Genomic DNA, 144,179 nt, shown 5'->3' on the forward strand with positions numbered 1-144,179 from the left:
CGTTAGGTACACGCCATTATTTTAGTTGAGAAGGGCATGCCCGAAAACAATATTGCCCAAATTTTCAAAATTAAAATGAAAATAGTCTGAAATATGTCTAATGTCACGTCACCGTGGATCACGCTGTATATAAAAATGAGAATGACAATGCCACTCAAATCTGCACCCCTTCAATTGAGTTTGTACCAAATTTCGTGAGAAAATATTGATAATTTACTCTTGTCGGTGTTCCATTATAAATTAAACAATAATTTTAAATTTTAATGAATAAACGATTTCATTATAATTAAGAATAACAAAATTACAATATACACAAAAAGTGCAGCTACTATCTCAATTTTTGTTTATTTCTATGAAACCCCATTTTATACTATGTACGTATTTGTACATCATAGGGAGAAGTCTAATATTAAAAAAAAACAAATTAGGGAACATTTCCTTATTTTAACTAATTCATTTGTGTTTCCATAGACTGCTAATTCCAGAAATAAAACACTAATATTAATTTTACAATTATTAGCAATATTTTTTCATTAAATTTGGTAAAAACCCGATTGAGGTTTGCAAAATCCTTTGGCATAGTCAGATTTTAAATAAAAATTCCTAACCAACTAACAAAAATTATAAGTAGGGTTTAACGACTGAAAATAAATTCGAATGTCATCTGACGTAATAGAATTTTTAACTCCATCTTTCAAAAAATCCCGACTTAATCGAATAACAAATACATTTTTTACAATCCATCTCAATGGGACTGCATATAAATGATACATACATATCTTATTGCAACAAAATACTTGAAATATTTTCCACACTTTTCTTATTTGTCGTAGCAAATATATATTTCAGATATACACTTTCAAAAATGAATAGAGAAGTTTCATAAACAGTGTTGGTGTTATATAATTAAAAAATATATATGCAACAGGAATATGTATTTGAAAATTAATGCTCTTGAGATACAGGGTGTTAAAATTGCACCAAAAAATATGCACGACTGAAATTTAACACAATTAAAATTTGACATAGACTAAATCATAAAAAAATTTTTCTTAACTTAAATTTTAAATTTTACGAAACATTTTTGGACAGCTTTTTTTTAGTTTCTTAAGCACTATGCCGTAGAAATTTGTAATACCGTTTTTCTAACGCCTTGTATTTATCTAAGTTATACGTATAGATTATTTCTTTTTCCTCTTCCCTCCAGTTTGACAATTAAAATGTGTGCTATTATTTTATTATATTTATCTTTAAACGGATATATTTTTAATGTGCAAAAGAATTTTGTGATAGTATAATTGTTTATTGGAACGAATTGTTTGTTTGAATCACCTTCTCGAAGCATCGGAAAAATTTTTATGGCACATGCTGCATATGCAGTTACTAGGCGCTATAATTTATCAGCTGGTAACTGCGAACAATTACAGGAATCATTTTTGTTTATTTAAGATTACGTAACAACAAAACAAATTCCAAACCAGTGAACGATTCTAGAATTAAAAAATAAATAATTTTAATAATATAGTTTCAAAAATTCGTGTCTGTATTATTTTATGGTTAATTATAATTTAACGTTGTTCTTTTTTGGAAATTTTAAATTCATTTTATTGACTCGGCAGCTTTTGTTCAACTAAAAGCTTAATTATTTACTTAGTTCTAGCAAATCGTACATTCATGGGACTTACAAATTTCAGTAAAGTGTTTAGCGGAATATTGAATTATGGTTTTTACCTATCTTTTTAGTTAATATTCAGTTTTAACGTTATATAACTTTTTTAAATCCAGATACATATTGTAATACAAGAAAATATATAGGGTGATTCACAAATGGTGACCAAAAATGAAACTTCGTATTCTTTGGTAAATTTTTTCGTATAAAGTTTTTATCTAGGACGTTTCGTTAAAAAGATGTGTTAAACTTCAAAAAACGTTTTTAATTTTTTTTTAAATAATTTAAAAACTAGTAAGTGAAATAATTTGAAAAAATTTTGTCCAAAATCTGAGACCTTTTCCTAAAATTTACATGCCCAAGTACAGGATATCGGTGGCATACTTTTCTAAATAAAATAGTACGCCACTGCTTTACGGTAACAACCATGATATTTTCGGATTTGGCTTTCAATTTTTTACAAATTACTACTCTTGTATTTTTCGAAACAAGCTTGATTTTCGAGTAAAACTTAAAAAACGAACTGAAAACACCCGACCTCAACCCACTGGATTTCTTTTTGTGGGTTGCTGTTAAACGGCTTGTATACAGGGAACAAATTAATACACCTAAGCAGTTAGAACAAAGAATAAATAATGATTTTCATCAGATTCAAGCAACAATAAATTTCGAAAAAATTACATTTTCGTTACTAAAAAGATGTCGCACCTGTGTTCGTGGAAATGGAGGTATTTTTGAGCATTTACTCAAATAAAATCATTAAAATGATAACTAATGTTGTTAATTTCTTTTTTAGACTAAATAACCGATTGATTAGTGTTTGTCATGTCGTTAAGTAAAAGTGTTTTCAGTTCGTTTTTTAAGTTTTACCCGAAAATCGGGCTTTTTTCGAAAAACATAAAGGTGTAGTAATTTGTAGAAAATTGAAAGACGAATCCGAAAATATCATGCATGATTGTTACCGTAAAATAGTGAGTTTATTTAGAAAAATGTGCCACCGAGCAATTGAATTTTAGAAAAATGACTCAGATTTTGGACAATGTTTACATAAATACATGTGTGCAATTTCAAATTATTTCTCTTACTAGTTTTTAAATTATTAAAAAAAATTAAAAATATTTTAACCCCCTGTATCTTTTTAATGTAGCGTCCTATATAAAAACTTTATAGGAAAGTCTCCCCTTAAAATTGACCAAAGAATGCGAGGTTTCATTTTTGGTTAACATTTGTGAATCACCCTGTATCTGAAAGATTAAAGGAATTTTTATTTTTAACCAGGAACTATATTAGCTTTTACAACTTTTTTCTATTTTCATTTACTACAGGTGCTTCAGAAGAATTTATAGGACCTACATTTTTCATTTAAACGCACCTTTCTGAAAATTGTACACAGTGTCAATCTTGAAACTAAAAAAAAATATTGACTGCGTTTTTTTTACAATACTCCCTGAAATTTTCAAAAAACTTTTACCTCATGCTGCTGACACACTTTTTGTGTAAGTTTGCTACAAAAAATTGAAATACAAATGAAGGATAGTTTTTTCCACTGCAAATTCAATGTTTTTTTTTACTTCTGTAGTAAGATTTTGATTTAAAGAGATATTGCAACTTTATTTAATTTGTGATAAGAATATTTTCGAAAGGTTTTAAGTTAAATATAATCCAATATTCTCACGCCAAATCCAAATCCCCTAGAAAACTACATTTCGTGCTAATAACGCTTGTCTTTAGCGAATTTCATTATTAAGACTTTACTGAGGAACATATCGCAATCGATACCACTCAAGTATTTTTTTAAAGTTTAGTTAATCGTTTAGGAGAAATTATGAATTAAATATTAATCTTCGACATCCCATATCTTTAAAAAGAAGCGCCTAAATGAAAAATGGTAACACCCTGTACATAACTTTGTGCAGTAGATTTTAAATTGATTTTCAAACACAGGAGTATAGATTTTTAAACCCTGCTATACAGGGTGTCCCAGAATATGTGTGTCTCTCGGATTTATACAGGGGACGTTAAAATAATAATAATATCTCTACTCCTCATTCTAACCACGAGAATTAGCCCAGAAGTCGAAGACTTGTGCGGGAGAGGAGGCGGCATATTATTATTACCCAGGCCGCATTTGCGCCCAGGAACGACTTATGTTGGTAGGCCCTAACTACCATTCAGTGCAGGAATGAGGGAAACCTGGAAAACCTCATATGCCAACCGGTGTCAATCTCTCACATTGACCCAAGCCAACATTCTTCCACCCTACCATACCTGCACAGAGGGTGCCAATCCTCCGTACAAGCATAGCTAATCTACGGTCTACCGGCCGCGGGATTCGAAACCCGGGCAGATCGACACATCGATTTAAGTACTGACGCCTTAAACCGTGCGGCTATCGACCGGCTATGATGATTATAAATAACATGACAAGTTCCTATAAAATTTTTCCCTAGGGGCCCCCTATGGTGATAAAGCCCCCTATAGGACACCCCTGAAAATCGATTTTTTTAATAACTTTTAAAATACTTTGTGTAATTTAATTACTTTTAGGAAAAAACAAATGTTTATAGTGGCGTAGTTTAAATAGGTACAGAAATAATGCAAAATTTCGCCTTTTCGGATGGATTTGTCCCGAAAACAGTTTATTTTGTCGATATCAGACGAGAATGCCTTTTTTCAGTTTACAGTTCAAGATCCAAAAATATTATATTTGTACCTTTATCGTAAAGGGTGAAAAAAATTAACATTATTGCGCTACAGCTAGTCCGTCCCTGGCAAACCAAATGAGCCAAATTGTTTTCATGGGTCAATTTTTAAACAGTTTTATTTGTTGTCCACCGTATTGAAAAATAATTAAATTACACAAAGTATTTTAAAAGTTATTAAAAAATCGATTGTCAGGGGCGTCTTTTAGGGGCCTGTATCTCCGTAGGGGGTAAATTCTATAAAAATGTACAACTGTTGCTTTTAGTAAGGTAGACTTCCTTTACAAAAATTTTGCATTCTTATGGGAAAAATTAAATTTCATTTCTGTGATCACAGAATTTCCATTAACGAATTCTTGCAAATAACTGTTACAAGAATATATATTCGGCCTTTTTCCCTGTCCTTATGTCCAAATTTCAACTTACTATTCATTACAACCCTTGTGTGCCATAAAACTATATTTTCTGTTTCTCAATATTGATCAAAAAAATTATTCAAATTTATAATTAAAATTCGCGCCTACTTTTGACGTGGCATTTCCTGCTTAAGGCGGTTTGGTGGGGGTTTACAGCTTTTTATACGCGGCAGTACGAGCTCCTGCTTAGTACTGCGTCGTTTTCTGAAACAGTTGAATTGAAAAGGGTGGTACTACAGAACCGGCCTGAAATCAGTTTGTTGGTAGAATTCTAGACAGCGGGTGAGGGTGAGTTGAAAAACCTTTTAAAATGATTATTTTATTGTATTTTCCTAGCTTACATTTCTCGGGCGCTTCAGAAGGGTGGGGATTTTTCTTAAATATGTTTTATACTTTTGTAACTTTCATAACTGAAATTTGAAACTAGTTTGAATATTAAGTACAACTTTTATATTTTGTATCCTTTATTAATATTATTTATTTATTTTAAAAACAAGCGTATATTAATTCACTAATTTTTAATCTTGTATCAACTTGTAATGGCGGAATATAAGATGGCGGAGAAAATTACATAACATGATAATAAAATATATTTGTTGCTTTACCTGATCCTTAACTTTTTATTATAATCACGTGTCAAAGTAGGTACTTTATTTTTCATTAATTAATAAACATATGTTTTGAAAATTTTTATTTTTAATGTTAGTTATATTTTCACCACTTGCAACAAATATAATTTTTTAAAATAAACTTGAAGAACATTGCAGTGCATTGAATTCTACGGATTTTTACTTAAATATTGTCGGGATAGCTTTACATGGGGTTCCTTTTTTAACCGTACATTATTGTTACGGGTACTTTAAAAATGGCCTACAAATAATCAAGGGGATTAATGTCGGGTGATCGGTGAAGTCATGATGGCTCTTCCGTTTTACTCACAATGTGATAGTTATTTATTTGTGAGTTACTAGCAACTAATGGCCACCAAACGAATCCCTCGCTTACTAGATCTGTCTGAATCAACTAAAATTGTGTGTATTTTTATTTGTACTTCAAAGGGATTCACGGTATTTACACAGAATTTTGCTTTTCATTTACAATTGATCAGCGACGACAAAAATGTCATGAAATTTAAAAAAGTCATAGGCGTAGACATTCTGTTTTAAAAAGAGCATTGATTACCCGTCTACCACGCCACTGGCAGTTGTAGTGAATCGAATTGTAGGGCATTTTTATAGGACATTATGTCACCACAAGACATACCCAGGTCGGTTTCGCTAGTACTTGCTGTTTTTTAAGCATCACGAAAAAAGTTTTAAAAAAAAGATGCTCTTGTGTCTCGGTTAGGAAACGATATACAATTTTGAAGTTAGTACGTTCGAAAAGGGAACATTAAAAAAATAATAATATAGAAATTAGAATTTTTTTTCTTTTTGGGTATTTTGCCACGATATAAGTTAAAGAATTGAAAGAAAAATTGTTTTTAAGCTTACTTTTGATACGTTTTATTTAATATGATTACATTTTAAAAACTTTTTCGATTTCGTTAAAAAAATACATTGTTTAAAAAAGCTTCCTAAATATAAACATTGATTGTGTTTTATAGAAATGTATTTACTTGCCTTACATTTTGAGATTCTAAAGTAGGCAAAAACAAATCTGTTCTGATTCTTGAATCATTAATTTTTTATTTGCATCGTGGCAAAAATACCCCAAAATAGAGGAAAACTATATAAAAACTGCCGCGTGTAAATATACATACAAATATTAACAAATTTACTTTATTTAGTGAATATAATCGTAATAGATCTATCAAAGAAGAAACTCTCGAAAGTATTTTCCTTTTGTAGCAATGAATGACGTTTAGAAAAATGGAACGAACTTTGTTAGTTGTAGTACTATACAAAAATGTCTATATACATGGCAAGAAAAATTTTGAGCTAATTAAAATGTTATGTTTAACTTAACCTTTGCATAGATATGTTTACTTTTTTAAAAAAATTTTGTATAGTACGCATCAATTTTCAGAGTTTGTTACATTATGTTCTAAGCACCTTGTATATATAATAATGACGTAACTAATATTTCAGGCTATAAAGGACTACTTGTGGCTTTTGTATCACACCAGAAATGGAGACCAATTTTTGGAGGACTTAGAAGAGGTAAGGAAACATTTTGATGAAAATATAATTATTATTACAGTACTTCGTGATTATTTCAGATTTTGTTCAGGATAACATTTGAAAACCACTAAGCAAAAAGTACTTGAAAAATAATTGCTGGTTCAATGTTTATTTTGATCTATCTAGTATTCATAATATTTTATTAGGAAAATAGAAAAAACATTTAATTTTATTCGTAGAGGTTTGTCTTGTGTTGTCTTTTTATAAATAAAATAAAGGTTAATCTTTAACTAAACCAGACACTTTGTTTTTATAAGTAATGTGACATTTCAGCATTCAAAAACCAGAAGAAATGTTGGAAGTCATTCGATTGTATCATTTTTCGTTGCAATATAGGCATTTCATAATTTATTATACTTCTAATAATCTAATCTAATTCATTTGATTTTAGGTGTGATATTTTATAAAAAATTGCAGGGATATGAAAGATTTACAAGCAGTTTTTAGGAAATTCTGTTGCATATTGAAAAAGATATAAAATCAAAAGCTGTATCCTTTCAAAAAACATAGGTTTTAGATTTTGTGCGAAGTTACTTATATAAACTAAGCTAATAATAAAACCGTTTTTTTTTTTTTGAAAAATACTAATTATCTTTTTTTCCAGATTCAGATTCCGATCACTCGGAATTGAGCGTGCGTCTGCATTATTGGCATGTGAGTATATTTATTTTTTATAAATTATTAAAAATATTTTCGAGAGCTTAACTTCATTAACAATTTTTCGTTACATATTTTATTTTATAAGACAGGGTGTTTGCAAATTTCACCGACAATATTTGATGATACGATCTACGAAAAAAAAGTTAAATTACAAATTTTTGGTTTTTGAGTTGTCAGAAATAAAACTGATTTATTTAATAATTTCATAACCTTTTTACCGATCGCGTTAAAATTTGGCACATTTATTTGGACTATTACGGCGTATTATTTCTTGAAGCTTTAGTCAAACCGATATACTGGGTGACAGTTTTCTCCGGTTACATTCCCCTTTCAGCGGTCAAAATTTTTACAGTGGCCATTCTTGAGAAAAATGGCATTATTTGCAGGACTGTATGTTTCGGTTTTCGTAGCAGTGTCACGGATTTAAAAGTGAGTTTAGTAGGCGACGAAAACAAGATGTTGATTGGTATGGCTATTAGGTAATGTCGTTATTGTCGTGTGTCTTTAGGATTTTCATCCTCCACACATGCAAATTATAAAAAATTTCAACTCCATTCCTTGTACAACAAAATTCGTCGGTATAAAATAATTTTTTAAGCAAATTATTATCTTCTGCGAAGCCATTCACCAACCAGCCAGCGGCAAAATTGTAAACGTGCGTTGGGATCTAAATCTTCAAGTTCAAGAAGTTGCTGTTTTAAAGTTCTTCTTTTAACGTGATCGATGAAAGGGTTATGAAGTTATTAATTGGATTAATTTTATTTTTGACAAGTTTGAAGGCCTGTAACTCAGAAACCAAAAATTGTTTATTTAACTGATATGCAGTCAAAAGTTGTCGGTGAAATTTTTCGGACACCCTGTATATTTGTAAAACGTTAAATTGTCACATAGACCTGAAGCGGACAAAATTTCAGTTTTTCGCGAAAACAGTGAAAGTAAATGACAACAATTGTTTTATGCTGAAATAAAGTATGTTCAATTTTGAGCAGCGCAACTTCTCCATTTTAGAATACTTCGGAATTTCTTCTCTTTCTATTGTAAAGAGTTTCCCAAAATTCACGCAAAAAGTAATTTTTATAGAAAACACAGTCGTTTTGCTCAAATAGTTGTAAATGAAATACTTTGTATAAAGAAAATAATTTACTATATTGAACCGTTCTAAGTTAGAGTTTGTAGCAAAAAGTGTTTTTTGTAGAGGACAATATTCAGTGTTTTAGATACCGTAAGGCTTTGTTTGTAAAAAGTATAGTCAGTCTTTAACAAAACATAGCGCCAAATAAACCACAGTATTTTCTGCGAAGTAGTTCGTTTAATGTTTATAGCTTCCGTACTACTTTATTTATTTGTAAACACGTTTTATCATTACGCTTAATATCAACGTGTAATTGTAGTGATTATCTGTATTTGTCATTACATTCTAAAATACCTGGGTGTTAAATTGAAGACGAAGAAGGAATATTTTTCCTACACACTTTTGAAAGGTAAGAACAAATCAAAATATCTCTCAAAATTTTATATATTTTTTTTTACATGAATATACAGGGTGTTAATAAACTTATATAAAATATTTTTGTCACATGACCGTTATGTCAAAATAAGGTAAACACACGGATTTGTGTTGAGGAAAATGTAATTTTAAAATCTGACTTACCTCACCACCCTTTGAGAACTGCTGATTGTCATAGAAGATGTTCGATGTCCCCACCATTTGCTTGCACACATGCTTCAGCGCGACGTATCCAATTCGCTCGCACGCGTATTACAAGCTTGGGCAATAAGATGTCGTAGTTGGTCGATGTCACGAACTTCCGTCGAATACACAACACTTTTCACATATCCCTACAAAAAGAAGTCTAAAGGGGTGAGGCCATCTAACTATCTCGACGCGGTTGTACTACACCGGTGTACAAAACTCTTTGTGCTACAGCAACAAATGTTCGCGGTGCGGGAGTACATCCTTCAGGATATCTTGCACGATAGACTTGACAAGCTCTGTGGGCATTTTCGATTGCTTCGATGATGAATAAATGCGCCATTTTCGAAGGAAAATTTGGAAAGACGGCTATTAAAAGTACTTTCGAAAAACAGCACAGCAATCACTACAACAATTTTTCGAATACAGTCTGGCGTCATAAGAAACTGACAAACTCGTAAAAAGTGTTACAGAATTTTTTGTAAGTACTCGCCGTGATAAAATACATGTACTTCAGCAGCTTCAAAACAGTTTTAAACACATTTTTAATTAGCTTTTTTCTTTATGACCTTAAGGTGGTATATCGGGGTCCGAGGGAAGTGAGGAGCGCAGGTGGGGGTCCTATGCTTTTCTTATGGGATTAAAGCCCGCTGCCAATTTGAAAATATTAAATTCTATCGAGATTATTTGCGATAAACATCTATATAGCAAAGAAATCTACTCATATGCACATAGCATACATATTGACTAATTAATAACATAAAAATATCATATCTAAGTAGTTTTAAATTATATTTAATGAACGCATAAAGACTATGTAGATGTGGCAACAGCGCTAATAATTGACTAGCAGTTGTACACACTGCGAACCTACAGACCTCGGGCATTGGAGATATTGCGCGTCAAATTCGGGTAAAGATGCGTACGCGTTCAAAAATGTATTGTGTGTAAACTATAACAATATAATTACCATATATAGTAAATATATCGTATTATCCTCGCGAAGATTTGTATCCTTTATTTAAAATCCGTAAATCATGTGAAATGGTAAAACAACGAGAATTTTGTTAATTTAGTTCTAAAGAGATGAAATGACACTCGCGCCCATCTCTCGTCCAAGTCAAAGAAAATGTTAGATGCAATTTTGAAGGTTCTGTGAGAGAAATAACATTACTCACTGTTTGTGTTTTTAATCTCTATTTTAGTAATGTTACAAAAGTTTTGCAACTATAACTAATTTTTTAGATATAAGGTATGTTGGGAAATATTTCTAGAGCTTGGTAGAAAAAGGGCCAATGTCCATTGCAGTGGACATTGGTTTTTTGTCAAACGTTTTAAAAGTATTTCAAGGAACAAAGTCCATACATTGGCCCTTTTTCTATTAAACTAAGATGGACTTAGGCCATTTTAAAATTTAAATAATTAAGGCTTATAATACTTGTTGACATTGGCCCTTTTTGTGATGCATGAGACTCATTGGCTGTTAAATGTAATTTTTGGACATTGACTGTTTTTCTACCAAGCTCCAGATTTATGTTCCTTTGTTATTCCGTACAAATGCTTTTATCTCAAGTATTACTAATTATATTAATCAAGTAAAGAAAACTTTGTGTAACCCTAAATATTGCTGGGTAATGATTACGATGTTTTTATAAACCATTAAATATATTAAAAGGATTTATCAACTGTATTTTTTATTCCAATAAATATATCACAGCTTCTTAGTCTTTTTTAATTCATCAATTTTTTTTAAAACATTACAAAAAATCATCTGTTGTGGATAATTTATTGTTGATAACAATGTACATGGGATTTAGGAAAAATGTATATGTTTGAAATCAATTTCGTTTTTATCAAGTCTTTCAAATGTATTCCCTCTTTGCTGTCAGCTGATTGCGACGTTGCCACATTAATCCTCAAGTCAGACATAAATGCAATTATCGGTTTCTATTTCTAATTAATACAGCTGTACTATGTTCAAAACTTACATTAGTTTTACATCAAAAATAAGATAATATTATCTATGGAAAAGTTTTGTTTAACAATTTCTACATTTTTTTCTCAGTTATGGGTAAAAAAAGAGCCGCATCGTCCATCTTCGCCATATAAACCTATGTTAAAATGAACAACTTTCAACAATATCTCAAAATCTAGATTAAAAAAAAAAAATCAAAAAATATGACGCACAGAGGGAGCACTGGGTAATACGCTATATAAATTTCAAGTACATCTGGGCATTTGAGTAAACCCGATATACCTTCTTAAACTTCCGATACAAGTTTGTGACATCAGTTAACTCAGTTTTTGCTCCTCTTTCAGCCCTTTAAATTTTTGACGTATGTTCATTAACACCCTGTACTTTTCTTTTACAGGCAGATGACATACGTTTTTGAATATAAATCTGTTGAAGACGACGACAAATTTTACCCGTTTTTAATATACAGTGTAGGAAAGTACCGATGGTCTATCAGAAGTTACGTGAGAGCGATAAAGTAAGCTATAGAAATCCATGTAATCGACAAGGATGGCTATAATGAAAGCGTCTAATAGAAATCCTTGTCTATCACATGGATTTCTATGGCTTACTTTATCGCTCTCACGTAACTTATGATAGACCATCGGTACTTTCCTACACTGTATTTTAATTTAACAAAACCTGTAATTTTTGCGAAATTTAAAAACTTTAAATGCTAGTGGGAAAATAGACGACACGTTGACGAAATCTGTTGGAAGTACTCAACGTACTCATTAAATTAAAATTTCATCACACTTTCGTTTTCAGATGCAATACCTAGATATGGATCGAAAGAGAAGACATGGTAGTATCGCCTTAGAATAGTTAGTTTTTATATTAAAAGTTCCTATATAGTATTAGTAGTCGGATTAAGTCTGTATATAGTGTATATATGTACATATTGTAAATTTCGATTCTCTGCTCACGTGGGACCGGCAGATTCTGTAAAGTGTATAGTTAATTAATTTATAGTATGATGTGCGTGAATGTGTTTGAAACAATTTGGAATGGACATCGCTATATCGCCGTATTTATTATTAGACATTGTGTGTGTAGTGTAGCGGATAGTATAAGCTTACCAAGAACGTTCCCTTTTAATACATAGGAAATGGATCAACTTTGCTAGCCTTCAAACGATCTGTGATAACTGGATGTGATACAGAGGAAAATAATACGCTTAGGAAATCGTTACCAGTGACTAGAAATAGAAAACTACGGTAGTCTATCGATATCATTAAATAGTAGGTAATAATTTTTCATCTGTCGCATGTAAAATCGCTTTGTAAAACACTTTTTTTTTGTTCCAGTAATTTTAATCGACAAGATCACTTCGACGGCTCTTTTTCCATGATAATTCTCGGATATAAAATATGAAAATGTAAGTCGCCAGCGTGAACAATTTCAGCAGATTTCGTGTACCGTTTTCCCACTGCTTAAACTGTAATACTGTAACATTTTTCTATTACAGCAAATTAATCTATTTTTGATAAGGACAGGACATCATAACAAAAAGAACGGGAAGTTGTTATATTCTAAATATACGGTGTGTTTCAGGATTAATTCGCCAAACTTAAAATCGGAATGCAGTCGCTCAAAATCGGAAGAAAATCCTATAAACGAGTATCCAAAAACACTTCGTTTGAGGAAAAGAATTCTACATTTCTTGTCGGTGCGGGGCCCCTTAAAGCCCAAAATTGCTACGCCAATGGTTTTTTCAGACTTCAAATTTCATAACCAGAAGTCAAATTTTTAAGTTTAACCAGTTAATTCTGAAATACTCAGTATATAATAATGTCATTTGTTTTAGGTACCTCGTACTTTATTCGGAAAAGTTAATTATGAACAGATACAAACCCATATATTTTTGTTCGTTTAAATAGAAGTAATAATACGAAAAACTATCTAGGTAAGACCAAAGCGTATATTTTCAAATTTTACACCGTTTATGGGTAATTTAAATGCAGATATTATTAACTAATGTAATATTTGCACCCATCTTACCCTATATTAAATAAATAATTATTACTACGTAGTTTACTTATGTTGTAAATGGATGTAGTGTAATTAGTTACAGTTTTCCGATACCTAATTGATTGTAGTAATGTTTTGCGAATTTGTTTAATTAAAAGTGTAGTAAAATATCTAAAATAGACGGAAAATACTAAGTCCTTTAGGAAATTCAATTCAGAACATAATTAGGAATAGAAATACTACACTGGCTTATTCAAAATTAAAGATATTTTGGGCTTTTATAGCCTAAATAAAGAATATTAATAAATTTCTCATTATCACTAGCGCATTCGCCATAATTTCGAATTTGTGAGAAAAATGGTTAATGTGGATAAAACTCAACAAAATCATTTCTGATTATATCGATATTAAAATTATAATTAAATTAAAACATTAAACATGTAGTTGATGTTATTACCATCGCTATTAAAAATAGTTTTGATAATTGCCGATATCATTATTAATTAAGAATTACAAACATATCTCATTAGTTATCAATCTTGGCTGAATATTTAATTTTATTGCCACAGATATTAAAAGTAATTATGATAGTGGTAGTTTGCAGGAAACAAATGAATCGATTAGCAATCAGAAATATTTAATTGATCGAAATTCTAAATTTTAATACAAAATCTGTCGAAACTAACTTTATGGTTTACAGATTATTTTTCATAAGCAAAAAATTTTTCAGATGGAACTTACCAGAGGACGATCTGGTTCAGGAAACTCGACAAACCATTCTAGTTCTATCTCTTCTTAAAAACTATCACACATGGTAGAAGACCTTAGTTATTCTTCGGATTAGTTGTTATTTTTAATGTGTTTTTTACATAAACTTCAATCTTTTAGTGTTCAGCAAGTTTACAAGCTTTTAGTACTTAATTTTTAATAGTTAATTTATTTATATCACACCAAAAGTTCCTATAATCATTAATATTTGTTTAGTTGTAAGTTCGTTGTATTCTGTTTTATATCTTTTTAAAATGCAACCGGTGGTTTTTAAAAACTCTTAGAAAGTATTGTATAGCTTATAGATCTTTTATAACTAGATATACGTAGATTTTTACGCAGTCAAGCAAGGGACACTCGGCCAGTTCTTTTACATTTTTCTTAAAGCTTTTGCCATTCAGCGATTATTTAGCTGTAATGGAGGAAACTATATATTTATTTATTGGACTTTAGTAATAGGATCAACCATAATTTCTATACCCCTGGACCTTTACGACCCTCACAGCACAATTGTCAACCTCAAGAATTATTAGTAGTTTTTAGTAAGAAATTCTTCTATCACAGGATTGTACGGGTATTGCGTATGATTTTCACATCACATTAATATTGTTTACAAAAATAATGATGTGGTATTTTTTTAGGTCCTTGGTATAACATTTGTTAATGGCTGAACTTGAAGTTCTTAGTCATCCGACTCCCCCCACTTCAAAGTGTAAGTAAATATTTTAGTTATGCAAAAGCTTCCGACAGATTTTCTTGAAACTAATTGTACGTATACAGGGTGGCCCAGTTTCCGATACGGAAACTTCAGGAACCGATAGAGATTCAAAAAATAATACGAGTTTAATATATGAACTATATTCGAGAATTGCTTCGTTAAGGAAATACAGGGTGTTCAAGATTGTTTAAAAAAATCAAATTTATTAATTATTGTCAAACGGCTAAAGATATTTCAATGAAATTTTGTAGACGTTACTACCATCGAGAGAACACGCAATGAAAAACATTTTTAGTTTTGCCAGTGGCGTCCGTACTAGCACGTTACTGGATATTTCTAAAGAAAAAATTGGTACGCCACTGCTATTACATAAAATAAAAATCAGTATTGGATTCTTCATTCGATTTGGAAATAAAAGCTCTCTTTCTATTTTTCTGTACTACTCAGCGTTTTTGAGTAAAAAAAAACCTTTTTAACACATACAATGTAAATGTATTTTCATTTTTTATATTAATGAAACTGTAACAGGAAAAACAACAGATTTAATTAGTGGTGTACAACAACAACAACAACAACAACAACAACAACAACAAAATAAAATAAAAATGTAAGTTAAAAAAATTGCTCGAAATGTGGTCCACCCACCTTAATACATTTTCGACATCGTGTAACTAATGAATTTATTGCAGCAGCTACTTCATTTGGATTTTGCCGGATATCATTGCAGGCTTGCTGAATCCTTAAAATCAAATCATCTCTTGTTAACACTGGGATAGCGTAAATTTTGTCTTTTACATTTCCCCAAACGTAAAAGTCAAGTGGATTAAGATCCGGTGACCTGGGTGGCCAGGCCACTGGTCCAATATCATTAACCACGTCATGATTCGTGTCATTCCTCCCTACCCAGCCAATCCAACGTTGCCAATAATTAATATTTAGCCATTCTCTTACAGCTATTCCAAAATGGGGGGGGGGCCTCCATCCAGTTGTATCCAACTTTCCTATCTTGAGTTAACGGGTATATTCTCGATGTAATCCTGCAGGTTATTAGTAAGATATTCAAGAAATAGTTCTGAGTTTAACCTTGGTAGTAGAAAATGTGGACCACAAACATTATTATTAAAAAATCCCAACCAATCATTTACGGAAAATTCATTTTGAAATTATTGTGGCCGAATTTCTCGAGGATTTTCGTGTGCCCAAACATGGATATTGTGATAATTCGTTATTCCACGTCTACTGAATGACGATTCATTCGTCCACAGAATTTTGTGCAAAAAGTCTGGATTTTGTTTTGTCGAGTTTAAAAGCCACCTCATTCGCTTTTCAGCATTCCTAGGGTGTAAATCCTGAACGGGTGTAGGTGATAAAGCATGCCTGTGGTCATCTCGTAATGTTCGTTATATTTTAGACTTATATATTTGTAGTTGCCGAGCTGCCCTGCGAGAGCTGAGTCTCGGATTGTCATCAGAAGTACGAAGAATACGATTCCGATTGTTATTGCGACGGTTTCTGTTATGTTCATTATTAGCACGCAGACCAAAGTTACGAAACTTTTGATATGTTCCAATGAAGAAACGAGCATCTGGGATAATTCTTCTATTTGGATAACGTCTTTGATATTCACGAACTGCCGCTTCCGCATTTCCATCACAAAATCCGTAACAAAAATGAATATCTGCGTATTCTTTGTTAGTAAAAAGCATTTTTCAGGGTAACACTAATAATAACTATAACAATAACAATTATTACAAATCAAATTACTAGAGAGCCATCTAAATGTGACACAGTTACAAATTAATTTGACAGATAAATTTGTTATTTTGTTGTACTTGCTCAATTATTTTTCAAAGATAACTTTGAAAATGCTGAGTGGTACAGAAAAATTGAGAGCTTTTTTCTTCCAAATTGGATGAAGAATCGCAAATTGACTTTTATTCTACAAATATCTTCGCCGTTTCACAACAATTAATAAATTTGATCTTAAACACCTTCGAATATAGTTTACATATCAAACTCGTATTATTTTTTTAATTTATCGGTCCCTGTAGTTTCCATATCGGAAACTGGACCGCCCTGTATATTGGCACCCTTTTACTTTATATTAATGAAAGTCACATCTTACAAATTGTTTCTAGTAATGATTTGTTTAGTTTTTTAACGCGTCTTTTCAGTGAATTGATAAAAAATGTTAAATTATAAACTTGTTCAAAAGTTAGGTGCAAAATACTACCATTTGATTCAAAGACAAGGCTTTTATGGTTTACATAGTGTATGAATGTAATGCACTTATGTAAATTGTTTCCAAGTTACATTATCGTTAAAATTATAATCATATTTAACTATTAGTTTGTTATCACCACCGTTGTTAAAAATAGTTTTGATAATGGCCAAGAATACAAACGGTTGAATCAGTTAATAATAATTATAGAAATATTTCGTTATTTTCCATTCTTGTACGAATATTTATTGTTATTTATGTAAGACTAAATTTAACTCGAAATCTGTCGAAACTGACTTTATAATCCAAAAATTATTTTCCGCTGTTACAAAATTTTTCAGACCCAATGGAACTTGCCATAGGATGATCCAAGAAAACAGGATTTTGGTTATATCTCCCTTACAAACAATATACCACTCGTGTTAGATGATTTTGTGTGCCTTTCTCATTTTTACGTTAGTTTTGAATGTTGATTTGTGTCCGCGCCATGTTTACAAGACTTCAGTACTTAGTTTTAAATAGTTAATTTTTCGTTATTTATTTTTTAGTTAAGCGATTTTTTCTATCATACCAAGTTCTTTCAATTAAAACATCCTGCTTAAACGCGATTTTTCAGATATAAGTTTTATTTAATTATAAGTTCTTAGTGTTTAAATACTCTTCAAGGAGATATTTTAGACTGATTTTGATCAATGACACTATTAGTGTAGTGCAGTGTAGTTATAGACTTTTCTTAAGGTATCATGTATTTTTTGCTCACAAGCAAGAGACAGTCAGTTACTTGAAACCTTTTATCATTCTGCAATCATTTAACTGCAATCAAGGAAACAACACGATTATAGGACATCTATTAGTGGACGTAATGATAATTTCACTAATTTTGGATTCTGGACTTTTACAAGCCTTGCAGCAGAATTGTCTGCCAAGAAGTAATTACTAGTAGTAATTTTACTAACGCACTAAAATAATAAAGTGGTATTTTTTTTTAGTGCCCTGACACAACGATTATTCTATGGATGGATATTTTCCCGAAATATGGCTTTCTTAATCATCGAATTTCTTCTTAAGCAGTGGAAGCTACTGAGATCAGCTTTGGAAGTGTAAGTAGATATTTTAATTATACAAAAGCTTTTTTAGCTCTAAATGATGTATATATTTGCACAATGAAATAAAAGTGTAGTAAAATTTTAAACTTTCATGAAAAACAAGTCCAAATTGCTAAATATTAATAAAACTTGATTAGTAATGTAAATGCTGCACTGACTTATCCGAAATTAGAGGTAGTGTTGACTTTTCTGGTCCAAATATGGATACAGTCACACCTTGTGTGAAATTTCTATTACCACTGGCGCATTCGCCATTATTTAGAATTTTGAGAAAAATGTCCCCTGCAATATTTACTTAAATCGTTTCTGTTACATTATCATTACATTTACGTATGTTTTTTACATCACATTAATATCGTTTACTAAAGTAATATTTACACTTTTTTTAGTCTGGTGGGTTTGTTCGTTAAATTGCATTTTTCTGGAACCTGGACTTAACAATTAATTAGTCAGTCATCCAATCCGTCCTTAGCAGTGAAACTACTAGGTCGCTTCTGGAAGTGTAAGTAGATATTTTGGATATTTTAATTATATAAAAACTTTCGACAGATTTTGTTGCCACTTGCTACGTAAACCCTTATATTTTTACGACCATAAGTGAAATATTTTTGGCAGAAATTCGTACAAACGAACATCATAAGACAAAACTCTAGTTACTGTTTTACAAAATTATTATTTTTTAGTTGAACTATAAGTTGTCAGTAGTTTCAGTAATATATTGGTGTGTCGCTGATTCAAGTTATTTCGTTATTTGTTACCTATAGATAATTGTTTATTGATTTTAATTCACATTTATATTATTAGTGAAACGAAGCTACATTTTTTTAAACTACACAATCAGAATTACCTGCAAAAATCCGGCTTTAGTTTCAGCTGTATGTATTTGCGTTTAAGGACAAACTGCAATTTTGATTTTTTTTTGTTACGGGTAGCTTAAATGCAAATATTACGAATATTAATATTTGTTGTCACCTACCCTAAATTAAAAGGACAATTGGGCACATATTTTACGTACCTCGTAAATAAATGTATTCTTAGTTGTCCTACATTTTAATATATCCACATATGTCTATAAATAAATATGATAATATCTACATGTTAGTGCATATTTGCAGGTTCAAGTTATGAGACCGTCATCATTGAAAGGTATTTTCAGTTTCCTTTGGCTTTATTATTGGCAAACCTTTGGCAAAGAATCGAAGCAGGAAACACTGTCTAAAAAATTTACCCAGTTGTAACATAGATACAGGAGAAATTGCATCAAACTATTGTAAAATGCTTGAAAATTTTAAAAAATTATCAATTTGTAAAAATAATCATATTGCAAAAGTTGAATTTTCACAATCTGTGACATTTTATAGACAATGTTTTTTCTGAGTGTGCTTAAAATTTGCTACAATTTTAAAGTACATGTACTTTTTATGTTGATGTGTTTTGATTTGTTTATTACAGAAAAGTTGGAGGTAACATTCTAGTTAAAAACTTTTGTTGATTTAAAAATGTCCTTCCCTCGAGGTGAGCTTTTTAGTTGGGTACAGGGTGTCACAGAAATAAGATACATTCAACTAATGTTTATAAGAATATAATTTATTGTAAACTTGTATTTTTGTTACACGTATATCTTAGGTGGGTAATTCTTTAATCCATAGAAAACCTGAGTTTGAAAAAAATTAAGAGAAAAACACTTGATTAACTTTTTGATACCTGTTTTTGAGACACCCTGTATATCAACGAAATAAAATATAAAATGAAGAGTTTTAATTATAAGAAAATTCGTTAAGTGGTATAGCATTTCAGAAAGTTGCGTAAATTTGTTGATGAAATGAAGAGACAAACAAATACTGTTTTTGTTGCCTCTTTATTTTGCCGTACGATCCTGAAATGTAACAAATATTTTCAGTTTCTACTGTTCCTACATGCTTTCAGTCCTTTGGAGTGTGCTGATGAAATGGAGAACTGGAGAGAGTAATTCGTGAGTTAAATGTAATTTCTTCATAGTTATTCTACTTAATTTTTACAATTCATTTTTAACATAACTTCAAACAACTAGGGTGAGCTAGATTTCAATAATAGATGTGTTTATTGATTTTTGTTCTTATACAGGGTGTCCCCGTACGAAACGTACAAAGGGCCCAGGAAAACAATTCTTTAATTCACAGGATATCTTCAAAACGTTTTTATTTGGGTCTAAATTTGCTGTAAACTCTTTGGGCTGATTTTCTCTCTGATCTCATTAGACGCAAAATTTAACTGTCCAGAAGACTAAAATGAGAATTTGTTAATTTGTTGGCACATTTAGGAAAATTGACCGAAAAACGTGGTTTTTATAAGTGTCATTGGTTTTTTGTTTAAAATCAAATTTCAAATAGTTTGTACGTTTCGTAGGGGCACACCCTGTATACTCCTGTAACGCCTGTAGACCTAAACAAATTCACTTTTAGTTGTTGCATTATGTGGATAACTGAATACATTTTATAACATTACACAATTTCCTCAACTTTATTTCTAATTTTTCTATTTCCACCAAGTGCAAAAAAATTAAAGCCAGGTTATACAAACCATATTTTAATTTTTTTACAAATTTGTCACCGTCTACTGATGCGTTGAATGCAGAAAATTTGAGATGTGACAATTTTCTGTGTCCTTTTAGTCAGTCTTGCTTTAGCAAGGAGTGATTTATAAGTCTCTAGTTCCAAGTCTCGTTTTAGTATTCGCAATAGGGTAGAATCGTGGCTACACGTGAAGAATATCGTCTATGGGACCGTCTACAGCGATGCAGTGTTGGCAGGTGTGGACTCCAGGGGACAAAGGACGTAGGACTAAAGGATCGGAAGGACCAATTGCTGCCACCGAGGGCCAGAATCCCCGTCTTCAACAGTCTCTTCACGCGTACAAACGATTCTACTTAATTGTGGATATTGAACGCTTATTTGGTTGAAGACATGTTAGTCGCTTAAGCTGAAGCAAAGCTAGCTGTAAGAGTATAGAAAATTGTCAAAAACTGGTGAGACTACATGACAAAAATCACATGCTAATATTTCATCGTTATATCATTATTTCGTATTAGCCACTGGTATATTTATAAAAAATCTGCTACAACTATACTTTTTTGCAGTTGGTATATTTTTCACCGCATTCTCTATACTGATTGTTCTTTATTGTCATTTTAACTCACTCACTATTTTCATATTCATTTTCCTCCACTAATACTAACTTCAATTTTAACCATGCGTTAAGTATATAGTTTGATTTCGCTCTGGGTGTTTTGTTAAATTTAACACTTTAAATTTCATACCTTCGTTATCATGATCATCGTAATTTTTATCGTCTGTTTGTTTTTGTTAACTTTGATCATTATCATTATCGTCCTCGTCATCATTATCATCATCATTTTTCTTAAAAAATCGACACAAGTGGATGATATTTTTTTCTGGGCCTACATTTGTTGTCGATATCACTGTATGTCATCTATATTTAAAAAAATAATTTTAGGTACCTAACACTAATATGAACAAACTAATTTTTAAAGTGTATTTCAATAGGTTCCATTCAATTTGAGGACAAATTGGTCGAATTGTGTTCTAAGTTTCAGATACAAGTATTTCAAGCAAATTAATAATTGTTCTTTGAACATTATTTAGAAGAAAGGCTGGTTCATATTGCTGCAAGTTTGTTGGTGTAGGAATTGTTGACGTACGTATAAAAATTGATTTAATGTCCAACTTTTTGATGTTATACCACTGACGATCATTTTCTATTTCTTACAAACTTACCCTACTTTATCGGCAGTTCAATTGTAGACTTGTGCTGTTTGAGGAAATTTTAATTATTTATTTATTCTGCAAATAAATCTTTGTGTGTGTGTATATACTTTTTTGTAGAAAAAGACGAATCGAAAGACGACCAGAATAAGTTTTATTTCTGAATAGTCGAGAGTGGACTCCAAAAAGTAAATAGGACATACTATTTATTCTATGCGAACTTCTTGTGATGGAATCCGGAGTTTTTTTCCATTTGGAAGGGAAGTATATACATGTATTCTTATAATATTCAGAATATTTGAAAAATCATAGAAAATATGTTTCATTTTTCTTCTAATGAACTTTTCACTTTGTTGGAGAATTCAATACAAGGTCAGAATTGCAACTTTCATGATGAACTAATATTTTTCTATTATTATGGGCGATATTTTTTATGCAAGTTAAAATAACTACTTTTTTTGGAAATTTTAATATTTATTTTGTTGTTGTAGATGTTTGAGATTTATCTTATGTGATGAAAAATATATTTTATGATTTCGTACAATCTATGATATAGTATCCTCATTCTGAGATTTGTTTATTAACATTATTATTAAAAATATATTGATATTTAATACTAACACAAATACATCTATTTTTTACAGGTATGCACTATCAACATGACAATGTTCTGCCAGTTCTATTCAACGAAGTAAGTTCTTTTTAATAATTTGAGTATATTTATATATATTTATGTATTGTTAAAAAAATCCATTGATTTTCGTTGTAAATTTTTATAAACAAAATATGCAACGACAATTATTATGTTTAACAAATAATAATTACTTATCTGTTATTTTATGCATTTTACATACCAAGCGTTACATGATGATAAAATATTTTCGAGCAAATTATTAGCGATGATTAAGGTTTATGGTGCTGATATTTTATTGTAGTTACGCATATTTTTATCGCTACTGGGAAATGCTAATAACAACAAATTGTTTCAGGCAATTTTGGATTTATAAAGCGATATGAAGATTACGGTGAGTCGCAATTCAAAACATTGAGGTATTTCATTTTTAAACATTGATATCTGAATGCCAACATAGTTTATTTGATAAAGTAACATAGTTTTTTTTCAAACAAATATGATGACATTTTTTTCTGTGTGGTTTATGATTGTTGTCATGCACATTCTGATACATGTTTCTGCCTGTTGTAAAATAACTTATACGGGGTACCCAATGTCCAGTGTACATGGAGCTACCACATTTCCTTGAGATTAAAATAATGTCTTGCCATAACTACACTAGGCATAGAAATTAAGGGATATTAAAAAAATCTCAAAATTAAAATAGAATAAAAAAAAAGGAAATTGAAGCTTCCGGTGTCTAGTTTCCAGATCTTTAGTTTAAAATTTTTTAGCGTCAGCAGTTTTGAGTAATCATAAGAAAATCAACGGAAAAAATTTTGTAAACTTTTCCTTTCTTTAAAACGACCTACGGACCTCAAAAAAATTTTTTTTGGTAATTTCATCCTAAAGCTCTTTTAGATAATTTAATTCTCTTCAATTTGAGCGATTCCGGAGCCTTGTACGGTTATTTGTCGCTAAGTTATCGTCGATCAAAGAAAAAAATCATTTTTGACTTTGGCAATCAATTACTCGGGAAATAATGGTCGTACATAAAATCCAAGCAGGGTTTTGGAAACTACAAAGTATTCTCTACAAGTCGCAATGATGGGTTTTTGATAAAAAAAAAATTTTCAAAGTGAAAATGGTAAAATATTGCATAATTAGGGATATTTGAATAACTTTGCATAACCTTGCAAATAATGAATAAACTAAGGATATAGACTGTAACTTTTCAACCTGAAAGTGTCCTAAAGAAACCATGATAGTTTCAAAACGCTGCGATTTTTTTCATTTGTCGTTTTGATGAAAATCAATGTAATAAGTAATTTTTCACTTTTTATTCATTTTTTTAACTTAAAAATGTTTTTTAGCAATAATCCATATTTTCTTCATCAAAAAACGTTCATGATTCTAAAAAAAATGAAAATCAAAAATTATTTTTTTAAACCCTTTTTTTCTAACAAATCCACAAGCTTCACAAACCGCAAAAAAAGTTCGGTTGTGGTGCTTCTCTGGAAACTGACGTAGCTACTTGTATACGGAATATTGGAACACCCTGTGTACTATATTGCACTCATTTATTGTTTTTTTTTTAGTTAGTGCCGCTAAAAATGCTAATTGAATAGCGTCTGAAAAATTGAAAATCCAAATTGACCCCACCAATGACGGCAGAGTATTCAGAAATAGTTAAGTATAATTATTATATACCGTGTGTTCCATTTTGAGCAGCACCAGTTTAGTGTATCAGAATGCGCGTACAAAGAAAATTTTTTGTTGCAAACTGTGGAACATAACGAATTATTGGTTTTATACAGGGTCTTCAAAATATAAGTATTGCGCTAGGTATATTAACGAAATTTTAGTATTCACAATTAAGAATATTAATTTGTTCTTAAAAATTCGTCTAATAAAAGGAGAAATTAGATATGGCAATCAGTCCTTATCACGTTGAAAACAAAAAGTAAAAGAAAATTAAATCGGGGTGATGTTGCTCGAAGTGGACCCACTGTGTACATTATGATTGGCGATTTTTTTCGAAATGACGAGAACGCATCTCTGAAAGGTTCATGATACTTTATTTCCTCATTCTGATTTTTGTTCTATGAAATATTGTTAGCGTTAAATGATTTTTTTAACACTAATAAGTATTACATTGCAGATACAGCATGTGCAGATCCTTTTTGGAAAATTAATGATGTTTTGCTTAGTCTTGGGTAGGTATACCTATTCATAATTGAATTTTAATAAAATTCGGGCTTGCTATAATTTAAAAAATATGGGAATATTAGCTCACGCATTCTCTTACTCTACTTTAAAGGCATTGAATTAATTTAAACGAATTTAAAAAAGTTACGTCCAAATTAATTTTTTTTATGAAGTTCATGAGCATAACGAGGAGCTTTTCTATCTTTACGTCATTAAAAATTACTTAATTCAAAATAGAAATTATTAACAACCTTCTTCAAATAAAATTACTAAAAGCATATTTAAGTATTTTTAGGACTATCCATGCTCAATCAAAATATTGTAAATTCTAGAGGAGATAAAATTTTTCTTATGAAAGAACTTCAAACTTCAGAACCTCGACAGTAACGATATCGAAGATATTAGACTTATCCACTATTTTTGGAAAATGCTGCTAGTATTTACGTTGGAACATCAATAAACGCAAGTAGGTAAGTTAAAACAACGAATAACTTTTATTTAATGATTTATTTATTAGTGCAAAACCGTATTTGATATTCGAGACTTCAAATAAAACAAGTTCAAATATTTGTTAACTTTGGATTATGACCATTTCGCGAGTTTTTGTTTTGGCAAGCTAAATTTATAACTATAGATGCTAAATATTATGTACAATAACATATTAGTTTCCAGTCATAAAAATGGGTTAATTGTATAATTCTTACGTAAATTCACGTGTTTCGCTTATAACTTTTTTCCGTTCATTTCCACGAGAAAACAGTAAAGTACTTTTTTTTCGTCTTCAAAAGACATACAAAATTAGCCCTTGAGCGTCAAAAATATTGATTAGATCAAAAGTTATAAACAAAAGACGTTTATTTATGTCTTTTGAATTAAACATTTATAAACTGCGTTATTATTACCAGAACGTTTTGGCATCGCATACTCTCATTCCTTATCACTGTCTATTAACTCACACGAAATCTGGAATCGGTAAGTTGAATAGTTTACAAGTTATGGCCTTATAAACAAATTAACTAATTATCAGCCTGGACGATCCCGAGCAATCCACAATCGCACTGATTCTTTTCATGGTATATTTCATGATAATACATTGAAATCTATCATTGCTTTTTTTAATTTCAAATTTGCAACCTGGAATTTTATTTTTTAGCCTTAGTTGCAAATTGAAATAACGACGCACGCGCGTGGTATAGTTATATATTGTAAAACATATTCGGAAAGCTTAGGAAAAGAGTTTTAAGTTAAAAAAAATTGTCAAGATACGTTGAAAAACAACGGACGGAACATTGTTAAACAAGTTAGGTTGGTAGCGGCAAAAAAATACTGTCATAACCGGCAACCCGAGTACTTTCCCAGATAAAAATATTGTATTTGTGGAAGTATGTTAAGTGCATAAGAAATATTGTCAAAAGTCAGTGGGTCGCTTGATTTTTCGGCCAGCCGTGGCGCGGCGGAAGGGTGGGGGAAGCGACCGACAGCGAGTCCGAAGAAAATGACGATAATATTCATAGTACTGCCGTTAAAAAAGCGAAATTCGCTTGAAAATAATATATTGGACAGTCTGTAACTCCGTTGTTTTTTAACGAATCTTGACGATTTTTTTTTTACTTAAAGCTCTTCATAAGCTTTCCGAATAAGTAATAATATATAACTATATCACGCGCGTTCGTCGTATATTTTATTTTGCAACTAAGGCTAAAAAATAAAAAAACTTTCCAGGTTGCAAATTTGAAATTAAAAAAAAATTATAGATTTCAATGTATTATTATGAAATTTATCATGAAAAAAATCAGTGCGATTGTGGAAAATGCTCAGGATCGTCCAGACTAATAATAATTAGTTAATTTGTTTATAAGGTCATAACTTGTAAAACTATTCAACTTACCGATTCCAGATTTCGTGTGAGTTATTAGACAGTGATAAGGAATGAGAGGATACGATGCCAAAACGTTCTGGTAATAATAACGCAGTTTATAAATGTTTAATTCAAAAGTCATAAATAAACTTCTTCTGTTTATAACTTTTGATCTAATCAATATTTTTTGACGCTCGAGGGCTAGTTTTGTAGGTCTTTTGAAGTCGAAAAGAAAGTACATTACTGTTTTCTCGTGGAAATGAACTAAAATCAGTTATAAGCGAAAAACGTGAATTTACGTAAAAATTATACAATTAACCAGCCTGTAAACAGTCTTGCCTCCATGTGGAAGACTAATATGTTATTGGACATAATATTTAGCATCTATAGTGATAAATTCAGTTTAATTAAATAAATTTAATCAGTGTCCTAAATCGTTTTAAACCAAAAATAATGGTGATTGTTTAGTATCGTTACGCTGATTTTTCTCTCAGTTTATCACCATCATAATCTTATAAGATATATTTTTAATACTCGCAGATTTTTGCAGTTACTTCCTACGCTACTAGATACAAGATGTTAACGAAATAAGTACTCAAAATCATGGCACAATTTAATACATTTATTTTGCAGTAGGCACTTTTGAACAAGTAATGAATTATTGAAATGGATTTTACTAGAAAAGGGCTCATGCTATTAAAATCTAACAAGAGTACCTTTTTTATGCAAAATATGATAAATTTTCATATTTTCGGTTCAGGAAGTAGAAAAAATTGCGTACAAAAAAAATTTGTAAAATTTGCCCCATTGTCCCGCATTTTCATACGCCCTTGTAGCAAATTTTGATTTGTATATTATGTCGATTATTAAGTATATAAATAGTAATACAACCCCAAAATTTCGCGATTTAATAATAGACAGTTTTGAAGTTATGCAATAAAAACTGTTTCCTGAGTTACCCTTCCAAGGGGCTGTATCTCCCTTAGGGGCCGCCACTGACAAAAACTCTACTAAGGTTTTCATCATATTTCGACGTGTTTTTTTTCATACTCTCCAATTTTGAGTACTTAACACCTTGTATATTTTGGAAATGCTGAAGCTGAAATGATTGAGGGTCATTGGATATTTTTGAAACAAGCAGAAAAAGAAGGGCTTCTGTCAACAGAATGTTTGAGGTAAATTACAATTTCATTTCAAAATGAAAAAAAAAGTTTATCACATTTTAAAACTTTAAAAAATGTCCTAAGTGCTTTATAATAGTTGTTCTGTGCTGACTTTTATTATCTAATAATTATTTAATTTTTCGATGCAGTGTAGAATGGAAAAAGAAATAAATATCTGTAAATTGCGCTGAATCCGGTTCTGGGTTACAATTTAAGGATCTTATTTTATCATTATAATAGACAGAATATTATTAAATTGTTAAATATACATATTTCTTATGAGAATATAATTTAATTGCAGCTAATCAACAAACAGGGACAGGGACTTGGGGGCTTGGGGGGCCTTTGGACTTTATTCATGTATTTTACTAAAAAGAAAAATATTCATGGAGCTCATCGAAAGCAGCATTTACAGTATTTTAACAATTCTTTACTAAAATTAATATTACATTTGATGTTTGAGACCACAAACTTCAATTAAAACAGGTTCAAATGACTGTTAAGGGCCCCATATTATTTAAATAGTGTTTTCCGCAAAGACAAATAATTTCAAACATTTAATAACTGAATAATCTAAAGCTTATCAAATAATAGGAATGTTATGTCATGCCACCTGAGTATTTTCAAAGACGCCGCAGTAAAACGAATAAACCAGGTGCAAAAAACGATCAAACCATCAAGGTTTTAGGTACTGAAATCTACGAAAATACTAACTTTTTTATATATAACTCCACATGTAAATATTCTTATAACATTTACTTGCTTAGTCCTACATATAAAATTGTTTACTTTTATTTATAAGTACGTGAAAATAATTCTTAAAATGTGGGGTTAGGATAACAGAAAACGCATGTTTTACAAACGCTTTTTTTAGTTATTATTTTATTTGGGTAAATTTAAATGGTAACAATGAATAAACAAAACATCAAGGATTTTATTTTTGTTCTTACTTTTGTTCTACACGTTTTACTCTTCAAGATTTCAGTACCTAAAAATGCCAGAATTTTCACCATTTCTCGGCCGAACTTCTTAAGTTATTTGTTTTTAATAGTAACAACGAATTTAATCGATGTTCTAAATCGTTTTTGACGACAAATAATCGTATGATCATTTTAAGAATAAAATAAAAAATCCGTGATTTCATAGCATCGTTACGCTGATTTTTTTCTCAGTTTATTGCCATCATAATCTTATAAGATATATTTTTAATACTTGTATATTTTTGCAGTTACTCTTACATTACTGTATATATTTTGGGAATGCTGAAGCTGAAGTCGTTAAGGTTTATTGGATATTTTTGAAATAAAAAGGAAAATTAGTGAAGGGCTTCTGAACAGAATGAATGAGGTAAATTTAATTTCATTTCAAAATGAAAAAAAATATTTTGAAATACATTTTAAAACTTTAGTAGTTTTTGATTCGTTTTAAACCAAAAATAACCTAATGGTAATTTTCACATGATGAGAAACAGAGCCTTGAAAACTCCGTGATTGTATAGTATCGTTACTCTGACTTCTCTCTCAGTTTATTACCATCATAATCTTGTAAGATAGATTATTATTAATAATCATATATTTTTGCAGCTACTTCGTATAATTACTGTATATATTTTTGGAGATGCTGAAGCTGAAGCCATTAAGGATCATTGAATGTTTTTGTAACACGCAGAAAAATTAGTGAAGGGGCTTCTGTAATGACTGAGGTAAATTGTTCATTTTGAACTACATTTTAAAACTTTAAAAAATATCCGAAGTACTTTATAACAGTTGTGGTCGGTTAATATTGACAATAATAAATTGTTCCAGGTAGCACCTTACAGTATTGGATGTGACCGTTTTTGAGAGAATGAGGAAAATAACCGCGAAACTTATTTGAAGAGATTCAGGAAGTTGTGTACGTCTTATTTTTTGTTTCTTTTATTTGAATTTTCTTTCTCTTAAATGTTCAGTTGCTAAATTTATTCCTTAAATTGTCGAATTTGTTTCTTCATAATCGAAAAAATACATTTTTATGTAGAAAATTTCAAAATCCAGACCAGATTCTTACTTAAAATAAATATGAAATTAAAAACTATTTTACAGTATGATTAGAATTAATTCTTGAGCGACCATTCGCAATGATTAAGGTTCGTTTAGCTGACTTTTTTGTGTTGTTATAGATATTTTATTCAGTATTCGTTCAGCATTGACACTAATAAATTGTTTTAGATAGCACAACACTAGACTGGATGTGACCATTCTTAGCCGACGAAGAATATATTGAAGATATCCAGTAAGTAATTTTTGTCATATTTTTTGTGTGTGTGTTTACAGGATGTTAAAATTTACAAAAATATATATTTTCTGTTGTTCATTTTACGAGAAAAAGGTATTCTTGATTAAAATTTTTGTTTGTCTTTAAAATATCTTTAAATTGTCTTCAAAGATAATCAAACATTTTAATCAAGAGTGCCTTTTTCTCGTAAAATAAATAAAATTTTTTGTCTGTCCTTTCTATTAATGTAGGCCAATTCATATACAAATTGAAATTATAGTATACATTTTAATTCTAAGCAACTTTTATTAATAACATATTTCTGTATTGTTTAAAACAAAGGAAGTTTATTCTTGAACGATTTTTATATTTACCGATTTTCTGATCACCCGGTACATGCAAAATGAAAGTTCTCCATGCCAACCGCATTTTAAAGATAGGCGAAAATTTTAATCAAGAATGCCTTTTCCTCGTAAAGCGAAAAATAAAAATATTTTCCTTCTTTTCCACTCTAACAGTGAACATACTGTATACAACTTTTTTTTGTAAACTTACTCTGTACACCGCGTCCCCTAGGAAAAAGTTTAGAGCAATCTCTACTTCTTTTTTGACAATCAATTCCTGCAATTTCAGCATTTACAGTGAAATCACCCTGTATACGAAAATACAAATAAATTCATAAGTATTTTATAGTTCAATATGATGAGTATTCATTTCTGAATGAACGACCGCAGTGATTAAAGTTCGTGCAGCTGACTTTTCGTTTGCTATTATTGATATTTTGTTCAATATCCGTTCAATATTGACACAAATAAATTGTTTCAGGTGGCATACCACTAGAGTGCTTGGATGTGACCATTTTTAGTCGATGAAGAATACAAGTAGGAGATATCGAGTAAGTAATTTTTGTCACGTATTTCAATTTTCCTATTTAAATTTACTATCGTCTTGTATTGTTCCTCGATAACCAAAGAATTAATGTTATTTAAAAAATTTTAAAATTGAAACCGTATTCTTACTTAAAATATTAAAATAAAAATAAATTCTGAAGTATTTTACATACAGTATATATGATGAGTATTCATTTTTGAGTGAATATCCCCAATGATTTAGGTTTGGGCAGCTGACTTCTTGTTTGTACAGGGTCTCTTAAACTCGTAGTATGGGTCTACTGTGAGGATACAAAACATTTAAATAAAATTTGGGACATGTGGTGTTAAAGGGGATGAGGTAAGCTCCATTTTCAAAGGAAGGTGATATTAAAAAATGTTTCATTTTCTTTTATATCCAAGAAATATGACTTTGTGTCTTTGTGACTTCGTGTGATATATTGGTCTCAGGACTGTGTGATCGAGCTGCATCCCAACATTTCCGGAACGCTTTGTATGGAAGGTACTTATTTGATTCATCATGATGAGAACTATTTTTTGAGCAAATCATCTGCCGTGATTATGGTTTATGGTGCTGACTTTTTATTTATATACCTACGTTTTATTCAATGATGCCCGTTCAATATTAACAATAACAAATTGTTTCAGATTAAAATTAGAGGGGATGTTGCCATTTTGGTTGATAAGGAACTACTACTAAGTTGTTGAAAAGATTGAGTAAGTAATTTATCTCTTATTTTATGCTCTTGTTTTTTTAAATTTTCTCTTCTTTTAAGTACTTGTTACTCACTTTACTTTTAATACTATAAAATGTTTTTGTTTAAAAAATATTCGAAATGAAACAATATTGTTCCGCTTTAATTTTGACAATCTTTTGATTACATAAACTCTAATTATCTAGTACTAACAGTAATTTATTCTTGTCTTGTACTACTCTCTGGGTGGAGACATACTGAGTGGGTAAGTGGTTTAGTATCAATGTCTCATTTTTTTCTCCTAATTATTTTTATTTTTTAATTCTCTATTGCTGAGTATATTTTTGTATTTATAAAAAAAATTAGAAAAGAAACAATATTTTTCTTATTTATTTTCTTCTAATTATTTTTATTTTTCAATTCTCTATTCCTGAGTATATATTAGTATTCTTAAAAAAATTACAAAGGAAACAATGTTTCCCATATTTATTATTATTTTATTAAAATATACGATAAAATAAAATATCCTAAGCAATATATAATATGTTCGAGAAAGGTTGAGACGCTGTTGGACTACAGACTCCTGAGATCAAAACCCAAAGGCCCCAGATTTTCCTGTTTTATTCACTAGAAATAAATTAACTATAAAAACTGATTTTGTAGACCCCAAAAAATAACAGTCTGTATATTATTTTCTCTAAGAAGTCTGTAATTGAAATAGTTGGAAGGTGATATGAAAAAATGTTTCATTTTCTTTTATATCCAAGATATATGACTTTGTGTCTTTGTGACTTCGTGTGATATATTGGTCTCAGGACTGTGTGATCGAGCTGTATCCCAACATTTCGGAACGCTTTGTATGGAAGGTACTTATTTGATTCATCATGATGAGAACTATTTTTTGAGCAAATCATCTGCCATGATTATGGTTTATGGTGCTGACTTTTTATTTATATACCTACGTTTTATTCAATGATGCCCGTTCAATATTAACAATAACAAATTGTTTCAGATTAAAATTAGAGGGGATGTTGCCATTTTGGTTGATAAGGAACTACTACTAAGTTGTTGAAAAGATTGAGTAAGTAATTTATCTCTTATTTTATGCTCTTGTTTTTTTAAATTTTCTCTTCTTTTAAGTACTTGTTACTCACTTTACTTTTAATACTATAAAATGTTTTTGTTTAAAAAATATTCGAAATGACACAATAATATTGTTACGCTTTAATTTTTAATTTATTAATCTTTTGATTACATAAAGTCTAATTATCTAGTACTAACAGTAATTTATTACATCTACTATTGATAAACCTCTGGGTTAGATATATATTTTTTAAGTTGTCGTCTCAATAACATTCTCTTTGTCGCAAGTATCGGTAACTTCCTCGTGAGAGCTGTCACTGTCCACGTTTTTTTCCCCGAAAACTTCTTCGAAAATCTTATTGATCTCTTCATTAAAGTCATCATCGTCAGAATCTTTGCTTCCTCCACTGCTATGCGAATCTGCCACTTCATGTACCACACAGTTTACGTGATTCTCCCCATTCGACTCTTGCTTTTTCATCTGTACCCTTTTAGCGCGAGGCACTTCGTAATCGAAATTTTGTTCCAAATCTATAGTGCTGTCCAATCTGTTGCGCATGCGGACGTACTGGATAGAGTTGAGCTTCTCCCGTGGTGTTCTCCCTTCGTACGACCTGGGATTGCTTTCGATTGAACTCACACTGTCGTTTCGTTTCTTGCCTTTGCAAAACATGAAGCAACCGCCTAACCATTCAGACATGAGAACGCCCGCTCCAACCAAAAAACCCGCCCCCAACAGCAGGAACATTCCTTGGGTGTCGTCTAGGTTCAACGCCCTGTCTTCGTAGGACAGTGCCTTGATGCCTCCAACCTTGGAACTCGCCTGAAAACAGTCCATTATTGTTTTGTTCTTTTTTCGATTGAATTAGGTCAGGAACAAGGAACAAAAATGTACTTTTATTTCAAAAAATATACAGGGTGTCCCTGAAAAGTATGAGCAACGCTTGATCACAGGTTCCTTGGATGAAAATAAGTTTATTGAGCATAATCTATTTATACAGGGCTGGAAAATCCACATGGTCCATCTGCCTTTACATGAGAGCGACAAAGTAAAGTAAAGAAATCCATGCGATAGACAAGGATGGCTATAGTGAAGACGTTTCATAATCTGAATAGTCACCGCCCGTTTTGGGTTAGAACTATTCATATTATGAAACGTCTTCAAGGTAACCATTCTTGTCTACTTTATCGCTTTCATGTAACGGCCGATGTACCATGGGGACTTTCTAAACCTGTATACAAAAGTGCACGCCTACTGATATATAGCCTTCTAATAGGCTATTGATTATAGAATTTTAAAAGGAACTATGACGTTCAAGATATTTTATTACATAAATCGTTCAAATGGCCATTTTACATGAAAAAACCGCGGAGTGCTATTAAATTAGAGGGTGGAAATTGAAGATAGGGGCGAAAATGCACCCCTTGTTTTTAGTTTGTAGCTCGAAAACGAAGCAAAATTTCGCTGTAGTTCGTGGGAAAAATAATTTATGAGAATTGAATTTCCCGTCGAAATGGATTATTAAAAGGAAAATTTTATGCAAAAAATCGTTAATAAATTAATTTATGTTAAAAACGACAAAAATCTAAAAAATATTTAAGTTTGACTGGTTATAACTCAGTCAATATTAGTCTAAAAACTTTTGAAAACGCATCATTTTGAAGGGAATCTCATCTAGTTTTGTAGAGCAATTGTCTTTGCCCACTACTACTTAAAAAAAATTAGAGGCAAAAAAGTAAAAAATCAAACAATCTTAATTTTTACTTTTTTTAAAATTGTTTATTAACGATTTCTTCATAAAATTTTTCTTTTTTTTTTAAATAAGCCATTTCGATGGGAAATTCAATTCTCTACAAAATTTTTCCTATGAACTATTGCTTCGTTTTCGTACTATATTTAAAAACTGCAAGTGCATTTTCACCCCTATCTTCAATTTCAACCCTCTAATTTAATAGCACCCTACGGTTTTTTAATTTTTAATGACCCTTCGAACAAGCCATGTGATGACAATCCTTGAACGTCTTATTTCCTTTTTTTTTGCAAAACATGAGAATTAAAACGTATAAGAGAACGCGACGAAAATCGAAAAATTGGCTAAGTTTGAGCGGCCATATATCAGTCAATTCTCATCCAAAAATACTGTACAACCTCTTTTTTTTTAAGAAAACTTTATCTCCTTTTTTTATGAAGCAAGCCGATATCTATCTTTACTCAAAAAAACCTAGAGGCAAAAAAGTAAAAAAAATCAAAAAATCTAATTTTTTGCTTTTTTCAAATTGTTTATTAACGATTTTTTGCATAAAATTTTCCTTTTGAATTTTTTAATTAAGCCATTTCGATGGGAAATTCAATTCTCTAAATAATGTTTGCTATGAACTATAGCGACATTTTACTTCGTTTTCGAGCTACAATTAAAAAACTGAAAGGGGTGCATTTTCACCCCTATCTCCAATTTCCACCCTCTAATTTAATAGCACTCCGCGGTTTTTTAATCTAAAATGACCCTTTGAACAATTCATGCAATAAAATTGCTTGAAAGTCATAGTTTCTTTTAACCCGGTTTTTTTGGATATAATCAATAGCCTATAAATAGATAGAACAGATAACCCAGTTATTTACAAATAATTTGAAAACTATTTTTCTTAAAAACTTCAAAATTGATACACATATTTTTTTTAAATAAGGGAAATGTAAATATAGTATTTGGTGGTATTTGGAGAATACATGTTTAGGATGTTCTCTTTCTAGTGCCTGTGCACCACTGGCTATCCCGTAACTTTTTTGTGTGTACGCCAGTGATGCCAGAATTTATATTTTCAAAAATAAGCACTATTTTAGAAGATTTTTTGCCTCTTACAAAATTTTGATATAGTTAATGGATTTCAAGTAAAATTGGCATCTTTTATATATTAAATATGGGCAAAAATTCGGATTAAAAAAAATAATTTATAACTGCAGCCTCAAAGTACGTAATAATAATGAAAAAACAACACATTAAAAAAATAAAATTAACTACACATTTTTTAGTCTTAGCATTGTCAATCAATAAATTAAGAAATCAACACTAGTATTTTAAATAAACATTAACACCTAAGAAAGTCAACATTAACATTTCAAATAAACCTAAACTGATATTTTGAAATCACATTAAAATAATATTACAGTAAATGCTCAAAATGATATCATTGTTCTTGAACGCAGACATTAATTCTTCTTTAATTAAATTCATTTAATTAAAATTTAAATGAATTTTATCCAATAATTGTGCATAACATTGTTGTCATGGCATTAGTTTTATTTTGTATAATTCGTTTTCTGTATTTACTGGAAAGCTATAAACTTTGGTCTTCAATGCTCCCCAAAGAAAATAATCACATGGGTTTAGGTCCGGGGATCGAGGTGGCCATTTTAACGGGACATTATTTCCTCTAGCTACCCACCTGTTAGGATAGTGCTCATCTAAGTATTGCCTTACCGATAAGGTAAAATGAGGAGGAGCCCCATCATGCATGAAAATCATATTCATTTGTAGTGCTATCGGTAGCTCTTCAAGCAGATAGGGTAATCTCGTTTGGAGAAATTCTAAATAATTTTCTGCGTTCAATGTAGCAGGTAATATAACAGGACCAATTAAAAAACTACCAGTAACACTAGCCCAAACATTAATCTTAAATTCATGTTGCAACCGTCTTTTGCTGATTTCATATTGAAGTTTCTAAGAAAAATAGTTTTCAAATTATTTGAAAAAAACTAGGTTATCTGTTCTATATTTAGAAGGTTATATCCCAGTAGGCGTGCACTTTTGTGTATACGTAAGTTAGGCTAAATAGCCCTAGTTTCATCCAAGGAATCTGTGGCCAAGCGTTGTCCATACTTTTCAGGGACATCCTGTATAATTGTAGACAGTAACTCGCGTAGCACATAGGTAATGCTGAGGATGTAACAGAAACGACGAAACGTCAACAGAAAGTGCAATAGTTGTTTTTTATTACAGTTCCTGACCTAATCCAGGTTAATAAAGAAAAAGTAACAACCGGAAGTCACGAACTAAATATTTATCGGCAATGCTTCTTTTTTTTGAAATCGCTAATAACTTATTACATCTACAGGGTGTCCCACTTCAGACGGATCATTTTGTGTTTACTCTTTATTAATTATTTTATTGTTGGAATACTTTTTATGCCGTGTACTGACTTAATGCGACTTGACTAAATTCCTACCAAACAAGTAATTTTAGATATAAGACTCTGTTTTGGAACACCCCTTAGTACAAAAGAGATACTGCACCGCTAATAGCCTTCCAGTGGCGGTTCTCATCATATCCCACTCGACGTCTGCTTTTAGTTTGTTGAGGATGCCAGCCTGTAGAGCTAGCAGAATTCCAACGTCGAGTATCTCGCTGTATATGGAATTTTTTGGATATCCAACACCAATGTTGAACGGTGCCAAACAATCCTCACTGATATGCAAAATGGATCTCTTGCTCCTAAAATTTTATGAAGGAAAATTGTGTTTAGATTTAATTAATGTATTACTTTGTTGTAAAATTGGTCCTGACGATGTAATCCAACTGGGCTCTGGAACCTAAGAACGCATAGTTCCAAATGAAGCTCTTGGTGGTATTCCTTAATCCAGATTCTACGTCGGGAACAAGATCCAAATGCCTTAGTAGTTTTTCAGTACCTTCATCTGATGAGTTTGCGAATAAGTGTGGCCATCCTCCTTTATCTGAAAAGCACCGTCAGGAAATTGGAAAGTGTTATCTTATTAACTAACCTAAAGTCCCTATTTGATATCTTCCGTCAAGTAACTGCCTTACGGTGTCTACCACGGCTGGATATATTGGAATAGTTACAAACGCTATAATAGACCCGGTGTAGCACGCTGTGATGATAATTGAGAACAACCAGTAAAATCCTGAAACATTGCGAAGTAAATCGTACTGAAATCGCGATGTTTCTAAAAAAACTACCAATAAGTATTCTTGTGGTAAATTTATCCGACTTATTCCAAGCTTCGGTTCCGCTGAAAGTGAAACAGTTCGTAAACGTACCAAAGACATACCAGAACATGTTTTCCATTTCTTCGGGATTAGTTATTAAACCCTTCAGAGTGAGTTTATAGGAAAATGTCAGAGGGAATATTGCAAGCATGTAAATAATAGTTACTGCCAACCAGACGGTCCAATGGAATGGTCCCATTATAGCCCGATACCTCGGTAGTGCAGTTGATGTTAAAGATATGAAAACGGCGCAGTCTTGGGAATGCCATTGGCTGATTGCAATCCTATCGATTCTATCTTGGGTGATGTAAAGGCCCCCTAGGCCTAGATTTGCCTTCCTTTTCTGCACCATTTGTGCAACTGCTTCACCAGAACTTGAATCAAATAAGATATTCGTGTATTTGGTGAGTATGTAACACTCCTTAGTTGTGCAGATACTTAAAGCTTTTTAAAAAAGGCGTATAAAGTAACTACATACAAAAAATTTACATCTAAAAATTTTTTTTTAGGAAAATAAACCAAGGTTAGAACATAGGGTAAAGGAAGATAATTACTAAATCGAATGTCGTGGTGCAACACTGTTTTGCATATAAGATAAGTGCGCTTTACTTTCTTCAATATTTTATTAAGTATTAGACTAACTATAAAGAGTGATGATTAATTATATTTTTCATGAAAAATATTTCTGAAAATGTGTTATGGCGTGGGGAGTTTTGGGTTTTAAAATGTTTTAAGTAAAAAAAACCTAATATTTCTGTGTTTTTAGCTTGGACCGTCAATGTACCAGGTGTTGTACGAGGTGTGAAACGTCTGATATTAAAGAAGAAATTACACAACGAGGCCAAAGGAAAGAATTGTGAACAGATGTTTTATTTCACAGCTCCCCTTTAACTTTGAAAGATAAGTTAATTATTTATTGTAAGAACATACAGGGTGTTCCGAAAAAAGTTCAAAATAACGTCCATAAGTACTTTTTGATAACTTTGCATAGCCTTATAAATTTACCAAAATCAAAAATTAATTTTGGGATTATTGAATTTTCAAAAACGTGTGAAAACGAGTTGTACCAATGTTTTTATGAGTAGAATTACCCTCTAAATAATTTGCACCTATTTCCTGAACACCCTGTATAATGAGACATCGATTAACACTATTATTTTAGTTTACATTGAAGATAAAATATTGTACTTTACAGATAAATAAGGAAATATATAATACCCGTTCTAGAATTAAATATTTCATTCTATCAACTGTAGTTATAGCTGTTTTCCTATAAGGATTATTGTGAAACAAAGTTTTAATTAAAAACATATAATTTTTTCAGTTACGGAATGATTGACAGTTTAAATTTAAATTAACTAGTGATGAATATTGGTTTTATAACCATTCTAATGATTTTATACTAGACTGAATTTTTTATTTTATTATGTTTTAATTTTGTTAAGTTGAAACAATTTGTCTAATTTTAAATTTCTTTCAGAAAAATAAATAGCGAACGAGATCCGCAGATAATTTAATTTTGATGTAAGTTACGTGTTGTATTGGTTGTTACTAACATCTAATATTTTATTTCGAATTTTGACTTCTACTAAAAGAACATAGAACACTGTAATTTTTTTATACAGGGTGTCCCGAAATTATTGCAACAAAATACGGACGTAGATTCAAGACAGATTTAGGGAACCCGTATTTTTGTCAAGTCGCCCCCCTCTTTCGGAGTTACACCTCCCTGAAGTCTGCCCCTAAGAATAGTCTTTTTTATACCTCGGAACCCCACTAAATTTGGTACACAGGGATTTTATGACATGTGGAATCTGTTAGTGTTACGTTTTTTGTCGGGGAACCCCCACTTTTTCGTGGGCTCCTTGTCTTTGGAACCAAAAAAATTTGGTTGATATTTGAATTTCTTATAGCGTTTATTTAAAGGTTCATGTTACAAAGTGCGAACGGCACCTCTTATAGCGGCGGCAATGGGCAGTGGGTCGGTTCTAATGTTGATTCGCAGCATATACAGGGTGATTCACAACTTATCCAAAAAATTTGGGAATAGATGCAGCATGAGAAATGGAATGAATATCGTAAAAAAAATTTTTGTAAAATCCTTATAGTTTCCGAGAAAAAAAATATTGAAGTTATAGTACATTCAACCACTACATAGCTGGACAACTGTAGTCTCTAGCGTCATTCGCCACGTGGCCTCAGCGACTCCGAATACTGAATTCGGATTTTGCAATCGTCGTTGTGATATTTACCTGTTATCTGTGGTGTTTACAATANATATATTTTTGCAGCTACTTCGTATAATTACTGTATATATTTTTGGAGATGCTGAAGCTGAAGCCATTAAGGATCATTGAATGTTTTTGTAACACGCAGAAAAATTAGTGAAGGGGCTTCTGTAATGACTGAGGTAAATTGTTCATTTTGAACTACATTTTAAAACGTTAAAAAATATCCGAAGTACTTTATAACAGTTGTGGTCGGTTAATATTGACAATAATAAATTGTTCCAGGTAGCACCTTACAGTATTGGATGTGACCGTTTTTGAGAGAATGAGGAAAATAACCGCGAAACTTATTTGAAGAGATTCAGGAAGTTGTGTACGTCTTATTTTTTGTTTCTTTTATTTGAATTTTCTTTCTCTTAAATGTTCAGTTGCTAAATTTATTCCTTAAATTGTCGAATTTGTTTCTTCATAATCGAAAAAATACATTTTTGTGTAGAAAATTTCAAAATCCAGACCAGATTCTTACTTAAAATAAATATGAAATTAAAAACTATTTTACAGTATGATTAGAATTAATTCTTGAGCGACCATTCGCAATGATTAAGGTTCGTTTAGCTGACTTTTTTGTGTTGTTATAGATATTTTATTCAGTATCCGTTCAGCATTGACACTAATAAATTGTTTTAGATAGCACAACACTAGACTGGATGTGACCATTCTTAGCCGACGAAGAATATATTGAAGATATCCAGTAAGTAATTTTTGTCATATTTTTTGTGTGTGTGTTTACAGGATGTTAAAATTTACAAAAATATATATTTTCTGTTGTTCATTTTACGAGAAAAAGGTATTCTTGATTAAAATTTTTGTTTGTCTTTAAAATATCTTTAAATTGTCTTCAAAGATAATCAAACATTTTAATCAAGAGTGCCTTTTTCTCGTAAAATAAATAAAATTTTTTGTCTGTCCTTTCTATTAATGTAGGCCAATTCATATACAAATTGAAATTATAGTATACATTTTAATTCTAAGCAACTTTTATTAATAACATATTTCTGTATTGTTTAAAACAAAGGAAGTTTATTCTTGAACGATTTTTATATTTACCGATTTTCTGATCACCCTGTACATGCAAAATGAAAGTTCTCCATGCCAACCGCATTTTAAAGATAGGCGAAAATTTTAATCAAGAATGCCTTTTCCTCGTAAAGCGAAAAATAAAAATATTTTCCTTCTTTTCCATTCTAACAGTGAACATACTGTATACAACTTTTTTTTGTAAACTTACTCTGTACACCGCGTCCCCTAGGAAAAAGTTTAGAGCAATCTCTACTTCTTTTTTGACAATCATTTCCTGCAATTTCAGCATTTACAGTGAAATCACCCTATATACGAAAATACAAATAAATTCATAAGTATTTTATAGTTCAATATGATGAGTATTCATTTCTGAATGAACGACCGCAATGATTAAAGTTCGTGCAGCTGACTTTTCGTTTGCTATTATTGATATTTTGTTCAATATCCGTTCAATATTGACACAAATAAATTGTTTCAGGTGGCATACCACTAGAGTGCTTGGATGTGACCATTTTTAGTCGATGAAGAATACAAGTAGGAGATATCGAGTAAGTAATTTTTGTCACGTATTTCAATTTTCCTATTTAAATTTACTATTGTCTTGTATTGTTCCTCGATAACCAAAGAATTAATGTTATTTAAAAAATTTTAAAATTGAAACCGTATTCTTACTTAAAATATTAAAATAAAAATAAATTCTGAAGTATTTTACATACAGTATATATGATGAGTATTCATTTTTGAGTGAATATCCCCAATGATTTAGGTTTGGGCAGCTGACTTCTTGTTTGTACAGGGTCTCTTAAACTCGATAGTATGGGTCTACTGTGAGGATACAAAACATTTAAATAAAATTTGGGACATGTGGTGTTAAAGGGGATGAGGTAAGCTCCATTTTCAAAGGAAGGTGATATTAAAAAATGTTTCATTTTCTTTTATATCCAAGAAATATGACTTTGTGTCTTTGTGACTTCGTGTGATATATTGGTCTCAGTACTGTGTGATCGAGCTGTATCCCAACATTTCGGAACGCTTTGTATGGAAGGTACTTATTTGATTCATCATGATGAGAACTATTTTTTGAGCAAATCATCTGCCGTGATTATGGTTTATGGTGCTGACTTTTTATTTATATACCTACGTTTTATTCAATGATGCCCGTTCAATATTAACAATAACAAATTGTTTCAGATTAAAATTAGAGGGGATGTTGCCATTTTGGTTGATAAGGAACTACTACTAAGTTGTTGAAAAGATTGAGTAAGTAATTTATCTCTTATTTTATGCTCTTGTTTTTTTAAATTTTCTCTTCTTTTAAGTACTTGTTACTCACTTTACTTTTAATACTATAAAATGTTTTTGTTTAAAAAATATTCGAAATGAAACAATATTGTTCCGCTTTAATTTTGACAATCTTTTGATTACATAAACTCTAATTATCTAGTACTAACAGTAATTTATTCTTGTCTTGTACTACTCTCTGGGTGGAGACATACTGAGTGGGTAAGTGGTTTAGTATCAATGTCTCATTTTTTTCTCCTAATTATTTTTATTTTTTAATTCTCTATTGCTGAGTATATTTTTGTATTTATAAAAAAAATTAGAAAAGAAACAATATTTTTCTTATTTATTTTCTTCTAATTATTTTTATTTTTCAATTCTCTATTCCTGAATATATATTAGTATTCTTAAAAAAATTACAAAGGAAACAATGTTTCCCATATTTATTATTATTTTATTAAAATATACGATAAAATAAAATATCCTAAGCAATATATAATATGTTCGAGAAAGGTTGAGACGCTGTTGGACTACAGACTCCTGAGATCAAAACCCAAAGGCCCCAGATTTTCCTGTTTTATTCACTAGAAATAAATTAACTGTAAAAACTGATTTTGTAGACGCCAAAAAATAACAGTCTGTATATTATTTTCTCTAAGAAGTCTGTAATTGAAATAGTTGGAAGGTGATATTAAAAAATGTTTCATTTTCTTTTATATCCAAGATATATGACTTTGTGTCTTTGTGACTTCGTGTGATATATTGGTCTCAGGACTTTGTGATCGAGCTGCATCCCAACATTTCCGGAACGCTTTGTATGGAAGGTACTTATTTGATTCAACATGATGAGAACTATTTTTTGAGCAAATCATCTGCCATGATTATGGTTTATGGTGCTGACTTTTTCATTTATACACGTTTTATTCAATGATCCCCGTTCAATATTAACAATAATAAATTGTTTCAGATTAAAATTAGAGGGGATGTGCCATTTTGGTTGATAAGGAACTACTACTAAGTTGTTGAAAAGATTGAGTAAGTAATTTATCTCTTATTTTAAGCGCTTGATTTTTTAAATTTAAAATGTTTTTGTTTAAAAAATATTCGAAATGACACAATAATATTGTTACGCTTTAATTTTTAATTTATTAATCTTTTGATTACATAAAGTCTAATTATCTAGTACTAACAGTAATTTATTACATCTACTATTGATAAACCTCTGGGTTAGATATATATTTTTTAAGTTGTCGTCTCAATAACATTCTCTTTGTCGCAAGTATCGGTAACTTCCTCGTGAGAGCTGTCACTGTCCACGTTTTTTTCCCCGAAAACTTCTTCGAAAATCTTATTGATCTCTTCATTAAAGTCATCATCGTCAGAATCTTTGCTTCCTCCACTGCTATGCGAATCTGCCACTTCATGTACCACACAGTTTACGTGATTCTCCCCATTCGACTCTTGCTTTTTCATCTGTACCCTTTTAGCGCGAGGCACTTCGTAATCGAAATTTTGTTCCAAATCTATAGTGCTGTCCAATCTGTTGCGCATGCGGACGTACTGGATAGAGTTGAGCTTCTCCCGTGGTGTTCTCCCTTCGTACGACCTGGGATTGCTTTCGATTGAACTCACACTGTCGTTTCGTTTCTTGCCTTTGCAAAACATGAAGCAACCGCCTAACCATTCAGACATGAGAACGCCCGCTCCAACCAAAAAACCCGCCCCCAACAGCAGGAACATTCCTTGGGTGTCGTCTAGGTTCAACGCCCTGTCTTCGTAGGACAGTGCCTTGATGCCTCCAACCTTGGAACTCGCCTGAAAACAGTCCATTATTGTTTTGTTCTTTTTTCGATTGAATTAGGTCAGGAACAAGGAACAAAAAGGTACTTTTATCTCAAAAAAATATACAGGGTGTCCCTGAAAAGTATGAGCAACGCTTGATCACAGGTTCCTTGGATGAAAATAAGACTATTGAGCATAACCTATTTATACAGGGCTGGAAAATCCACATGGTCCATCTGCCTTTACATGAGAGCGACAAAGTAAAGTAAAGAAATCCATGCGATAGACAAGGATGGCTATAGTGAAGACGTTTCATAATCTGAATAGTCACCGCCCGTTTTGGGTTAGAACTATTCACATTATGAAACGTCTTCAATGTAACCGTACTTGTCTATCGCACGGATTTCTATGACTTACTTTATCGCTCTTACGTAACGACCGATGTACCATGGGGACTTTCTAAACCTGTATACAAAAGTGCACGCCTACTGATATATAGCCTTCTAATAGGCTATTGATTATAGAATTTTAAAAGGAACTATGACGTTCAAGATATTTTATTACATAAATCGTTCAAATGGCCATTTTACATGAAAAAACCGCGGAGTGCTATTAAATTAGAGGGTGGAAATTGGAGATAGTTGTGAAAATGCACCCCTTTCAATTTTATAATTGTAGCTCGAAAATGAAGCCAAATTTCGCTGTAGTTCATGGGAAAAATTATTTAGGGAATTGAATTTCCTATTTAAAAAATTTTAATGGATTTTATGCAAAAAATCGTTAATAAACAATTTGAAAAAAGAAAAAAATTCGATTTTTTATTTTTTTTTTTAGTTTTTTGGCTAGTTTATGTTAAAAACGACGAAAATCTAAAAAATATTTAAGTTTGACTGGTTATAATTCAGTCAATATTAGTCCAAAAACTTTTGAAAACGCATCATTTCGAAGGGAAAATCTCATCTAGTTTTTTTGTAGAGCAATTTTCTTTGCCTACTGCTACTAAAAAAAAGTTAGTCAAAAAAGTAAAAAAATAAAACAATCTTATTTTTTACTTGTTTAAAATTATTTATTAACGATTTCTTGAATAAAATTTTTCTTTTAAATTTTTTAAATAGGCCGTTTCGATGGGAAATTCAATTCTCTACAAAATTTTTCCTATGAACTATACTGAAATTTTGCTTCGTTTTCGTGCGATACAGGGTATTTCTAAAATAGGGTTCTAAACTTCTGCTGCGTTTATAACTCATTAAAATAAGCCAAAAAGTTCCTATTAACATGTTTCCTAAAACGCACTCTTAGGAAGTTATATGCACTTAAAAGGGCCCAAACAAAACTGTTTTTTTTTTCTGTTATTGAGAAAACGGTCGCAAATAAATAGAAAAAAATGAATGGGTCTTACATAACTTTTTACGTTAAATAACATGGTCTACTCCGTTTTTCGACATGCAAATCATATGCGTCCCATTTAGGTGGGTGAAGGGGGTTTTCGACCCGTAATCTTTTTATTTCAATTTTTTTACAATTTTTCTGTACAGAATTATAAAATCTTTACAATTTTACGTAAAAAATATTATCTTTGTCCAAATCGATATTTCCAATGGTTTTCGAGTAAATTGAGTTTGAAAATTACTCTGCTCTTTAAGTTATTAGGCCAAAAATTACAAAAATCTGTTTACCATAGCAAATAAAGGACTGACGTTGCCACAACGCTTAACAATTTAAGTTATTGATAAACTATCAATTGAGCTTTGCAGTGTTTAATTAGTTAAAGTGGTGAGTGGAAAATTTAAGTATACAACATTATTGCAACTCATAAAATGGAGTCATATTCAAACACGGAAATGGCAGATATGCACCTTATGTACGGCCGTGCGGCTGGAAATGCATCAGAAGCGAGGCGTCTGTATGCGGCAGCATACCCGAATAGAAGACTTCCTTCTCGACAGGTATTTCAGAGAATACATCAACGTTTAAGAGAAAATGGTTCGTTCCAACCAAGAGTAAATGATCGTGGCAGAGACAGATTTGTAAGAACACCGGTGATGGAAGAATATGTATTGAGAGCTGTGCAGGACAATCCAAGTGTTAGTGTAAGAAGTGTCGCACATATGCATAAGTTTTTCCGTACTTTGGCGAATTCTTTGTGAACAACTACTTCATACTTTTCATATCCAGCGTGTTCAAGCTTTAAATCCGAATGACTACGAACCACGTCGGCAGTTCTGCCAATGGTTTTTGCGAAAATCGAGGCTGATTCCGAATTTTGCATCTCTTATTTTGTTTACGGATGAGGCAAGCCTCAGTAAAGATGGTTATGTCAATTTTCATAACGCTCATGAATGGGCTGATGAAAACCCACACAGCATATTTCAGTCTAGACATCAGATTCGGTTTTCCGTCAATGTTTGGGCAGGTATTTTAGGCGATCGGCTAATCGGACCGTTTGTGTTGCTTAATCGATTCAATGGTGAGGATTATTACAATTTTTTAGTTAACGACTTGCCAGGAATTTGGAAGATGTCCCTTTAATTGAACGCCATAGCATATGGTTTATGCAGGACGGGGCGCCACCTCATTACCTACATAATGTTAGACAACACTTAAATGAGTTGTATGGAGAAAAATGGATAGGCCGAGGAGGTCCTGTTCCCTGGCCTCCACGTTCCCCTGACCTTAACCCCCTGGACTATTTTTTGTGGGGTCAACTTAAGGCAAAGGTTTATAAAATTCCAATTGAGACCATTCAGCAACTACGGGAGGAAATTGAAACCGAGTGCATGGAAATAAGGCAAACACTAGAATTTTCCAAAGAGTTCGCAAATCATTGAAGCGTCGAGCTAGATAGATTATGCAACGAAATGCAAGGCGGTCACTTCGAGCAGTTCTTGCAATTTAACTTATTATTACTAATTTTAATCCCATTATTTTCTATTTCACATTTAGCTATTGTCTGCAGTAGTAATTAGTTCTTTAATTAGTAAGTGTAACTCTAAATTTAAATAGTCTTAGTTTATGTCCTAAATTATTTATTAAATGATCGAATCCTTCATAACTGCAATTTATTTGAAAAAAAAGACAGTTTTGTTTGAGCCCTTTTAAGGGCATATAACTTCCTAAGGGTGCGTTTTAGGGCATATGTTAATAGGAACTATTTGGATTATTTTAATGTGTTATAAACGCAGCAGAAGTTAGGAACCCTATTTTAGAAACACCCTGTATAGATAAGTTAGGCTAAATAGTCTTATTCTCATCCAAGGAATCTGTGGTCAAGCGTTGTCCATATTTTTCAGGGATACCCTGCATAATTGTAGACAGTAACTCACGCAACACGTAGGTAATCCTGAGGATGTAACAGAAACGACGAAACGTCAACAGAAAGTGCAATAGTAGTTTTTTATTACAGTTCCTGACCTAATCCAGGTTAATAAAGAAAAAGTAACAACCGGAAGTCACGAACTAAATATTTATCGGCAATGCTTCTTTTTTTTGAAATCGCTAATAACTTATTACATCTACAGGGTGTCCCACTTCAGACGGATCATTTTGTGTTTACTCTTTATTAATTATTTTATTGTTGGAATACTTTTTATGCCGTGTACTGACTTAATGCGACTTGACTAAATTCCTACCAAACAAGTAATTTTAGATATAAGACTCTGTTTTGGAACACCCCTTAGTACAAAAGAGATACTGCACCGCTAATAGCCTTCCAGTGGCGGTTCTCATCATATCCCACTCGACGTCTGCTTTTAGTTTGTTGAGGATGCCAGCCTGTAGAGCTAGCAGAATTCCAACGTCGAGTATCTCGCTGTATATGGAATTTTTTGGATATCCAACACCAATGTTGAACGGTGCCAAACAATCCTCACTGATATGCAAAATGGATCTCTTGCTCCTAAAATTTTATGAAGGAAAATTGTGTTTAGATTTAATTAATGTATTACTTTGTTGTAAAATTGGTCCTGACGATGTAATCCAACTGGGCTCTGGAACCTAAGAACGCATAGTTCCAAATGAAGCTCTTGGTGGTATTCCTTAATCCAGATTCTACGTCGGGAACAAGATCCAAATGCCTTAGTAGTTTTTCAGTACCTTCATCTGATGAGTTTGCGAATAAGTGTGGCCATCCTCCTTTATCTGAAAAGCACCGTCAGGAAATTGGAAAGTGTTATCTTATTAACTAACCTAAAGTCCCTATTTGATATCTTCCGTCAAGTAACTGCCTTACGGTGTCTACCACGGCTGGATATATTGGAATAGTTACAAACGCTATAATAGACCCGGTGTAGCACGCTGTGATGATAATTGAGAACAACCAGTAAAATCCTGAAACATTGCGAAGTAAATCGTACTGAAATCGCGATGTTTCTAAAAAAACTACCAATAAGTATTCTTGTGGTAAATTTATCCGACTTATTCCAAGCTTCGGTTCCGCTGAAAGTGAAACAGTTCGTAAACGTACCAAAGACATACCAGAACATGTTTTCCATTTCTTCGGGATTAGTTATTAAACCCTTCAGAGTGAGTTTATAGGAAAATGTCAGAGGGAATATTGCAAGCATGTAAATAATAGTTACTGCCAACCAGACTGTCCAATGGAATGGTCCCATTATAGCCCGATACCTCGGTAGTGCAGTTGATGTTAAAGATATGAAAACGGCGCAGTCTTGGGAATGCCATTGGCTGATTGCAATCCTATCGATTCTATCTTGGGTGATGTAAAGGCCCCCTAGGCCTAGATTTGCCTTCCTTTTCTGCACCATTTGTGCAACTGCTTCACCAGAACTTGAATCAAATAAGATATTCGTGTATTTGGTGAGTATGTAACACTCCTTAGTTGTGCAGATACTTAAACCTTTTTTTCACTTTTATACAGAGTGTTAAATGAAAAAAGGCGTATAAAGTAACTACATACAAAAAATTTACATCTAAAAATTTTTTTTTAGGAAAATAAACCAAGGTTAGAACATAGGGTAAAGGAAGATAATTACTAAATCTAATGTCGTGGTGCAACACTGTTTTGCATATAAGATAAGTGCGCTTTACTTTCTTCAATATTTTATTAAGTATTAGACTAACTATAAAGAGTGATGATTAATTATATTTTTCATGAAAAATATTTCTGAAAATGTGTTATGGCGTGGGGAGTTTTGGGTTTTAAAATGTTTTAAGTAAAAAAAACCTAATATTTCTGTGTTTTTAGCTTGGACCGTCAATGTACCAGGTGTTGTACGAGGTGTGAAACGTCTGATATTAAAAAAGAAATTACAGAACGAGGCCAAAGGAAAGAATTGTGAACAGATGTTTTATTTCACAGCTCCCCTTTAACTTTGAAAGATAAGTTAATTATTTATTGTAAGAACATACAGGGTGTTCCGAAAAAAGTTCAAAATAACGTCCATAAGTACTTTTTGATAACTTTGCATAGCCTTATAAATTTACCAAAATCAAAAATTAATTTTGGGATTATTGAATTTTCAAAAACGTGTGAAAACGAGTTGTACCAATGTTTTTATGAGTAGAATTACCCTCTAAATAATTTGCACCTATTTCCTGAACACCCTGTATAATGAGACATCGATTAACACTATTATTTTAGTTTACATTGAAGATAAAATATTGTACTTTACAGATAAATAAGGAAATATATAATACCCGTTCTAGAATTAAATATTTCATTCTATCAACTGTAGTTATAGCTGTTTTCCTATAAGGATTATTGTGAAACAAAGTTTTAATTAAAAACATATAATTTTTTCAGTTACGGAATGATTGACAGTTTAAATTTAAATTAACTAGTGATGAATATTGGTTTTATAACCATTCTAATGATTTTATACAAGACTGAATTTTTTTTTTATTATGTTTTAATTTTGTTAAGTTGAAACAATTTGTCTAATTTTAAATTTCTTTCAGAAAAATAAATAGCGAACGAGATCCGCAGATAATTTAATTTTGATGTAAGTTACGTGTTGTATTGGTTGTTACTAACATCTAATATTTTATTTCGAATTTTGACTTCTACTAAAAGAACATAGAACACTGTAATTTTTTTATACAGGGTGTCCCGAAATTATTGCAACAAAATACGGACGTAGATTCAAGACAGATTTAGGGAACCCGTATTTTTGTCAAGTCGCCCCCCTCTTTCGGAGTTACACCTCCCTGAAGTCTGCCCCTAAGAATAGTCTTTTTTATACCTCGGAACCCCACTAAATTTGGTACACAGGGATTTTATGACATGTGGAATCTGTTAGTGTTACGTTTTTTGTCGGGGAACCCCCACTTTTTCGTGGGCTCCTTGTCTTTGGAACCAAAAAAATTTGGTTGATATTTGAATTTCTAATAGCGTTTATTTAAAGGTTCATGTTACAAAGTGCGAACGGCACCTCTTATAGCGGCGGCAATGGGCAGTGGGTCGGTTCTAATGTTGATTCGCAGCATATACAGGGTGATTCACAACTTATCCAAAAAATTTGGGAATAGATGCAGCATGAGAAATGGAATGAATATCGTAAAAAAAATTTTTGTAAAATCCTTATAGTTTCCGAGAAAAAATATTGAAGTTATATAGTACATTCAACCACTACATAGCTGGACAACTGTAGTCTCTAGCGTCATTCGCCACGTGGCCTCAGCGACTCCGAATACTGAATTCGGATTTTGCAATCGTCGTTGTGATATTTACCTGTTATCTGTGGTGTTTACAATAGGTTTTTAGTAGTTAGTGTCAAAAATGGGTAGTTAGTGTCAAAAATGGTTTGCGTGTACTCGGAGTTGATGGATATCGTTTTAATTTATGGTGAAGCATTTGTGTTATGGTGAAACAAGACAACATTTGTGTTAGTTCGTAGAAACTGAGTACAACGGACCCAAATGTGTTTACACATTGGTGGATAAAATTTTGAACAATTGTTGTAACATCGGGTATGTCAAATGATTTTATTATTTAAAAACACAAATTAATTTTATTAATTAATAAAGGCAAAAGCAGTTGAATTTGCCGATATAAAATAGGTGCGATAAAATTCTATTTACATATTTCTTTCCTTGCGAAAGTTTTTGTCCGTTTTTATCACACCGCCATGCCGGTCGCATTGTGCGAGGTCAGGTTTTACAGTGGACCAGTTTCCAGTGCCGTGCAGAAGTGTATTTTTAAATCATTTTCGAACTGCTCGTTTTAATTTTTTCTTTACAAAATTGTATTTGTAAGGGTCCCCTGTACATCCAGAATTTTTTTTTGATAAGTTCTGAATCACCCCGTATATTTACCAGTTCGAGGAAAACGTTAAGGGGAGATAAAAGATACCAAAAGGGCGCCAACCTACAAAAAAACTAGCAAAACAACCTCCTAAAGTTTCCTCTCCCTGTAGGTCGGGATTGGAGAAAATAAAATAGCACAAATAAAAGTTCCCTATATTTCTCACTTTTACCGGATGTTCGGCGGAATACAGGGTCTCTGATGTCCTGGCGTCCTAGACCGAAGACTCGAATCTGGAGCTCAAGTGTGACCTAATCCCTTCCAGGTTTACCAAAAAATAGTAGAATGTTTGACTTAAATTGCAGTGACTATCGTAATTTTAGCTACTGAAATTTCGCTAAATGATCGCTATGTCGATCTAAGAGACTATTACAACGAATTTTTAATGACATTCGCCAAACTTTAATGTAATAAATAATTTGAGACTTTTCTCAAAAATGAAGAACCTTATAGGCCTTTCAAAACTAATAAGAACAACTGTTCTTAAAACTTATAAAAACTTTTCTATAAACTTTTTTAAAAAAACTTTTCAAAACTCTGATCAACTTTTCAACACTCTTTAAAAAAAACTTTTCTGGTAAGCTCTTTGGTGTGGTTTAAGGTTCACTGGTGATTAATCTAAGTAAAATTATCGGTTTTATTAGAATCACTCGCGAGCTAGTTGCTTCTACCAGTAATAAAAATGAAAGAGCTTTAATTCGCTCCGGCAGCGTAGCACTATCAGATTCCACATGTCATAAAACCCCTGTGTACCAAATTTAGTGATTCTTGTACAACAGGGTTCTGAGATATAAAAAAAGACTAGTCTTAGGGGTGAATTTCAGGGGACATAACTCCGAAAGAGCGGGCCACATGGCAAAAATAAATTTGTCTTAAGAATCTGTGACCAAATATTGTTGCATTAATTTCGGGACACCCTGTATTTAGTACAGGGTGTACATAAATAAAGTGGAACAGGCAGAACTGCTACCAGATAATCTCCAGGTCAAAATTAATTAAACTTGGGCGTATCCAAGTAAAGGGTCACTGAATGTGTATGCAATTGTATTAAACAGTAGCGGAGATAATAATAATAACAAGACCCCTTTACCCCTTTACTAGACCAGAATTTCGACGCCACTGAGTATTTTGAGCATACTGTAAGTTCATTTGATTCACAATTGAATTTCAAAAAATAAAATGTTTTTCATTGTTGTTTTCGAGTTATTTTTAGCCTAAAATAAATTTATCATGCAGTTGAATAAATAGAAAATTTTGAAACTGTACCTTCACGAAAACAATGCATGCTAATTTTTCACTACTGCTATTTTATTATTATTAATTATTATTGTTTTTCTTTATTGGGTATTTATTTTGCCACCTGTGAAGGATTATTTTTTGTGAAAATAGTTTTGCCCAACCAAAAATCACTGAAAAAAGCTGTCAATACAAAATACACATCACTTCAAAGAGTTACCTTCTGGACTGACTGACTTTGTTTTTAAATATTTTTGACAGTTTAAGTTTGTTTTGCTTCATATTTAAAATATTATTTTAAATATTTTTAACCAATTTAATTAATTAATTCAAGAATTCAAGTTTACAAAGTAATTTTTGACACATCTTTCACCGTTGAATAAAATAATCGCGGTCCCTTTTAATTTTCTTGTAACGATATTATTTTCCGTTTCCAAAATTTTGGCCGAACCCAATTGAATTACATGACCATTGACCATTAAATGAAAAAAATATAATTCCCCAAATATTTGTTCTTTATTGCAATCTTTGTGTGCGTTTATTTTAATATTCACAGGTTGAGATTTCTCTCGAACATAGTATTCATTGCATTCACAAGGTACACTATGGATTAATTTTTTTGATTTTGAACTTCATTGTTTCATTGATTTTTCAAAATTTTGTTCACAAATGGTAAAATATCAAATAAATAGAAAACGGATCTTTTGTACTGGAATTAATAATTACTTGAAAAAAATTCTTATATTCAAAATAAAATTGACAGACATTCTTCCTTTAAATTGCATTTATCAATCAAACTAACTTGCAGAACTTATTTCTAAAACAGTCAGTGGTGTTGAAATTTTGTTATTTATAGTTAGGGTATCCCCAGTGTCTCCGCCACTGGTGACATAATCATGTACAGATCCAATGAAGTTAAACATCTTATTAAGTAACTTTAAACTAGAGTATACAGGCTGTCAGAAATTCGTTTCTCACTACAGGGATCTCAGAAACGATAAGAGCTACGAAGTAGCTTAAATGGGGGCAAAGTTGCATAATCAGGAGACCAATAAAAAATCAATAATTTTCGAAATATTTGAAAAAAAAACGAAATTTTGAAAATCCGTTTTTGTTTCATTTCAGCCTTGCTTGAGGTGATATTGAAAAAAGAAGAACACTTTCTCATGGCAATTTTTTGCCCTCTATCGAATGGCATAATAAATTTTTATATGTAACCTTCCGTCTCTTCAGGACCATCATCAACTTAATTTTTTTAAATACGACCCTGGTAATTTTATTACATATTTTGATGACCCCCAATACTGTACTGCCTCAGCCTGAACCAGATTCAATCGTTTCGTCTCGAAAAATTCATCATCTTCAATGTATTCGTTCCAAATTTATCTAGATTTTTTATTTAGATTTCTATGTTTGTTGAATTATATTATACTCTAAGTGTCGTTACTTATTACCATCACATGTTACAATATAACATTATTAAAGTTTTAATCTCCTTCATAATCAAAATTAAAACATTTTTACAATTTTAATTTCATTATGACAAATTAATGCGTATGAACAACCAAAACTCCAAATGAATATTATACTTAAAAAAATTGGAGTAAATGTTCAAAATCGTTTCCGTTTTGCCAAATGTTGAAAATGAAGATAAGCGTAATATGATTTGGTGGATTTCACAGGGTCTAATGCCACTTAGAGTATACGATAATTCAATAAACATAAAAATCTAAATAAAAAATTTAGATAAAGGAACGAATACATTGAAGATGAATTTTTCGAGACAAAACATCTTAATCTGGTTCGGGCTGAGGCAGTACAGTATTGGGGGTCATGGAGGCTTGCAAAAAATGTAATAAAATTTCCAGGGTCGTATTTAAAAAAATGAAGTTGATGATGGTCCTGGAGAGACGAAACGTTACATATAAAAATTGATTATACCATTCGATAGAGGGCAAAAAGTTGCCATGAGAATGTGTTCTTCTTTTTTCAGTATCACCTTAAATAAGGCTGAAATGAAACAAAAACGGATTTCCAAAATTTCGGTATTTGTCAAATATTTTGAAAACTCATCATGTTAGCCTTGATTTTTTAGAGGCATAATGTTGGTCTCCTGATTGCGCAACTTTGCCCCCCATTTAAGCTACTTTGTATCTCTTACCATTACTGAGATCCCTGTAGTGAGTAGCGAATTTGTAACAGCCTGTATTTGACCCAATTGTATTTTGACCTCAAGTTTATCTGGTTTATCAATTTATTCTTCATTTAAATACACCCTGTAGAAACATCATTATGATCAAATCGAACATTTTCGTGATGAGAAAGCGTAATGACAAATTTTTATGATTGTCTTGGGTCTTCTTACTGACTTTAATGTTTTTCAAATCTTTTTACAATTTTCGTATTTACTTAATTTACAAATAGTTTTGTTTAAGAACATTCCCGTCAAGCCAAGGTTAAAGGACTAAATAGGAGTTGAATTTTTAAAATATACATCTAAAAATTATGTGCTGTATTATTTAAATCCTCTAAATTTATTCAGAAAAGAAATACTTTTTTATAAATTCTACTTACCCCATTACGTCAGCATCAGGGGCCTCTTTGTAGTCCGTGGTGAAATTAAACCTTTTGGCCAACATTTCGATCAGTCGCAATTCAATGCCTTCGTAAATGTTGTCGCCATTCTCATTTCTCCCCCTGAATAAAACGTCTACATTAATGTATTTTACAGAAATACAGGGTTATTCATTAACAATGGGAAAGTCGAAAGCTGAAGATACTACTCGTAAAATGGTGACCACTGGCGCAAACATGCCTTATCCGAAAGTTGATAGGTTCGGAAATACAGGGTGTTGAAAGTTAAAATTTTAAATCGTTTTTTTGCGATTATTCTGAAAATATGTAGGTTAGGAACTTGAAAATTTGTGAAACTATATTTTTTTTTAGTTTAGTTAATACCTTTTTACCCTGTATATTTAACATGAAACTTGATTAAAAACCTAAAAGAGCTATCATCTTTCCATTAATTATGTACTCTTGTTTCATTTTGGTATCTCGATCCGTTTTCGAGAAAAATCGATTTAACGAACACTATGTTTTGATAATGAAAAATTACAAGCAAAACAAACTTGTTTCTTCGTGTTATTACAACAATTAACAATAAAACAAATAAAATACGTAATAATGATTTAAAGTAATTGTTCGAAGGATCCACCGTTGACACCGATACACTTTACACGTTTTCTGAGAGATCTTCGAGTTTGAAACAACATATTGAGATTGCGTCTGACTTCGTTGGCAGCGATTTGTATTATTTTCCACAACTCTTCACACGAGCCAATAGATTCTTTGTAAACTGTAGTCCGGACTTCTGAATGGCCAAGCAAAAATGCTTACATGGCCAATCCAGCAATTTGGAAAAACTGCATCTAAATATGCACGCACTGGCCAAGAAAAATGCAGTGGAGCTCCGTCGTGCATGAACCACGTGTCTCTTCTTAAATAAAGTGGAACTTCTTCAAGCCGTGGAAGCATTTTTACTTGGCCACCCAGAAGTCTGGACTTCAATCCTCTTCATTTTTCTAATTGGAAGAATCTATTGGTTCGTGTGAAGAGTTGTGGCAAAGAATACAAATCGCTGCCAACGAAGTCAAACGCAATCCCAATATGTTGTTTCAAACTCGAAGATCTCTCAGAAAACGTTGTGTAAAGTGTGTAAATGTCAACGGTGGATTCTTCGAACACTGACTTTAAATCATTATTACGAATTTCATTTGTTTTATTGTTAATTGTTGTAATAACACGAATAAACACTTGGTTTGTTTCGCTTTTAATTTCTCGTATTATCAAAACATAGTGTTCGTTAAATCGATTTTTCTCGAAAACGGATCGAGATGCCGAAATGAAACATGTATACACAATTAATGGAAAAATGATTGCTCTTTCAGGTTTTGAATCAAGTTCCATGTTAGATATACAGGGTAAAAAGTTATTAACTCAATTTTCGGTAAAATTGGTCGTAAGTGGCGTACTCTATGAGCAATGCTGAGAAATTACAACACGCATCTTATTCGTCGCCTAAAAAAATATAGTTTCACAAATTTTCAAGTTCCTAACCTACATATTTTCAGAATAATCGCAAAAAAACGATTTAAAATTTTAACTTTAATTTTAACACCCTGTATTTCCGAAACTATCAACTTTCGGATAAGGCATGTTTGCGCCAATAGTCACCATGTCACGTGTAATATCTTCAGCTTTCGATTTTCCCATTGTTATCACCCTGGATCATTTTTTGTAGGTAATCTTGGTTCAATAAATGCTTGACATACTTGTTTACTATAAACGGCGGTTGGTGCGAAACAGCCACGAGAAATCTGTGACCCGAGAACCCATAAACCATCTTCTTCGGAAATAGATTAACGTGTCTTGTGAATTTCCCTTTCATCCACGTCGTTAGGACATCAGGCTTGCTCGACCCTATAGCATCTACGTACAACTTGTGCGTGTACAAAATATACGGCGATTCCTAAAAATGATCACTTAGTTACATTCACAACAATGCAGTACTTACTAACTTCATTCTGAGGTACTACTTGGCCTGACTTAACAATGACGAGTAAGTTAACGAAATTTTGCGATTCCTTGTGGGATAAAAATTCGATAACTCTCCATTGCGACGATCTTGCTACTACGATAACTTTATTGCAGTTCTGTTCCCCGATGACGTCTTTACTTCGCATGACGTCCTTCATGAACAGTATGTAACTCACACAAGAACTCTGCGCCTTTTTATCCAGGGTGGTTTTTACCTTAAGTTCGTAGTTGTCGGTAATTTGTCCGTGGATATACGCGAATGGGAAATTAGTTAGTAGTTTCTCCAAGAGCAAATTGTCGTATAACTCCGTGAAAGTGTCGTATAATATAACGGGGGTGCATTCTGATAAGTAATCGTTAGTCACTTTTTTTAAAAGTTTAACCAAGTAAGCTTGTTGATCCACCATCGTTTTTCCAAAAAACGTTTCTGACCATTTTATCCAGGGCGGTTTTTCGTGAAATTTTTGTAAAGCTCTTTTGTCTGCACCTTCACATTTTGCAGTTATTACAACAATTAGAACACTTAGAAGATGTAGTTTCATTGTTGCTTGTAGATTAAAGATAGATCTGTTTTGGTTCCGTTTTATAAGGGGTGAGGAATAATAGATTTTAATAATTAACTACTTGCAGGTGTTCCAAATTGATTTATTAATTTCAGTGGGGATGGGGTAATTGAAAATAAAACTCCGATGTATAAAGAGTATTTTATTTAATAATCTATCACTCACTGGTTCACATAGAGAAAATCGATCTTAAAAAAGTTGGAAATACAATAAATTAGATATTTTAAATACAGGTAAAAAATATTACAAAACTGCTAAAAAGTGTGCTATACGCAGTTCGAGAATTAACTAATTTCAACGGCAGCATTAGGATATTTTATAATTAGTTACATTAAATATTTACAAATTTTTCTATGAGGCCATAAAAATGATGTTGGCGAGGTATGATGACCATCACATAGCGATGTGTCTTGACACCTAAACAACATCGGTTCTTTTTTAAATACGTTTCTTAGGTACCTTAAGAATTAAACAACATTTAAAATAATGTTGTTATGGCCTATTATTGACTTTAAGTTCATGTCAACCACAAAAATTTGGCTCCGCTAATCCTCGATGTCGTTGTCGATTCTACTACTGCGTATTCCCGTATTTCCAGTCCATGGATAGATATCTGGGCATGGCTGGCAGGTCCTCATGTATCTTACTCCGGACTTGTGCCACAAGTTGCATACTTTTGGATTGTTGCATCTCTTAGGGCGGTTCTAAATAAAAAGAAACACGTTCCAGTTGCTTTTAACAATCATTTCAAATAACACTTACAGAGTATTCGCATTGGAACGGTTGGAAGGAACCTATCCTTGAAACTGGGGTAGGATCTCGGACCCACTGAATGGCTTGCCAGTTGGTAAGTAACCAAACATCCTTCATGGCTAAGATGCTGTCGATGAAGTTGATGAATCCTTCTTTGTGATGAGGTTGTGTGAACCAAGCTGCGTGGTAGAATAAACCAAATGGCGCCCTATTAAATAGAAAATGTGTCAAACTACTAGCAAGGTACACAGAGTGTTGTGGCATACCTGTTGGTAGTGTAATGTCTCTGGAAATTCTTCGTCAACATCTTGAAGACTCCTTCAGCATCTGGTGGGTTGCTACAGGCATCACCCATCGAACATCTACCACCATTTAAGTCTTGCCACATAACCATGGGTACTTCCCAAACACCTGGGTATGATCTTGTTGGGCAGGGAGGTATCATGCAGTCATGGAACAGTTTGTAATCAAGGGTGTAAGGCCAACTAGGTGGTTTGTTTTCGTAGATAGGCATAGAAGAGTCATATGTGAAGTTTGAATCATACAACATCTTGAACATCTTGTTTCCACCCACCTAATGAATGTTTCTGTTAGTATAAAATTTGAAGTGAATCGAAAGGATCTTACCGATAAGAACGGGGCTCTCATTCCTCTAACGTCTTCCAAGTGAACACCTCCATAAGCAGATAGAATTTCTCTTTGTCCGGCTACTTCTCTGGTCCATTTCTTTTGGGAGAATTGTTCTCCAAAGCTATGCCTAATTGAATATAGGTTAGTAATATGGTCAATGGAATTAAGTTCGTGAGTTAGACACGCAAGCGTATGAAATATAAAGTTATAATATTGTTAAGCGACAATGTCACGGGTTACCACGCTACTGCAAGAGGTTAGGGGTGCAATTGATGATAACGTAGAGTGCAATAGTGGGGTTGACTTACGACACGGTGTGTGAAGCAATTTCGTGTCCATCAGAATATAAATTTTGCACTTGACTATAATCTGTCCACTCGTGAGATACATAGAACGTGGCGGCTATGGGACATCCATTGGGATTGGTTCTACCTTTTTCGAACAAGTCCATGTACAAGCCTTTGTTCAAATCGTTCACGGAATCGTCGAAGGTAAGCAATACGATTTGGGGTACTTGTTCAACAGGGAGGTCTCCTATTTGTTAGTAGCACAGAAAAAAGACAGAAAGAAAAATAAGTTATAAACTTGTAATCAGCTATCGCAAAGCAACAAAGCAAGTAAAAAAAAGTTCAAGTAAAGTACAGTACAGCTGCCAGCTCCAGACCCCGTCCAAAACTGGGCCACTTACGAAACGGTATGGGAGGCTAGCTCGTGGCCGTCCGCGTAGAGGTTTTGCACCTGGCTGTAATCGGTCCATTCGTGGGACACGTAAAATGTAGCTGAAATTGGACAACCATTCGGATTCTTCCGTCCGTTCTCGAACAATTCGATATAATATTCTTTATTTAAATCATTAACAGCGTCATCAAAGGTCATTAGAACCATCTGGGGCGTTTCCTCCACGGGTAAATCTCCTATTTAATAAAAAATATTTCTAACATGCACATTATAATGTTTATCGGGAACGGGGGCCTGTATATATCTGTAAGTGACTACTTCTACTGCTGTTTTTAGAATCTTAACTTACCAGGGATTTCTTTTCCACCGCAGCTGCAGTCCGGAAGCAAACACACATCCTTCCTGCACTTGGCAGCTGTTTTGTCTGGTTGAGGTTGTGGGTAAATTGGATCGGGTCGTCTTGGGGGGTACTTATAAATGTCAACAAATTCTTGTGCTTTGGAAACGATCGATGTTGACGGTTTTAGGGTTGGTCTGGATCGTCTATAAAGCGACAATTATACATTTGTGACACAAAGTAATGGGTGGTACTTACGGCGCAGGTGTTCCGCGGTTTGTGTTGACTGTAACTTCGTTATTGGTTATTTGCGCCCCGTTGCTAGCGTAGTGGGCAGTACCTCGCCCTCTTGAGCTAGTTCTAAAATAAAATGTTTTGCTTTAGAGGCTTGACTGGAACAGTTTTTAAGTAGTGCTAAGTTGCTAGTTATTCTTTCACCACGTCACATGCACGATGTTTGGTTAATATTGAGCTACACATTATAATAACCCGATCCGCAGATGTAATATGTAGAATGTGACTGGTAACCAAACTGTGTGTGTTAAATTTGCAAGTGTTACTCTGTGGGGATGGGTAAGGTCCAAAGTCAACTTCCAGTCTCTTAAGGAGTTACCAAAATCCGTCCTTGCTAGTCCCGATGAAGCGTGTAGGGAAGATATAGTTAACAGAAAAGGTGCAATAGATTAAGAGAAAGAATCGGTGATCATGCAAATTACTTTTGCAACTTTTACTATATGAGGAATAAATACCTCTGCTTTGGGTCGTTGTTGCATTTTGAATTGGGGCTTTGGTTCTCATTACATTTTGTATTAGGTCTCCGCGTCCCCCCGTTCGCAATTAATGTTTTAATTGCTGCATTTACCCGGGATGCTCTAGTGGGAACAGAGGTGTTTTGAGGGACATCTGTCTTGGTCGCGGTGGATACGGGCTTGGGGAGGGGTTTGGGCTTATATAGTGGAGGTTGGTCCGGCTCTGGTTTCTGTTTATCATCACTGTCTAACAATTCATGTGCAGGGGGTATTTCTACTGTTGTGCGGAAACGTTTTTTTACTGGTGCAGTAAAGTTACTTTGGTCTGGTTCTACGTAATCGCTCGCTTTTTCGTTTTCGATACGCGACCGTAACCGTTCGCTGACGTAATCATCGTTAAAATGTTTCCTGGTTGTTACAGGTGTTGAATAAGTGCTAGGAGGTATTTTGGCTGTGGTAGTAGTTTTGAGAGAAGTAGTTGACGTGGTAGTGGTAGTAGTTTTCATTTTTATTGTGACTGGTTTTATGCCAGAAAATCTGACAGTTGTCGATGATACTCTCGAATCTAACGCTTTCGGTTCAGTGGTAAGGGAATTTGAATTTTGGTAATCTTGCGAATTCGAAACTAGCTCTTCATTTACGTCCGAGGCTAGTTGTTCGGCGGAAGCATAACTCGTACCAGTTGTGGCAGACAATTCGTGGTTTAACACGACTGGATTAATTAATTTGCGTACTGCTCTTAACGTTTTGTAGAATCTATTTTGAGCTTCAGGTCTGCGTAATACGTTATCTCTTTGGGCGTCAGATGCGTTTGTGGGTATAAATATCGGTGTGGTGTGTGAAACGGGTTTTTTTAGTATAGATTTAAGAAAAAATTTTGGGGGTGAATATGTTGTGGGTACTATAATTTTATTTCTAGATCTACGGACGGTGCTTGTTTGGTGCTGGTTAATAACATTTGTTTTATTAAAACTACCTAATTCATCATCAGTGCTATGTAAATGTTCAGTGCTAGAGACGAGAGTTGTTGACTTGGGTGCCTTAGTAATATAGTGAAAAGCAGGTTTTACAGTTGTTATTTGCGAAGGAAGAGAGAAAGGAGAAGGTTTCTTAATTACAGAATCGTCACGAAAACTACTATCATGCAAGGTAATGTCTGAATGTGTTTCGAGGGATTTTGGTCTAAGTGTAGCTGGCACAGTCGTAGATATGTCGGGTCTATTGCCAGAAACAATGGAAGGGATCGGGTCTGATGGTAAAATTGCAGGAACATCAAGGGTGTGTCCCGGGTCCTCTGGTATTGTATTAAAAATTGACTGTGCTTGTGTTTGATTTTCTTTGGCTGTGACAGGCGTACTGCTAGAAGAAACGATACCTGTTGTAATACCCTATTTCGAGACAAAAACTAAGATGAGGTCACAGCAAGCAACACGTCGATCATACCAAGGGGGCGGACAGTATAATTGCAGAAGCACAAATTGTATTAAACTGTTAAAAGGATCATTCCAAGGGGAAAAAAGCTTTAAAAGTTTGGTATGAGGCTGCAATCTCATCTTATAGCAGACATTAGTATTAGTAAAAAACATCTACAACGCTACATGAGTTACAATGACGTTTTCCATAAAACATATCAAATGAACGCAAGAGGGCGATGAAGTTCGAAACGTAGGATGAAATGAAAGATACTACAAAAATGAGCAAAGCCGTCGAATGAAAAAAATGATGCTATGGTAAAAAAAATCATGCATGCGCTGCGAACTGCCAGATGCTTCTTATTTTGTAGTACCTTGCTGGGGGTGGTGGTGTACTCTTTTTGGGGGGAATAGTTCGTGGGGTCGTCGTTGTTGTGGTGGTTCTAGTTGTTGTTGTTGTTTTTCTTGTGGTGGTACTAGTCGTCGTTCTTTTAGTGATGGCTTCTTCAACATCATTTAACTCATTCCTGTCTCCCCTAAGACTACATTATTTACATAATAACACATAAAAGTACTAATAAAAAAAATCTTACCTAGTCGGTTGCCTGCTAGATTGCCTGTAAGATGTCTGATCATCCACCTGTAATTTTTGTTATGCAAATAACAACTACGAAACAATTTACTTAAAATTAATGTACCTGCGCGTCATATCTGTTGTCGTCTGCATAATCTGCACCCGTTGACTGTTGGTATATGTCCTGACTGTAATTGTTCAGATAAACGGAATTTCCACGCTTTGGTGGTTCTTCTCGAGTTGAAGTCGACTGAACGACAGGTGCGGGAGTACCTCTGTAGCTTGTAGTTTGGGCTCTTGGAGCATTATTATAATTATGTTGAGAATAATCTAAACCAATAACCATCATCAGCGACTATGAGCATTTGGTTGTTTGCAAGTAAATACATCAAATGGTCCCGGTACGATAAAAAACGTTTGTTCAAATTATTTAACAATTATTTTATTGATGATATAATATTTATTTATTTACTAAATGCTGTATACAGGGTGTCCTGATTTATAAGTGTACATACCATTCAAATCAAATACATATTTTTTTACTATGTTCCAAGAATGTATATATTTATATTGAATAAATTCCTTGAAATTATTGTCGTTAAATCGTAAGTGTGCACGCCCTTTTTTTAGACCAGGCGGTAGAGCAGTAAAAGTAGGCGTTTGTGTTTGAAGTCATTTAATTTGTTTTACAGAAAAATCCCAAGTATTATGTAGAATAAGAATCCGAGTTTGCCTATTCCAAAAAACCATTGCTAAATTCAGGGGAACAACAAACATACAAAAAAAAAAACGAAAAAAAATAAGTAAATATTTATCGGTTGACAGGATTGCTAATTAAGAAAATTTCAAAAAGTTTATCGCGTACCGTGGGTTTAAATGAAGGTTTAGAAAGGGCACACAATTTTTTAGAGACACTTGTAGTCATAATAAACAATGATCAATACTAAAAATACCTACTTTTACACTTTTATAACCATCTAGAATGATGAAGATGATAATGATGATGAAGAGGCAGATAGCGATGAGAATTGTATGAATCCTTTGAAGAAAGCGAGGCTCGAATTGTAATATTTTAAGATATGTACATAATTTTTATCTATTGTTATGAAATCAAATTATTCGAATTTATCGATTTTTATACAATTTTTCCTGTTAATAACAACTACCTCGTATCATTAATTTAACTGAAAATTTTGTTATACTTCAATGAATTAACAGAGAGATCATTAAAATACGAAAATATATTTTTAATTTAATTAAAACGTGAATTTCGTGGAATGCATTGATGAACACAAACTAATAAAACTTGATTACCATAATATAACTATTTTTTAAAAAACGAAGGTGGCATAATTCTTTAAACTCAAAATTCGTGCAAAAATTATTTAATTTATTGATTTTTGATGACATATTCCTCTCATTTTGCTATATCAAATTAAATAAAATCGTCGTGATGCTCTCAGTCATCCCCACTCCCGATCTACCGCTACATTCCAGTGACCACTTTCTTGATTTTTCTTTCATTAAGCTTTTATCTGCCGAAAATGCACTAAACGGATATTAAAAGTACTTGTAGTTAGCTATAAATTATTATTATCTTTATGTTTCTATATATCAGAATCTACATAGTAGAATGCTGCCGTATTTGGCTAAAAAGCAAAGGGCTACGACGTAGTTTTTATGTGTGCAAGATTTTGTCGATTGCATAGAAAATTCTCTGGGCAATAAATAATTGTTTATAGAGTAAAATTTTAAAAAAATTCTAAATGGTTACAAAAGTGTAAAAATAGGTATTTGTAGTATTGACATTCGTTTATTATGACAACAAGTATCTCTAAAAAATTGTGTGCCCTTTCTAAACCTTAATTTAAATCCACAGTACGCGATACTTTTTGAAATTTTCTTAATTAACAATCCTGTCAATCCAAAAGCACGCGATCGATCGTTTCAAAATTTTTAGGGTAGAATTGGCATATGTTTTACTATTTGTTCACAAAGTTTCATCAATATTTATAAATATTTACTTATTTTAAAAATTGCTCCAAATATACATATGATTTTCTACTATTTTTCGCCCATTGTTAATACAAAATGCAACTTTTTTCATTCGCACTTGTTGAACTTTATAGAAAATCGTCAAATAAACAAAAAATAAAGAATGACTTTTTTTATTTAGATTTCAATATTATAAAATATGTCGAAAACGGACCATTTTTCGTTTTTTTTTTGTATGTTGTTCCCTTCAATTTAGCAATAGTTTTTTGGAATAAGCAAACTCGGATTCTTATTCTACATAATATTTGGGATTTTTCTGAACAACAAATACGAACGCTAAAATGCTCTACCGCCTGGACTATTTGGGCGAAAATTCTTACTACTAATTTATTTTAATCAAAATCTAGTAACATTATTCTCTGCCCTATGGGCATAACCTACTTCAATTATTAATGATTAATTGTACAAGCAAGAAAGCGAATTGTTCGTGCAAAACTGTTCTATTTTCGGCGTTAATTCACAGCAAATTAAGTGAGTAAAAAATAAAATAATTTACCAAATGCAAATATACCCGATTCTGTCACATTTCCAAATTTGTATTTAAAATATTTCAATGAATACAATACTTACGGATGTAGTTAGATGTAGAACAACAGATTAGTTTAGATTTTGAATAAAAAATGGCCCCATTCTTAGTTTGGATCTATTAAAAAAATATCTGATTCATTTGTTTTTTTTTACTTACTTCTATATTGCATAAATCAGGGCAACCTGTATATATGTTTCTTTTCTTTGTTGCAGATGTCGAAAGCTATTACTGAAGATTGTATATGGAGGCTGGCAACTAATAACACAATTTGAAATCAGCGGTAAGCAATTTTTTTTAATAACATAATTTTGTGGAATTAATATGGATAGTACTAATAACAACAATTTACCTTCTGATATTGGGTATAATATCACCAAAAAAATAGTTGTCACTATAACTGCGGATGTAATTAGAATACATTTCATTTGTTTAATATCCTCGCAAAACATAGTATACACCTTTACTTCAAAAACCACTTGTTTCTACTAATGCACGGCAGCAGGGAATATCATTCGAATATTTGTGAGATACTGTTTATCTAACGATAAAAAAACCTTCAACTACTGCAAAAAATATTCAAGGACGTATCTGAAATAGTTTGTACTATTTTTATTTTTTATATCAATTCAAAGAGCATTCGATGTGTCATTCTGCAGCATATTTTCAAATGCAATTACGTAATAATAAAGAAATAAAACGCATATTAGAACTTTATGACACTACTAACGTAAGAAATGTAACCAGATACATCATATAAATTTTTATGGCGATGGAGATAAACAAACTTTGATGAATGGACAAAAGCTCATACGTTTTTGCAACTAGGCTCATTTTTATCATATCAAATTAACATGCAGGGCGTAAATAAATAATAATATCTTCTTCCACTTCCACTGCAATAGGTAGAAGTAATTACCTCTGCGTGTAATTTTTGCGTAACCTTTTGTCTATCGTCAACATGATCATTTAAAACTGTTTTAAACAGTTTTTTAAAAAGTTAATTATGTTCCCAGAGATTAAATTTATTATTTCAAAAAAGTTGCGCAAGAGATTTCTTGAAGGGGTAGTCACTTCTACCCCTCGCAACTGGAAGGAAAAGTTATCCAGCAAATGCCTAGGAAAAGTGTGTACTGTTTCGTACCTTCTTATTTTTTGCACATCCTGTTTAAATGATAGATAGCATTTGTCTAAATGTATGAAATAAACATATTTCTCAAGAAAAACTCCCAATTATAGAACAAACACGAGTTCAAAACACTTCAAAGTTAACTTGCCTTTAGTTTAAAATCGCTGAAAATTACTTAGACGCCACTTCATACTTTTTACTTACCAACGTCTCTATAAAGTTCGACGTCGTCATCATATAAAGCATAGTAAGGGTCGTAGTGGTTGCTGGTATACTGACTACTGTTGTAAAGGTTTCTTGCTGTCGCAGTTGCTGTTGCGATTGAGGGTTGGGCGGGTGCGACGCTACTCTCATCACTATATTAATAAAAAGCATATAATTCGAAAGTGTAGCAAAAAAAAAACGTAAATTTTACAAAATCCGTATGTACATAAATTTTCTCGCCTCCATATATACATGAGATTTGAGTGGAATAGCATTTCGAAAAGTTTTGTAACTGGGTAAATTAAACAGAGTAGTATTAATCGGTGCATTACTACAAATAAATTATGCAGGATGCTAATGAACTTATGCCAAAAATTTAAAGGGTGAAAAAGGAATAAATACTGAGTTAAATGATGTCACTACCTTGTATCGGAAGTTTAAGGTCATAGAGAAACAAGCTAATTAAAAATGTGTTTAAAACTGTTTTGGAACTGCTGAAATACATGTATTTCGAGTACTTATAAAAAACACTTTTTACGAGTTTGTAGGTTTCTTATGAAGCCGGACTGTATTCGAAGGTTAGTTTGTAATACATTGTTGTAGTGATTGCTGTGCTGTTTTTCGAGAGTACGTTTAATAGCCGTATTTCCAAGTTTTCTTTTGAAATGGCGCATTTATTTAGCAATCGCAAATATTATGATATGCTCATAATTTATGGCGAAGCAAACGAAAATGCCCACAGAGCTTGTCAAGTGTACCGTGCAATATATCCTGAACGACATGTCCCGCACCGGGAACATTTGTTGCTGTAGCGCTGAGTTTTGGGCACCGGCACCAAGTTCATTAGCACCCTGTATGCGTGGTCAAATATTTGAAGTAAAAGAAATGGCATGTCTATAAGCATCTTTATTGCTAGGTTTCCACGGGGCTGGTGCACATGGATTATTGCGGCTACCCGCAGTAATTGCTAAGCGTATTGGTCTACCCATACAACCACTTTTTGTCTCGCAAACAAAGACAATCAACATAGTTTAGTAGTTGATGTCGATTAGGCAGCGGAAAATTATCTGAATGCTAGTATATTTCCATGATATTGTTTCCGTTAATATTTGTACCGGGTGATATGCAAAAATTTTAATTACATTTGTTTTTTTTACCTATATTAACGTTCTGAACACCTATGACATTTCGTATAATTTGCAGTTTATAAAATAGCGTTATATAACATTTCCTGCTTCTGCAGACATATTAAAAGTCAATTATGTAAAAATATGTTGACAGATATAGTCAATGTCTAACTGTAAAAGATAAATATCAAGTGCTGTACCGCTGAAAAAGTTTTTTTCAAGGCCTTTTCAAGCGTAAATATGTCACTTCTCTGAAAAACAATCACAACATTTTGTGGCTGAATAGACACTCTACATTGTGTAAGGTAAGCTTAGGCACTACAAAAAATAGATAGTTATAAGAGATATGGAAATACTAAAGTATGTACAAGGTGCTGTTCTATAGAAAAATATTTACATGTTATTCGGTAGATTTTTGTTGTAGTAGAGTAGGAGTCATTGCTATATCTACAGGTGATTAAAAATGTCTAAGTCAAAGGTCGTTAGGTTATTTACAGTAATGCCAACTAAATACCTCCCATGAATAGGTAAAGATCAAAAGTTAAGGTTATGCAACAAAAAGAGGTTTTTGCCAGAGGTTTTATGATAGATTTAAATAGCGTTTAAGTTACTTTGCGTTGTTCATTTTTTTATAAAGCTGTTATAACAATTTCCAATGTTTCATAATTTAGTTGTTGCTTTCACCAATACAGTTTTAAATACGGCTCTAGTTTTTACGATTTACTATACTGTACGTGAGTTACTTTCAAAAACGTCGTTACCTCGGAAAACGTGTCTTACGCAATCTCGAATAATTATTAATTTAAATGGTACTGCCACTTACCATACTACTTCAATAATTAATCATTATCTCAGTATTTTTTTACCGTTAGTTAACTTTTGTCGTTGTGATTTTTTAAAGAATATAAACTGCTGTGTATTAACTATTTGCTTAACAAAATCTATGTATCTACAAAAACTACTACCATTGGGTGTGCCATTTACGTTTGCTTTTATTCTACTGATAACAGATATGTTAAATAAAGTAAGATGTGATCGTTGTTATTTTTTTAAAAACTGATCTGCAGATTTGAAACAAACTGAGTGATTGTAATATATTAATTTTTGAGTTTACCTTTCACATTTTGCACTTTCCCGCTAAGGAAAAAGTTTTCTGTTCCAAAAACTTTCGCTCGGGAAAGTAGCATGTGACAAAATATTGCGTGAACATTTTCTGTACGCTAGAATAAAAATCGATTAAACACACATAATATAGTGAATGGCACACCCAAAAATATAACATATTTCAAAATCTAATATGTACAAAATACTCGATTTCAAGGGATTTACCGACTTGTCTTCTTGCCCAGTTGAAGCCTCAATTATTTTTCTTGTTTTACTTAGGCATACCTTACCGTTTTAAAAAGTTGTGGTGAAAACACGATGGACTTTACATTCAAAACTCCAGAGGTCTTCTTGAAAGAAAAACGTGAAATTATTTTCGGAGTAATAGCAATTACAATCACAAATTCATTTTTTAACGTACCTGTTATCACCTTCTACATGACAAAGCGATATACCGAAAAATGTCGATACTGTCTTCGAAACTGTCGCCGAATTTTCCATGAACATGTTTGTCAGTTTTGCGAGATAAAATATTTTGAGTCTGAGTAACATAATTTTCGTAACATTAAATTAACTCCACTATAGTTAAGAATTCCCTAACAAGATTCCAGAAAAATCGTAAATGAGATAAAATTAAATAGACTGATAATAAAATTAGTTACAAACATACATTGCAGCAAAAAGTATGAAAAATTAAAAAACGTTGCCTGATTTTAAAATTAAATAACAAGTTTGCTTTTAATAATCAGTAAAATAGTCACAAGAATCGCCCCTTTTATTAGTGCAACTTTTTAAGAACCACCCTGTATATGAGAAAATCTACAGTGATGTCTACTTCAAGTATAATAAAAGACTAAAGTAAATTTGTACAAATATTTTTTAAATAATCCCCAAGAGTTTCAGTTTCAGTTCAGAAAGTTTCAGGTTAAAAAAATCACCCGGTAACTGTGGTGACGATTTCTCTATGAAAGTTTTCACTATACAAGCTGTTACAAATTCGCTTCTCACTACAAGGATCTCGGAAATGGTAAGAGGTACGAAGTAGTTTAAATGGGGGCAAAGTTGCGTAATCAGGGAACCAACATTATTTCGAAATATTTGAAAAAAAAACGAAATTTTGGAAGTCCGTTTTTGTTTGTCAGCCTTGTTTGAGGTGATATTGAAAAAAGAAGAAGACTAGAACGAGATTCAGACGTTTTGCCTCGAAAAAATCATCTTCAGTGTATTCGTTCCAAATCTATCTAAATTTCTTATTTAGATTTCTTTGTTTATTGAATCCATTTAGTTATTTAAACTATTACCACCACGCGTTACAATAAAACATTTATTATTATTAACTATTACCATTCAAAATTAAAACATTATTACAATTTTAATTTTTATTTATTATGACAAATTAATTCTTAAAAATGCATATGAACAACCAAAACGTCAACTGAATATTATTCTTTAAAAAATATCAGTAAATGTTCAAAAAACATTTTCGTTTTGGCAAAGGTTGAAAATGAAAATCAGCGTAATATTATCGGAATTCATTATATCTGTAACCGCAACTGTGAAAGAGCATGTTAGATGTATTTGTACGAATGTCCTGAAAAAAAATAAATCTGAATTTGTTTCAATTTTGAGCACTCGAGAAGCCTAGAAATAACTATGGACACGGGAATAAAACTCTAATAATGTTTTATTGTAACGCATGGTGGTAATAGTTTAAATAACTAGTTGGATTTCACAGACTCTAACGTCACTTACAGTGTCAATAAATAAAGAAATCTAAATACAAAAATTAGATAAATTTGGAATAAATACACTGAAGATGAATTTTTCGAGACAAAACGTCTGAATCTGGTTCGAGCTGAGGCAGTACAGTATTGGGGGCCATGAAGGCTTGCAAAAAATGTAATACAATTTCTAGGTCCGTATTTCAAAAAATTAAGTTGATGATGGTCCTGGAGAGACGAAACGTTACAAATAAAAATTGATTATGCCATTCGATAAAGGGCAAAAAGTGGTCGTGAGAAAGTGTTCTTCCTTTTTCAATATCACCTCAAACAAGGCTGACATGAAACGGATTTCCAAAATTTCGGTTTATTTCAAATATTTCGAAAATTAGCCTTGATTTTTTAGAGGCATAATGTTAATCCCCCTGATTACGCAACATTGCCCCCTTTTCAGCTACTTCGTACCTCTTACCGTTTCCGAGATCTTTATAGTGAGAAGCGAATTTGTAACAGCCTGTATAAAAATTCACATTTCAAGACAAACAAATTATAATCGCTTTGTGTACAAATCATCGCCACCGCTAAAAAGTAATCCCACTTTGATGTGCATAAAAAAGAATTTAAGCAAGTATACTATTAATATTAGACACCCTGTAGATATATTTACATGATGCAGAAAAACATTTATTTTATATTTATTTTTCGGTTTCATACTTGTCGCCGCAGTGTATGTTTCAAATAAAAAAACAGATTAGTCTGCAAAACATGCATTTATTAAAATAACGAAAACACGAGAACTATATAAATTAACAATTGAAAAAAAAGGTTAGTCTCTCAAGTCCATGAGTCATATTACCTTTTCGCAACTTGTTCTCGTTTAATGTCTAAGTCAAAGCGTGTCGGTAGTCTCTGTTTTGGTTTCCCTCTGGGTGGTTTAGTTGTGGTAGTTGCGGTGGCTGTACTAACAACTGGTCTTGTGGATGGTTTTTTTCTTAGTCGTGCGGTACTGAGGAGGGACTTAGGTGTGGTGTTGGGTAGCTGACTGTTGTATACAGAGTGTGTGTTGAAAGTATCTACGTTTTGGGATGTGGGTGAGGGTCTAGGGATATTCGTTACTGGACCACTAGGTTTCTCTTGGTACCTTGCGGAATACTTTACTTCTCCGCCCGCGGTATTATTTGCTCTTAAGGTAGGTTGGATGCTCTGCTTATTTCCATTGTTTTTAGGTTGATTCTTTTTGTTTTTATCGGGAAATTCGTCATCATAGTCGTCATAGTAATATTCGTATTCAACTGTAGGTTTTTTCACGACGACTTTATTTGCTTTCTTTATAGTTGTCTTTATTTGACTGGAGTACAACTTTTTAGGTGATGACGTTGCGTCTTGGTATTCGTAGTAGTATTCTTTTGGAGGTGGTTTGGCGGTTGTTTGGTGACGTTCTATTATGACCTGTGGGCTTGCCGTACTGGCCGGTGAAGGTCTAACGCTGCTTGTTTCGCGAATAGCCGGTAGTACGGCTTTGTTGATATTTTTTTCATAGTACACGTTAACAATCGGTCTTGACTGTATGGATGATGTTTTGTCCAAGTCATTGGGAACTTGCACGGCCTGAGGGGCTTTCTGTTCGTAGTATTTATTGATATTATTTGGTTTTTGGAGGGTCTGAATATTAACAAAGGAAAGGGGAAGGCGCGGCTTTGCATTTGCGTTGGCGTCGGGCTTTGCAGGCAGTGGTTGCGTTTTGGGAGCATTCTTGTCAATATACTCATTAATAATAGCCGCCGATTGTAGAAACTGCATCGTTTTCAATTGCTGCGGTGTATTTAGAGGGTTTATTTGCGGTAAAGGTCTGTATTGCAACTGGGGTAGTGACTGCAATTGCGGCAGCGGTTGCAGCGATTGGTACTGCGGGAGTTGTGGTAGAGTTTGCAACTGTGTTAGAGGTGGTAGTTGTTGCAGCTGGGGTAGAGGTTGCAGCTGCTGAAACTGTGGCAGAGGTTGAATTGCCCTGTTGACGTTATTCGTATAAGCATTTGGATTGCCTTTGGGGTCCTGGTACTGTGGGGGTGTTTGATTCAGTTCAGGAGGATTTATGACACCGTTCGGCGTAAATGGTAAGGGCACTTGAGTTACTCCAGCCACAGGATCCGAAGGGCTCTTATCAGGTAGACGGGCCACTCCTTGTTGGCTTTTAGGTATAATTTTTACCTTTGGGGGTTTCCGAGTCGGTCCACGGAGCCTGTCTAAGAACTTATCGAAATCGAAATCTGGATCGGCGAAAGGGTTTCTTATATTTTCGTATCTGCTTTCCGTTCTGAAGAATTCCGGGGGAGGATTGAAATGTTCCTCGTCGTCTTCTTCGTCGTGAAACGAGCTGCTTTCCTCTTCTGATTTTTCATCGGTTTCTTTTCCGTCCTCTTTAGGCTTCTTAGCCCCTCCTTTGTCAGATCTAACACTTTCCGCTGTACTAGTTTCAATTTTTGGATATGGCTTTGTAACAACTTCTGTGTGATGTTTACGGGTAGATACTGTCCTTGTGGTATTATTAGGTGGCTTGAGCTCTCTTACAGACTCCTTTTTGGTAACGACATTAGTGAATGCGGGTTGCAACCCTCTTTCCGGCTTACCGATTGTAAGATAAGAGTAGTTATTGTCGCGGTTTGAGGATGACGTGGCTAATTGTTTTTTTTCGTAATTGGTATTTGTGGTCGAGTTGCGTGTCTGTGGGTTTAATTTGTAACTGGGAACGAAAGGTTTGAAGTCGTTGCTGGAATCGGTTTGTAGTTGACTAGGTTTGAAGACGTCTTTCTGGTTTTGTTTTGGGACTGGGGATGGAGAAGAGGAGGATAATTTTATTCGCGCAATTCTATCGCGGTGGGTTCGCCATCTCATTTCTTCTTCCTCTAGACGACTAAAAAATCATGAATTACTTGGGATGTTCTGACTTCGAGACCGTAGTACGAATGTAAATAAGGTATTTGCTATAATGGGATAAAACTTTACTGCACAATACAAAATTCTTGTAGTAGCAAATACCTTATGAAACTTTTTAAATTTATTGCCGCTGTATTTAATAGTTAATGAAATTACCTTCTCTTCGCTTGTCTTTTGCGTCTTCTCTTGATTGTCAAGTCGTTAGTAAGTAAATCGTCGTCGTCAGTCACTTTGCTATGGGGGTAAACAATTTTTAGACTCATTCAAGTATTAAAAAAACCCACTTACCTATAGTGCTGGTTCTGAGTTCCAAATGATATTACTCCAATCTTTTCACCGCGTCCAGTATATGACTGCAATGATAGTGATATAGACTAGCATTTAATAAGGACTGATTTAAACTTACAGGAATAGCATTGGAATGTCTAAGACCATCTCTGTCTCTCTGCACTTGGCCTACTGTAGAAGGTTGTCCACGGTATACGCGTTGCTGCCTATCGCTCTCGATTTCTTCAGCTGGTGGCAGAGTTTCCTCTGCATCAGCATAGAGCTGTTGCTGCTGTTGCTGCTGTTAATGATTTAGATATTAGGTTTGAACAAATTACTATATTGTTGATGACGCTACCTTAATAATTTCCTGTTGAGTGTGATGGAGTTGTCTGGACTGCCCTCTGCTAGTGACCACTGCAGCTGGTTGCGGAGGTGGTGGTGGTGAGTATCTCGCTCTAGGTTCATCGCGATCCCTCTCCCTCTCTCTATCGCGATCTCGACCTCGAGCGGAGGTTGTAGAGACTGCAGCTGATGATGGTGGTGCTGATATTTCGAGACCGTCGCATCCTACGTTCCTTGGCCAGTCACAAGTTTGAAGTTCATGACTGCGGAAAAGAAACCAGTGAGTTTTTTTTCAAAGTGTGAGGACTAGAGGGGGATTACCTGTACATAAGCCCTCCAGTGCATGATTCCAAAAGGGCTCCTCCAAATACGCAAACGTAGTATTGGGTGCAGTCACTGGGGTGGGGGTAATAGCCAAATTCTTCGGGACAGTCGAAATTTACGGCTTGCTTAAGGTCTGCCCCTACGGGGATATTTCTGCTGCCTTTTCTTTGTCCGTGGCATATTCCTAAAAAAATATATCTGCTTAGAAATAGTCCACAAGTAGTTTTGTATTGTAAGACACATTAAAAGGTTTTTAAGTACAATAATGATTTTTTACGGTTTACCTACATTACACGCTACTTAGCTACTTATTCTAAAGGATAAAATACCATATTTATTTTTTTTAAGATTTAGCATCTGTATTGCGAAATTTAAAAATCGCTTGTATTATTGCTTGCTTGATATTTTAATTGGTGTGTATTCTACTAGACGTTGTAGCGTTTGAAACAGCTTTACCTACGCAAAATAAACATAAGTCGGCTCAAGGTTGTATGATATAAATTAATGTAATTTGCTTATTTAATCTGGACTATTTTTTATTAAATCATGGCGCCGTGCCTTGGTTTCAATCATATACTTATAAGGTGTATTTTAATGGTAGCTACTTTGTTAGGAGAAAACATAAAAATGGTTTATTGAGCAATGTACAACTTGGACAACATTAGAACCATTTTGTATCGTATTTTCTTTCTTTTATTGAAAATAATGAAATTGTGTCGGGTAATACTGACACGTTTTTTCCTGTGAAGCGTGAAAATGTAACGCTAAGGAAATATCAGCGGTACAGAGAAACTGACGAATAATTATGTGCATTAGAAAATCCTCATTATGTTCATGGACAGCTACAGAGCGTGTAGTGCTAACTGAATCGTAAAATTTTGCTTAATACTAAGAAATTACAACTGTCTGTCTATTTTTTAGATTAATGTTTCTGTTATAATTTTTCTAGGAATCAAAAGATCGGTAACTTTTAGTTTTGGAAGATTATATTTCGTGGTTTTCTGTGCACCATTTCCTGAAGAGGATGTTGTGGAAGCTTCATATAACAGTATAAACAGATGCATACTGGTCATGTATACATATTTCTATATGCTGAAATTTATTACTTTAATTATTATACTACTCAACAAATACCGATATTTTTCCACATTTTTTATATCATTTCCAATTTTTCAGAATTTTTCCGTTTTTTTTTTTCAAAATTTTCAAAATAGGTTTAGGATTTTACAAAAACACAGCACAGCACATCCTTATCGCATCCAATTCCACCAAGAGTTACTAAAAGTAGACTTTCAGCGGAGACTGGAGTTTTGTCAGTGGGCAGTTGAGAATCTTGAGATGTTAAATCAAGATGATGATTATTTTAAACGGGTCATGTTCTCCGATGAGGCTACTTTTCATAAAAATGGTTTCGTTAATAGTCATAATTGCTATTATTATGACACAGTAAATCCTCATCAATTCCGGACAACTCATAGCCAACGATAGTCTTTGAACGTGTGGAGAGCATTTTTGGGAACTCATGTCATTGGACCATTCGTTTTTGACCAGCATCTAACTGAAGCAGTGTATTTAAACTATTTAAGAAACACTGTAGAAGATTTGTTAGGCGACATTTCATTTCATTTCAAGAAATTACACCAGACATGCTGACCAATGTTGAACAGTCTTTTAAAAATCGAATTCGTTTGTGTATTAATCAAAATAGGACACTTCGAGCAATTGATGTAAATCAGCGATCTAAGTATTCTCTTTGTTGTGTTCCGAGTTTCAGTTTGTTTCGTTTTGCGTTTTGTTTTAGTTGTTGTTAGTGGTTTACTTTTGTTTGTCAAACCACATTTTAAACATGCCAGTAAAGATTGACACTGTCAGTCCCAGGCTTGATAAAATGTGAGAGAAAAGTGGTTTTGCAAGGCCTTCTTGATTACATAGCTACTTTTTCGGACTTTAGAAAAGAAACAGATTTTTCTGGAAAACTGTTAAAGATAGGTATGGACAACCTTATACCAGTCGAAAGGCCATTCAATTTTGCATATACCCATGATAATTAATATGGGTCATTCTATTTGAAAAAAAAGTTTTTCAACTCGTAAGATTATTAAACGTAGGTCTCAGTATTTCCGAGTCTGAATAATGTACATGTTTTGCTCACAGATGACAAGATAGAGTAATTTATGCCAAAACGAAGTATGAAAACTGCAGGTTTCTGACTCGATTCTAACGAGTTAGACGCTATCTAGCTTCATTTAAAGAGCTGAAATCGTGATATTTTTCAAAAATAACTGAATATCTCGAAAATGGTAAGAAGTAGAACAACACGAGGAATGTTTAATGACTAATAAAAGTTTTCAAAAACTAACAACAAAAAAAGATTACTAAAAATTATTTAAATTTAATCGGGATAACTGTAGTATGTTGAATTAATTTTTATTATAACGAGCGTTCAAATAAAAACGTGGTCGAAGTTGGCTCTGATACATTGGACGTAGGGAGTAGCTTATAGCGACCAACTTAACCTCATTTCTCAACGAGCTGTATAGCAGCTGTCAGTTTCAATAACGTTAATGACTATATAACTTTATTTTAAAGAATAATCGTGATAACAATAACAAACAATTAAAGGAGCTGCGGAAAGTGTCCCCCTCCTTATTATAACAATAAATTAAAGCAGCTGCTGAAAGTGTCCCCCTCCTTGTTCCAAGCACTTTTCACGCCTTCCTCAAAGAATTAAAGACATTTTCTAAGATGCTCGGGGTATTGTTAATTTCACGAATCTTGTCTATAAGTCGAGCCTGCAGATGGTTTAAATCAGGAATAGGCAGTTCAAAAATAGTGTTTTTAAGGTAAGGCCACAAAAAGAAATGACACGGCGTAATATCACATGACCTCGGTGGAAATTCATGTTCAGCATTGAGACTTATTAGTCGATTTTGGAAAACTTCCCTCAACATATTCATCGTCTCGCCTGCCGTATGTGCCCTTGCGCCATCTTGTTGAAAGTAAAAGTTTGTAATTTCGTTTTCTTCCAGCTGGTTAACAAAAGGAGCGATAATTTCTTCTCTATACCTTTGCGCAGTAAGAGTACCATTAAAAAAAATAGGTCCATAAATCCTCCTTCGATTGAGAGCACACCAAACTCCAATTTTTTGAGCGTGTAGAGGGCCCTCGACAAAAAAGTTATCTGGTTTTTCAGAAGACCACAATCTCATATTCTGTGAGTTTACGTAACCACTTAAATGAAACCAGGCTTCATCAGAAAAAAAGGTGATATTATGAAGTTCACCGTAGTTGTTTAAAAACCATTCACAAAATACAGCCCGTCGCGGAAAATCAACTTCATGAAGTTCTTGCTGACAAGTTAATCGATAGGAGAACAAACGCAAATAAATCTTTTTTTAACACTGTGTGGCAGGTACCGACTGATAGTCCCACCATTTGTGATAAAACACGTACAGAAGTTCTTGGCGCATTTTCCATTATTTGTTGGACATTTTCTTTTAATTCTTCAGTCCGCTTTTTAGGTCGGCCGCTTCCTACTTTTCTTGTTACACTGCCCGTTTCACGAAAAACATTAACACAACGCTGAACTGCACTTTGAAAAATTTTGTACTCAACAACGCCGGGAAATTGATTTTGAAATTCTATGAAACATTCCTCAATAGAATACTTCCATATTCCATCAATCTTGCGTCCATTTCTAAAGTAGGACTCTATGATAAACACTTTTTGTGTTTGAGAAAACACCATTTTAAACGCTTTTTAAAACGAAAATATTCAAATTGATAGCGGCGATATAGCGCTTTGACAGATGACGTTTAAGTTCATTTGCTATACGCTACGCCCTACGTCCAAATTTTCAGAACCAACTTGACCACGTTTTAATTTGAACGCTCGTTATTTTAAGTTGAAATATCATTGTGCAACAGAAATTTAAAAATAATTTTTTTGCTCAAATTTTCTTTCCTTCTGTAGTTTAGGTCGTGCTTATGTAAATTTAGTTCTGGCATTTACAATACACACACCCAGTCCACTTATTTTGTAGTAAAACATTTCGGCTGGATTCGAACTATGACCTATCATGTAAATGTGATTTAGTTGTGCTTGGAAATGTCTAAAATGTTGTAACACCGAGATTTACCAATTTCCAAATCAGTGTAACTTTATGTTTTTTCCAGAGGAAAGATTGTAAGGTCATATATTGCTTTTAAGATTTTTTATTTAAGATGCAAACTGGGCATATTTCGCGTCACACCCTGTATATCGAATGTAAACATTTTTAGTGTTCGTAGGAGTAAAATTTTGAGACAACTGGCATAAATGATTAAATAAGTGTTCATTCACTTAGTTTTGAACGTGGGAAAAATAATTAGCTATTGTTTCTGTTGCGAAAATACGATTAATTTGTATGACGTAAGGAGCCTTATGTCAGTCGAAGATTTCATATTGTACTGCGTTAAATCATAAACTATAATAACTCGTTATTTGTTATTTATTTTTTTGAACATTCTATACTTCTGCAAAAAATGAAGGGAGCAAAAAATTTTTTCGAATTATTAGTGATTTTTCAGAATCAAGGTTTTTAAAAAAGCATTTTAAAGTGCCGAATGTCTAGTTTCCAGATTTCTTAGTTTAAAATTTTTAGGAGCGATAGTCATCGCGAAATTCTAAGAAATAAGACTAAAAAATTTTTTTTCAATTTGCGTTTTTTTTCTCGGTCCACGGGCTTGGAAAAATTTTTTACACAAAAATCATGATATGGACTTGATAGCCTGTTCATTCAGCTTTAATTTCTTTTTTTAAATTTTTCTCTACGTTAATTTGACCCGGAGATATTCGACTACGAATACAAAAGCATCCTTCAGACAGAAAATTGACGGGCAGTTTCGAAATCTCGAATAAATTTCCTACAAGGCTATGTAGCGTTCTTGGAAGAAAAAAATTTTCTTTCATCCTCGACATTAACTTGAAAAAAGTGAAAAAAAGTGACTTTTTGACTTGTTTTGCTAAGTTGACCGCATCTTTGCTAATATCGATGGAGAGTCTAATGCTTGTACGAATTTTTACACCTCGATGTACCCCCAAAAGCTCCGTAAATTGGCAGATCGATCTATCGAACGGTTTTTCCGGACCGCTTAATCAAAATTTCAGAAAAATTTAAAGGAGCAAAATTTACATTTCGGACCACCCTGTAACGTTCGTAAAAATGAAAAATTTGATTTTTTTTCAATTCTTTCACAATTGGGCATTTTTTTGCTCATTGAATTTGAAAGCATTCTGAAAAATCACTAATAATTCGAAAAATTTTTTTGCTCCCTTAATTTTTTGCAGAAGTGTATATATTTGGGGGTAATGAAGACTAATTTGCGGGAAAATTTTCCTCAGTATTTGGGTCACTTTGCTCTCGTTAGCATTGTTACAAAAAAGCAGTTACTACGCACAAACAATAACATTAAGTAACGTTGCGAAAGTACAAATTTGGTCATTGTTAATTAAATCTTTTATAGTATTTTGGACACAATCAGATTAATTTTGGGCGGACTTGTAAAAATATAGCGGTTACCCAACTAGCGCCTTAACTGTAATCGAGTCTGATTTTTAAATTAGTTCGTAGCTTAGCTATATATCAAGGAAACTAGTAACTGTCCATGCCCATTGTATATTGCATGTATGAATTATAAACGTGACTGGCCCGAGGTAGTTTATTAAACCATAATTAACCGTTTCTATAATGAAATGTCAAAGGGTTACCTACACACAATAATTGGCCGGAGTAAAAATCTAGTCGATTTATACGCTTCCATATTAAAGGTAAAGATCGACTAACATTTACCTGTAATGGTATCCGTGAAGTTAACTGGAACAAATAGAACTAACCGTATTGGGTTCGAGATTTTTTAAAATTGTTGACACATTGGCGTATGCATTATCAGATATTTGAATATTTAAGAGCTGCAGGCGTCTCGCATTCTCTGTCACGCCATATTGCATTGCAGCATCAGACAGCAAACTAATACTAACAGGGTGTAGAACAAAAGTAATTGTATTTAAAAGGTGTGGGCGAGTCGGTTTTTTGTAGCAGGATTCGGAAAATTTGAAAAAAGTAGAAATAGAGACAGGAAAAAATAGTTAAAATATATTTCCAGATACGTTTTGCTGGAATGAATATTAATGAGTATGAAAATAAGTTTTAACAAAATATATGTATGAGAAAACATCGAAAATAAACAAAATATCAGTTCTCTGTAACTAAAAAATAACATATAAAGCTTTCTTTAACCAAATCTCGATCAGTTTTTCCTAAAAGCGAAAACGGTGTCATGATTTTCTATTAAAATAATTTCTAAAACTTGTTTTCCGTGTTTTTCTGTTGTAATTTTCTATTTCATGTGTACCTTTTCCTGAAGAGGATGTGGAAGCTTCATGGATAATTGATATAAATATAGTCATTGAACGTTTCATTTGAAAGATATACAGGGTGTCCCAGTTTATGGTGTACAATTCCTTAATACAGTAAATAAAGTTCAAATGTATTTTTTTAAATATACCCCAAGAGGAAGTATTCAGAAACTATAACATCCTCAAAATTACAAATTCTTAGCCTGCTACGACTTTTTTTACGTGCCAGTCTCTGAAAATTTATTGGTAAATTTTACATCCGAAATAAATTAATACATAAATTGATTAGTATGCTTTGAATTGTTTCCAATAAATTACAGGTAAGCTAGTTTTATAAAATCTCTGTTCGAAACTTTAATTTTCTTCGGCTTGATTTTAACACAAATTGCGTACGGCTCGAAATATTTTTTTCACCTGGGTTTAGAACAGGAACTGTATTATGATATAACTATTTACAATTTCCTTGATATTTTCATTTATTTCAGTTGTTTTCTTAGTTTATTTTTTATGTTTTTAATTTTTCCCGAGTTAATGGCGGAAAAAATTCCAATTATGCACATTTGCATTACGCTTTTTCTTGCACAAAATTTGACGTTCAACAATTGAAAAAAGCAGTGGACAAGTCAAGGGGTGTAGAATAACTTGGTGATATAGTTTGAATAAAAAAGATTGCTAATAAAAGTTAAAAACCTGACGAACTAAAAAAGTTAGGTTATATTTACTAACATTTATTTAAACTTAATTGGGACACACTATAATGTCGAATTATTTCTTATTATACAGGATGATTCACAAATGGTGATCAAAAATGAAACCTCATATTCTTTGGTGAATTTTAAGGGGAGCCTTTCCTATAAAGTTTTTATCTAGGGCGCTTCGTTAAAAAGATACAGGGTGTTAAACTTCAAAAAATGTTTTTAATTTTTTTAAATAATTTAAAAACTGGTTAGTGAAATAATTTGAAATTGCACACGTGCATTTATTTGTTTTTTTATTATCCAAAATTTGAGAGTTTTTTCTAAAATTTACATGCTCGGTTTCAAATTTTTCTAAATAAAATAGTACGCCACTGCTTTACGGTGACAACCATGCTATTTTCGTATTCGTCTTTCAATTTTCTACAAATTACTACTCTCTTATGTTTTTCGAAAAAATCCTTATTTTTGAGTAAAATTTTAAAAACCAATGACAAGCACTAATCATTCGGTTATATATTCGAATAAATAAATTATTCTCAAAAATACCTCCATTTCCATGAACAAAGGCCCGACATCTTTTTAGTAACGAAAATGTAATTTGTTCGAAATTTATTGGTGCTGGAATCTGATGAAAAGAATTATTTATTCTTTCTTCTAACTGTTCGGAATGTCAAAATTGCTATGGCAGCCCACTATGTAATTTTGAAAAGCATTATATTCGAATATCGAAGTGTGTTCTCAGTAGGTACGTTTTTTAAGTTTTACTCGAAAATCAGGCTTTTTTCGAAAAACATAAGAGTAAAGTGAGAGAATTTGTAGAAAATTGAAAGACGAATCCGAAAATATCATGGTTGTTACCGTAAAGCATTTTATGTAGAAAAATATGCCATAAATACCCTGCATCTCCGCCACTGTAGCATGTAAATTTTAGGAAAAACCCTCATAATTTGGACAAGATTTACATAAATACATGTACCCAATTTCAAACTATTTCACATATCAGTTTTTAAATTATTTAAAAAATTAAAAATATTTTTGAAATTTAACACCCTGTATCTTTTTAACGAAGCGTCCTACATAAAAACTTTATAGGAAAGACTCCCCTTAAAAATCACCAAAGAGTACGAGGTTTCATTTTTGGTCGCCATTTGTGAATCACTCTGTACTTTAAACTGGAGTTTCGACATATGGGCGACAGAACTTTTAAAAATTACGAAAAGGTACTCTGCAATAAAGCGAATACGTCCCTGTCAAATATTGCACTATAAAAAGGGAAGTGATCGTTCACGGCAAAGAACTCGTCTTATCGTTTTTTATATTTTTTGCTGATGCGTTGCGCTGGTGTTTGATAAAAGCAGTAGTGATTTCAGTTTTCGTCAACACGTTGCAATTTTGTGTTTCAAATGCAGACAAAACAAATTCATTTATATGGTGTTGTGATATGGTGAAGTGGTGTAATTTTTGCCGACATGATAACGAGAAAAGTTTATTGTGGAAGACTGGACAGATTCGAACAGTTACGTGAGTGATAAAAATGTCGTGGATTTGACAAGTGATAGTTTCTGTCAACGAATCCGGTGCTGACAGTTTTGAACATCTCTGGATAGACCCAGACTTGCCTAAACTAAGGTTAGTTTTTTATTTTCGTTGGTTTGAGGCTTCGAAAAATTAGCTCCCTTTGTCGAGTTTTATGTTATGCTAAAAGGAAAAGTCCAGCATAAAACATGGATGTAAATTTCCTTTACTTAGATGTTTTCAAATTAGTTGATTATCATTAATTTCACATTTCTATTCTCGGGCGATCGGATTTTAGTAATATTTTCTTTTTTCTGTGAAAGAGACATGTAAAACAAGAATTTAGGTTAATGCGAATGGTAATTCACGCACAAAAACGAATATCACTTGCACTTTCTTGTTTACGTTTTCTTTCACTAAAAATTCTCCACGTGTTGTCCCACTTAGTTCCGATAAATAATTTATTTATACTCTATCGATGCACCACTTCATGAGACAGAGAAAGTTTGTTGCAAACACAGTTGTACGGTATTGCCCACACACAAATACAGGGTGGACCACTGAAGTATAGTTTCAAAGCGGTCTCTCGGTACCCTTCATTGTTGCGTTAGCGTGATCTAATTAACATATTTGTCGATTGTCATTTTTTTTTACATAATTTCAAACCTGAAACGGAAGGATAAAATCTAATATAGGACGACAGTACTTTCGTATTTTCGCAAATGTGGTCGGTGCTATTTTATGGTTAGAAATTGTGCTCGAGGATAGTTTTCAAAGCTGCATATTGGTAAAAATCTGAAACCGAACGTTCACGTACAAACCGCACGAAACGTACCCCGTGATTTTACCGAACTGGTTGTTATAAATTACAATATACCGAGCGATATCCAACCCGACTGTTATGCAACGAAATTAGTTTCAGCAGATGAGAGCAAGATTAGTTGCATTCTGCAAAAACCGTATCAACAATGATGAGACTTTTCAAATCCTTTGGCAACGACAGTAAACATCTTCCATTGTTCTTTCAGTTTTATATATTTTACACAACATTTAGAATAATATGGTCTATTACTTAAATTTAGTGAAATCATTTCAAATTTCCTACACTGAAACGTCACGTAGAGTTAGGTATACCGCTTGCTACACTGAATACTGGATCGAATTTCGAAACGTTTCCTTAACAAACAGTTTTAAAATCACTCGAATCGTTCCCTGTTTTGAAATTTCTCAACCTTCTATTTTTTTTTTGTTACTTGAAGGTCTTGATATAGGAAATTAGACACTTCATTGAATATGTTCGCAATCAAGATAGTAGTTAAGTCATTTGTTCAGACGCATTTGTCAAAGATTGTCGCTGTAACCTTTAGGATCAGGATGTAAATCTAATAAATGTGGGCCAACAAAATTTGAATCTAGAAGGTTAATAAATTCAGTAGTGACTGATTTTTTTCAAATTATCGTCGTATGGTTTCAACAGAGTTGGATTAAATAATGCAATAGGACCTTGAGGTACTATTTTAGAATTCTTGATCCATAAAGAAACACATCTCGATAAAATACTTCGATTCCTCGTTATTGCTTCTGTCGAAGGATATTTAATGTGTAAACAATACATTCTAATAACATGTAAAATGTAAAGTCACGAAAAAATACCGTTAAATTAAATTTTCGGAAGGTCAGTGAAAATTATACTTCCTTTAGTGAAACATAAATATAGGGTGTTTGTAAATAAGTGCGAAATATTTTAGGGGCTGGTTGCCGAAGTTATTTTGTGAAAAAAAGTTCATATAAACATAGGTCGAAATATGCTTCGTTTCCGAGATACAGAGTGTCTAAATTTTAATTTTTTATTTATTTTTATGAATTATTTCAAAGTTTTAAAGATATTGACTCGAGTGATAAATGTGCAGTTTTTGGGGTGATCCGAATATTTCTACTTGCACCAGTGGCATTCGTGCGAGAATGCCACAACCTTTTTTTTATTAAAAAAATGGTACGCCGCTGACTTTTTCCCGTTTTGATATATTTTTAGAAATCCGCCATTAATTCTGAATGAAATTGGTCTCTTCAATTGTTTTCATAGGATGTACCGTTTTTGAGAAAAAAAAACATTTTATTGCAAGATGAGTATTTTTTATTTCTATTTATTATTTCTATCTAAAATTTAATAAAATTCGTTCGAAGGTTTGGGAAAAGTTGGAATAGTCGACACAATAAAATGGAATTTCATTGTAAAATTCAATTTATTGCACCCATAGAAATCGTTTCAATTTCAGGTAATATGGCGGCGTTTCAATACCTTTTATTTTATTTTAGTTTTATATAAGGTAAAATATTATGTTAAGTGTTTATTTGCGGCATATTTTTTGTTTTTTCTTAATTCGAACGCGCGAATTCAGTTTTCGAATGCTTCGGTTTGACGCACAATTAAAAATGCAGATGTGACTAAAGTGAACCACAGTATTTTTTATTGAAAATATAAGTCTTCAACTTCAGTTTCTGTAAAAATGGACGCTATAGCACTTAAATAGCACCCTGTGGAATTTTTCAAAAAAAAAAAAATTATCGGATCTAGAAGGTCGTTGAGTTTTTTTTTTAATTCGCGTAAAAATGCCAGCAATCGATTCATGTAATAGACGTAATCGAGAAATGAAAATCGAACAAGATATTCAAGAAAAAGGCAACCAAAAAATTTTTGCACACTTGAAATGAATAAAATCGTTATCACTCTTTTTTACTATGAAAGTACAACTCTTAAGGAAAAAAAATGAGCCCTGACTCGTTTCTCTACGACTATTCGTCGAGCAAGAAGAGCCGATTTTCGAGATGACCTTTTTTTTCGAAAAATCGATATAACTCGAAAATTTTTTAATGTTTTTTAATTTTGAAAAAGGCACTTTCTTTTGTTTGCCGAGGGCTGGATTTACAGGAAGTAACAAGTTTCAAAACCTTAATTTGCACAGTAAAAACAAAAAAAGTCGATTTTTGACGGTTTTTTCGATTAATCTCGAAAAGTAATAATGTATAGCAATAGATATATTTAAAAATACGAATCGATACGTTTTTTTAATAGCTACCACTTTCTTATTTAACCTTTTTCGATCGGAGTTCAAGTTTTTTTTAATCAGCAAAAAACCGTTTTTTTACTTTTATGAATTTTTTAGGTTATCTTCGCCGTTTATACGTCACAGGAAAACTTTATCTTTCTTAGAATTTTTTTCCTATATCACCATATTTTTTGTTTCCAGGTGGTATTTATAAAGCTATTATACGTAACGTACCAATTTTGTATATTTTATAATTTTCGTTGAATTTCTATATTTTTTTAATTATTTATATTTTTATTATGTTTTTCTTGTATTAAAAAGGTTTTATTAAAAATATTAAAAAAAAAATAATAATTCGCTGTACCTATTTCTACCTATAATTTATATTTTTCCCAACTTCTTTTATCTTGCCCCCCTAGCCCATTGGCTGGCGACGCCCCAAAACCCCAATGGGTTTTGGTATGAAAGGTATGAAAATAGTTTTCCTCAACCAAAAATCCCACATTGGAAAAAGCAGTATAATAGAAAATACAAAATACTCAAAAATACAATGATAAAACTGATAAAATCAAAAGCTACAGGTAACTGTTTTTTGCAGATATAGCATAGAAATTTGTATTTAATTTTAGTGTTACTAACATAGAAATGTGTTAAGTAGTGCGTAAAATTTCTAATTTGTTTCAGCNCTTTTATTTTATTTTAGTTTTATATAAGGTAAAATATTATGTTAAGTGTTTATTTGCGGCATATTTGTTGTTTTTTCTTATTTCGAACGCGCTAATTCAGTTTTCGAATGCTTCGGTTTGACGTACAATTAAAAATGCAGATGTGGCTAAAGTGAACCACAGTATTTTTTTATTGAAAATATAAGTCTTCAACTTCAGTTTCTGTAAAAATGGACGCTATAGCACTTAAATAGCACCCTGTGGAATTTAAAAAAAAAAATATCGGATCTAGAAGGTCGTCGAGCAACGTTTTTTCGAGAAATGAAAATCGAACAATCAAACCTAAAATGGTTTTATTAAAAATATTACTAAAAAAATTAATTCGCTGTCCCTATTTCTACCTATAATTTATATTTTTCCCAACTTCTCTTGCCCCGTAGCCCATTGGCTGGCGACGCCCTTGCTTGCGCCTAATGGGTTTTGGTATGAAAGGTATGAAAATACTTTTCCTCAACCAAAAATCCCACATTGGAAAAAGCAGTATAATAAAAAATACAAAATACTCAAAAATACAATGATAAAGCTGATAAAATCAAAAGCCAGAGGTAACTGTTTTTTGCAGATATAGCATAGAAATTTGTATTTAATTTTAGTGTTACTAACATAGAAATGTGTTAAGTAGTGCGTAAAATTTCTAATTTGTTTGAGCATTTAGTTGCATTAATAACAGTATTAATTGATAAGATAAAAAATGTGAAAATATTGATTTTACTAAAAATATTTCTGAGACTAACTAACCGTATACGTAGTTACATTTTGAGTTATATAAAAACGAATTACGCGGAACAAAATTTAGGATGCTGCTTAGAAAAGTAATTTATCCGCTTTGACCTAAAAAACTGATTTCTAATTAATTAGTCTCGATCATTCTTTTCAAAATTGTTCGCTGCTTCGGTTTCTTGTTAAAATGTCCCACTATCTAATTTCACATCGTCTGTTATTAATATTTGTAACGATATGGTTTTCTTTGAATGATTCATTTTTAATTTTGCACTATTTCTGTTGGCGAAAGTTTGCATCGTACGGCTTTTTTTAGTTTAATGTAACTTATTTATATTAATTAATTTTACAGTTGGCTGCAGCTGCGATTTTATGCTGCGGATGGTACTTTTACAAATTGTCACTGAATGGGATAATTTGCATCCGAAATTTGCAAATCTTACACTATAGCACCCCTATCTATCAGTACAATTTATTTCAACAAAACTTAATCAAACTGCTGTTCAGAAGTTTGGTGAAAGAAAAGGAAACGCCATTTATTTTCTAATAGGCATATTTTTAACTACTTTTTTTATTGAACATAAAATTTGCAAATTATGCACTAAAACACTTAATTCTTTATTTTTTTTTAGCAATCTGTTACTATAATTTACTTCAACGCGTTTCTTATTAATTGCTATACATTGCAACTACAGCAGAATCTAACAACAGAAGTGCTTTTAGTACCCCTTTTATGCTGGCATGTATCAATGAAAAATGACCGCGTCAAATTGCACTACACTTTTACTATCTTGCTATTAATGTAAATTAGCAAGTAGAGAGTAGCTCATTAACAATTTTTTAAAACCACGTTAATATTAGAATATATATTTATAATTTATGGCAACCATAAAAAGTTTCTTTGAAATCGAAGCTGTTTTGTACTCTTTCATTTTTATGGGCGCCATAAAAAGTTACATTGAATATCATCTTCTGATTCATTGAAAAATTACAAAATATCAGAACAGAAACCTCGGCATATGTTCTAATCTGTTGCAAGCACATCCTGTATTACTTTCTTGCAAAATCTCCTCTCAGGCTTACTTGATTGCATCAATTTCGTTTTACTTTTAATATTACCTCATTACCTGGACTCTAATTAGGTTTTAATTGAGTCCCAATTAGGTTTTTGTCAATTAGTATTTTGTTTTTTTTTTATATCTGTTCATGAGAATAACGCTTTTGTCATTAAAATTGTTCATATACAGTTGTGTAGTAGTGTTTGGGTAAGTTTTATTACTGCTATCGAAATTAATACTTAGTCTTGCTGAGTGCATATTGGTGCGAAGGTCACTTTATAAAAGAAGAAAGAGAAATATTTCACAATGAATATGGGGGCTTGTAATTCATTTGTCCAAAATTCCATCAATAACTGACACGTAAAAAATAATTATAAATTCTGTTTCTGTTTTTTTCTTGGACCATGATGGTCTACACATTTATTATTTTATAGGTACTGAAACGTACTTTACCTTTTTGAATTGCGACTTGCTACAAAGTTATTCGTAAATTCATCGTAATAATTTGAATTTAGAAAGTAAATTCAAAATAACTAAGGTAAAAATAAATTCGAATAATAAACAAAATCGCCCACGTCTATTTAACATATTAAAGCAAGTCTTTATGGTTAAACATAATTTTATATATTTCTGGTAAACCAAACCGCATCACTTTTGTACGGTTAAACAACTATTGGCCAACAATATAATTCCTGTTTCAAAATGCATAAGTAATTGAAGTATAATATCCGATAAATTTTTGAAGTAAAACACCTTTTAGTAAACTTTCGATTAATTTTTTAAATATAATTAAATTATCGTATTTTCGCTTTACTTTAAAATAATTTAAATGATTTTTCTCCGCCAGATGTGGTTTGTCACAAATTATAAATGTATTAAATTTGAAAACTATATTGTGGCAATAGTATTAAATAAAAATAATGACTTTAGTGCAATAGAAACTTGTAGGTTTCGGATAGCCAAAGAAAATTCAAAACTTTAGAAAAACTGTGTTAGAAACGATATTGTTTTATGCAGGTTTCTTGGCAAAACCAATTTATTTTATTCAAAATAGCCCCTTTCCGACTCAGTACAATGATTTGTACGGTGCAAAAGCATGGCAATGAACTCCTTTAATGTGACGTCACATATTTAGGCAACCTGCAAGAAATCGTCATAGTCGAAATTGCACAGACCGAATCTGACCCTTGTGTACTATTTACATAGATATCAAAGGGATGATCAACTTCAAATTCAATTTTTACAAAGACTGAAGTATTTAAGAACAACCAACACGTGTTTGGTAAAATAGATACACTAATTTTTTTGGCAGTTATGTCCAAAGTACATAAGGTCGAAAATCAAGCTAGTAAAAATACTCAGAAATTCTTCACTACGAAAAAGGTCTATTGCCAATGGTAAACACAATAGTAGCAGCATGGCACTAGAATTACCCATTTTTGAAAGTCTTGTTTACTTTGGAACACATCTTATACATCCGATTTTATTTAGAATTAATTTGAAATACATTTAAAGCAAAGTAAAAGTAGAAGAGCCAACTATAAAATATGTATAATTAAAAAATACGGCATTTCCATTGTACCATCTATTTGGGATTACATACAAATGTCAATTATGTCTAATAGCTTTCCATGTGACCTGTATTTTAAATGCGCTGTTATGTAAACGCATCTTATGTTAATCTCTAAGTCCTACGTGCATAATTTTAAGATCCGATGATACATGTGTTTATTTTTCTGGTTTTAACACTCGTGACGGTCGCGGTTTCTATTTCAACACAAACAAATCGTTCTCGAAGAATACAAATGATTTTAATGAATCGGTACCAACTGAGAAGTAATGGTAAAAATATTTTGAGAAACCGCACATTGTTCAATAGGTATAAGTTAATCGAAATCTTCACTCGGATGACATCACTGTATCAAGGTTTTATGTGACGATAAGATTCCTTGCATCTGGTTATTCGCCGAGGCATTTGGAATATTTAATGGAAGCTAGAGAGGATGAGAGGAACACATGTTTGCCTAATAGGTAAGAGATTACAAGATAGAAGTCCGACAGATGATGAGCTTTTTTTTTTAGTTGTGAATGCATCTAAGTATTAATTAATTACATACTACTGTGATTGTACATCCACATTCTCAAGGCGACATGTGCATCAGATATTTTGTAATATACGCTCTAAAGGGTAATCCAGATCATATAAAATACAAGCCGTCCTTTTATCTATGTCTTGTCTATATTTATTGGGTTTATCCTCATTGTATGGACAAAAATGGTAAAATTAATTAAATCCTTACTCTAAAAAGGTTCATTTTTGTCTAATGAATACTTGGACATTCCACGCCAAATCGGACGGTTCGAAAAATTTAAATTTTTGATTTCCTTAATTTTTTGATATTTTTTAATGATAAATTATGATATTTTTTTGATAACTTGTTCAACAGATGTAAAATTTTCAAAAAACGCTCTTTTTTGGTTTTTTGATCATAACTTTCTTAATAATGGTCCAAATTAAAGCTTTTTTTAATAAAAATCTTTGTTTTTAGATGGTCTTTACAGATAAAAATACAAAAAAAATCATTCAGTGTTTTTGATTAAGATTTTTGAGTTTGAAATTTTAAATCGTATTTTTGAAAGCGAGTGTATCTTTCGATTTTTGTGAAAATATTTTATTTCAAACTACTATTCTTTTAACAACTTTTAGGACCGGTCCGGTCGTGGGCCCTCCATAATTACTATTTCTCTTAATCATAAGTACCGATTTTTGTCACTGTATACTTTTTTTTACTTATTTTAAATTTATTTGAATACTTTTTAATTATTAATAGGTGTTTAAAATCAATAAGTAGACGTTATCTATTTATAAACAATTATAACAAACGTTTTTATTTATTTTCGTGTTCTGATAAAAATTGTGTAAAAATTATTTATTTGTTGCAAAGTATTTTTTTTTATTTAAATAATAGTATCTTTATGAATTTCTATCCAATTTAAAGAGAGTGGCACATCTTATGAATATTGATGTCAAATATTCATCTGAGAAACACTATTTAGATTAGATGCAAAAAAAATTGAATTTCGTTACAATACAACCAAACCCAAACAAACCCAAAATTTCATTCAATCATTCCAAGGAACAAAATATTATTTTGTAAACTAGAATACTCCTTAGCTAATATATTTCCATTGCTGTTAAATTTTTGGGTCCCAGTGATTGACTTAGCTGTATTGTATCGCAAATCTAATTTTTCTTTTGCATCTAAATAGTGTTTCTCAGGTGAAAATTTGACATCAATATTTATAAGATGTGCGACTCTTTTTAAATTGAATAGAAATTCATAAAGATACTATTATTTCAATAAAAAAATACTTTGCAACAAAAAATAGCATTGATAAAATAATTTTTAAACAATTTTTAAAAGAACACGAAAATAAATAAAAACGTTTGTTATAATTGTTTATAAATAGACTTAACGTTTACTTATTGATTTTAAACACCTATTAATAATTAAAAAGTATTAAAATTAATTTAAAATAAGTAAAAAAGAGTATACAAAAATCGGTATTTATAATGATTTATAGATTTTTTTTTAATTTTCAAAAATCAAAAAAAAATAATTATGGAGGGCCCACGACCGGACCGGTTGTTAAAGAATAGTAGTTTGAAATAAAAAATTTTCACAAAAAACGAAAGATACAAAGATTTTTTATAAAAAAAACAACTTTAATTTGGACCATTATTAAGAAAGTTATGATCAAAAAAACAAAAAAAGAGCGTCCCAGTATGCGATTTCCTACTATAACAGCCCAAACATTCACTTGTTCCGTCCGTTGTGTGTTTTTCTTGCATCCAATGCGGATTTTCTGGGCTCCAAATCCTAGTATTTTGCCTATTCACGGTTCCATTTAAGCAAAAAGTTGCTTCGTCAGTGAAAATTATGTGATTTTTTTAAATTGGGTTGACTTTCAAATAAATTTATAATTTCCTCGCAAAACTGTAATCTTCTGTATGTGTCATCTGCCCATAGTTCATGTAAGACGTTAACTTTGTAAGGATGCCGTTTTTGCGATTTTAGAGTTCTGTGAACTGAGGACTTCGACAAGTTGAAGTTGGCTGAGATATAGTCCAGTCACTGAAAGCGAAATTAAGGTAAAAGCTCCCAATTTTTTCGGATAGCATGGATTTTCCTGAAAATTTGCATACAAGTTCATCTGACCCCCCGCTTCAAAAGTTATATTGTCTAGATGTGTGCTTTTTTCTATTTGGGGGTGTAAACTACCCTTGTACGAAAAAATGCGAAAATCGCAGATTTACGTATTTTAAAGATTCAATTCATGTTCAAATATGTTGGATAACGTTCCTTTCATGTTTTTTAATATAACTTGTGAGATTTAATTACTTTTCAGCCCTTAAAAATCCTTAAAAACTACCCTTGCATGGCCAAAAAAAATAGAAAAAAAAGTTTTTAACAGTTTAAAATATTCTTTTGGTGCATTCACATTGTATTGCATTTCTTTTGTTATTCATCAGAAAGCTTACGACTCATTAGAAAGCTGCAACCCTTAAAAACCATCCCTTATAGTAAAATAAACAAAAAAAATATTATTGAAAACTTGAAATGTTTTAATGGTATGCATATGTTGAATTAGAAACTTTTTATTGGTTTCAAATGATCTATGATATATTGCAACTTTTCAGTCACCCAAAAAACCCTTATAGAAGACGTACCTCTCATAAAAAACCCTACCCCTTATAGAAAAATTTCGGTCATAACTCAGTCAAATTTTGTCCTACCAAAAATTTAAAAAAAGTAAATTGTTCAGTAAGAAAAAACCTATAACTTCTTATTCTATTATTTTTTTAATAACTGCTGGTTGAAATATTTCGAGAAAAGGCGATTTTTTTAAAAATTGAAAAATTTTATTCAAAAGTAAATCAAATATTTTTTTAAATTTAGGCTTCTAAAATCGTACAAATTCCCAGAATCCACTATTAATACATAAATAAAGTAAGTTGCAGTAGGAATACGTTTTTTTTCCCGTCAAGACATTAATTTTTATTTCTACCGATTTTTTTTCTCAAAAATCAAGACAATCATTTTATTTTGAATGTAACTTCATTAGTTTTCATGCTAACGACTTTTACCACCACTCAATTTAAAGGTATTTTCAAGAACTTTAATAAGTGTTATATAAGTTTTCCTCGAAAAACCTTTAATTTTTCCGCTACAGGACGTTGAACGTTTTGATTATAGCTATCTTCGAAATTGACTTCAATTGGGAGTCATAACTCGGGTTCTATACCACCTACAAAAATAAAGAAAGCAATCTCTTTGCTATTTAATTGCCTTCATTTTTGCTTATGATAATTTTTTTTGATAAAACTTGTAGTTTTTGCNTTTTATATACATTATAAATGGATGTATTGTACAAAATGTTTTAAAAATGGTCTGTTATTTTTTACATGTGTATATAATAAAATATTTAATTTTCATCACATGTAAGCTAAAAGGGCTCAGGAAAGGCAGTTTTGGAGCTTAGTTTTGAGCTTCTAACGGTCAAATTTTGTCCTACAAAAATTTAAAAAAAGCAAATTGTTCAGTAAGAAAACACCTACAATTTCTTATTCTATTTTTTTTATAACTTTGCTGATTTTTGAAATATTTTGAAAAAAGGCGATTTTTTTAAAAATTGAAAAATTTTATTCAGAAGTAAATCAAATATTTTTTAAATTTAGGCTTCTAAAATCGTACAAATTCCCAGAATCCACTATTAATACATAAATAAAGTAAGTTGCAGAAGGAATACGTTTTTTTTCCCGTCAAGACATTAATTTTTATTTATACCGATTTTTTTTCTCAAAAATCAAGACAATCATTTTATTTTGATTGTAACTTCATTAGTTTTCATGCTAACGACTTTTACCACAACTCAATTTAAAGGTATTTTCAAGAACTTTAATAAGTGTTATATAAGTTTTCCTAGAAAAACCTTTAATTTTTACGCTACAGGACGTTGAACGCTTTGATTATAGCTATCTTCGAAATTGACTTCAATTGGGAGTCATAACTCGGGTTCTATACCACCTACAAAAATAAAGAAAGCAATCTCTTTGCTATTTAATTGCCTTCATTTTTGCTTATGATAATTTTTTTGATAAAACTTGTAGTTTTTGAGATATTCGCAAAAAATGGCTCGAAAACATGCATTTTTTGGGATAAAACCTAACCTAAAAGTTCCAAAATCGCGACTATTTGACATATTTGAGGTTATGTTACATGGATACGTATTTTTTTCCTAAAACCATTAATGGGGTATTAAAGTACTATACTTACTCTTTAAAATGCACTTGGATTTATCCCGATATCATTTTTCGTCTTTAAGAAATCGAATGTTGAAATTTAGTAGTTCGACTTCTCGATTTTTGAATATACTCACAACACAAATCCAAGTGCGTTTTAAAGAATAAGCATAGTACTTTAAGACCCCATTAATGGTTTCAGCAAAAAAAATTAAAATTTCCATGTAACATAACCTTAAATATGTAAAAAAAATCGCGATTTTGCACTTTTAGGTTAGGATATCTCGAAAACCAGAGCCAACTGAGATATATGGACCTCTCCTTTGTCGGCCTGTGTAATATACCGAACACCCTATATATGCCAGTATGCGCAAGCAAGTTGGTAATCCTGTTTCTGGGTCATGAATGCAAATAATGTTGCTTTGGGCCTGTTAAGATGATTTATAGGCTTGGGTCGACGTTACAAGATGCCGTGTAATTAAAAAATGATGTTTACGTAACCTTTTCTAATTGTCAGACCATCCTCTTCAACGTGTGATCACCTCGTACTTACCTAGAACAAAGACAGACAATGCGATTAGACTTGGTGACGAGTATGCTTAGTGTTATATTGATTCTACCGACATAACGTTTAAAAAAATGGTAACACAACATTTATCAGTCAAAGCGTACATTTGAAAAAAGTTTGGGCCTGTCCACTAGAAACAAATTTATGCATAATTATTTTAGGTAGAGTAGAATACTCGGAAATAGACCTGATTTAAATATTGCTACTAGTTTTCTGTTTGTCGCATGGCGGCGAGTTACTTATCGACAATGTGAATGAATTACATTAGCGCTATATTGTGTGAGAAGTAATTTACCAGGAATTGCCCGCCTCTCAAGCATAGCCTACTCTGTAGCGTGGTGGACGAGCGATTAAAGCAACACACCTCTTCCCGGATCTCGTTTAATATCTAACCTTTTGAAGAACAAAAAAGCGACCGAGTTACGTTACACGGAGCGAGAGAAGGCAAAAAAAATCATGGGTTACATATTGGCGACTGCGAATGTTCTTGTTTACGTTTTCTCGTTGTTCAAAGCGGCGTATGGAACGACGAAAAAATAGTGAAATGTTTAGAATGCCGAGTTCGCTACAACATTTTGCGGCATAATGCGACATAAATAAGTCTAAACAGGGGACCGAGACGCGGAATTGAGGAAAGTGTGCTCGGTAAAAACAAGATTAAATCAAATTTATTTGACTGTCGTACATGCTAACAATGCAGTTTGCAAAACCTGCAAATGCATCGATAACGGTGAGGCGATGCAGCTAAATATGTCGTTTACGAACATAAATGCGCTGACGAGCATTATTTCGATTCGGGAGGATGTTTGATTGCAAAATTTTTCTAAACTTTCGAATCCAATTGCATCCTTTTGTTTGCCTTTAAAGAGATCCATCTGGGGAAAATGGTTATGAAACGAATTACGCAAATCCGAATAATTATGGAGATTTATTATTTCCTACAGTGTAGTGTAGTTCACATAAAAAAATTCTTATTTGGACCAAATCGTGATAGTTGTCTCTGCAAACGTGCGAGGTCACTGTAAAATTAGGTGTGGTTGGAAACGACCTTCCATTCGCTGTATCCTTATGTTGTTCACTTATTGTTCTTTCCCCTTTTATGTGAACTAGATTCCGAGATAATTAACTTGTGAAAAAATTGCGAAACGCGAGCTTTATCCGACCAGATTTTTGCCAATAACGTATTCGCGATAGGAACCCACCGTTTGGTAAAGACTTAGTATGCCAGGGTTAATAATTTTTTATTGTACATTTTTATCCGAAATTCAAAAATTTTCAAGTGATTTTTATCTCCGTTTCGTACATTTAAAATTTTACTTCAACACAACAACCTAATAAAACTTTTCCATATTGAGCTTTGAACTAAAAAGTGATACAATTATTTTTTAATCGTTGCTACGAACCTTTTTTGAACGAAGAAAGAAACCTGTGCTTTATTTACAATTTTATTATCAACGTCAAGCCTATTGTATCAAGGACTTCCAAGATTTACCACACCTCAAAGATTGACCATATAAATTAAACGCATAGTATTGGCTTTGTAGGTTTGATGCATATTTTTCTTTGTTGTAATTACCAGATTTGCACTGGTTGTGCTGACGGTTTGTTATTTCCCAGATTTAAATATCTAATTAATTAAAAATCAACATAATTTTAATTCATTTTATTTGGGACATTGAGTACATCGCCACAGTAGCTCTGTTTTTACTATCGCTGTGAAATTTATCGAAAGAGCGGTAAAAAAGTTCAGATTTTTTATACAGCCTTGTATTTATATCTAAAGAAACTACCAAGTTATTTACAGTGTTTGTGAGGAAAATGTCCAGGTTAAGTAAATTAAACAATGTTTTAGTAAGTTTTCAACAAAATCCACGCGTTGCGTATTTATAAATAATTCGAGTGGATTGTCTGTGCAGAGTACTGTTTCACACGGTCTATAATAACGATTTTGAGTGTTGCAATATTGATGATGCTGTGGGTACAGACATGTGAGAAGCGTACTTTGTGAATTTTATTAAATACTTCATAAAAATGTTACTTGAATTGCGATTACCACAACATACTTATACAATCTTTATTAATTACCAATTAATTAACCAAAGCCGTTTTTTCGTATTGTTATATCATAATAAGTGCTATTTAAATGGTAATGATATACTGCTATGAAATTTGAAGTTAACGTTCACATTGACAAAAAACGTAATTAACAAATAACTTTGTGATTAAAAATGTGTTTTTACTGATTTAATAGAATTGCAATATCTTTGAATCGTTTTATATTACTAATTTTTTGCCCAATAAGCAATCGCTGAATACTTAGTAAATGTAGTTATACAGAAATCGTGGTAAATTTCTAGAGAACAGGAAAACGAGTTCTCCGATTTTTAGTAATATTTTATTTTATTAAAAGAAAGTTACATGCTTAGGCCAGGGCAGATCTTTCGAAATATCCCACCTTTTGGATGTAAGAGTTCAGTACAACTCACATAATAAAAGTGTAGATCCCTAGATCTGGGCGAGGTCCGGAACATTTTCAAAATTGCAAAAATTTCTAAAAAATTTAAAAAAATACCTATTTTATCTGAGTTTTTTTACTTATAACTTGGAACCTATCAATTTTGGAAGAATATTGAAGAGGAAAAAAAGTTTTATAATTGAATTTTGCATAATATACTGTAAGTTAAATGTTTAAATTTATTACCGATGCTACAAAATAGCAGTAATTGATGAAAAAAAAAGGCAAAAAAATCAAGTTTTTTGGATAACTTTTTTAAAATATTTTAATTGCTCTGAGGGCATTTTAGTTTTGTTAAAGTATAATAAAACAACACACCAATTTTCATTAAAATTTCGCAAAATAATTTTTAAAAAAATTTGAAAAAAATGTTCGAATTTTCAAAATGTTGCACAGCCTCAAATAAAGCATCTAGATACTTGAAAATTTTTTCACATAGAAAAGACCGCTTAAAATTTCAAATGGTTTTTGAAAAATTGAAATCGGTTGATTAGGACGGCCACAGTAAAGTTAACACTGTTTTTTTCTATTTTTAAACAATTAGATTACATTTATCAATTTGCGTTTAGTTTTTTTCAAAAATTATTATTTTAAAGTACTCGGAGAGACGATTCCTTTAAAAAAAAGTTATATTCCGTTTATTGGTTCTCGAGATATAAGCGGTCAAAGTTTATCGGCATTTACGTTAATTTATAAACAAATTAGCAATAATCTTTGATCCAGTGGCTTTGTTTATCCGAGTTCTAAGCTGGGAAAATTTTCATATCCGTAAGTTATCGGCAACATAGATAAACCATCGGAAAAGCTGTCGCTCGCACGCGCGAAAAGTGACTCAAAACACGAAAAGTGGGGAAGGAGGCTCCGAGACTGAATTCGTAGGTTCAAGATGCGAAGGTACGATAAAAATTGCATTATCTCGGCTTCTAATGGACCAATTTCGATCTTTTTTTTTAATCCGATGTCTCGCGAAGCAAGGAATTCGAATATCGTAGTGCCAACTGTCTAATTTGCACATATTTTGTTATGAACAAAGTTTATTATTTATGCATTAAATATAGTATATATTTTACCCTATGATATTGCATTTTGTCAATGAAAAAGTAACGTATATATTTCAACACTCTGAATATGACTAATACAATTATTTAAACAATTTTTGTTTAAACAAATTCATTTTTTTTTTATTTGGAAATTGATTTTTTTGTTAAATACAGATAAAATTAAGAAAAAACAGTACTTTAAAATTATAATTTTTGAAAAAAAACTAAATTGCAAATTGATAAATGTAATCTAATTTTTACAAAAATAAAAAAAAGTGTTAAATTTAAACATTTATTGTGGCCTAGGATGGCCGAATCAACCGATTTCAATTTTTCAAAAATCATTTGAAAGGCTGAGCAGTCTTTTCTATGTGAAAAAAAATTTCAAGTAACTAGATGCTTTATTTGACGCTGTGCGACATTTTGAAAATTCGAAAATGTTTTTTCAAAATTGTTTTAAAAAAATTATTTTGCGAAAACTGTCGACCGATTTTAATGAAAATTGGTGTGTTTGATTATACTCTAAAGTTTTTTTTAACAAAAATAAAAAGCCCTGGGGGCAAATAAAATAATTAAAAAAAAAATATGATTATTTTGCCTTTTTTTCATCAATTATTGCTATTTTGCAACATTGGTACAACAAAATTCAATCCTAAAACTTCATTTCCTTTTCAATATCCTTCCAAAATGCATAGGTTCCAAGATATAAGTAAAAAACTCTGATAAAATAGGTATTTTTTAAATTTTTTAAACATTTTTGCAATTTTGAAAATGTTTCGGACCTCGCCCAGATCTAGGGATCTACACTTTCATTATGTGAGTTGTGCTGAAGGTATTCCAGCAAAAATTAGCTCGCTCCCTTTTACAACCAAGAAGTGGGATATTTCCACAGATCCGGTCTAGCTTGCTATTATAATTTTATTTTAAATGTTGGTAGTAATATTTCGCTGTAGCATTTAAAAAGGTGTTCTAAATGTATCGAATTGTAATATTTCCTGGGTCAAAAATTGTTAAATATAGACTCGTTTTAATAATTTAGAGGTTTAACACTAATTTAAGTATAAGTACCAATATTTTTCAGTACTTCCATTTCCATGTACTGCAGATAAGTCATATTGACCTGTCAGGCGCCTGAACTGTAATTTTCCAGCATTTAAATGAAGATTTTTCAATATAACCTCACTTATTAGTGATTTACTTATATACAGATTCTAGCTGATTATATTTAATTTATTTAATTACACTTCCGCTTAAATGCATTTAATAATTTTAATTATAATTGCACGTAATTTAACCTTGTTTAAAAGCGGTATTAACTAAGCTGAAAATTTAGACTACCGCTGTTACTGTTGGGCAATATACGTGTCGAACCAGTTGCGGTTTTATTTATCCACTGATTTATTAAATTATTATAACTTGCACTAGATATCCCTGTCGCTTTCGATTTTCTACCTTGTTATTACAACGTGGTTTTCTAGAATTCATTCGTTTATTGTGCAGCAACTGATATTTAATATTTTGATGATACATTTATAGCAATTTCGATTGGGGAAAGCAGATTTGTTGATGGACAATAAAATTCAGACTGAGAATTGTTCTTTCGCCACAAAACCGGTAGTTTTTGTTCCTATTTCTGCTGGATGTACGTTCGATACGTACTTTAAATGCAGCAGTGTCAATTTTGTTTTCTAAATAAATTACAGTTCATTAATTTTAACCGTATGTACGACGCCAGCGCCTACCGGGTATATGTAACAGTGAAAGTCAACGCCAGTCGCACACAACATTCCAATTAAGTATCGTAAAATATTTACTTAAATTTATACAAATGACCTTGTCGCAATTCCGGGTCTACGCCAGTAGCCGTGTATTTTGCTCGGCCATTCGTTTCAAGGAAATCGATCTTTTTTATCGCCAAAAATTCTGTCTGGGTAAAGTACCTATCTAGACATTGTATATAACATTTTTTAAAGCCAGAACTTGGAATATAACGTCAAAAGCGCAAGAAAGTCAGTATTGCTTAATTTTGCCTCGGTTTTGAATTCAAAAATGTATGTTTCAGTCAAAAGTAGTATCATAGTTTTGGATTATTTCGCTTTACTTTTGAAAAACTGTATTTAGAGGAACATGGAGCATACCACGTATTGAATGAACCTTTCAAACTACTTTGAGGAGATATTTTTCTGTTTGATTAATTGTTAAACAAGTAACACTTCAGTTAGAAGTATTGGAGAACGAGCTCTCCAATTTTTACAGCTGCAGGCTACTGGTTTGCTTTCTCTCCTATTTTGCAGCAAATGCAAAACACTTAAAAAAATCTGTTTCTGTGATTCCTACGCATAGGAGTCAGTTTTTATGGAATTCATTAACCTTTAGATATCCACAGATAGACATATAAAAAGACGATTTTATTAATAACTTTTATTTTATTGCTTGTAGTAAACCCTGTAACGTATAAATATCATAATTTTGTTTAATTCCAATTAATTTAATGACAACAATTAACACCACGCAATAATATCGTATTAATTTTCTTTTCTAAGTGTCTTTATTAAGATTACGATCGTTAGAAGCTAGAGGTAAATGCAATAACAAAATGACAATGAACTGTCCTTTGCAGATAGGCTTTAAATAGGAAAATGCGAGGTTTTTTAACATTGTGGCACGCAATTATGAATCAGATAACATTTATTCTCAATGCGTTGTTGATTATATAAACATTACGTAACGTTAAATTAAATTATTTTAAACATTGGCTGTAACGCCTAAAGTTTACATTTTAAATAAGGTATTTTGTAACTGATAAATATAAATGAGAAAAAAAATCGTTTTGGTCTTATTGTGTTACTGGGAAAAGAGAAAGGACTTTATTAAACACATACATTACATGCCTCTAACAAAATGTGTATGACATAATCTTTTATAAATCTTAATTTCTCTACCTTTAACTTTGAGAACATTTATATTTACGTTATGCTCTAGATGCTGGTACCGCTATTATAAATAAATAGGTGCACATTACAGCTATTACGATCGCTGTCTCGTGAGGAATTTCTATTGGGACATTTTTCGATTTCTTCGCGCAGCTTGCGAAATGTAACTTTCCAGTATTTTCACGTATACATTTTGTCAAAGTTTTCGTTGCACGTTAATAAAATTATATCATCAGCAAGATTGATTTATTCTGAGCTATACAACTTTGTGTTTTATATTGTGAGTGCCAGTAAATGGCGTGTGAATATTTAAACAATACAGTAACATCATTTTCTTCAGTCACATATTACATCACATAACATAACCGTGTTGCATAAAAATGTTATCCAATAACAATTGTTTAATCTTTCATCTCATAACTCACCTTAGGGTCATGATATAAAAAAAATAACGGTGTCGATCGTAATGTTTTGTCAAAAATTATTGTAAAACCTATCACTTTCACCAGACTTTCACTTTTAATATATTTGGAGTACTTTGTGCGTGGTTTGTAAACCAAATATACTAACCCATATCGGATTCAAAATGAACGGGCTATGTCGTGGTATGGGAAATGTCTGGGTCATCCCATATATTACAAAAGTGATTGTAAATTTACATGTTAATTAGCCAGCGTTACATATAGCATAGTCACTTATTCAGGCTAATGTGTGTCACATTCTCTCGTTTTTTAATTACGAATGGGGTGGGTTCAGGAAATAAACCAGTCAAGCGTAAAATTTGTTGCATGTACTGAAATAAATGAAATTATTGTAAGATTCAAACGTATGGGTCCTATATTTTATTGAATATATTGTACGCAATTAAAAAAATATATTCTGTTTTGATCGTCAGATCTTAAAATAAGATTGGTAAATCACCATGTAAAATATTATATGGCAGTAGCAACGGCGGCCAATAGTAGCAGCTGGTCGTAAGTTATTGCCATTATCGCAAAATTTCGCTATAGTTCATAGGAAAAATTATTTAGAGAATTGAATTTCTCATCGAAATAACTTATTTAAAGTGGATCTTATTTGTGGAAGGGCGAAATGGGCGGTGACTATTTGACGCGTTCATTATAGCCATCTTTCTCTATCGCACGGATTTCTATGACTTTCTTTATCGCTCTCACGTAACGGCCGATGAACCATGGGGACTTTCCGACCCTGTACATATTATAAAACATACCTACAATATAATATACAAAAAAATATAATAACATAATATATAGTATTAAAAATATAATCATTACAGATTTCTCCATTATTATAAGTTTATTTTTTGAATATTCCTAAAATTTTGGTTTATAGTTTATAACGTATAATAAATTCTAACCCTTAAATATAACCTAAGTACAAATTCTTTCGGAAAAGAATGACATGGATGACTAAAAGGTAGTCTTTTAATTAATTCAAAAAATGTGCTACAAATGTTATTTTTTGGGGATAATTGTTCAAAATTATCTTGAAATATCTTTTCAGTGTTACAAATGAGCTCAACAAAGTTATCGTTTGGCATTTGCAATTGTCCAAATAAGGTATCTTCATTTTCATTATTGTATAAAATAAAAATAAATCAATGAAATTATACCCACGCCTATGATTGCAATTCTTACTACCCGTTGTCGTTACTCGCCTGAACGAACGCCAAAGCCGTCTTTTCCGCTGGAAGGCGGGGCATAAACGCTGCGCGACGAAATCGACGCTAACCGTTCCCGCCAAGACAGTTGGAGAGCTGTATAAGCTGTGGTCATAGTTCCTTTTAAAATCCTATATTCACTAGCCTGTAGCTTGTGTGAGCGAATCTGTTGGCGATTTTGAACATCTTTAGGCATATCCAGATCGAGAGGTTAATTGCAGTAATTTCAAATGAACAATGCACAAATTGATTGAAGACTTATAAACCTGTTAAATGTTTGAAACGAACCCATTTATACTTTCTGTTTCTAGAAACAGAAAGTATAAGTTATGTAGCCTGACAAACCTTTAATGACTGTTTTGTTAGAAATCTCTTTAGATATGCATTTTAGATATAATTCTTTCAAAAAAAAAAACAGTTCCCGCTTTAATGATACGCCTTTTACTTTTCTCGAATTATGGGCGTCGATCCTATCGTGATTATTTATTCCCGTGTATGAATGTTTTTTTTGTAAAGCAGACAATGGAGCATACGTTTTAAAGAATCTTCTGTTGTTTTTATCGAACCTAAGCGAGCGTGACAGGAGGAAGTTTCACTACTGATTAATTTTCACATGAGTGGAGATCAAATAAATCCGAGTTTGAAAGGTCTAGTGCATCATGACGTCTCATCTCACTGTCCTACTTAGAGAACGGTGCGCCGTGCCCGGCGTTCGTATTTAACCACAATGACGTTCATCGTTTCATTGAAGTAAAAGTTCCAAAAAAAAAACTATAGATTTTATTGGGAAAAGTTATACTGAATTGAATAAAAATTCAAGTGTTATTTTAATCATCGTGGAAGATCTACCTAGTCCAAATTTAATGAATTTTTAGAGAATTGTAAGGTTTTTAAAAGTTTTTATGTGTCATACGATTTTGATGTTTTTTTTTCTATACAAGATGAAACTTAAATGTGTCATATACTTTAAATACTGGTATAAATGTCAATGAGTTAAATAAAAATAATTTTTCATAATTGCAACTATTTTCGGTAATAATTTTTTGAAGAACAGGATAACGCTATATTTAAGGTCGAAAATCGATCTAGTAAAAATGCTGAGAAATTCTTAATGATAATGTATACAATTGGGTTGCCTATTATTTGACGTACGTTTTTGAGGAACATCTGAATGGACATCGATATTTGGAGTTTTTGCAAAATAATTTGCAGCTACTATTAGACGATGTTCGATTAGACACCCGAAAAAACGTTTGGTTCATGCACGATGGGGCTCCTCACCATTTCAATATTGATGTACGAAATTATTTATCCATTTAGTTTAATAGTAAATGGCTTGGAGGAGGAGGCCCAATTTCATGGCCACCACGTTCTCCAGACTTTAACCTGATGGACGTCTTGCGGGAAATTTATTGTACGCAGCCCCAGTACAGGAAAGGGATGAATTGCTACAAAGAAGTAATTTCCATTGTGATAATACTAGACATAACCCAGAAAAGCTTTTTGGGTACAAATAACATTTGGTAGACTTAGGAAGTCTGTGGAGGTGGAAAGTGCCCATACCGAAAATATATTTCGATAGTTTTCTTTCTTTTAAAGTATTTTTTTTAATTTACTTTAACTTATTCTTGTTTTATATGTTTTTCTATTTTGTGTTATGTGTAAAGTGTATTTGTCAAATTTTGATAGTGAAAATTACATTAGCAGACAGTAAGCCTTTTTAGGCTCTTATTTTAAAAATATGTACGGTTCTAACATAGTAATTATGCCCAATTAAAAATTAAGAAAAAATGGTGGAGGCGCCACTCAACATGTATACACTGTGACATAAAATCACAAATATTTCCTAAACTGTTAATTTTACCCGAGTTGAACTAAGAGGGTATTATCGTTGGCAAATTCTTCAGGGAACTTATTTTTGATACAGGCAGATTGCGATCGTCATCTATGCAAAAATTCTGGGTTGTTAACCATTGGGCATAGTCCGTCCCGGGCGTTCTGGGCGTAATTAAGTTTCACATACAACATCAAAAACAAGCTGTGCTCATGTGTTGTCGATCACCAAATTGGTAGCGTGTTGAAGTTAATAGTTTAGAGACTGTAAATAAAAATAACTTTTTAATTTTAAGGGCCCGTAACTTGTTAACGAAGGCCCGTATGAAAAAAAATTACCGGGACACCCTGTATGTTTATAATTTGGTTCATTTGTGAAGATTTCCAAACGTTGCATTGATTTTTACTTAACAAAGTCAAAAATTAAGGGAATTTCAAGAGAAACATTTGCTGAATATTCGCTATACAAACCTTAAGTTTTTTTACCGTCCTCCGATTTTTTTGCGAATTTCAGTTTATTGCTCGTGTTAACCAGAAGGTCTACGAGTTGTACTTACTGCATGTAATTCCACTAAATCGCCTTTTTTATTGTAAATTATATGTATCTACACAGTTATTAAAAATACCGCGAAAGTGCTTTACCTTGAGATTTTATTGATTGTTGTAATATTGTTAAATGTAACCTACCTCCAGGTATGATTATTGGGTTCGTAACGATTTCAGCGTCTTGTTTACCGAGTTTCGTTTTACAATACCTAACAAAAGGATTGAGAAACCATTAGACTTTTTATTTTCATTGTACGAAGGTGTACAATTATGCACCGTACGCTGATGTGTCGCAAAGTGAAACGCATATTAATATAAATATGTATATCAGCATAACTAAATGATTCCAAGCCGCATGTCCAGTAATTCTGTATGGAATTCTGTTTTACCGGCTGTGGTTGGTGTAATTTTTCACGAAATTCTAGTCAACCAATCAGCGATTACATTATCTCGAACGCAGATGCAAAGGTTTGTCATTGTTCATTATAAACGAATCATTAATATTGGTGACGACAAGATTTAGGGATATTTGTTCAGCTTCACGATCAGGCGGCTTGTAAACATTTATGAAGACTGTAGTTGTCTGTCTTCTACATACACTGTATAGTAGGGTTTGTTTCTATTTTATTTTATTTTTATTTTTTTCATAAGATTTGGCTAAAATATTTTTAAATTCAATGAAATATCTAGAGGCAATTTAAAAAAACGCATGTTTTTTTTTCGATTTTGAAAATATGACAAAGAGGTAATTAACATTCTTCGGCCTGTGATTAATAATTTTATCATTGAGTTGTTGTGAAATTTATTAGATTTAAATAATTTTCGTATTAACTCAGGGTTAATTATTTCCAAAATTTCATATTCCATTATATATTACGAAATATTAATTGTGTTCACAAAATACCGTATTATTTTTTTAATTTTGCATTCTAAATGAATTTTTATTCGTTGCAGCCCAATTAAGAAGAAAATTAACTTTTAATTACTAATATTGATTAAATTAATTAAGAATTATTGTAAAAATTTACATGTGCTTCTATCCCAACAATGTGCTTTTGAAGGTAAAAAATTATATACCCAATGACACATTATTCAATAGTAATCCTTTAAACATTGTTAAACTGTGCGTAATTCTGCTATTAACCTAAATTCGAGTACAAGCATTGTATCCAGTTGCCTCGTCTTCATTTTCTATTAGTATGAGAATCACGTGTTCATCTCTGTCTCGTACAGTTGTTATACCTTTGAGAAATTGTCGTTTCTCTATCCGGGTACAAGGACTAAAAGAATGGCTTGGACTCGTGTTTGTCAAAAGTAATTTGTTTAATATTTATGCCCCGAACATTTGTTATTTGAAAAGAAAGTACATAAAATTGTAGACAAATAATTAGAGGAGAGGATTAGAGGATCTAAAACAACGGGGACACCGTGAGGAATTCACATTCTTTTTAATTAATTTTCTCGTTTTTTACATTTATTCAGCGCATCCGGGTCTGTTGGTGGTAAAAGAACTGTCTCGTGATTGTAATAAATTTTGCAGATTGACCAAAGTGCGTATGAAACTATTTTGGAGGGAACAACGAAATTACAGACTGTCAAATATAATTTTCATGCGAATTTCGCTTTTTTAACGGCAGGACTATAAATATTATCGTCATTTTCTTAGGACTCGCTGTCGTTCGCTTCCCCCACCCTTCTGCCGCGCCACGGCTCGCCGAAAAATCAAGCGACCCACCGACTTTTGACAATATTTCTTATGCACTTAACATACTTCCACAAATAAAATATTTTTATCTGGGAAAGTACTCTGGTTGCCGATTATGGCAGTATTTTTTTTTTTGGTGCTACCAACCTAATTTGTTTAACAATAGGCCGTCAACTTTGACAGTCTGTAACTCCGTTGTTTTTCAACGAATCTTGACGATTTTTTTTTTAACTTAAAGCTCTTTTCATAAGCTTTCCGAATATGTATATAACTATACCACGCGCGTGCGTCGTATATTTCATTTTGCAACTAAGGCAAAAAAAAATCAGTGCGATTGTGGAAGATGGTGTGTTATTAGATAGTGAAAGGAATGAGAGGATGCGATGCCAAAACGTTCTGGTAATAATAACGCAGTTTATAAATGTTTAATTCAAAAGTCATAAATAAACTTCTTCTGTTTATAACTTTTGATCTAACCAGTATTTTTTGACGCTCGAGGGCTAGTTTTGTAGGTCTTTTGAAGACGAAAAAAAAGTACTTTACTGATTTCTCGTGGAAATGAACGGAAAAAAGTTATAAGCGAAAGACTTGAATTTACGTAAAAATTATACATTTAACCACCCTGTAAAAAATCTTCCCCCCATTTTTATGACTGCGGAAACTAATATGTTATTGTAAATAATCTGTAGCATCTATAGTCATAAATTCAGCAGCTTGCCGAAACAAAAAGTCGCGAAATGGTCATTTCCCAGCTCTTTTTCCAGGCCTAATAGTTGCATTTTATGTTTTGTTTATGTTCTGTTGTGTTTATCAAATTCACCTGCTTCTTGCCCCGTGGTATGGCGAGGGTGTAACTCGATTACATATAAGGTCGAAAAACTTTCTCTAAACGAAAGTGAACGTGATTTATCGAGGTGCCCTATAACTGAAGTGAACTGGATTCGAGTTTATATGTAAATGGTGCAGTTGCGTGGCCTTCATTTTTTTAAATAATAAATAATGCCCTGATTGCATTGCACGCTCGGATGAAATTTCACCAGTTTTACAATACTCGCCTATAATTACCACACGCACTGCTTTTAGAAATACAATTATTCGCACGTAGCAAAACCAGTTACATTTACACGCGATCAATCGTTACATTTTCACATGCAGAAGGAATTGTTACAAAATTTTCTCTAAATGTACAGCGTTGCCAATTAAGTAACCAGGACACCCCGCCCTTGTAAATTTGTTTTTTATTCACATCTTATATGGATTTGTTGAACCATTTATGATCCAATCCATGCACTACCGTGATTTTTCTTGAACTCGATATTGTCGAAAATCGTTTTTTAATTAAATATATGTCGCTTTAGTCAGTGCCCACTTAAATTTTATCAATTATTTTATACTGGCTTTAAAAATCTGGCAGAAAATGGAGAATGGCCTATTATTGGAATTGCTGATTAGACAGGACTTGGCAATTGTAAGCCCTTTACTGATTACACAGCGCCACAAAAAAGGGTTGTCCGTGGACGAGACCAGTGCACTCCATTGGCTGAATCCCAATCTGAAGTCACAATTCTCGGATCAGCCTTCGAAATGACTTCACTGATGGATTGGAAAAATATTCGAATTCATGATCTCATTACACCAGAACCCCGTAGCTTCATAACCCCATTACCCTATACCCCAAGCGTATGTTTGAAATCCTCTAGGAATATGGATCTCATACTTCAGGGGATTGGAACTATATGAGTGTGGGTTAGCAAGCTTCCATAACCCCATAACCCCATAGTGTATAACCCTGTGTGTCCGAAGATATATAACCACGAAACTCCGTGGACACATACATCAGGGGTCCGAAATTATATGACTGAGTTGGCACGCTCCCATGACCCCATAACCCAATAACCCTATAGCCCTGGTGCGCGGGGATGTATGACCACGAAACTTTGAGGTAATGAGTCTATAATTATGTTGTAACTCCGTAATCCCTTGACCAGGGCCATGCAAATTCCTGTAGACCCATGATCTATGTTGCAAAGCCATCCGGGATCGTTTCTCTTTGTATCTCTATTGAAAAATAGTACTTCCTTTACTCTACCGTCAATTATCGTGAGTTTTTGCGATTAAAATCGGTTAAATAACAACGTATCTATCTGTGGGGTTACGGGGCTATAGGGTTATGGGGTACGGGGTTATGGGGTCATAGGGTTGTGGGGTTATTGTTGAGTGAGATCTTGAATTCCAAAGTTTTTCCGACCACTGACCACTCGAGTCTGTTTGAAATCTCGAAAATCGATTTCTAGACGAGTTTCTCGATGTTAGGGTGTTCTGACTTTAGTTTCGTATTATCAGCAATTTCAGTAATCGGCGAAGTATTTATATAACATTTCCAACACCTTCTAGATTTTAAAACTGAAACATAAACTTAATAAATTTGAAACGTTAAGCCTGTATAAAAAACTCATTTGAGATACTGGGGTTAAAAAAGAAATCACTATAGGCAGTGGACTGCCAACAGGATCATCATCTGAAAAGGTATTTACATACGCGAATTTTATGCTAAATAGAATGTATTTCAAATCGTTGTTTAAAACTAATATCAACCGCGATTGTTAAAAATTATTGAGAACGTCTGGAATCGTAATAATTGTGGCCACAGATAATTCGCCGTCTGACTGACAACAAAATTATTAGCGAACAAATAATGTATAAATGAAGTCCTGGGCTGTTTTAAAAGTTTTTTGAAAATAAATTTTCTGGTGTGTGTGGATGAGTGTTACTAATAAGAGCAAACATTTAAATGGCCCAGAGTTAACTGAGTGATTAGAGTCAACCGAGATATCGATGGAGTCAGGGGTTCCAAAACTGTTTCTTAGTATTATTGTGGCAAGTCAGTGGGTATTGAAAACATACTATATTTGCAAAAAAACTTACTGACAATCGAATATCCGCTCAAGCTTGTAAGCAACCTGTATCTCAAAAAAATAATTCGAAGATTTACATCACTATTTTCTTTTCCATTTAATTTTCAACAGGTGCTTAGTTAAAAGTTTAATAAGAACTGAAAAAAATTGTAAATTAATTATTTTTGTATAATTGATTTTCATAGTATTGTGAAATATCTTAGGAAGTGATGCAACTTCTAGGCATACGAACAAAGTTGAACGGACATCTTTCTATTTTTTACACTCGGTGTTTTAAGAATAAATAATTTTAAGGCAGATTTTTCTTATTTTAAGGAATTACGTCACCCCTTCCAAAAAAATCCAATTGTCTATTAAACATATATTATATAACGAATTATTATATCCAAATGGCGTTTCGATTTTAATAAAATCTACAGCAATAGATTAGCACGTCATAAATCTATATTAATTCAGTCATATATCCTTGAAGCGACCCAACGCTTTGTCGGATAAGAATATTCGTTTAAAAATTCACTTTCTAATTTTTGCAAAATACTTAATTTGTATCTGTGTTATATTTTAAAAGAAAACCGTATTTGGAATTTTATGATAATTCACAATATATTTTAATATTATTCATTCGCAAGAGAATAAAATAATTAACTTTGGGTGTGATTATAATTCTTTTAATTATAATTGGGCAGTTTATCCAGTGATTTATGTTTATACTAGTGGTGAAAATTTAGCCAACCGTTTAAATAGGAATCATTTAGAAAATGTTTTGATTAGAAAGATTAAATCTATGAAATTGTTAAAAACGCTTTAAGTAACATTGTTAATAAAATTAAGAAGTATAAAATTACTAATTTCTATGCTATGGTCGACTTCTGATCTAATGTTTGGGAAAATATTTTAAGCTTGCGCAATGATAATTTGAACAAATTTTATGGTATCGGATTTACGTTTTATAATCGCGAATATTTCCCTTGATCTCTAAAAAATAGCATGGCTAACAATCGATGACACTAACGGAATGAATATAGTTTCTTAACGATAAAAATCCAATGATGAAAGAAAAATTCCCTATCGTGTTTTCGTATAACGCTTGTAGGAGCTATAAATAGCAGTTTTAAGACAATAACTCGCCTCAGGCGGTAACTGTTACCTAACAAGTAATCACATTTATACGTAAGGTCAGGAATATTTACTGGCTCCCGCTTGTGTCATGACGATTCACTCACAAATGCCACAACTATCGAATTTGTCATTTAATTTGCCTGGTTTTACAACTTATTCAAGGCAAATTGATGGCTAATAAGCGGTGGAAAAGTATTTCCTAAAATTTTTATATCTTCATCACTTCAAGGATATTATGGAAAGTTATCACTACATGGAATATTGTCCTCAGTTCGAAAAACACGTCTCATTATTTGTTATGTTTTTTTATACGTTCATATCCTTTATTATTTTATTTTTGAACTGCCAATACTGCATATTTATGCTACTTTCTTGTTTTGTAGACAAAAAAAACATTTTCTTACAAATTAAATTGAACATTCAACACGGTATGATGATTTGTCATGCGGACTAACACAATAGTACGTGGTGTATTTAAATGAGACGGTTCTGGACGACAATTTCTGTATGTATGACAAAACAGACCCATACGTGAACATGGTACATTTTTTCTGAGGAGAAAGTAGTGTAATTTAATTTATGGTCTGCATTACCACTGTCGTGCCTGCTATTAGTTTATATATGGCTAGACATAAGGTGGTTATTAACGTCAAAACAATATCCTTATGTTGAAATCGGTACTCGACCATATTTCGTCCGTACACACGGGATATCCTTACACAAAGAGCGTTTTTTCGTTATGTAATTGTAAAGAAAATCAAAGTTTCCTTACTTAAAAAAATAGTTTTTAGTATTGTGTCGCTAATTTAGAGAAAGTAAGTATAAATATTCGTTTTAGGAAGATCTATTAAAAGGAATACCAAAAAAAAGTTTAAAACGATGTTACATAAACATCGTTGCATTTTTTTGTTTATGTAACGGAAATAAATTGTTCTAGTTAAGCTGAGAAAATTAAAGAAATTAATACTGTTTAAAACATATTTTGTTTTAATTTTTTAAATAGTATTTCCTGCAAGTAAAACTCAATGGGTCAAGGTACGTGCCCTGAGGCACTTCGTATTATAAAAGCCAACTAAAGAATTGCTTATGCTTTTACATAATTATGGTACTCAATCATGTTGGTCGGGGTACAGGAATGAACAGGTAAATTGTGTTTAAGCTTCTGACATAATCATTAGTGTGAATTTGTTATTTCTCAATAGGTCAAAGAATAAACCTGCATAGTTAAGACCACGCTCTTGTAAGATTATATAAAATAGCCGGTATCACGAAAACGAATTTGAACTTTTCGTTTGAGAAGGTTTGCTTCATTCAAGCCAGCAGGAGTAATAGACAAATAATAACCATAGTACAATGCTGGGTTCATTTCGTTGAGCAACGAAATGATTTTAGTATCCTTATATGGAAGACATTAAGGAATGCTTAATCTAATTTTTGTTTCAAGTGTATCAATCAATTCTAGAAAGTACAGTAAATTTCTGACAGCACCATTCTTTATAATTTTCTTAAAAACTCTTGCAAAAATCGAAAGCATAGTAAATTTTTACTCTTGATTCCATTTTTGATGAGGTAAAGTTATATAATTTTTATAATTTATCGAAAGTATGGTAAATTTATAATTCTCTTATGGACCTTTGCTTAGTAATTTTTTTAACTTTTTAATCCAACTTTTGATGATTTGTAATGATGATTTACAATTTTCTAAGGATTATGAGGGAATCAAAACATTAGTAAATTGATAACACGGCTTTATCCTTTATAATTTTCTTATCAAAGGAGTAGTAAAATTTTTTAAGCAATAGGAAGTCTTAAAGAATCGAAAGTACAGTACATTTCTAAGAAGCACTGTCCTTTATAGCTTTCTTTGAAACTGTCAAGAATCGAAAGCGTAGTAAATATTTTTTGTTCTTTCGTCTGCCTCCCACTAATCCATTTATATTCAACAAAGGATGATAAATTCGTCGCATAAAAACAGACAGTTTTAATAGAGAGTTTGATGATGTGAAAATAAACAGTTTTCATAAAGATCCGTTATCTTGGCCTTGGATATCTGTAAACTACGACATATGGTAACTGTTAAAAGCGAAATTGTTCAGAGTGTTAACCTATTAACCGAGTACCGCTGCTTTATATAACTTCCAATATGCAAATAAGTAGAATACAAGATAATATTTTAAGGATAAAAGTATATGTCAGAAACTAATTAAGTAAAAGTTTTTCTCTTACTTTCAATTTCTCATTCACTATTTACTGTTGTTAAAAATGGGGTCGTGGATTTGATGGCACCTCCGAATATTTTTACTGCTCTTTCGATTTCATTTCTATCAGTTTCTAAATGCATTAAAGATTATTTATTAGCAAAATTAGGTAATTCTTAAATTTATTTATAGGCACTAGGTAACTAATAATTTCTGTTTTTATGCAAAATTGCTATCAGCGTAGTCATCTTCAATTTATTTCATAGCTATTTATGTAAATGATATTTTAAATGTTACATAATAATAAAACGTTTGGCATACTACAAATACGTGGAATGTAATCATGGTTACATGTTTCTTGCAGCTTTAAATGACAAAGGTAAAGACAGTACAAAGACGAACAAATATAGTTAGAAGTTAATTAAAAGAGAAACTATATGTTTCGGTATGTTAATTTTTGCATTTATTGCCACAGTATGTAAAGGCAAAACGATTTTGCCACAGCTCTCTGAATCAAAATAGATCACATTCAGCTGTGAATTAATTAATGGTTTATTTTTACAAAACAATTACACTAACTGTATAACCTTCGGTTATCCGATGAACAAAAAATTGAAACAAAAAACTTGTACGTATCGGTAAACCCATAAAATCGAAAGTATGGCCTTGTTTTTATTAATAAAAATATAGAAATATACCATATGTACCTTATTTCCAGCAAATATTTCAGAAATAATGCATAAAATTATTGCTAAACGAAGTCGACGTTTTTGTCCGCTAGTGTCCGTAATTATAGCTTTCACAATACCTCCTATAGCTTGCGAACTAACCCAGATTCAGGTTTTGCATTATATAAGATACGAAATATGACTTAATTAGTTGAATATATGATCGATTATTTGCGATCAAGCCGATATTGTGCGTGTAATCTTTATATTATTTTTTATGTAACGGAATAAAAAATTGGATTGTCCCAAATTCTAAATATGAAGATGTCATTAAATGGGGAAACTACTTAATTTTACATAACAGTCGTATTTTTTTTTTATTTGTTTTTAATATCGTGCCAATGGACTGTGTAGTTTTGTCATTTAAAAAACGCAGTAAACCTATAAGGAAGTATATTTTTTTTTCGTAGTGTGGTTTTCTTCATAGAAGCGGATAAGTTTTCAATTTATTGGTTAGAAACTATGTAAATTGTCGTGACGGTTATATAACAAAAACCAATCTTTGTTGATAAAAATATTGTTATTATAAAAGTAGTGCCTTACATAAATATTAATACTTTTCCATAGATTTTAAATTAACAATTTTTTTTTCAACGAAGTTGTTATTCAACGCGTTTGTTGTTAGTTTTTGTTTCTTGTTTTAATTATTATCCGAGATATTTTTTAACGTTACATAAAAATATTAATGATTTAATTCTAAAAAGGAAGAAATCGACGGTTTGCTGTTTCTGTATAAACGCAATTTCTATAAACATAAAACGTCTTTGTTTACGATAAAGAAAGGTTACATGTTTTTATTTTTTGAAATACGTTAACGTCGTGGAATGTGGTTTCGTCCGAATAACCAAGACAATATTTATTATATTTTCTAAAAATTGTATGCAGTTGCTGGATAAAAAAGAGAAAATAGTGTGTTTTCACAACAATGTCAGTTTTTTTATTCGCCTTGATTTATTTGTATGTTTTATTACACGGGTTGTTCCAAAATTAGCATGCAATATGTCATCAGTGCATTCTACGACTAAATTTAAGAGAAAAGGTACATTTAACCATTGGCGGAGGAATGCCCCCTAATAGGGCTACCGCCCCCCTGAAAGTTGTTATTTTTTTCTTTTATATATCATTTTGATGGACGCTGTTTTCAAGTAAAATTAGATTAAGAATGACCTTTCCTTAATTTTTGTTTTATAGGTCGCTATATTCGTAGGTTTTTAAAATATCGTCGTTTTTCTATGATTTCGTAACGCTGTAACGGCAGTAATACTGTAACTGATTTTATTTTCCCACGAAATTTCTAAATAACCGAAACTTCTGTTTTTCATGACTTTTATTAGTTCATCACATTTTTGTATAATTTCCACTCCCAAACCGTAGTCTATCGAAATGATTCAAAAGCACATTTTTGCTGTAAAATTGCGGATTACTGCTAATTTTTTTATTGAGCAGTGGAAAAATTCATGTACATAAAAGCTAGAACGAACTGTAAACCACTGTAAACCGCAATCTACCAGTTTTGGACACCCTTGATTAAAATGTAGAAATTGTTTTTGGTTAGATTCGAAAACCATATCTAGTTTGAAATTTCATTGTCTCATCCTCACAGATATCAAAGGAAAAACTATTTCCAGTGACTTATTTGCGGACAGCCTAAATTTCAAAAGTAATTGTTTAATTTTTTTTTTAAATATTAAGTAACAAATGCAGAATAAAATATTTGAGAAAATAGTAGTTACTATTGTTTTTCTTTTAGTTAGATTTTAAATAAGAAAAGTATTTCTTAAATATTAAACGTAAAATTCGATTTTTTTAAACACAAAAGAAGGCGACATTGATTTGGATGGGTACGGTCGAAAAAAGTCCATGACATTTAGAACCCGCATTGACGCCCTCTGAAGATATGTACGTGTTCGAAGGAGATCTTTCTTCGCCTAATTCACGACCTGCGGATACGGTAGCATATCGTTAAACAACTTCAGTGTGCCACACCCTCGTTCGACATCCTGTTCCACACTATTTTTTTCACCTAAATAACGATTCCAATGATGGAGGATTAGCAAAAAAAATCGCGAGGGCGCAGCCTTCAATAAAAGACGTTCCTGAGCAGGTTAAATGCCATTGGCGGCCCCATCCTCATTATTGTCGTTCTATTGTTCTGGTGATGAAGAGGAACGAAATCTGAAAAATTTTAATCTAATTTCAGCTGAGCAGATATAAAATCCTTGACATATAACAAAAAGAATTCTTCGCAAGTTTCTAGAATTGGCCTTGCTTTCTAGTGCATAGATTAAGCTGGACGAGGGTATCATTTCTCTTGCAGCGATTTTCTGTTTGCGCGCCTAACTAATAGCTATAACTAGGAGACTTTTTAGCGTTAATAAATTATAGTTTCACTGAATACTAATTATCACAGCGTCGGCCGATTTCGCTGTTGGTTTCATCGCGTATTGTCCGATCGGGTCGGCTGGCAGTGTCGCTTCCCTAGAAACCTCGTTTTGAACTTCTGTCTCGTATCAATTTTTAACCATATGTCGTGGGAAACCACGAAACTTCTTCTTCTATGCGTTTACGCAGACATACCTTGACATGTTGCGACAAAACAATTTCTTTGAAAGAAATGAAATGAATGTTTGTGCGTCTTATTTGTAACGTATGGATTTTTAATTTTCAAATTAATTTGTAGAAAAAGAGAAACAACAATTAAATATCACACACAAGGGTGTCGCCAGCCAATGGGCCAAGGGTGGGGGGGCAACAAAATGAAAGAGAGGATGAAAGAAATATAAATTCTTAGAAATAGGTACAATGATTTAAGTTCTTGTAGAAATACTCTTAACAAAACCTTTTTAATACAAATTATAAATAACTAAGAAATACATAAATTTCTTAAATCTACAAAATATATAGGTCTGCAAAATTGGTGCGTTAAAGATACAGGATGTTTCTTAAGTAGAGGTCAAAAACCAGTGGCGTATTGTGTGACCAAAAATAAGGGTTTTATGTTACGTAAATGTGGGGTCTTACGACAGCCTTTGTCTGGCTACAGCGTTTCAAAAATTAAAAAAAAATCAGTTTTTAATTTTTAATTTCTAAACTGCTTGAGATAATTTAACCAAATTCGGTGTGCATATTCAGTATGACAGTAGGTACGAAACAAAAAATTACCAGTTTTGCCAGTGCTGGAGGTGTGGGTATCATCGATCATTATTTTCACCAAAAAATATCACCCTGTATAATATTACAAATAAAATAGGTAATCATTGTATTATCTTCACTTTTTGTTTCTTTACATTTTTTTTGTACTCCAAACCGATTAACAACAAAATTGATTTTTATTTGATCGAGTGCATTTTTACGATATTCATTATATTACTTAAAATAATAACAAAATAATTAATTTTGATCTCTACTTAAGAAACAGCTTTTATAATAATTAAACTTCTATTCCGATAGATTTTTTTTATTATTTAAAATTCAAGAGCAAAATTTTTAAAATATAGAAGCATACTAGGTATTTCTTAACATAAAATTTAATATTAAAATTTTTTTTTTCTGAAACAAATAACTATTTATACTAATTTACTACCTTTGTTTTTTTTAATATGGTGTTTTAATTTTCAAAATTATAGTTTAACTTAATAAAATACTAATAAATAACGTAATGCCTCTCTTTTTTTAGCTTGTATTCTCTAATTTTTAAACATGTAATTATTTAGGTTCCACTTATCAGGAGAGACTTATGAAAGTGTTACAGTATTAAATGAAGCATCCTGATACAGGTAGGACTTTTTTTAATATTTGAATTTAACAGTTATCAGTTCTTTTATACTGTAATTTAAATTTAATAATACTGACATGACAAGGGTGAGTAAAAAGAAGAGTTATAATTATAATAAAATACTTTATTAGTTAATAAAAGTATATATTTTATAATTATATCAATAAAAACAGAAATAAAATCACACAAACATATATTTTTAAATATATTACCAATGTTTATTGTTGTGTGTTGTACTTTATTATGATTTTTAGCACAATGATAAAAAGATGTTGTTTCAAACAAGTTGGTGAACTTCATTGTATTTAAGTACTATTCTATAAATATATTTTTTTAAATACTATTTTTGTTGGCATACGAAAAATGTATTCTCTATTTTTGTTCAAATCGTCATTTTAACTTATAGGATATTTTAAAATTATTTTAATCTATCGTTATTATAAAAAATCTTCAAAATAATTCTAAAATCTCTTACGACAGTTTGAAAAGAGAAATGGAGACAGAACAAATCTATAATCAGTCAACGACGGTAATAAAATATTATGTCGGTGTCATCAGATAAAATTATAATTATATATTTTGGAAACGGGAATATAAATATTAATAAAAAATATAGAATATTTTGCAACTTAATTTTACTTAATCATCAAGTTATTGTGTAATACGAGACATAATTTTTACGAATAATTTCCAAATTTTTTATAATAATATGCAGAAGCATAAAATTTGAAATGTTTAACTGAGAATATTGGTTTTGTGTGGACACCACATTAACCAGATTTAAATTATATTAAATTTAAATTACTTTTTAGGAAATTCCAGGATATTTTATTCGTTTCAAATTGAATACTATTGAATTGTGAAAGTGACTTGCATTAAATATATTTCCAAATCAGAAACGTAAATATAATGTTCATAATAAATAATACAACATATAAATTATCTGAAATAATTATCTAAAATTGCTAGTAAGTCACGATGTAATTTTTAAAATCAATTTTGTACCTGTACGTAGGAATTATATAATGATTTAAGTTGTAAAATGCCTCTTGTTTATTAAAAAAAATGACGATAATAATAACGCTAATCATGTGTCCAGTTTACGTTATTAGCACAATTTCGCCAATAAATTTCTTCTGTCAAAGTGAATTTAAGAAAAAGCCACCAACTTTGTGAAATTTCGATTGTCATAAAAATGCATCGACTGAACAGATGACTGATTTCAATTTAAACGAGACGCAAAAAGTAATTAATTTTTTACGGTGATCCTCGTTTATTAACAAGCTATTTAGGTTGTATGCATCACGCATGCCATAATGTATGCGTGCACAACGAACCACAATATACACATACATCGCGGCAAGGGCGTCGCGACACCGCGTCACAATATTCAAGAACTTACCGATGCAAAACAGAACCAACACCCCGACGCTGCTCAGCGACACCATCTTTCACAATTTAAAAAAAAATGCACTATAAATAATCCAGGCACTAACGTCACACGCAGGAGCTAAAAACACTTCCCCATGTATATTTCGGAAAACGAGAATTCTCCCCAATGTGACAGCAAGAACTCGCGACCGATTTTGTCGCCACACGTGCTTTAACTGACTGGGTCGTTGTAGGTATAAAAGTTCCTCTTAAGTGAAATGTACCAGTGGGGGCTACAAGAGAAAACTTACCTCCCCACCTTGGAAGTGCGGTTTTGTTTTCCCTTCGCCGCAGAGCATTCACTTCGCGAAATGCTGGAGACCTTGCTCTCCGCCCTCGACTAGGCTAGACAACGAAATCCGTGAGCACCGAGAGGGAGAGCCTTGCCGCTGCTTGCCGTCCGGACTAATCCGGGTTTCCGTGCTGCACATACCATAAACCGCATTTACCAACCGTTTACGAAACTGGAGCTGTTTTATTCAAAACTTGTGTATGATAGGCTCACATAACGTTCCAAAATTAGGAGAAAGTTTGACCAGTCCCTCGCAGTCGAAACACGCAGTGTCAAAACAGTAGCAATTTTTACTCATGTTTCGATTCCTTGATAGCCTACGAAGTAAAATTGTCACAATAAAACTGTAAACTACAGGAAATTCCTCAAAAACCGTAGCTAAATAGCAATTTTTACCCATGTTTCCATTTTTTGGCAATCCGAAACTACAGTAAAATAGAAGATGTTAACAGATGAGCGACAAATCAGACTGGCTAGTCTGTTCATTCCGATGCCATATTACATAAAAAAACTTAGAGCGTTGATGGTGGTTATCGAAAGTAAGAAAAAGGTACTTACGAAAATAGTCTTCAAAATGCATTGTAAGACAGGTGGAGACTTTAAAGGATGAAAAATAATTGTTTTGCGACCATACCACGTCAAATTTTACCTAGAATTAAATGAAGGAATTAAGTTCAACTACGACTCTAACCAGGTACGATTTTGATGGTAACTTTTTAATTCGTGGCATTTTTATGCTAACTTTCTAAAAATTCTACGTTCAATATTTTTAATCACTTCTTTAATTTGCCTTTTATATCGTCTCTCTTAAAATGTATTTTCTTATTTGGACTAGTTCTAATCCCTGCAACTGTAGCTAAATCATTTTTACTCATGTTTCAATTTCTTGATAATTAACGAAAATCAATTGTGACAAAAACTGCCATAGTAAAATATTAATTTTACTAATGAACGAGGTTTTGGTATTACAAAGTTACCGTAGAAAGTACCCTCTAAAGAGCATTGTGGGTAATACCGACCTTTAAAATGTAAAAAGTATTATTTCACCACAGTTGTTGATATTGGAATTACATTTATTAGAGGTAGTTCTAGTATTTTTACCAATATTTTATTAGGTTGTTTTTTTTTTTGGAATCTTGATTAACTTCTTTATTTTATTTTATTTATTTATAACATTTTTTATTTTTGTAATGCAGTTTTTTTTTTCAACAGCATACACCATATTTTTTTATAATTATAGGTTTTAAGGTTACAACCTAAACATTTGTCTTTTAAATGAACATCCTGTATATTTTTCGACGTTTGAAACCTACGTAACATTTGCTTTCGAATGCAAAAAATTTTCATTTAGGTGGAGACGCCAATTGTTATTTTTTTTATAATACCGTTATGTTTGCTAAATATGAATATGTTTTTTTTAAATACGTGGCACACAAATTATACGAAACATATTTTTGATGTATGCCTTCGAAAAAATCTTGTATGTACATATTATGTAAATCATTTTAGAGGAAATTTTACCCAGGTTTTGAAAATTGAGAAATGTGTACGGCAGACTAGCGCGGATTTGTCGAAATATCCCACTTCTTGGATGTAAGAGGGGGCAAGCTAATTTTTGCTGGAATACCTTCAGTACAACTCACATGATAAAAGTGTAGATCCCTAGATCTGGGCGAGGTCCGGAACATTTTCAAAACTGCAAAAATGTTTAAAAAATTTTAAAATCTATTTTGTATGTGTTTTTTACTTATATCTTGGAACCTATGCATTTTGGAAGAATATTGAAGAGGAAAAAAGTTTTAGAATTGAATTTTGCGCAAGATAGGTACTGCAAGTTTAAAATGTTTAAATTTATTACCGATGTTGCAAACTAGCAATAATTGATGCAAAAAGGCAACATAATCAAGATTTTTGGATAATTTTTTAAAAATATTTTTAATTACTCTGACGGCATTCTAGTTTTGGTAAAGTATAATAAAACAACACCAATTTTCATTAAAATCGGTTCTATAGTTTTCGCAAAATAATATTTTGAAAAAATTTTTTTGAATTTTCAAAATGTTGCACAACCTCAAATAAACCATCTAAATACTTGAACATTTTTTCACATAGAAAAGACCGCTCAACCTTTCAAATGATTTTTGAAAAATTGAAATCGGTTGATTAGAACGTCCACAGCAAATCAGCATTTACCGTTAATTTATAAACAATTTAGCAATAATCTTTGATCCAGTGGCTTCGTTTTTCCGAGTTCTAAGCTGGAAAAAAATTTCATATCCATAATTTATCGGCAACATAGGTAAATCAGCGGAAAAGCTATCGCTCGCACTCGCGAAAAGACTCAATACACGAAAAGTGGGGGCGGGGGCTTTTGCTCCGACCACCGAGACTGAATTCGGAGATTCAAAATGCGAAGGTACGAAAAAAATGACGTTATGGACCAATTTCGATCTTTTTTTTAATCCAATGTCTCGCGAGCCAAGGAACTGGATCGTAATGTCAACTCTCTAATTTGCACATATTTTGTTATAAACAAAGTTTATTATTTATGCATTAAATATACTGTATATTTTACCCTATGCTATTGCATTTTTTCATTGAAAAAATTTGTTTACGTATACATTTCAATACTCTCAATATGAATGTATTTGGTTATAATTATTACAATAATTTAAATAATTTTTGTTTAAACAAATTAAAAAAAATTATTCGGAAATTATTATTTTTTAAATACACATAAAATTAGGAAAAAATGGTACTTTAAAATTGTAATTTTTGAAAAGAACTAAATTGCAAGTTGATAAGTGTAATACGTATAATTGTTTAAAAATTAAAAAAAAAATAAAAATTTACTGTGGCCGTCCTAATCAACCGATTTCAATATTTTAAAACCCATTTGAAAGGTTGAGCGGTTTTTTCTGTGAAACAATTTTCAAGTATCTAGATGCTTTATTTGAGGCTGTGCAACATTTTGAAAATTTGAAAATTTTTTCAGTTTTTTTCAAAAAATTATTTTGCGAAAACTATCGAACCGATTTTAATGAAATTTGGTGTGTTGTTTTATTATACTCTAAAGCTTCTTTTAGTAAAATTAGAATGCCCTCGGAGCAATTAANATATTATGTAAATCATTTTAGAGGAAATTTTACCCAGGTTTTGAAAATTGAGAAATGTGTACGGCAGAGCATGGCGAATCTGTCGAAATATCCCACTTCTTGGATGTAAGAGGGGGCAAGCTAATTTTTGCTGTAATACCTTCAGTACAACTCACATAATAAAAGTGTAGATCCCTAGATCTGGGCGAGGTCCGGAACATTTTCAAAATTGTAAAAATGTTAAAAACTTTTAAAAACTACCTATTTTGTATGAGATTTTTACTTATATCTTGGAACCTATGCATTTTGGAAGAATATTGAAGAGGAAAAAAGTTTTAGAATTGAATTTTGCGCAAGATACTGCAAGTTAAAAATGTTTAAATTTATTACTGATGTTGCAAAATAGCAATAATTGATGCAAAAAGGCAACATAATCAAGTTTTTTGGATAATTTTTTAAAAATATTTTTAATTACTCTGAGGGCATTCTAGTTTTGGTAAAGTATAATAACACAACGCCAATTTTCATTAAAATCGGTTCTATAGTTTTCGTAAAATAATATTTTGAAAAAAAATTTTTGAATTTTCAAATAAAGCATCTAAATACTTGAAAATTTTTTCACATAGAAAAGACCGCTCAACCTTTCAAAAGATTTTTGAAAAATTGAAATCGGTTGACTAGGGCCACAGCAAATTTTATAAGTTAACACTCTTTTTTTTATTTTGAAACAAACAATTAAATTACATTTATCAATTTGTAATTTAGTAAAGTACTCAGAAAGACGCTTCTTTTTTTAAAAAAAAAAGTTAAATTCCGTCTATTGGTTGTCGAGATATAAGCGGTCGAAGCTTATCAGCATTTACCGTTAATTTATAAACAATTTATCAATAATCTTTGATCCAGTGGCTTCGTTTTTTCCGAGTTCTAAGCTGGAAAAAATTTTCATATCCATAATATATCGGCAACATAGGTAAATAAGCGGAAAAGCTATCGCTCGCAAGTGACTCAAAACATGAAAAGTGGGGGAGAGGGCTTTTTCTCCGAGACTGAATTCGGAGGTTCAAAATGCGAAGGTACGAAAAAAATTACATTATCTCGGCTTGTAATGGACCAATTTCGATCTTTTTTTTGTAATGCAATGTCTCGCGAGCCAAGGAATTCGAATATCGTAATGCCATCTGTCTAATTTGCACATATTTTGTTATAAACAAAGTTTATTGTTTATGCATTAAATATACTATATATTTTACTCTATGCTATTGCATTTTTTCACTGAAAAATGTTGTTCACGTATATGTTTCACCACTATGAATATGAATATATCTAGTTATAATTATTACAATTATTTAAATAATTTTTGTTTAAACAATTTAAAAATAATAATTTTTTTATTTGGAAAATAATTTTTTGTTAAATACAGATAAAATTAAGAAAAAATAGTACTTTAAAATTATAATTTTTGAAAAAAACTAAATTGCAAATTGACAAATGTAATCTTATTGTTTAAAAATAAAAAAAAGAGTGTTAACTTTAAAAATTTACTGTGGCCATGCTAATCAACCATTTCAATTTTTCAAAAACCGTTTGCAAGGTTGAGCGGCCTTTTCCATGTAAAAAAATTTTCAAGTATCTAGATGCTTTATTTGAGGCTGTACAACATTTTAAAAATTCGAAAAATTTTTTTCAAAAAATTATTTTGCGAAAACTATAGAACCGATTTTAATGAAATTTGGTGTGTTGTTTTATTATACTCTAAAGTTTTTTTACCAATGCCCCCGGAGGAATTAAATATTTTTAAAACAATATCCAAGAAATTTGATTATTTTGCCTTTTTTCATCAATTATTGCTATTTTGCAATATCGGTAATAAATTTAAACATTTTTAACTTATTGTACAAAATTCAATTCTAAAACTTTTTCTCCACTTCAAAATTCTTCCAAAATGCANTTATTAGTATTGAGAAAGAATTATATTAAAATATAAAAAGAATAAATAATTTTTGTACCTTGTGTATCAGGGTTTATTAAATAAAATTTGAATAATATTTTCTCGAATTTAAAAGAGTTAAGATTATATAATTTTGTTGTGGAATAAATATTTATAATATTATTTTAACGAAATTATTTAAAAAACTTGGTTATTTTGCCTTTTTTCAGCAATTATTGCTATTTTGCAACATCGATAAATTTAAACATTTTTAACTTACGGTTGTGCAAAATTCAATTCTAAAACATTTTTTCCTCTTCAATATTCTTCCAAAATGCATAGGTTCCAAGATATAAGTAAAAAACTCAGAGAAAATAGGTATTTTATAAACATTTTTGCTATTTTAAAAACGTTCCGGACCTCGCCCAGATCTAGGAATCTACACTTTTATTATGTGAGTTGTACTGAAGGTAATCCAGAAAAAATGTGCTCTCACATCCACCTCAAAACAGATCCGCCCTGGTCTACGGCTATAATAGAAAGTTACAGAAAAATATTACGTATTCAATGTAAGAAAAACGGTAAAAAAATTACAAATGAAAATACGCCCTGTATCTTTTAAACCAATCGCAACGCTATTTTCATCGTTTAATTTTCCTCGAAACTTTGAGATATACAATTATTTTTTGTCGATTTCCTCTCGGAAAAACAAGAAAATCACCGAAGGTGTCGAATTTGCCCACCCTGTACGAATGTTGTTGAAATTTAATAACAACGAATTAAAGCAACACTAACTCTCTCCGACCGTTGACAATAATAATTGTGATGCCATCTTCAAATAACAATTGTGAAGTTAAATAATCACTTTTACTCATGTTTCGATTTACCAATAATCCGTTTCGAAGAGAGAAATTGTCGCAAAAGCTGTTGGATACAGTAAAGGTCGCAGATTGTATTCGTTATTCCTATACAAATATCGCGGAAATTTAATTACAGGTATTGAAGTAACATTAATTGTCCTTAGAAGTGACAGTAATTGCGGTACCGTCTTTAGATGGCAATTGTGATACTTAACGTGTAACTATTGAAAATATTTACAGCCTATGAGTAGTACTATAATTAAAAAAAACATATTCCTTCTGACCTTTGAGTGGTAACATTGTTCAAACAGCTCTTGTTTAATTGTTTGATTTCGGAAGGCAAGTCAAAGCGTGGGTTCACTGGGTAGCAAGTTTTCTGTAGTATTCAAACATCCTCTTTCAGAACAAATAGTTAAGTAATATTTATTATTGATACAGGCTTTTCTATTACAAGTATATTATTAATACGTACATGATGTAATTTTTTCTAATAATCATTGCGATGTCACAAACATGTTTTATGTGTATGTATATTGATAGCGAAGAAGAGAGTGTTAATATACGGTCAGATTGACAGGACGATACGCGGTTGGAAAGATGTGTAAAAAAAAATATAAGACGAGTATTGCAACCACCCTAAGAATATGGGTCGTATTACGTGCCATTCTGTTTTTATCTTATGCCGACAAGTTGCTCATTCCATATAAAGAACGGCGAGGTATTATGCGTGGGTCTGCAGTTGACATCGGGCAATTGATAAAACCTGCGTTGCCTTATATCTTACATCAGTTCACGCCCTAATATAGAGTGCATAGTGCAAATTGTAACAGAAAGAGTGCGTTGCGAGAGTTACTGCTTCGTGTGAATCTTTCTAGTTAATCTGAAATTTTGATGGCAAAAATACAGGGTGTTAGTAAATAAGTGCGACAAATTTCAGGGGGAGATTCTACATGAGAAAATAATGGCAGTTTGCTTATAAACGTATGTCCGCAAATGATTCGTTTTCCGAGATACGGGGTGTCAAAGTTTTTCTTAAAAACTGACGATTTAATTTATTGCTCTGAAACCGGTCGAGATGTGCAAATGAAATTTGGTGGGTTTTAAGAGGTAGTTATTGCGCATTTTTTGACACGCAATTAAGAATTTTATGTTCATCATTGGCGCGCGTACGGGTAATAATCTCAATTTTTTTAAAGAAAAAAATGGTACGCCACTGAGATATTACAAATTAAAAATCATTTTTGAATTCCTCGTTCAATTTGTGACAAAAAATCTCTCTTGCCTTTTCTTCGTATGGGGCGCCGTTTTGATGCAAAAAAATAAAACATCTTAACGCGTATTTTTTATTTCTTTAATACATTATCAAGAACTATCTAATACAATAACATTAAACCAGAACAATAACAGAAAATAACACTAATAAAATTTTGAAAAGGCGCAAAGCTACAACAAATGTTCAAAATGACCTCCCTCAGACGTGACACAAGATTCAACTCTTCGCCTCATTGATTGTCGTATTCGCGCAAATATTCCTGGTATATTTCTTATTGTCTCACAGCCGACTATAATTCGATTCCTCAGGTCATCAACATTTTCAACGGGAGTGGAATAAACTAATGACTTAAGAAAACCCCAAATGCAAAAATCAAGAGGATTTAAATCCGGCGATCGAGCAGGCCAATGTTCCGTACCTCCCCTACCTATCCAACGATTTGGATATACTGTGTCTAAGTGATTACGTACATTAATGCTAAAATGGGCTGGTGCACCATCATGCATGTACCATAGGTGTTGTCTCAGCTGTAGAGGAATTTCTTCAAGAAGAACAGGTAACTCTTCCTGTAGGAAATTAAGATAAGATTCGCCTGTTAGTCGTTGTGGGAGGAAATATGGACCGATTAAATGATCATCAATTACCCCAAGCCATACATTTACGGAAAACTGATGCTGAAAATGAGCTTCAAAGATTCCATGGGGGTTTTCCTCAGCCCATAAGTGATTGTTATGGAAATTTCGTATACACTGTCGTCCAAAAGTAGCCTCGTCAGTAAACAAAACGGCATTTAAAAAATTAGGAATTTGAGCGATTTGATGATTAATCCATTGGCAAAAAAATAGGCGCGGAAAAAAGTCTCTAGGTAGTAGAGCTTGCACACGTTCAATATGAAACGGATACAATTGCTGTTCTTTAAGAATTTTAAATACAGTGAAGTTGCTTACATTCAATATGTTGGCAATTTTTCGAGTACTTGTTTCAGGTGACTCCGCAATTAACTCGAGAACTGCTTCTTCTAGTTGCACAGTTCGTACTTCTCGAGGGCGCCCACAGTCAACCGTTTGTTTCTTAAATGAACCATTTTCGCGCAAACGTTGATGAAGACGAGCAAATATTGTGTGATGAGGTACCCTACGTCCTGGATACAACTCAGCATACAATCGTCGAGCTTGCCGACCATTTCCATTACTTCGATGTCTGACAATTCCGCATTTGTAAAATTTTCCATTCTTTTCGATAAAAGAAAAATTAATTACTTATTAACACTAATGTTACAGCAAACTAAAAGCTTAATAAATTAATAATGACGAAATGCTAATTTGACATTTCTTAAAAATATTCGTATTTAACAGACAAATGTTGACAGTAGCCTACTAGGTAATGTGTTAAAGAAATAAAACATACGCGTTAAAATGTTTTATATTTTTGCATCAAAACGGCGCCCCATACGAAGAAAAGGCGAGAGAGATTTTTTTGTCACAAATTGAACGAGGAATTCAAATATGATTTTTAATTTGTAATATCTCAGTGGCGTAAAATTTTCTTCTTAAAAAAAATGAGATTATTACCCGTACGCGCGCCAATGATGAACATAAAATTCTTAATTGCGTGTCAAAAATGCGCAATAACTACCTCTTTAAACCCACCAAATTTCATTTGCACATCTCGACCGGTTTCAGAGCAATAAATTAAATTGTCAGTTTTTAAGAAAAACTTTGACACCCCGTATCTCGGAAAACGAATCATTTGCGAACATACGTTTATAAGCAAACTGCCATTATTTAATCATGTATAATCACACCCTGAAATATGTCGCACATATTTACTAACACCCTGTATATTTATGAAATATACAGGGATTTGTATCAAATGGTTATTTCTACTGTTTGCTTAGGCATGCAAAAGTTGTACTGACTTTATTATAACGCGCAATGTTTTAGCATTTTGAAATATTTAATGAAAGTCGGAGATCTACGATAATAAAGATAGTAAAAAATCACTTAAAGAACATCTGTAAATGTCTGGATGATTTATGCTTTTTTTAATTATATATGTGCCTATAATCAAACAAATATGTATTTAACGTTTTTCAATTTCGAATGATTGCCTTAATAACTGTTATTGTTATTACCTTTTTCAAATAAATTAGGTGAAATTTGCGAAACGATTCTAAAACTGCAATTTCAAATATTTTTATTATCTTGCAAAATTTATATTAATTCGTTTGGCTTATATGAAGAGTCTAGGAATTTTGCTTCTTTAATTTGTATATTTTAATAATTATTTAAATGATTATAAATCATGGGTAACATCGAAAAACTTTGAGATTACATCATCATTTGAAATGTTAAATGTATTGTGGATTAAGACAATCTAATAAATTCCATTTTAGTCAATAATTTTTGTATTTATACAGATTTGGTGGTGGTGGAGCTGGCTGAAACATGGACACGCATATTTAGATGTGAAAATGGTATCCTAGGGACTGGAGTTTTCCGGTGCGTACAAAATTTTGAACCTTGAATATTTTTAACACCATCCTTATATCACTGTCTGTCTTGCATGGAGAAAACCAAAATTGGTACATTAAAAAGTACAATTACAGTCCGTAGATTTGTACAGAATGTCTTCCTCAAAAAATCCTAGGTCAAAATTTGTGGATAAACAGGATTATTTTTCACTCAAACTTATTTTGGCTATAGATTTGGAATAATTTGTGGAAATTAATTAATGTTTGTTATACACCACCACTGAAAACCCTATTCTCTTGTGGCCCCTTCGAAAAGTTTACCTTGTATATATTTTGTCATTTCACAAATTATATTGAAAGTACATCAACCATTAAACAAAAACCATGCATGATTTTTTGTCACGCTTTCCTCGTCTTTCGAATTAACAATCTTGGTAATACTTTTTTAACCAACTTCAATAATTTTATCAATGAGAACAATTAGAGCTAATATTTCCATTCTTTATTAATATCACTACGTCTTATCATAGGGGGACATCGGATGGTTACCTTAAATTTAACCCTGACATTGACTTTCAAGGTCATTTAAAAGTCAAATTTTTTAAATAGGAACCTCTATTTTTGACCGCGGATACGGAAAAAGCGCCAAATTTTACGTCTAGTCGAACTCAACAATTTCGTAAGGGTTATTTGCGTGATGACAAGATATTCAGGTGCGTAATTTTAAAATATTTTGTAAGTAACCTTTAAAGGTCATTCAAAAACGAGCCTCAAGTACCTACGTAAACGTAAAATTTTGCGCTCTTTCCGAATCTGCGATGAGAAATAGAGATTCCTATTTAAAAAATTTAATTTGACCTTAATAATAATAATAACCTTGGAAGACAAGGTCAAGGGCAAATCCAAGATCACCTTCCGATGTTCCCCTCCCAACCCAACAACTTTCGTTATTTTCGGATAGGTGGCTTTCCTAACAAGATATTCAGGTGCGTAATCTAGAATGGGACACCCTATATGTACAGGGTGTTCCACTAAGGTCGGCGAGGTACGATATTAGGGAAAGTATAGGCCCTAGAACTTCGGGAAAAGGATTTCGATCAACAAATCAACCAAGACAAATCGCTGGAAGTAGTTTTCAAGTTCGTAGTTCGGTCGCTAGGGGGCGCAATCTACATACCAAAACAGAGTTGAATTTTTCTCAGAAATGTTTCCTATTCAGGTATATTAAATAGTGCAAATATGGATAGCCGGAGTCATTGCGCATAACTTTTATGGTGGGGGAAGCCCCTAATCAGAAAAATGCATTTTTTAAGGATTGGTTAATCAATAGCTCATAGTGTTAGTCATTCACCTCAAAATGGAAACCTGTAGATGGCACTATTTCAAAAGAATGCAATTTTATGGATTTTTCTCAAACATTTTAAATGCAATGCTATAGTTTTCTGTACATAAATGAATTCAGCACAAAAAATTGATGGATATAGGATAAGTTTGAAATTTTTAATGAAAGTGTTGTTTATTTATTGTCGCTATTTATCTAAGTTTAGTTTTCTTAAAAACGTGAAATAGCAGGATAAAACTTTTTATAGGTTAGTTTGAAGATAAAAATATCTATATTTTGAACCCGAAAAAGGGTTCGATATCTTTTTTTGTTATCAAGTTATTCGCAAATTAGTGAGCACAAAATAAATAATGATACTGAATTGAGGAACACGACGAAAAGACATTCAATTACCAAAACAAAATGCGTTTATAAAATGACGCAGCGAAGGTTAAATTCCTGTATCGAAAATAATTTCGATCATTTCGAGATAAAGCATGAAAATACCTTAATTTTTTTTCCCCGAAGCTCTAGGGCCTATACTTTTTCTAATATCGTACCTCGCCGACCCTAGTGGACACCCTGTATATTGGTACTATTTCATATACCTTCCTCAAGAACCTGCGATATAAACCAGTTATAGAATATTATTTTAGCAATGCAAATAGGCGAGGTAATGTAATTTTATACACAGAATTAAAAAATTCTAGACTCTAAGAAAATATTTGTTACACCGGAAAAGTTCTTCCTCCTGTATATTTTTGATGACTTGCTCTACAATTGGGTTTTGGTTTCTGCATCAGTTAAATTATTAAGGCGGGTATCTATTTGTGTCAAATGCCCCGTAACGTAACACCGAACATGTTACGTTACAGCTAGAGGAGAAGGAAAATTGTGGCATAGTACGTGTAACAAGTTTGACACGCGTAACTAATCCGGGACGAACCATCAACTGTCGGTTTTTAGTCGTAGCATCAAAAGGATGTAACAGTACTTTCTGCGACATGTTGAGACGGGGTTACCCTTTTGGCCGTAACGTTGCCTATTGCACATGTGATTTTGTCTTATTTTTTGTTACGTCAGTCTTTTGTATATAGTATAGTCTGGGGTCAGTCTGTTTTCTGCAGTGACTAGGAAGAGTGTGTTTTTCTGTTTGTGCCATGGAGTGGAGTAAAGAAAAGATTGCCGGAGATTTCCGTTTCTCATTCTATAAAATTGTATGATGAATAAAAATATATGACGCTCCTGCTAACAGCAATTGCAGTGACGAATCCATTATTGCAGTCAGGTTCATACTGCGAGTTTATGTTTCTGTGTCGTCTCGTAACCTTATTTTGTTACGTTACGGAATGAATGATATGACTAAAACCACAAATACTTTCGCAGCGAACCGTGTCACCTTTTGCAACAGGCCGTAACATGTTCGTTGTTACGTTACGGAGTATTGTCACAAGTGGATACCCGCCTTTACGTTACGGAATGAATGATACGACCAAAACTACACATACTTTCACAGCGAACCGTGTCACCTTTTGCAACAGGCCGTAACATGTTCGTTGTTACGTTACGGAGCATTGCCACAAATGGATACAAGCCTTTAGATATCCTGTAATGTTATTTCTCTTTGCCTACAAAGTGAATGAAGTCTGTATTACAGTTATTATTGAAAATTAATAAATAAAACCAACAATTATTTTTCTCCCACTTTGAATGCCTGTGATGTTCTCATTACATCTAGAAAATCTGTAATCAAGAGTATAATAGCAGCTAGCGGTACGATTAACATTGGAAAGAAGTGTGAAAAAGAATAAATCAATATTGGAAAGATGTTTAAAATTTCAAATATTGAGGACAGTGCGAAAATAATAGAAAAAATGTACATGGTGGACTTTTGGGAGGGACCACAAAATAAAAATTTTCCTAATATGGTCTTGAAATTGGAGTTTAACTTCGAAACGCCTTGTATAAGAGAACTAGTTACAATTTATTATCTGTACCTTATACGGCCTTGATCTTTCTGAATCTAAACATGGCATGAATCAAATACAACAACATTGCTTCTTGATGTAGTTATTAATAACGTTTGAAATGTATCTACTTTTTTTATACGTCTTTTTTATATAATGAATTCGAAAGTGTATCTAAGATACTGGCGAGATCCAAAGATACGGCCGTAATTTGTCAAGGTTGGTTTAATATGGTGTTATTTTTCGATCAGTTTAATTTATTAGCGCCCACCGATTTCGAGATGCGAACGTAGACCCCTGAAATACTCTCACAATAGCAATGCATCTTTCACATGGTCCCGTGTTAACGCAAGTTTGACCTTACACGCTCACACAAAAGATAACAGTACAGCTTATCGAACGATTATGATGCGTATAGTTTTTTTCGACTATCGATTACATTACTGCTAACTGTTAACGTCAGTGCCCATCAATCCGCGGCAAAGGGTATCCTATGTCGAAAGGGAAATCATTTCACGTTTTAATTTCGATTTGTGGTACCGTTTACTTTCATTCGAGCCGTTGTTTATCTCTGTTAAATCATTTTTTGCTACACGGGGAGCCAAAAGTACTCGCATATAGATTAATAAAACGACAGTCCAGTTTATTATGTTATTAATAGTTTTTTTTGCTAAAAATTACGAATAAAGTCTTACAATAACAATGCATGATTTTTTAATAGAAAACTTGTTGGGAACCGCTGCCTTCACTGTGGCATGTACGCGTAACGTAATTTTTCTTTGCTGAAAAAAGTAAAACAAAGTCGTGCGGTAAACAAGTCTGTCAGCAAAGACAAATTTCGTTACGCGTAAATACCACACTGGAGTCAGCGGTTCTCAACAAGTTAAAAAATCATGCATATTTATTATAACTGACTTTTATATTCGTAATAAACTGTGCTGATGTTTAAAATATATACAGGGTGTTAAAAGTTTGAATGCCTTAATTTTAACAGACGGTAGAATACATTAAAATAAACAAAAAAACCGTTTATGACATGGGTCCTAAACTCAACCATTTCCGAGGAAAAAATGATCAAAATCTCCAACTTGATTTTGAAAAAATTGGAATCGTGCGTGCATCGAAAATAGTGGTAAACATTTCAGCATACGTTGTAGGTTTGTTTTGTACGTGTGCATTTAAAAATTACTGAATTTTGCTTTTTGGTAAGTACAGGGTGATCGATTTAACCGAAGAAATGAGTTTTTCTTGGAAACGGCCGAGAAAAATAAATTATTTTAAAAACTATTTCATTTTTGCTTACTTTTACTAGAAGTTAGGGCAGAAATATAGAAATTATCTTTACGACGCTAGGCGTCGGCGTCGTGGCATTTCAAAAATTTTTTCCCAGCAACATACATTTTTTAATATGTCACGATGAAGATCCCTTAATTTTGAATATTTTTCCTATATAACATTTTTTTATGTTCCCATTATTTAAAAAGTTACGGACAATTCTCTAGTGAATTTCTCTATCTCATAATTATTATTGCAACGACGTAGTCAGCGATATAGATATTTTTCAATGCTTTTGCTGGTTCAATATATCAATAATTATGGTTCTATTTACAATAAAAAAACGTATTCACTATAAATAATTTAATAACACAACTGTGTATACAACAATTACATTAATTTGTAAGAATTACAAACCCACCTATCATATAAGTGAGACCACAGCAATATAAGGAATATCATACGTAAATAGAAAAGGAATATCAACTGAAATAAATAAACATAAAAATAAATAAACACAATGCTTAATGTTTTAATAAGTGTTCAATGTGAGCACCATTATTTTTAGACACAATTCGTAACTTTTTGTTAGTTCACGTGATTTTTTTTAAAATATTGCCACGTATTTCAGCACAAGCACCAGTGATTTTCTGCTTCAAATGATCAATACTGTTTGTTTTAGTTTTATACACAATATTATTTAGGGCTCCCCACAAGAGGAAATCAAGAAGGATTAGATCTGGGGCTCTCGGAGCAAATTGTAAAGGGCCATTAGTACCTATCCACTTATTTTCAAAGTGTAAATTTAAATAGTTTTGAACAACTGCAGCATTATGGTAGGGCGTCTCGTGCAGTTGAAACCACAGGTGTCTCCTAATTTGAAGTGGCACATTTTCTATAATAGGAATTTCATTTGCAAGAAAATTTCAATACCTTTGTCCCGTTAAGACACCATCATAAAAATATGGAAAATGGCGCCCTACAATTCCACACCATACATTGACACTAAAGTGAGCCGGCATTTGAACTTCTCTAATACTAGGTATGTGGGTTTTTGTCCGACCAATGATGAATGTATTTTTCCGGTTTGGAATGCCATGACTAATAAAATGACTTTCGTCTGTCCACAAAATGTGGTTATTCAAATTAGGATCATCATCTATTGCAACTAAGAACTGAGAAATAAAATTTTTTCGCTGTTCAAATTCTCCAGGATTTAACTCTTGCACACTATGTATTTTATAATCGTTAAATTTCATAAATTTTAAAACTCTTTGAATTGCATTATATGTCAAATTTAACTCTCTCGAAGCCTTTCTAATCGATGCTTCAGGATGATTACCAAAATAGTTTATTATAATTGCCACATTTTCATCAGCGGTTACTGTGTTTTTTCTCGCCTGTTAACCCTGTAATGTAATGCCCTGTAATGTAATGCCTGTAATGATTTCTTATTCTGACGGAGAACATTTTCCAATTTGCTAAATATTTGATGATTTGGAAGATTTCTTTTGGGATATCTCAGTGCGTATAATCTTCTTGCCCGTAATGCATTTTTCTGGGCAGTTAGCAGTGGCGTAGAAAATATTTTTAAAAAAGGGTCACGTTGACCCCGTCTCTACGACACTGCTGCTCATAAAATTTTGAGTAGTACATCAAACATTGGTCTTAAGGAGCTAACTACGCATAACAAATTTGAAATAGAAATGTTCAGGCATTTTGGAATTATTGCAGACAATGTTTAATTTTATAGAAACTTTGACGCCCTGTATCTCGTTAAGGAGACATTTGCGAACCTATGTTTATTAAAACTTTTTGTCTTAATTTTTTATGTATTATCTACCCTAGAAGTCTGTCAGCGGTTTTTTGAATCACCCTGTATATACACGTTTAAGATTCACCCTGTACTCGGGGTGCTTCAATTTAAAATTTAGGAAAAACGTTATGACAAAAATTTACGCATACAATTTTTCAAAAATCGCCGTCAAGAAAATAGAAGGCTTAGAATTTACAATTTTGAGGCAGCCGTAGTTTTTTTTACTTAATTCGTTGATGGCTCGTACAGTTACAAATAAAACTTTCGACAAGAAATCTTCGCACCATTGAAACAGATGAGGCGCGTTTCGCAAGGAGTAGTTGATGCAATCACCTATGACCTCGATCAATTAGTACCCGACGCATTAGTACCTAGATTCTCATGGAAATAAAAGAAAACAGCAGCGGTCGATACTCGGATAAAGATTTGCAAACGTCCGTTTGAAAATAAGAAACGGATCTCCTCACGGTCAAGTAGCCTTGAAAATTAACAGCACAGAAAATAATACAACCAACGCTCATGTTCGTTGTTGTTTCGTAATATGAGTATACGCCTTTAATCGGTCATATACGTACAGCGCCATGTTGTCAGCCTGGTAATGTAAACACAACTCATGCATATCTGATGTTAATCACGATGTAGTAGTTTTTTTTTTTTTAGAAAAATTTGAGACACTAGGCAATTTATTATGAAAATTAATCTACGCTCGGACGAATGGTTGAGGATGTGTATTTAATTTGTATAAAAACTTGTTTGTGAGACTGATATAAAGTACCTTTTAAAGCCGTTGATTTTTTCAATTGTCTCAAATACATCAATCAATTCATTAAACCGTTCCGAAATTAACTACACGTTTTCTTTTAGGAATTAAGCAATTTAATATGGAAATTGAATTAACTTCTAAAATTGTTTGAGGTTGGTTTAATTCGCACAAAAAATGGTAAAATGATTGTAACACTGTGTCAAATTTTATAATGCGATTGTTTTTTTTAGTTGTCACAAAATTGATCGCGAATGAAGTCGAATTATGTATCTTAAACAAATTATGTCGGGGCACTTTTTTTTACTTCAGTTTGGGTGTGTCTAAATAATGTTGGTTATTGCTTAAAATGTACCCTTTTTTATATCTTACCACGTCTGTGCTTTAAGAAATAGTATTTTTATAATACAGTTTTTGGCCCCCTTTGTTGTTCTGCATTAAGTAGGCCATGGGAAAAATAATATTACGCTAGAAGTTGCAGAACATCAATTATTAAAAAAGATTAGTAAAATACTGTTACCTTGCGGAAAATGTTATTCCCTTTTCACTGAGATTTGCCATTAAAATAAGAAATACGTTTACATTTTTCTATTTGGATTTGGCAAAATTTTATAGATTCTGATTAGATGCAAAGCGGTCAATTTTTTGTATGGATAAAGTCAGAGTTGCCGTTGTTGTTCTAAAGGTGGCGCAGTTACCTACAGCCCTCAGGTCTTATGACCCATTGTGACGGGTTGAACACAGCAAAGGTTTTTCAGATTGATTTTCGGTCATGTGGTAATGCTTGTTTCAACATTTATAGATTCAAATGACTCGAAAATCGGATTCATATACGGGGTATATACAGGGTGTTAAAAAAAGAGTGTAAAATATTTCAGGAGGTAATAGTATCAACCAAAATAAGCACAAAAGTCCTAATAAACATGGGTCCGCAAAGTAACGGTTGCGGAGATATGGACCACTATTCGTTTTTCAAACATTTTATTTTATTAGGAATAAACCGACAACGGAAGCTTTTAACAAACAAAAAACAAAGTTACAGAAGATGTTCAAAGTGCCCTCCGTCCATTTCCAAGCAGGCACGACATCTTCGTCTCAACGATATTCGAACTCTTTCGAAAACACCCTCCTTGGTTTGGATTTCTTGACACTTTTGATTAATCCGTAGCTGCAGCTCTTCCAGGCTATTTACAGGAGTNCGTTTTCAGCTGGCCAAAATACGTCCTTCTGGACGTTTTTGGTGTATAATTTAGTAACTTTAATATTTTGATAAATTTTCAAAATTTTTCTGGACTATCACTCATGAAAATATTTGTCTAAAAAACTGTTTTGTCTAGGAACAGTCTGAAAAAGATCACGTAGGCTAATTCGAACCTCCTAAATCCATTTTTAAAATCAGTTTGTAAGTAAAGCTTGACGGGAAGAAGTTATGTTTATTTCTTTCCAAATTTATTGTCGCAGCGCGAAGCCCTTTGTTCTAGAAACAAATTGGATTCAAATTCGAATTCCTCGCACAGGATTAGTGAGTCGAAACAGCACAGTTAGCTGTGTAACCTGTTGATAACTATGATGTTGCGGTACTATACTCTTACGATTTTTTTTCGCATAACCGCCAAATTATAGAACATAGAGAAAAACTGACATCACCAGCGTTTTCAGCAGGCCAAAACACGTGCTTCTGGACGTTTTTGGTGTATAATTTAGTAACTTTAATATTTTGTTAAATTTTGAAATTTTTTCTGGACTATCACTCATGAAAATATTTGTCTAAAAAACTTTTTTGTCTAGAAACTGTTTGAAAAAATTCACGTAGGCTAATTCGAACCTCCTAAATCCATTTTTAAAATCAGTTTGTAAGTAAAGCTTGACGGGAAGGAGTTATCTTTATATGTTTCCAAATTTACTGTCGCTGCACGAAACCTTTTGTTCTAGAAGCAAATTGGATTCAAATTCGAATTCCTCGCACAGGATTAGTGAGTCGAAACAGCACAGTTAGCTGTGTAACCTGTTGATGACTATGATGTTGCGGTACTATACTCTTACGATTTTTTTTCGCATAACCGCCAAATTATAGAACATAGAGAAAAACTGACATCACCAGCGTTTTCAGCAGGCCAAAACACGTGCTTCTGGACGTTTTTGGTGTATAATTTAGTAACTTTAATATTTTGTTAAATTTTGAAATTTTTTCTGGACTATCACTCATGAAAATATTTGTCTAAAAAACTTTTTTGTCTAGAAACTGTTTGAAAAAATTCACGTAGGCTAATTCGAACCTCCTAAATCCATTTTTAAAATCAGTTTGTAAGTAAAGCTTGACGGGAAGGAGTTATCTTTATATGTTTCCAAATTTACTGTCGCTGCACGAAACCTTTTGTTCTAGAAGCAAATTGGATTCAAATTCGAATTCCTCGCACAGGATTAGTGAGTCGAAACAGCACAGTTAGCTGTGTAACCTGTTGATGACTATGATGTTGCGGTACTATACTCTTACGATTTTTTTTCGCATAACCGCCAAATTATAGAACATAGAGAAAAACTGACATCACCAGCGTTTTCAGCTGGCCAAAATACGTCCTTCTGGACGTTTTTGGTGTATAATTTAGTAACTTTAATATTTTGATAAATTTTCAAAATTTTTCTGGACTATCACTCATGAAAATATTTGTCTAAAAAACTGTTTTGTCTAGGAACAGTCTGAAAAAGATCACGTAGGCTAATTCGAACCTCCTAAATCCATTTTTAAAATCAGTTTGTAAGTAAAGCTTGACGGGAAGAAGTTATGTTTATTTCTTTCCAAATTTATTGTCGCAGCGCGAAGCCCTTTGTTCTAGAAACAAATTGGATTCAAATTCGAATTCCTCGCACAGGATTAGTGAGTCGAAACAGCACAGTTAGCTGTGTAACCTGTTGATAACTATGATGTTGCGGTACTATACTCTTACGATTTTTTTTCGCATAACCGCCAAATTATAGAACATAGAGAAAAACTGACATCACCAGCGTTTTCAGCAGGCCAAAACACGTGCTTCTGGACGTTTTTGGTGTATAATTTAGTAACTTTAATATTTTGTTAAATTTTGAAATTTTTTCTGGACTATCACTCATGAAAATATTTGTCTAAAAAACTTTTTTGTCTAGAAACTGTTTGAAAAAATTCACGTAGGCTAATTCGAACCTCCTAAATCCATTTTTAAAATCAGTTTGTAAGTAAAGCTTGACGGGAAGGAGTTATCTTTATATGTTTCCAAATTTACTGTCGCTGCACGAAACCTTTTGTTCTAGAAGCAAATTGGATTCAAATTCGAATTCCTCGCACAGGATTAGTGAGTCGAAACAGCACAGTTAGCTGTGTAACCTGTTGATGACTATGATGTTGCGGTACTATACTCTTACGATTTTTTTTCGCATAACCGCCAAATTATAGAACATAGAGAAAAACTGACATCACCAGCGTTTTCAGCTGGCCAAAATACGTCCTTCTGGACGTTTTTGGTGTATAATTTAGTAACTTTAATATTTTAATAAATTTTCAAAATTTTTCTGGACTATCACTCATGAAAATATTTGTCTAAAAAACTTTTTTGTCTAGGAACAGTGAAAAAATTCACGTAGGCTAATTCGAACCTCCTAAATCCATTTTTAAAATCGGTTTAATTTCAGTATTCAGTTATTTCAGTAAATCAGTAAAATTTTTTGACTGGAAAAAGTCTAAAAATGTTCTAGATTAATTCAAAATTTTATACACACCCACATGTAATTTATTTTATTTTATAATTTGTTATTTATTTTTACATTAAATTTTTTTATTTTTTTCGTTTCAGGGAGTTTTCTTATGAATCTATACCAAAATAGCAATATTCGAAGATGTATGTTCCTGGTGCTCAGGCGTTATATTGTATCGTCTGGGGCTAGGAGTATATTTTTGTTGTTGCTCACATCAGCATGGCCACAGAAAAGCTAAGCACTGAAACCCGCGTGAAGATATTAATTGATTTATTTGATTTTAANTGAATAGCTTAAATTATCTCTTCCAACAAAGTCCTGTATGTTTTCAGCCAAGTAATTTGAATAATTCCAAATATTTCGAATTTTCACAACCAAGAACGACGGTGACAACTTTTTTAACATTAAGGCGATGTTTCGCCCCGTATTAGCTATGTCCTGTACAAATTTAGTTTCGTACAACTCTCTCGGTTTCAAAAATACAATACCTATGTACGTTTTCAGCCACGAAATTTGAATAATTACAAATATTTCGAATTTTCACAACCAAGAACGGCGGTGACAACACTTTTAACATTAAGACGATGTTTCATATTGTATTAGCTATGTCCTGTACAAATTTAGTTTCGTACAACTCTATCGGTTTCAAAAATACAATACCTATATACGTTTTCAGCCACGAAATTTGAATAATTACAAATATTTCGAATTTTCACACACTTTTTAACGTTATTTGAATCTATAAATGTTGAAAATTTTAACAAGCATTACCACATGAATGAAAAACATAATTTGAAAAACCGCTGCTGTATTCACACCCGTCCCATTGTGCATGACGCTCATAAGAGTTATTCTGAAACAGGCTCTTCCTTCGTGCAAGCGCTAGCTCTGCCGAAGTCTCCCTAATGCCCAAAGATGACAGAAGGCTGCCGTCAAGTATTTGCGTATTTTCATCATTAAGTAGACACAGTGACAGAGGACAATGTATAGAATTCTCGTTTTCGTGTCCACATAACTTATATCTCGAGCTACCACTAAAACCAGTTCTGTTCGTGAAAAACCTGCAAAACTTCTAAACTAAAACGACCCTCGTAAATACTTTACCATCGGTCTTTATCGGGGAGATGGGTATATGTCGTTGTTTTCAACATTTGGAAACTTTTGATAGTTATTTCGAATAGAAAGGAAGTAGTGAAGATGTTACGGACTCCCAATACCTTTATTCGCTTAAAAGTTGTATTTGATTAAATTTGTTTTATTCACAGTTCGAGATACTGCGAAATTTCCTTGTTTGAGATGGCTTTAAGGTTCTGAAAGTGAAACAAAGCGAACCTTTTATATATATATATTTATTTGGCGCAATAATATTTACATAAAATATAAGTTAATTCGGTAAATATCATATTCTATTCTATTAACACTGAAAAATCAGTCCATTGAGAGTACAACAATTTTGGTGGGTGTCGAAAAAAGATTTACTTGCTGCGGGGAAATGCATAAGAATTTAGAATCGTACGTTGGCCGTCCACTTTTGTACACTTTAGACATGTATGGTGAATTCCTTCCTTTCTTGTTCTTTACGTTCCTGGTATCTGCAAAAAGGAAAAGACTGGTCTTATTTAAATTGAAGGTGCCATTATATGTAAATAACAAACAAGGTACAGTCGCTGTAAGGAAGTACCACATACTAAAATTTACCATTTCAGATTCAGTTCTTAGCGATTACCATTTTAAATATTTTTTTCTGTAGAATTAAGGGGACGTACAGATATGTCAATAAAAAAAATGATGTATCAAACCTCGACAGTAGAAATAGTTTAATTTTTAAGCTGTGTGCGAAATAATCCTGAGACGTTACCACATTCCTGAAACCTAAAAAGCAGCTGATTTAGCAAATTTCTCTAGTAATGAATCTACGCATTGCATTTATGGGGCTCATTGCATGTTTTGGAGTTTCAAAGACTCATTCAACCTTTGCAACTCTTTCAAGTGGCATGCTTGAAGGCAGCGGGATCAATGTATCCCACACAGGTGAATGAAGGCGCAATCAGTCCTACAATCCTGAAGTTCGTGATGGATACCACTCTCCGAAGGTCCAAAATCTACTCCCAACCTTACATGAGTTTCTCTTGGTAAAAAAATCCACTCAGTTTCCTTTTAGATCGCTCTCTTTTATTTTTGGATAATAATCCGTCTAGAGGATTAATTTTTCTCTTTCTTCTTCAAAACGTCTTTTTAACATCCATCAGTAAAATTATTGGAAAAGGATAACTTATCGAGTCGTTCGCAATTGCCTTCGGAGGTTTGAGATATACAAATGATTGCAGATGAACTCCTTTGCAGGGCTTCATCCAAAGAGAAACTCGGTAAATGTAGGATGTTTCTGGTGACCATCAGTAAGGGCAGTGGTAAGGACTTTTGTCTTCGTCCAGAATACGCTTGAGGTATTCGGTGAATGATCGTACTAATCCGGGGTTTGTGGATTAGGAATACAGATTCGTGGTTTGTTGAAATAGTCTCGGTGTCTCCGGACTTTGAACTTGCTGGGCCTCGAACCCATTGAACTAATTGTGGATGACAAGTACTTAAATGAATCTTTGAGTATCTAAAAGTCCAATGAGCCCATGGAAGTAGTAGTGCCCAAGGAAAATCAACTAAATGAAAAAGTTTAGGCTTCTACACCAAAAAATCCTATCGATCTTTCGAATCGAATGCAAGCAGCAACAGTTTGGGCACTAATAGTCCACAAAAATAATCACAGCTGCTTCTCCTTTCTTTTTGAATATCTCGAAAAAGTAACCAAAATAGTGTCGTAACTTAGAAAACGCCTTATATTTTCTACATACCGTGCTAAAATGGATGCTAGTTCAATCGGTAATTTTGCCAGTTTGAGGTCCCTATCGCATTCGGCTTCGCTGAGTTCGCGGCTGTCAGAAAATCCAGTTGGGGGTTGTAACCTTAGGTCGTCGGAAGAAGCCACTTCTAACACTTGGTCGTCTTCAGAACTGTAAAGTACACAGAGTATCAATAAAGCTTCCACACCATCACATAAGTACACAAAAAGCATACAACAGTCTATTGTTCAAATGTCATCTATTGCCAGTTCTCATTATACTGTCTTTCTGTGGATGTAAAATTGTCAATAATTGCTCCAATATAACTGACTTTTTACACTCTTGATAAATAGTATATTTTTTTCGATCAGTAGCGTAATTACAATTCGTGATATTGTGAGTACACAATATCACGAATTGTAATTACGCTACGCTAAAGTAGTAACTTTAATAACATGAGGTATGTCTATGCTCTACCTTTTATGCTGAATGTTTTACAAGTTAATGTCGTAAATGATTTCAAACTTATCAAAAGTTTGGAGGAAATATTTTCTTAGAAATACGTA

At 32.3% G+C, this 144,179-nt stretch overlaps 4 protein-coding genes across 10 annotated transcripts in view; all 4 read right to left on the reverse strand.

The window, feature by feature from the left end:
- Positions 1-32,884: 32,884 nt before the first annotated feature.
- LOC108908887 (ionotropic receptor 21a-like) lies at positions 32,885-38,015 on the reverse strand. Its single transcript, XM_023457293.1, has 5 exons — positions 37,619-38,015; positions 37,423-37,563; positions 37,182-37,374; positions 36,934-37,132; positions 32,885-33,468 (listed from the first exon to the last, which is right to left on the reverse strand). The coding sequence occupies exons 1-5, from the start codon at positions 37,998-38,000 to the stop codon at positions 32,896-32,898; spliced, it is 1,488 nt and encodes a 495-aa protein (XP_023313061.1). The 5' UTR covers positions 38,001-38,015; the 3' UTR covers positions 32,885-32,895.
- A 5,453-nt stretch (positions 38,016-43,468) lies between these two features.
- LOC108909123 (ionotropic receptor 21a) lies at positions 43,469-57,519 on the reverse strand. Its single transcript, XM_023457292.1, has 8 exons — positions 57,094-57,519; positions 56,848-57,044; positions 55,091-55,213; positions 48,401-48,804; positions 48,205-48,345; positions 47,964-48,156; positions 47,716-47,914; positions 43,469-44,052 (listed from the first exon to the last, which is right to left on the reverse strand). Exons 1-8 carry the CDS (start codon positions 57,517-57,519, stop codon positions 43,480-43,482), a joined length of 2,256 nt encoding a protein of 751 aa, XP_023313060.1. The 3' UTR covers positions 43,469-43,479.
- Positions 57,520-57,804: 285 nt separating this feature from the next.
- On the reverse strand, positions 57,805-120,221 carry LOC108909440 (mucin-5AC). 7 transcript variants are annotated; one of them, XM_018713829.1, is made up of 17 exons: positions 119,966-120,216; positions 74,542-74,728; positions 74,234-74,483; positions 74,015-74,173; positions 73,897-73,961; positions 66,723-66,874; positions 62,933-63,138; positions 62,828-62,874; positions 62,609-62,770; positions 60,823-62,181; positions 60,332-60,433; positions 60,086-60,279; positions 59,367-59,592; positions 59,056-59,185; positions 58,695-59,002; positions 58,438-58,636; positions 57,805-58,379 (listed from the first exon to the last, which is right to left on the reverse strand). In XM_018713829.1, exons 1-17 carry the CDS (start codon positions 120,009-120,011, stop codon positions 58,221-58,223), a joined length of 3,951 nt encoding a protein of 1,316 aa, XP_018569345.1. In that variant the 5' UTR covers positions 120,012-120,216; the 3' UTR covers positions 57,805-58,220. The 7 variants fall into 7 exon arrangements, with proteins under 7 accessions (XP_018569345.1, XP_018569306.1, XP_018569314.1 ...); XM_018713790.1 differs by having other exon boundaries at positions 62,609-62,776; XM_018713798.1 differs by having other exon boundaries at positions 74,015-74,176.
- A 21,920-nt stretch (positions 120,222-142,141) lies between these two features.
- LOC108908956 (Down syndrome cell adhesion molecule-like protein Dscam2) overlaps positions 142,142-144,179 on the reverse strand; it is a 306,735-nt gene continuing 304,697 nt past the window's right edge. The window contains exons 30-31 of the mRNA XM_023457289.1: positions 143,626-143,784; positions 142,142-142,371 (exon numbers count right to left, since the gene is read on the reverse strand). Coding sequence (XP_023313057.1) covers positions 142,320-142,371; positions 143,626-143,784 — 211 coding nt within the window. The 3' untranslated portion in view covers positions 142,142-142,319. The remainder of the gene's footprint in view (positions 142,372-143,625; positions 143,785-144,179) is intronic.

The sequence above is a fragment of the Anoplophora glabripennis genome, unplaced genomic scaffold (assembly GCF_000390285.2).
Source record: "Anoplophora glabripennis isolate ALB-LARVAE unplaced genomic scaffold, Agla_2.0 scaffold9, whole genome shotgun sequence".
Classification (NCBI taxonomy): Eukaryota; Metazoa; Arthropoda; class Insecta; order Coleoptera; family Cerambycidae; genus Anoplophora; species Anoplophora glabripennis.

What these genes read in the sequence shown, in the direction of transcription:
- LOC108908887 (XM_023457293.1), bottom strand. Translation starts at nt 38,000, where the DNA reads ATGGTGCAGAAAAGGAAGGCAAATCTAGGCCTAGGGGGCCTTTACATC. An exon ending in ATATCAAATAGGGACTTTAG is followed by an intron (nt 37,375 to 37,422) that starts GTTAGTTAATAA and finishes GGTGCTTTTCAG; the next exon opens with ATAAAGGAGGATGGCCACAC. An exon ending in AGGACCAATTTTACAACAAA is followed by an intron (nt 37,133 to 37,181) that starts GTAATACATTAA and finishes ATAAAATTTTAG; the next exon opens with GAGCAAGAGATCCATTTTGC.
- LOC108909440 (XM_018713782.1), bottom strand. Translation starts at nt 120,011, where the DNA reads ATGGTGTCGCTGAGCAGCGTCGGGGTGTTGGTTCTGTTTTGCATCG. An exon ending in CTCAACAGGAAATTATTAAG is followed by an intron (nt 74,177 to 74,233) that starts GTAGCGTCATCA and finishes AATCATTAACAG; the next exon opens with CAGCAACAGCAGCAACAGCT. An exon ending in TCTAGCAGGCAACCGACTAG is followed by an intron (nt 62,777 to 62,827) that starts GTAAGATTTTTT and finishes TAAATAATGTAG; the next exon opens with TCTTAGGGGAGACAGGAATG.
- LOC108909123 (XM_023457292.1), bottom strand. Translation starts at nt 57,519, where the DNA reads ATGGTGGATCAACAAGCTTACTTGGTTAAACTTTTAAAAAAAGTGACT. An exon ending in CCTGATGCTGACGTAATGGG is followed by an intron (nt 48,805 to 55,090) that starts GTAAGTAGAATT and finishes ATTTGATTCAAG; the next exon opens with TTCTGGTGAAGCAGTTGCAC. An exon ending in AGGACCAATTTTACAACAAA is followed by an intron (nt 47,915 to 47,963) that starts GTAATACATTAA and finishes ATAAAATTTTAG; the next exon opens with GAGCAAGAGATCCATTTTGC.